This window comes from Struthio camelus, chromosome 15 (genome assembly GCF_040807025.1).
Source record: "Struthio camelus isolate bStrCam1 chromosome 15, bStrCam1.hap1, whole genome shotgun sequence".
NCBI lineage: Eukaryota > Metazoa > Chordata > Aves > Struthioniformes > Struthionidae > Struthio > Struthio camelus.
Genome location: NC_090956.1, coordinates 21,299,770 through 21,439,321, shown reverse-complemented (window position 1 = coordinate 21,439,321; position 139,552 = coordinate 21,299,770). Strand labels below are relative to the sequence as shown.

The 139,552-nt window shown below is 51.9% G+C and overlaps 1 protein-coding gene and 1 long non-coding RNA gene across 15 annotated transcripts; one reads left to right on the top strand and one right to left on the bottom strand.

Moving 5' to 3' along the window:
• Nucleotides 1-49,565: 49,565 nt before the first annotated feature.
• On the bottom strand, nucleotides 49,566-54,191 carry LOC138061092 (uncharacterized). Its single transcript, XR_011134723.1, has 2 exons — nucleotides 53,435-54,191; nucleotides 49,566-52,311 (listed from the first exon to the last, which is right to left on the bottom strand). It is a non-coding gene; the product is annotated as an uncharacterized lncRNA (long non-coding RNA).
• A 159-nt stretch (nucleotides 54,192-54,350) lies between these two features.
• CAPN15 (calpain 15) lies at nucleotides 54,351-117,047 on the top strand. 14 transcript variants are annotated; one of them, XM_068908294.1, is made up of 15 exons: nucleotides 54,492-54,550; nucleotides 55,525-55,561; nucleotides 62,396-62,587; nucleotides 72,757-73,076; nucleotides 102,392-103,889; nucleotides 107,068-107,276; nucleotides 107,525-107,708; nucleotides 109,362-109,585; nucleotides 110,770-110,895; nucleotides 111,715-111,867; nucleotides 112,802-112,963; nucleotides 113,327-113,556; nucleotides 113,789-113,949; nucleotides 114,294-114,472; nucleotides 114,835-117,047. In XM_068908294.1, the coding sequence occupies exons 4-15, from the start codon at nucleotides 72,901-72,903 to the stop codon at nucleotides 115,010-115,012; spliced, it is 3,480 nt and encodes a 1,159-aa protein (XP_068764395.1). In that variant the 5' UTR covers nucleotides 54,492-54,550; nucleotides 55,525-55,561; nucleotides 62,396-62,587; nucleotides 72,757-72,900; the 3' UTR covers nucleotides 115,013-117,047. The 14 variants fall into 14 exon arrangements, with proteins under 14 accessions (XP_068764401.1, XP_068764398.1, XP_068764403.1 ...); XM_068908293.1 differs by lacking the exon at nucleotides 55,525-55,561 and having other exon boundaries at nucleotides 54,460-54,550; XM_068908296.1 differs by lacking the exon at nucleotides 55,525-55,561 and having other exon boundaries at nucleotides 54,460-54,550; nucleotides 114,294-114,479.
• Nucleotides 117,048-139,552: the final 22,505 nt, after the last annotated feature.

Below are 139,552 nucleotides of genomic sequence, written 5' to 3'. Positions count from 1 at the left end.
TTTCGGGGCGGTCGGGCCGCCTCCGAGTGCCTTTGGGGGCGGCTGGGCCGCCTCCGAGTGCCTTTCGGTGCAGCCGGGGAGGCTCCGAGTGCCTTTCGGGGTGGCCGGGGAGGCTCCGAGTGCCTTTCGGGGAGGCCAGGTCGCCTCTGAGTGCCTTTGGGGGCGGCCGGGGAGGCTCCGAGTGCTTTTCGGGGCGATCGGGGAGGCTCCGAGTGCCTTTCGTCGCGGGGCGAGCGGGCCGGCTCCTAGTGCCTTTCGGAGTGGCCGGGTAGGCTCCAAGTGCCTTTCGGGATGGCCGGGTCGCCTTCGAGTGCCATTCGGGACGGGCAGGCAGGCTCCGAGTGCCTTTCGAGACAGTCGGGGAGGCTCCGAGGGCCTTTCGGGGCGGCCGGGCAGCGTCGGAGTGCCTTTCGGGGCGGCCGGGCAGGCTCCGAGTGCCTTTCGGGGCAGCCGTGGAGGCTCCGAGTGCCTTTCGGAGCGGCTGGGCTGGCTCCGAGTGCCTTTGTGGGCGGACAGGCCGCCTCTGAGTGGCTTTTGGGGCGGCCGGGGAGGCTCCGAGTGCCTTTCAGGGTGGCCGGGGAGGCTCCGAGTGCCTTTGTGGGCGGCCGGGGAGGCTCCGAGTGCCTTTCGGGGTGGTCGGGCCGGCTCCGAGTGCCTTTCGTGGCGGGGCCGCCGGGCCGCCTCCGAGTGCCTTTCTGGGCGGCTGGGTTGGCTCCGAGTGCCTTTTGGGGCGCCCGGGGAGACTCCGAGTGCCTTTCAGGGCGGCTGGGCCGGCTCCGAGTGCGTTTCGGGGAGGCCAGGTCGCCTCTGAGTGCCTTTCGGGGAGGCCGGGCCGCCTCCGAGTGCTTTTCGGGGAGGCCGGGGCGCCTCCGAGTGCCTTTCGGGATGGCCAGGTCACCTCTGAGTGCCTTTCGGGGAGGCCGGGCCGGCTCCGAGTGCTTTTCGGGGAGGCCGGGGAGGCTCCGAGTGCCTTTCGGGGAGGCCGGGGAGGCTCCGAGTGCCTTTGGGGACGATCGGGGAGGCTCCGAGTGCCTTTCAGGGCGGCCGGGAATGGTCCGAGTGGCTTTCGGGGAGGCCGTGGAGGCTCCGAGTGCCTTTCGGAGTGGTTGGGGAGGCTCCGAGTGCCTTTGTGGGCGGCCGGGGAGGCTCCGAGTGCCTTTTGGGGAGGCCGGGGAGGCTCCGAGTGCCTTTGTGGGCAGTCGGGGAGGCTCCGAGTGCCTTTCGGGGCGGCCGGGGAGGCTCCGAGTGCCCTTCGGGGAGGCCAGGCAGGCTCTGAATGCCTTTGTGGGCGGTCGGGGAGGCTCCGAGTGCTTTTTGGGGAGGCCGGGGAGGTTCCGAGTGCTTTTCTGGGTGGCGGAGCGGCCGAGGAGGCTCTGAGTGCCTTTCGGGGCGGCCGGGTCGCCTCCGAGTGCCTTTCGGGGACGTCAGGCAGGCTCCGAGTGCCTTTGTGGGTGGCCTAGGAGGCTCCAAGTGCCTTTCGGGGCGGCCGGGGAGGGTCCTAGTGCCTTTTGGGGCAGCCGGGCAGGCTCCGAGTGCCTTTCGGGGCGGCCGGGCCGCCTCCGAGTGCCTTTCGGGGCGTCCGGGTAGGCTCCGAGTGCCTTTCGTGGTGGGGCGGCCGGGTGGGCTCCTAGTGTCTTTGGGGGCGGCCGGGGAGGCTCCGAGTGCCTTTTGGGGCGGCCGGGTCGCCTCCGAGTGCCTTTCGGGGAGGTCGGGCCGGCTCCGAGTGCCTTTCGGGGTGGCCAGGGAGGTACCGAGTGCCTTTCGGGGTGGTCGGGGAGGCTCCGAGTGCCTTTCAGGGCGGCCGGGCAGGCTCCGAGTGCCTTTCGGGGCGGCCGGGGAGGCTCCGAGTGCCTTTTGGGGCAGCCGGGCAGGCTCCGAGTGCCTTTCGGGGCGGCCAGGGAGGCTCCGAGTGCCTTCTGGGGCGGCCGGGCCGCCTCCGAGTGCCTTTCGGGGCGTCCGGGTAGGCTCCGAGTGCCTTTCGTGGTGGGGCGGCCGGGTGGGCTCCTAGTGCCTTTGGGGGCGGCCGGGGAGGCTCCGAGTGCCTTTGGGGGCGGCCGGGGAGGCTCCTAGTGCCTTTTGGGGCAGCCGGGGAGGCTCCGAGTGCCTTTCGGGGCGGCCGGGGAGGCTCCGAGTGCCTTTTGGGGCGGCAGGGCCGCCTCCGAGTGCCTTTCGGGGCAGCCGGGGAGGCTCCGAGTGCCTTTCGGAGCGGCAGGGCAGGCTCCGAGTGCCTTTCGGGGCAGCCGTGGAGGCTCCGAGTGCCTTTGGGGGAGGCCGGGGAGGCTCCGAGTGCCTTTGTGCGCGGCCGGGGAGGCTCCGAGTGCCTTTTGGGGCGGCCGTGTAGGCTCCGAGTGCCTTTCGGGGCGGCCGGGGAGGCTCCGAGTGCCTTTCGTGGCAGTCGGGGAGGCTCCGAGTGCCTTTCGGGGTGGCCAGGTCACCTCTGAGTGCCTTTCGGGGCGTCCGGGTAGGCTCCGAGTGCCTTTCGTGGTGGGGCGGCCGGGTGGGCTCCTAGTGCCTTTGGGGGCGGCCGGGGAGGCTCCGAGTGCCTTTGGGGGCGGCCGGGCAGGCTCTGAGTGCCTTTCGGGGAGGTCGGGCCGGCTCTGAATGCCTTTCGTGGTGGCCAGGGAGGTACCGAGTGCCTTTCGGGGTGGTCGGGGAGGCTCCTAGTGCCTTTCAGGGCGGCCGGGCAGGCTCCGAGTGCCTTTCGGGGCGGTCGGGGAGGCTCTGAGTGCCTTTGTGGGCGGCTGGGCCACCTCTGAGTGCCTTTCGGGGCGGTCGGGAAGGCTCCGAGTGCCTTTCGGGGAGGCCAGGTCGCCTCCGAGTGCCTTTCGGGGCGGCCGGGCTGGCTCCGAATGCTTTTCAGGGAGGCCGGGGAGGCTCCGAGTGCCTTTCGGGGCGGCCGGGCCGGCTCCGAGTGCCTTTCGGGGAGGTCGGGCCGGCTCCGAGTGCCTTTCGGGGCAGCTGTGGAGGCTCTGAGTGCCTTTCGTGGAGGCCGGGGAGGCTCCGAGTGCCTTTCGGGGTGGTCGGGGAGGCTCCGAGTGCCTTTTGGGGCGATCGAGGAGGCTCCGAGTGCCTTTGGGGGCGGCCGGATCGCCTCTGAGTGGCTTTCGGGGAGGCCAGGTTGCCTCTGAGTGCCTTTCGGTGCGGTCGGGGAGGCTCCGAGTGCTTTTCGGGGTGGCGGGGCGCCCGAGGAGGCTCTGAGTGCCTTTTGGGGTGGCCGGGGAGGCTCCGAGTGCCTTTTGGGGCTCTCGGAGAGGCACGGAGTGCCTTTTGGGGCAGCCAGGCCGCCTCCGAGTGCCTTTCGGGGCGGCCGGGGAGGTTACGAATGCCTTTCGGGGTGGCCAGGGAGGCTCCGAGTGCCTTTCGGGGAGGCCAGGCAGGCTCTGAATGCCTTTGTGGGCGGTCGGGGAGGCTCCGAGTGCTTTTCGGGGAGGCCGGGGAGGTTCCGAGTGCTTTTCTGGGTGGCGGAGCGGCCGAGGAGGCTCTGAGTGCCTTTCGGGGCGGCCGGGTCGCCTCTGAGTGCCTTTCGGAGACGTCGGGCAGGCTCCGAGTGCCTTTGTGGGTGGCCGAGGAGGCTCCGAGTGCCTTTCGGGGCGGCCAGGCCGCCTCTGAGTGGCTTTCGGGGCGGCCGGGGAGGCTCCGAGTGCCTTTCGGGGCGGCCGGGGAGGCTCCGAGTGCCTTTCGGGAAGGCCGGGGAGGCTCCGAGTGCCTTTCGGGGTGGCCGGGTGGGCTCCGAATGCTTTTCGGGGTGGCCGGGGAGGCTCCGAGTGCCTTTCGGGGAGGCCAGGTCGCCTCTGAGTGCCTTTGGGGGCGGCCGGGGAGGCTCCGAGTGCTTTTCGGGGCGATCGGGGAGGCTCCGAGTGCCTTTCGTCGCGGGGCGAGCGGGCCGGCTCCTAGTGCCTTTCGGAGTGGCCGGGGAGGCTCCAAGTGCCTTTCGGGGTGGCCGGGTCGCCTTCGAGTGCCATTCGGGACGGGCAGGCAGGCTCCGAGTGCCTTTTGGGGCAGCCGTGTAGGCTCCGAGTGCCTTTCGGGGCGGCCGGGCAGCCTCGGAGTGCCTTTCGGGGCAGCCGGGGAGGCTCCGAGTGCCTTTTGGTGAGGCCGGGGAGGCTCCGAGTGCCTTTCAGGGTGGCCGGGCAGGCTGCGAGTGCCTTTTGGGGCGGTCGGGGAGGCTCCGAGGGCCTTTGTGGGCGGCTGGGCCGCCTCTGAGTGCCTTTCGGGGCGGCCGGGGAGGCTCCTAGTGCCTTTCGGGGTGTCCGGGGAGGCTCCGAGTGCCTTTCAGGGAGGCCGGCGAGGCTCCGAGTGCCTTTTGGGGCGGACGGGGAGGCTCGTAGTGCCTTTTGGGGCAGCCGGGCAGGCTCCGAGTGCCTTTCGGGGTGGCCGGGGAGGCTCCGAGTGCCTTTTGGGGCGGCCGGGCCGCCTCCGAGTGCCTTTCGGGGCGACTGGGTAGGCTCCGAGTGCCTTTCGTGGTGGGGTGGCCGGGTGGGCTCCTAGTGCCTTTCGGGGAGGTTGGGCAGGCTCCGAGTGCCTTTGTGGGCGGCCGGGCAGGCTCCGAGTGCCTTTCGGGGAGGCCGGGGAGGCTCCGAGTGCCTTTGTGGGCAGTCGGGGAGGCTCCGAGTGCCTTTCGGGGCGGCCGGGGAGGCTCCGAGTGCCCTTCGGGGAGGCCAGGCAGGCTCTGAATGCCTTTGTGGGCGGTCGGGGAGGCTCCGAGTGCTTTTTGGGGAGGCCGGGGAGGTTCCGAGTGCTTTTCTGGGTGGCGGAGCGGCCGAGGAGGCTCTGAGTGCCTTTCGGGGCGGCCGGGTCGCCTCCGAGTGCCTTTCGGGGACGTCAGGCAGGCTCCGAGTGCCTTTGTGGGTGGCCTAGGAGGCTCCAAGTGCCTTTCGGGGCGGCCGGGGAGGGTCCTAGTGCCTTTTGGGGCAGCCGGGCAGGCTCCGAGTGCCTTTCGGGGCGGCCGGGCCGCCTCCGAGTGCCTTTCGGGGCGTCCGGGTAGGCTCCGAGTGCCTTTCGTGGTGGGGCGGCCGGGTGGGCTCCTAGTGTCTTTGGGGGCGGCCGGGGAGGCTCCGAGTGCCTTTTGGGGCGGCCGGGTCGCCTCCGAGTGCCTTTCGGGGAGGTCGGGCCGGCTCCGAGTGCCTTTCGGGGTGGCCAGGGAGGTACCGAGTGCCTTTCGGGGTGGTCGGGGAGGCTCCGAGTGCCTTTGTGGGCGGCCGGGCAGGCTCCGAGTGCCTTTCGGGGCGGCCGGGGAGGCTCCGAGTGCCTTTTGGGGCAGCCGGGCAGGCTCCGAGTGCCTTTCGGGGCGGCCAGGGAGGCTCCGAGTGCCTTCTGGGGCGGCCGGGCCGCCTCCGAGTGCCTTTCGGGGCGTCCGGGTAGGCTCCGAGTGCCTTTCGTGGTGGGGCGGCCGGGTGGGCTCCTAGTGCCTTTGGGGGCGGCCGGGGAGGCTCCGAGTGCCTTTGGGGGCGGCCGGGGAGGCTCCTAGTGCCTTTTGGGGCAGCCGGGGAGGCTCCGAGTGCCTTTCGGGGCGGCCGGGGAGGCTCCGAGTGCCTTTTGGGGCGGCAGGGCCGCCTCCGAGTGCCTTTCGGGGCGTCCGGGTAGGCTCCGAGTGCCTTTCGTGGTGGGGCGGCCGGGTGGGCTCCTAGTGCCTTTGGGGGCGGCCGGGGAGGCTCCGAGTGCCTTTGGGGGCGGCCGGGCAGGCTCTGAGTGCCTTTCGGGGAGGTCGGGCCGGCTCTGAGTGCCTTTCGGGGTGGCCAGGGAGGTACCGAGTGCCTTTCGGGGTGGTCGGGGAGGCTCCGAGTGCCTTTCAGGGCGGCCGGGCAGGCTCCGAGTGCCTTTCGGGGCGGTCGGGGAGGCTCTGAGTGCCTTTGTGGGCGGCTGGGCCACCTCTGAGTGCCTTTCGGGGCGGTCGGGAAGGCTCCGAGTGCCTTTCGGGGAGGCCAGGTCGCCTCCGAGTGCCTTTCGGGGCGGCCGGGCTGGCTCCGAATGCTTTTCAGGGAGGCCGGGGAGGCTCCGAGTGCCTTTCGGGGCGGCCGGGCCGGCTCCGAGTGCCTTTCGGGGAGGTCGGGCCGGCTCCGAGTGCCTTTCGGGGCAGCTGTGGAGGCTCTGAGTGCCTTTCGTGGAGGCCGGGGAGGCTCCGAGTGCCTTTCGGGGTGGTCGGGGAGGCTCCGAGTGCCTTTTGGGGCGATCGAGGAGGCTCCGAGTGCCTTTGGGGGCGGCCGGATCGCCTCTGAGTGGCTTTCGGGGAGGCCAGGTTGCCTCTGAGTGCCTTTCGGTGCGGTCGGGGAGGCTCCGAGTGCTTTTCGGGGTGGCGGGGCGCCCGAGGAGGCTCTGAGTGCCTTTTGGGGTGGCCGGGGAGGCTCCGAGTGCCTTTTGGGGCTCTCGGAGAGGCACGGAGTGCCTTTTGGGGCAGCCAGGCCGCCTCCGAGTGCCTTTCGGGGCGGCCGGGGAGGTTACGAATGCCTTTCGGGGTGGCCGGGGAGGCTCCGAGTGCCTTTCGGGGAGGCCAGGCAGGCTCTGAATGCCTTTGTGGGCGGTCGGGGAGGCTCCGAGTGCTTTTCGGGGAGGCCGGGGAGGTTCCGAGTGCTTTTCTGGGTGGCGGAGCGGCCGAGGAGGCTCTGAGTGCCTTTCGGGGCGGCCGGGTCGCCTCTGAGTGCCTTTCGGAGACGTCGGGCAGGCTCCGAGTGCCTTTGTGGGTGGCCGAGGAGGCTCCGAGTGCCTTTCGGGGCGGCCAGGCCGCCTCTGAGTGGCTTTCGGGGCGGCCGGGGAGGCTCCGAGTGCCTTTCGGGGCGGCCGGGGAGGCTCCGAGTGCCTTTCGGGAAGGCCGGGGAGGCTCCGAGTGCCTTTCGGGGTGGCCGGGTGGGCTCCGAATGCTTTTCGGGGTGGCCGGGGAGGCTCCGAGTGCCTTTCGGGGAGGCCAGGTCGCCTCTGAGTGCCTTTGGGGGCGGCCGGGGAGGCTCCGAGTGCTTTTCGGGGCGATCGGGGAGGCTCCGAGTGCCTTTCGTCGCGGGGCGAGCGGGCCGGCTCCTAGTGCCTTTCGGAGTGGCCGGGGAGGCTCCAAGTGCCTTTCGGGGTGGCCGGGTCGCCTTCGAGTGCCATTCGGGATGGGCAGGCAGGCTCCGAGTGCCTTTTGGGGCAGCCGTGTAGGCTCCGAGTGCCTTTCGGGGCGGCCGGGCAGCCTCGGAGTGCCTTTCGGGGCAGCCGGGGAGGCTCCGAGTGCCTTTTGGTGAGGCCGGGGAGGCTCCGAGTGCCTTTCAGGGTGGCCGGGCAGGCTGCGAGTGCCTTTTGGGGCGGTCGGGGAGGCTCCGAGGGCCTTTGTGGGCGGCTGGGCCGCCTCTGAGTGCCTTTCGGGGCGGCCGGGGAGGCTCCTAGTGCCTTTCGGGGTGTCCGGGGAGGCTCCGAGTGCCTTTCAGGGAGGCCGGCGAGGCTCCGAGTGCCTTTTGGGGCGGACGGGGAGGCTCGTAGTGCCTTTTGGGGCAGCCGGGCAGGCTCCGAGTGCCTTTCGGGGTGGCCGGGGAGGCTCCGAGTGCCTTTTGGGGCGGCCGGGCCGCCTCCGAGTGCCTTTCGGGGCGACTGGGTAGGCTCCGAGTGCCTTTCGTGGTGGGGTGGCCGGGTGGGCTCCTAGTGCCTTTCGGGGAGGTTGGGCAGGCTCCGAGTGCCTTTGTGGGCGGCCGGGCAGGCTCCGAGTGCCTTTCGGGGAGGCCGGGGAGGCTCTGAGTGCCTTTGTGGGCAGTCGGGGAGGCTCCGAGTGCCTTTCGGGGCGGCCGGGGAGGCTCCGAGTGCCCTTCGGGGAGGCCAGGCAGGCTCTGAATGCCTTTGTGGGCGGTCGGGGAGGCTCCGAGTGCTTTTTGGGGAGGCCGGGGAGGTTCCGAGTGCTTTTCTGGGTGGCGGAGCGGCCGAGGAGGCTCTGAGTGCCTTTCGGGGCGGCCGGGTCGCCTCCGAGTGCCTTTCGGGGACGTCAGGCAGGCTCCGAGTGCCTTTGTGGGTGGCCTAGGAGGCTCCAAGTGCCTTTCGGGGCGGCCGGGGAGGGTCCTAGTGCCTTTTGGGGCAGCCGGGCAGGCTCCGAGTGCCTTTCGGGGCGGCCGGGCCGCCTCCGAGTGCCTTTCGGGGCGTCCGGGTAGGCTCCGAGTGCCTTTCGTGGTGGGGCGGCCGGGTGGGCTCCTAGTGTCTTTGGGGGCGGCCGGGGAGGCTCCGAGTGCCTTTTGGGGCGGCCGGGTCGCCTCCGAGTGCCTTTCGGGGAGGTCGGGCCGGCTCCGAGTGCCTTTCGGGGTGGCCAGGGAGGTACCGAGTGCCTTTCGGGGTGGTCGGGGAGGCTCCGAGTGCCTTTCAGGGCGGCCGGGCAGGCTCCGAGTGCCTTTCGGGGCGGCCGGGGAGGCTCCGAGTGCCTTTTGGGGCAGCCGGGCAGGCTCCGAGTGCCTTTCGGGGCGGCCAGGGAGGCTCCGAGTGCCTTCTGGGGCGGCCGGGCCGCCTCCGAGTGCCTTTCGGGGCGTCCGGGTAGGCTCCGAGTGCCTTTCGTGGTGGGGCGGCCGGGTGGGCTCCTAGTGCCTTTGGGGGCGGCCGGGGAGGCTCCGAGTGCCTTTGGGGGCGGCCGGGGAGGCTCCTAGTGCCTTTTGGGGCAGCCGGGGAGGCTCCGAGTGCCTTTCGGGGCGGCCGGGGAGGCTCCGAGTGCCTTTTGGGGCGGCAGGGCCGCCTCCGAGTGCCTTTCGGGGCGTCCGGGTAGGCTCCGAGTGCCTTTCGTGGTGGGGCGGCCGGGTGGGCTCCTAGTGCCTTTGGGGGCGGCCGGGGAGGCTCCGAGTGCCTTTGGGGGCGGCCGGGCAGGCTCTGAGTGCCTTTCGGGGAGGTCGGGCCGGCTCTGAGTGCCTTTCGGGGTGGCCAGGGAGGTACCGAGTGCCTTTCGGGGTGGTCGGGGAGGCTCCTAGTGCCTTTCAGGGCGGCCGGGCAGGCTCCGAGTGCCTTTCGGGGCGGTCGGGGAGGCTCTGAGTGCCTTTGTGGGCGGCTGGGCCACCTCTGAGTGCCTTTCGGGGCGGTCGGGAAGGCTCCGAGTGCCTTTCGGGGAGGCCAGGTCGCCTCCGAGTGCCTTTCGGGGCGGCCGGGCTGGCTCCGAATGCTTTTCAGGGAGGCCGGGGAGGCTCCGAGTGCCTTTCGGGGCGGCCGGGCCGGCTCCGAGTGCCTTTCGGGGAGGTCGGGCCGGCTCCGAGTGCCTTTCGGGGCAGCTGTGGAGGCTCTGAGTGCCTTTCGTGGAGGCCGGGGAGGCTCCGAGTGCCTTTCGGGGTGGTCGGGGAGGCTCCGAGTGCCTTTTGGGGCGATCGAGGAGGCTCCGAGTGCCTTTGGGGGCGGCCGGATCGCCTCTGAGTGGCTTTCGGGGAGGCCAGGTTGCCTCTGAGTGCCTTTCGGTGCGGTCGGGGAGGCTCCGAGTGCTTTTCGGGGTGGCGGGGCGCCCGAGGAGGCTCTGAGTGCCTTTTGGGGTGGCCGGGGAGGCTCCGAGTGCCTTTTGGGGCTCTCGGAGAGGCACGGAGTGCCTTTTGGGGCAGCCAGGCCGCCTCCGAGTGCCTTTCGGGGCGGCCGGGGAGGTTACGAATGCCTTTCGGGGCGGCCGGGGAGGCTCCGAGTGCCTTTCGGGGAGGCCAGGCAGGCTCTGAATGCCTTTGTGGGCGGTCGGGGAGGCTCCGAGTGCTTTTCGGGGAGGCCGGGGAGGTTCCGAGTGCTTTTCTGGGTGGCGGAGCGGCCGAGGAGGCTCTGAGTGCCTTTCGGGGCGGCCGGGTCGCCTCTGAGTGCCTTTCGGAGACGTCGGGCAGGCTCCGAGTGCCTTTGTGGGTGGCCGAGGAGGCTCCGAGTGCCTTTCGGGGCGGCCAGGCCGCCTCTGAGTGGCTTTCGGGGCGGCCGGGGAGGCTCCGAGTGCCTTTCGGGGCGGCCGGGGAGGCTCCGAGTGCCTTTCGGGAAGGCCGGGGAGGCTCCGAGTGCCTTTCGGGGTGGCCGGGTGGGCTCCGAATGCTTTTCGGGGTGGCCGGGGAGGCTCCGAGTGCCTTTCGGGGAGGCCAGGTCGCCTCTGAGTGTCTTTGGGGGCGGCCGGGGAGGCTCCGAGTGCTTTTCGGGGCGATCGGGGAGGCTCCGAGTGCCTTTCGTCGCGGGGCGAGCGGGCCGGCTCCTAGTGCCTTTCGGAGTGGCCGGGGAGGCTCCAAGTGCCTTTCGGGGTGGCCGGGTCGCCTTCGAGTGCCATTCGGGACGGGCAGGCAGGCTCCGAGTGCCTTTTGGGGCAGCCGTGTAGGCTCCGAGTGCCTTTCGGGGCGGCCGGGCAGCCTCGGAGTGCCTTTCGGGGCAGCCGGGGAGGCTCCGAGTGCCTTTTGGTGAGGCCGGGGACGCTCCGAGTGCCTTTCAGGGTGGCCGGGCAGGCTGCGAGTGCCTTTTGGGGCGGTCGGGGAGGCTCCGAGGGCCTTTGTGGGCGGCTGGGCCGCCCCTGAGTGCCTTTCGGGGCGGCCGGGGAGGCTCCGAGTGCCTTTCGGGGTGTCCGGGGAGGCTCCGAGTGCCTTTCAGGGAGGCCGGCGAGGCTCCGAGTGCCTTTTGGGGCGGACGGGGAGGCTCGTAGTGCCTTTTGGGGCAGCCGGGCAGGCTCCGAGTGCCTTTCGGGGTGGCCGGGGAGGCTCCGAGTGCCTTTTGGGGCGGCCGGGCCGCCTCCGAGTGCCTTTCGGGGCGACTGGGTAGGCTCCGAGTGCCTTTCGTGGTGGGGTGGCCGGGTGGGCTCCTAGTGCCTTTCGGGGAGGTTGGGCAGGCTCCGAGTGCCTTTGTGGGCGGCCGGGCAGGCTCCGAGTGCCTTTCGGGGCGGTCGGGAAGGCTCCGAGTGCCTTTCGAGGAGGCCAGGTCGCCTCCGAGTGCCTTTTGGGGCGGCTGGGCCGGCTCCGAATGCTTTTTGGGGAGGCCGGGGAGGCTCCGAGTGCCTTTCGGGGCGGCCGGGCCGGCTCTGAGTGCCTTTCGGGGAGGTCGGGCCGGCTCCGAGTGCCTTTCGGGACAGCTGTGGAGGCTCCGAGTGCCTTTCGGGGAGGCCGGGGAGGCTCCGAGTGCCTTTCGGGGTGGTCGGGGAGGCTCCAAGTGCCTTTGGGGGCGATCGGGGAGGCTCCGAGTGCCTTTCGGGGCGGCCGGATCGCCTCTGAGTGGCTTTCGGGGAGGCCAGGTTGCCTCTGATTGCCTTTCGGTGCGGTCGGGGAGGCTCCGAGTGCTTTTCGGGGTGGCGGGGCGCCCGGGGAGGCTCTGAGTGCCTTTTGGGGTGGCCGGGGAGGCTCCGAGTGCCTTTTGGGGCTCTCGGGGAGGCACTGAGTGCCTTTCGGGGTGGCCGGGGAGGCTCCGAGTGCCTTTTCGGGGTGGCGGGTCCGCTGGGCCGGCTCCGAGTGCCTTTCGGGGTGGCCGGGGAGGCTCCGAGTGCCTTTGGGGGCAGCTGGAGAGGCTCCTAGTGCCTTTTGGGGCAGGCGGGCCGCCTCCGAGTGCCTTTCGGGGCGGCCGGGGAGGCTCCGAATGCCTTTCGGGGCGGCCGGGGAGGCTCCGAGTGCCTTTCGTGGCAGGGCCGCCGGGCCGTCTCCGAGTGCCTTTCGGGGTGACCGGGCCACCTCCGAGTGCCTTACGGTGTGGCCGGGAAGGCTCCAAGTGCCTTTCGAGGCGGCCGGGGAGGCTCCGAGTGCCTTTCATGGCGGGGCCACCGGGCCTGCTCTTAATGCCTTTGGGGGTGACCGGGCTTGCTCCAAGTGCCTTTGGGGGCGGCCGGGCAGGCTCCGAGTGCCTTTCGGGGCGGTCGGGGAGGCTCCGAGTGCCTTTGTGGGCGGCTGGGCCACCTCTGAGTGCCTTTCAGGGCGGCCGTGGAGGGTCCGAGTGACTTTCGGGGCGGTCAGGGAGGCTCCGAATGCCTTTGGGGGCGGCTGGGCCGCCTCTGAGTGCCTTTCGGGGCGGCCGGGGAGGCTCTGAGTGCCTTTCGGGGCTGCCCGGGAGACTCCGAGTGCCTTTCGTGGCGGGGCCGCCGGGCAGGCTCCTAGTGCCTTTCGGGGTGATCGGGCTGGCTCCGAGTGCCTTTCGGGGAGGCCTGGGAGGCTCCGAGTGCCTTTCGGGGTGGCGGGGGAGGCTCCGAGTGCCTTTCAGAGGCTTTTGGGGAGGCTCCGAGTGCCTTATGGGGCGCGGCCGCCGGACCGGCTCCTAGTGCCTTTCGGGGTGACCGGGCTGGCTCCAAGTGCCTTTCGGGGCGGCCGGGCCGCCTCTGAGTGCCTTTCGGGGCGGCCGGGCCGGTTCCGAGTGCCTTTCGGGGATGCCGGGCCGGCTCCGAGTGCCTTTTGGGGAGGCCGGGGAGGCTCCGAGTGCCTTTCGGGGAGGCCGGGCCGGCTCCTAGTGCCTTTCGGGGTGACCGGGCTGGCTCCAAGTGCCTTTCGGGGCGACTGGGCAGGCTCAGAGTGCCTTTCGTGGCGGGGCCGCTGGGCCGGTTCCGAGTGCCTTTCGGGGTGGCCGGGCAGCCTCCGAGTGCCTTTCGGGGCGGCCGGGGAGGCTCCGACTGCCTTTCGGGGCGGCCGGGCTGGTTCCGAGTGCCTTTTAGGGAGTCCGGGCTGGCTCCGAGTGCCTTTCGGGGTGGCCGGGGAGGCTCCGAGTGCCTTTGGGGGCGGTTAGCGAGGCTCCTAGTGCCTTTTGGGGTGGCCGGGGAGGCTCTGAGTGCCTTTCGGGGCGGCCGGGCCGGCTCCGAGTGCCTTTGTGGGTGGCTGGGGAGGCTCCGAGTGCCTTTCGGGGCGGCCGGGCAGCCTCCGAGTGCCTTTGTGGGCGGCCAGGTCGCCTCCGAGTGCCTTTGGGGGTAGCCGGGCAGGCTCCGAGTGCCTTTCGGGGAGGCCGGGCAGGCTCCGAGTGCCTTTCAGGGCGGCTAGGTTGCCTCTGATTGCCTTTTGGGGAGGCCGGGGAGGCTCCGAGTGCCTTTTGGGGTGGCCGGGGAGGCTCCTAGTGCCTTTCGGGGCGGGGCCGCTGGCAGGCTTCTAGTGCCTTTCAGGGTGACCGGGCTGGCTCCGAGTGCCTTTGGGGGCGGCCGGGCAGGCTCTGAGTGCCTTTTGGTGCGGCTGGGGAGGCTCCGAGTGCCTTTCGTGGTGGCCGGGCAGGCCCCGACTGCCTTTCGGGGCAGCCAGGTTGCCTCTGAGTGCCTATTGGGGCGGTCAGGGAGGCTCCGAGTGCCTTTTGGGGCGGCCGGGGAGGCTCCGAGTGCCTTTCGGGGCGGCCGGGGAGGCTCCTAGTCCCTTTGGGGGCGGCTGGGCCGGTCCCAGTGCCTTTCGGGGCAGCCAGGGAGGCTCCGAGTGCCTTTCGGGGAGGCCGGGCAGGCTCCGAGTGCCTTTCGGGGCGGTCCGGGAGGCTCCGAGTGCCTTTCGTGGCGGGGCCACCGGTTCGGCTCCTAGTGCCTTTCGGGGTGACCGGGCAGCCTCCAAGTGCCTTTCGGGGCGGCCGGGCAGGCTCCGAGTGCCTTTCGGGGAGGCCGGGAAGGCTCTGAGTGCCTTTCGGGGTGGCCGGGCAGGCTCTGAGTGCCTTTTGGGGCAGCCGGGCCACCTCCGAGTGCCTTTTGGGGCGGCCGGGCAGGCTCCGAGTGCCTTTCGGGGCGCCGGGCCACCTCCGAGTGCTTTTCGGGGCGCCCGGGCCACCTCCGAGTGCCTTTCGGGGCGGCCGGGGAGGCTCCGAGTGCTTTTCGGGGTGGCCGTGGAGGCTCCAAGTGCCTTTCGTGGTGGGGCCACCGGGTCGGCTCCGAGTGCCTTTCGGGGTGCCCGGGCCGGCTCCGAGTGCCTTTGTGGGTGGCCGGGGAGGCTCCGAGTGCCTTTCGGGGCGGCTGGGGAGGCTCCGAGTGCCTTTTGGGGCGGCCGGGGAGGCTCCGAGTGCCTTTCGGGGCCTCCGGGCCGCCTCCGAGTGCTTTTCGGGGTGGCCGGGCAGGCTCCGAGTGCCTTTCGGGGAGGCCGGGCCACCTCCAAGTGCCTTTCAGGGCGGCCGTGGAGGGTCCGAGTGCCTTTCGGGGCGGTTGCGGAGGCTCCGAGTGCCTTTTGGGTCGGCCGGGGAGGCTCCGAGTGCCTTTCGGGGAGGCCAGGTCGCCTCAGAGTGCCTTTCGGGGTGGTCGGTGAGGCTCCGAGTGCCTTTTGGGGCGGCCAGGTCGCCTCTGAGTGCCTTTCGGGGAGGCCAGGTCGCCTCTGAGTGCCTTTCGGGGAGGCCAGGCCGCCTCCGAGTGCCTTTGGGGGTAGCCGGGCAGGCTCCGAGTGCCTTTCGGGGAGGCCGGGGAGGCTCCGAGTGCCTTTCAGGGCGGCTAGGTTGCCTCTGATTGCCTTTTGGGGAGGCCGGGGAGGCTCCGAGTGCCTTTTGGGGTGGCCGGGGAGGCTCCTAGTGCCTTTCGGGGAGGCCCGGCAGGCTCCTAGTGCCTTTCGGGGCGGGGTCGCTGGCAGGCTTCTAGTGCCTTTCAGGGTGACCGGGCTGGCTCCGAGTGCCTTTGGGGGCGGCCGGGCAGGCTCCGAGTGCCTTTCGGGGTGGCCGGGCAGGCTCTGAGTGCCTTTTGGGGCGGCCGGGGAGGCTCCGAGTGCCTTTCGGGGTGGCCGGGCAGGCCCCGAGTGCCTTTCGGGGCAGCCAGGTTGCCTCTGAGTGCCTATTGGGGCGGTCAGGGAGGCTCCGAGTGCCTTTTGGGGCGGCCGGGGAGGCTCCGAGTGCCTTTCGGGGCGGCCAGGGAGGCTCCTCGTCCCTTTGGGGGCGGCTGGGCCGGTCCCAGTGCCTTTCGGGGCGGCCGGGGAGGCTCCGAGTGCCTTTCGGGGCTGCCGGGCAGGCTCCGAGTGCCTTTGGGGGCAGTCGGGGCGGCTCCGAGTGCCTTTCAGGGCGGCCGGGGAGGCTCCGAGTGCCTTTTGGGGCGGGGCCGCCGGGCAGGCTCCTAGTGCCTTTCGGGGTGACCGGGCTGGCTCCGAGTGCCTTTCGGGGTGGTCGGGGAGGCTCCGAGTGCCTTTCGGGGTGGCCGGGGAGGCTCCGAGTGCCTTTCGGTGGGGCGGGCAGGCTCTGAGTGCCTTTCGGGGCAGCCGAGCTGGCTCCGAGTGCCTTTGGGGGCGGACGGGGAGGCTCCGAGTGCCTTTCGGGGAGGTCGGGCAGGCTCCAAGTGCCTTTCGGGGCGCCGGGCCACCTCCGAGTGCTTTTCGGGGTGGCCGGGCCACCTCTGAGTGCCTTTCGGGGTGGCCGGGGAGGCTCCGAATACCTTTCAGGGCGGCTGGCGAGGCTCCGAGTGCTTTTCGGGGTGGCCGGGCCGGCTCCGAGTGCCTTTCGTGGTGGGGCCACCGGTTCGGCTCCGAGTGCCTTTCGGGGTGGCTGGGCAGGCTCCGAGTGCCTTTCGGGGAGGCCGGGCCACCTCCGAGTGCCTTTGGGGGCCGCCGGGGCGGCTCTGAGTGCCTTTCGGGGTGGCCAGGGAGGCTCCGTGTGCCTTTCGTGGCGGGGCCTCCGGGCCGGCTCCGAGTGCCTTTCGGGGTGGCCGGGCAGGCTCCGAGTGCCTTTCGGGGAGGCCGGGCCGCCTCTCAGTGCCTTTCAGGGCGGCCGTGGAGGGTCCGAGTGCCTTTTGGGGCAGCCGGGGAGGCTCCGAGTGCCTTTTGGGGCAGCCGGAGAGGCTCCGACTGCCTTTCGGGGTGCCCGGGTTGGCTCCGAGTGCCTTTCGGGGTGGCCGGACAGGCTCCGAGTGCCTTTCGGGGCGGCCAGGTCGCCTCAGATTGCCTTTCGGGGTGGTCGGGGAGGCTCGGAGTGCCTTTCGGGGCGGCCAGGTCGCCTTTGAGTGCCTTTTAGGGCGGCCAGGCCTGCTCCGAGTGCCTTTCGGGGCAGCCGGGCAGGCTCCTAGTGCCTTTGGGGGCTGCCGGGGAGGCTCCGAGTGCCTTTCGGGGTGGCCGGGTTGGCTCCGAGTGCCTTTTGCGGCAGCCGTGGAGGCTCTGAGTGCCTTTCGGGGACGTCGGGGAGGCTCCGAGTGCCTTTCGGGGCGGCCAGGGAGGCTCCGAGTGCCTTTCGGGGCGGCCGGGCCACCTCCGAGTGGCTTTGTGGTCGTCCGGGGAGGCTCCTAATGGCTTTCGGGGCGGTCTGGGAGGCTCTGAGTGCCTTTGGGGGTGGCCGGGTAGACTCCGAGTGCCTTTCGGGCGTGGCCACCAGGCCGCCTCCGAGTGCCTTTCGGGGAGGCCGGTCAGGCTCCGAGTGCCTTTTGGGGCGGCCGGGCCGCCTCCGAGTGCCTTTCGGGGCAGCCGGTCAGGCTGCGAGTTCCTTTCGGGGCGGCCAGGGAGTTCCCGAGTGCCTTTGGGGGTGGCCGGGCAGGCTCTGAGTGCCTTTTTGTGGCCAGGCGGGTGGGGAAGTGTGAGGAGGTCAGTGGTGAGTTGGAGGAGGTGAGGGAAAGTAGGACGGGAGTGGTTGTGGAAGAGGCGTCTGGATGGCAGGGCCAAAAAGGTGGGCGCCTTCCGGTTCTTTGTGGGGGCCTGTGCACGTTAGTCAGGTGTGGGAGGAGGGTGGCTGCTCTGGTGGGAAGGTGTGAGCAGAGGAGGAAAGCGAGCTAGGCCTTTGTTGTGAGTGTGGCCTAGACCATGCGAAGCTGCCATGGGATGAGACCTTGTGCTGCCTGGTGGGCGTGTGGAGTGTTTAGGAAGGGGTTGGAGGAGGGTGTCTGCGGTGGTGGGCAAGTGTGAGGAGGGCAGTGGTGATTTGGAGGAGGTGAGGGAAAGGAGGACGGGAGTGGTTGTGGGAGAGCCGTGCGCATGGCAGGGCCAAAAAGGTGGGTGCCTTCCAATTCTTTGTGGGGGTCTGTGCATGTTAGTCAGGTGTGGGAGGAGGGTGGCTGCTCTGGTGGGAAGGTGTGAGGAGGGGAGGAAAGCGAGCTAGGCCCTTGTTTTGAGTGTGGCCTAGACCATGCGAAGGTGCCATGGGATGAGGCATTGCACCGCGTGGTGGCCGTGTGGAGTGGATAGGAAGGGGTTGGAAGAGGGTGTCTGCGGTGGTGGGCAAGTGTGAGGAGGTCAGTGGTGATTTGGAGGAGGTGAGGGAAAGGAGGACGGGAGTGGTTGTGGGAGAGCCGTGCGCATGGCAGGGCCAAAAAGGTGGGCGCCTTGCAGCTCTTTGTGGGGGTCTGTGCATGTTAGTCAGGTGTGGGAGGAGGGTGGCTGCTCTGGTGGGAAGGTGTGAGGAGGGGAGGAAAGAGAGCTAGGCCCCTGTTGTGAGTGTGGCCTAGACCATGTGAAGGTGGAATGGGATGAGGCATTGTGCCACCTGGTGTCCGTGTGGAGTGGATAGAAAGGGGTTGGAGGAGGGTAGCATTGGTGGTGGGGAAGTGTGAAGAGGGCAGTGGTGAGTTGGAGGAGGTGAGGGAAAGGAGGACGGGAGTGCTTGTGGGAGAAGCATATGGATGGCAGGGCGAAAAGGGTGGGCGCCTTGTTGCTCCTTGTGGGGGCCTGTGCATGGTAGGCAGGTGTGGGAGGAGGGTGGCTGCTGTAGTGGGAATATGTGAGGAGGGGAGGAAAGCGAGCTAGGCCCTTGTTGTGATTGTGGCCGAAGCATGTGACGGTGCCATGGGTTGAGGCATTGTTCCACCTGGTGGCCTTGTGGAGTGTTTAGGAATGGCGTTGGAGGAGGGTGGCAATGGTGGTGGGGAAGTGTGCGTAGGGCAGTGGTAAGTCGGAGGAGGTGAGGGGAAGGAGGACGGGAGTGCTTGTGGGAGAGGTGTATGCATGGCAGGGCGAAAAGGGTGGGTGGATTGGTGCTCTTTGTGGGGGCCTGTACATGTTAGGCAGGTGTTGGGGGAGAGTGGCTGCTCTAGTCCGAAAGTGTGAGGAGGGGACACCGCTCAAGTCAGGATGCCTCCAGCGGGTGCATACAGCCAGGGGAGACAGCATGCAACATGGCTATGGAGGATCCTCTTGCACCTCTCCTGGGAAGCTTGCATGCTTGACTGCCTCTCTGAAATGCCTGTATACCCATGCATGCAGCAATGGGAATAAACAGGAAGCGTTAGAGATCTGTGTGCGGTCGCAGGGCCATGATCTCATTGCAGTGACAGAGACATGGTGGGATAGTTCACATGACTGGGATGCTGTCATGGACGGCTAGGTGCTTTTTAGGAAAGACAGGCCAGGAAGGCGAGGTGGTGGAGTTGCTCTTTATGTGAGGGAGCAACTAGAACGTATGGAGCTCTGCCTCGGGGTGGATGAAGAGCAAATTGAGAGCCTATGGGTAAGGATTAAAGGGCGGGGTAACATGGGTGACACTGTTGTGGGGGCTTACTACAGGCCACCTGACCGGGAGGAAGCCATCGATGAGGCCTTCTACAGACAGCTGGAAGTAGCCTCACGATCACAGGCCCCGGTTCTCATGGGAGACTTCAACCACCCTGACATCTGTTGGCAAGACAGCACAGCTAGGCACAAAGGGTCAAGGAGGTTCCTGCAGAGGATTGATGATAATTTCTTGACTCAGGTGGTGGAGACGCCAACGAGGAGAGGTGCAATGCTAGACCTTGTACTAACCAACAGAGAGGGTCTAGTTGGAGATGTGAAGGTTGGGGGAAGCCTTGGCTGCAGCGACCATGAGATGGTGGAGTTCAGGATCCTACGAGGAGGGAGCAGGGCAATGAGTAGGATTGCAACGCTGGACTTGAGGAGAGCTAACTTTGGCCTCTTGAGGGACCTACTTAGGGGAATCTCATGGGGTAGGGCCCTAGAAGGAAGAGGGGTCCAAGAAAGCTGGTTAATAGTCCAGCGTCACCTCCTCCAGGCTCAAGAGCAGTGCATCCCTCTGAGTAAGAAGTCCAGCAAAGCGGATTCAGCAGGAGACCTGCATGGAGGAGCAAGGAACTCCTGGCCAAACTCCAACAGAAGAAGGAAGTACACAGAGGGTGGAAAAGGGGACAGGCCACTTGGGAGGAATACAGGGACGTTGTCAGAGTGTGCAGGGATGCGACGAGGAAGGCTAAGGCCCAGTTGGAATTAAATCTGGCAAGGGATGTCAAGGACAACCAGAAGGGCTTCTTCCAACACATCAATAGCAAAAGGAAGACTAGGGAAAACGTGGGCCCGCTGCTGAATGGGGCGGGTGCCCTGGTAACAAAGGATATAGAGAAGGCAGAGGTATTGAATGCTGCCTTTGCTTCAGTCTTCACTGCTAAGGCCGGTCCTCAGGAACTGCAGACCTTGGAGACAAGAGAGGAAGGCTGGAGAAAGGCAGACTCTCCCTTGGTGGAGGAGGATCAGGTTAGAGATCTTTTGTCCAAACTTGACATCCACGAATCCACGGGCCCTGATGGGATGCAGCCACGAGTGCTGAGGGAGCTGGCGGATGTTATCGCTAGGCCACTCTCCATCATCTTGGAAAGGTCCTGGAGATCAGGAGAGGTGCCTGAGGACTGGAAGAAGGCCAATGTCACCCCAGTCTTCCAAAAGGGCAAGAAGGAGGAGCCAGGAAACCCCAGGCCTGTCAGCCTCACCTCCATCCCTGGAAAGGGGATGGAACAGCTCCTCCTGGAGGTCATCACTAAGCATGTGGAGGACAAGAAGGTGATCGGGAGTAGTCAGCATGGATTCCCCAAAGGGAAATCATGCTTGACCAATCTGATAGCCTTCTCTGATGGGATGACTGGCTGGGTAGATGAGGGGAGAGCAGTGGATGTTGTCTACCTGGACTTGAGCAAGGCTTTGGACACTGTCTCCCATCACATCCTCCTAGGTAAGCTCAGGAAGTGTGGGCTAGACGAGTGGACGGTGAGGTGGATTGAGAACTGGCTGGATGGCCGAGCTCAGAGGGTTGTGGTGAACGGCGCAGAGTCAAGTTGGAGGCCTGTGGCTAGCGGTGTCCCCCAGGGGTCAGTCCTGGGTCCAGTCTTGTTCAATATATTCATCGATGACCTGGAGGAAGGGACAGAGTGCACCCTCAGCAAGTTTGCTGAGGATACTAAACTGCGGGGAGAGGCTAACACTCCAGAAGACTGTGCTGCCATTCAGAGGGACCTGGACAGGCTGGAGAGCTGGGCCGAGAGGAACCTCAAGAAGTTCAACAAAGGCAAGTGCAAGGTGCTGCACCTAGGGGGAAATAATCCCATGCAGCAGTACAGGCTGGGGGCTTGACCTGCTGGAAAGCAGCTCTGCAGAGAAGGACACCCGGGAGTGCTGGTGGACAACAAGTGAAGCATGAGGCAGCAGTGTGCCCTTGTGGCCAAGAAGGCCAATGGTCTCCTGGGGTGCACTAGGCAGAGTGTTGCCAGCAGGTGGAGGCTCCTCCTCCTGCCCCTCTCCTCAGCCCTGGGGAGGCCTCACCTGCGGTACTGCGTCCAGTTCTGGGCTCCCCAGTCCAAGAGAGACATGGCACTCCTGGAGAGAGTCCAGCGGAGGGCTACCAAGATGATTAGAGGGCTGGAGCACCTCTCCTAGGAAGAAAGACTGCAAGAGCTGGGCCTCTTCAGCCTGGAGAAGAGAAGATTGAGAGGCGATCTCATCAACGTGTACAAGTATCTGAAGGGGGAGTGTCAAGAGGATGAGGCCAGCCTCTTCTCCGTGGTGCCCAGCGACAGGACAAGAGGCAATGGGCAGAAACTTAACCACAGCAAGTTCCACTTAAACCTGAGAAAAAAAACCTCTTGACTGTGAGGGTGACGGAGCACGGGACCAGGTTGCCCAGAGAGGTAGTGGAGTCTCCTTTGCTGGAGATATTCAAAACCCGTCCGGATGTGATCCTGGGAAATATGCTCTAGAGGACCCTGCTTGAGCAGGGAGGTGGGACTAGATGATCTCCAGAGGTCCCTTCCACCCTAAACGATTCTGTGATTCTGTGATTCTGTGATTCTGGGAGGAAAGCGAGCTAGGCACTCGTTGTGAGTGCGCCCGAAGCATGTGACGATGCCATGGGTTGAGGCATTGCGCCGCCTGGTGGCCATTGCGAATGGTGAGGAAGGGGTTGGAGGAGGGTGGCAAGGCTGGTGGGGTAGTGTGAGGAGGGCTGTCGTATGGTGGAGGAGGGGAGGAAGGTGAAGAGAAGAGGGCTTTTGGGAGAGCTGTGTTGATGCTAAATCCAACTAGGTTGTTCCATTGCTGCTCCTTGTGGTGCCTGTTCTTGGTAGGCAGGTGTTGGAGGAGGGTGGCTGTTCTAGTGGGAAAGTGTGAGGAGGGCTGTTGTAAGTTGGAGGAGGGGAGAAAAAGGAGCACGGACGTGCCTGTGGGAGAGCCGTATGCATTCTCTCCTGTGGTTTGATGCTCCAATACGGCAGTAAGGTAGCCAAGCTGGAGAGATAGGATAGAAGCTATTTCCTCTGTTGGCATGTGCTGCTGAGGTGTGCCGTGTTGGGGGTTGGGATCGGTTATTTTGGCCCCTCCCCCACTTCTTGATCTTCTTAGGCTTGAGAAGTAACTGGAGTGGTCCTAGCTACCTGGTAAATCTCGTGCTCCTTTTTTTGAAGAGCATGACAATGGCTGGTGTGCCAACATCTCTTGGCTTTGAGCCCTGGTTTTTGGGGGAGGCGTTTGAGCAAGGTGGCCCTGCGAGTAGGAAGCTGTGAGTAGGCCTGGTGTAAGTTTTCACAGTGGAAGGCGACGCGCAGGGCCTTCATTTTGGGGTTGGAGTAGGCAGGCCAAGGCCAGATTGGCATGCCAAGAGCTCTTCCGTCTCTATTGGAGGTGATGGGGGAGGCGTATTATCACAGTTGCCCTCCTAGGCATGGGCTGTGAGTGTGGCTGCTGCAAGTTTTGGGGGGGAGGAAACGGTGCTGAGTAGTCGTTCTGCGGCTACCCTCGCCTTAGGTGGCCAGATTGGCCTGCCAAGAGCTCTTGCCTGGGAGCCCTGGTTGGTGGTGAGGGAGCCGTTTCAGCAGGGTGGCACTCCTAGTACTGAGATGTGAGCAAGCCCTGGTAAGTGTGTGCTGGGGAGGGAGGCGAAATGGGCACCTGCTGTTGGTCTGCTGTGGCTATGCCAATGCCAGCTTGGCATGGTAAGAGTTCTTTCCAGTGAGCTGCGGTTGGTGGTGGTGGTGGGGGGGGTGGCCATTGTAGTGCAGTGGCCCTGCTGGTAGAGGAAGCTGTGAGTAGGCCTGGTGTAATTTTTGGCTTGGGAGGAAGCCAAGAGGGGCCCTTGTGGTGGGGCTCTGCCAGGCATGGCAAGGGAAGACTGGTGTGCCAAGAGCTCTTTCCTTTGCTCCATGGTGGGTGCGGGAGCTGTTGTAGCAGCATGGTTCTGCTAATACTAATCTGTGGTTAGCGATTTGGCAAGGGAGGAAGCCGTGCAGGGCACGACGGGAGGTACCTCAGTAGGCATGCCAAGGCCAGCTATGTGTGCAAGGAGTTCTTCCTTGTAATGCCTTCTTGGTGGTGGAGCCACCTGAGCAGGGTGGCACTCCTGGGAGAAAGCTGTGAGTAGGCCTGGTGTGAGTGTGGAGAGGTGAGGAAGGTGAGCAAGTCTCTTTTGGGGGGTTGGGGGGGTGGTGTGTGTTTCTGTAGGCATTGAAAAGCAATGTTGGCACGCCCAAGCCCTCCTTCTCCTTGAGCCCTGGTTGGTGGGCAAGCCGTTTGCATAGGGTGGCCCTGCTAGTAGAAGGAGTGAGCAGGTGTGGTGTAAGTCTAGGCATAGTGAGAAGTCGAGAGGGGCACGTGTGGTGTGGCTGCCCTTAGGCATGCCAAGGCCAGAGGGGCGTGCCAAGAGTAATGAGGTAGTAGGCGACTGTCAGTTTGGGAAGTGGGAGGAAGCACAGAGAGACAGTTGTTGTCAGGCCAGAATAGGCATGCTAAGGCAAGAGCCGGGGAAACCAATGCCATGCCTGCGAGCACTTTCATGAGTGAGCCTTGTAACCAGGGTTACACTCTTTTTGTTGTAATCTGTTAGCAGGCACGCTGTTGATTTGGGAAAAGGAGGGTTGGGCAGTGGTTGTGTGGCCGGAATAGGCATGTTGAGGCAAGAATGGGTGCCAAAGAGCACTTATATGCAAGCACTGGTTTTTGGGTGAGTCGTTTAAGGAAGGTGGCATTCGCGGTATGAACCTTTTAGTAGCACACTGTCAGTTTGGAAAGAGGGAGGGAGGGCGGAGGCACAATGGCTGAGGGGCTGGAAGAGGAAAGTGAAGGCAACAGTTGGGCCCCAAGAGAACTTGTGTGCGAGCACTTGTTGCTGGTGTAGCCTTTTAACCAGGGTGGCACACAGGGGCGCAATCTGGTAGTTGGCCCGCTCTCAGTTTGGGAAGAGGGAGGAAGCGCGTGTGGGCATTGTTTTTGAGGCTGGACTAGGCATGCAGAGGGAAGAGTTCGTGACAAAGACTACTTGTCTGTGAGCACTGATTGGTGGGTGAGTTAAGTAGGGTGGCACTCCTTGCGGGACTCTGTTAGTAGACACGCTGTCAGTTTGCAGTGAGGGAGGAAGCACAGAGGCACAAGGGTTGTGAGAGCAGACTAGGCATACGGAGGCCAGAGTTGGGGCCCAGAGAACATCTCTGTGAGCACACCGGTTAGTGGGTAAGCTTTTTAACCAGTGTGTCCCTCTTGGCAGTAAGAGGTTAGTAGCACGCTGTCAGGTTGGGAAGAGGGTGGAAATGCCAAAGGGCAGCGGTTGTGCGGCCAGACTAGACAAGTGTAGGGAAGGGTCGGGCCAAAACACGACATAACTGTGAGCAGTTGCTGGTGGCTTAGCTGTTTGACCAGGGTGGCACGCCATGTACTAATCTATTAGTAGCATCCTGTCAGTTTGGGAAGAGGGAGGCCAGGCAGAGGGGCATTGGTTTGTGAGGCCAGACTAGGAATTCCAAGGCCCCAGTCAGAGGCAAAGACTGCACCTGTGGGTTGGTGGGTGAGCTGTTTTACCAGGGTGCCATGTCTTGTAATACTCTCTTAGTCGCTGGGTGTCCGTTTGGGAAGGGGGAGGAATCACAGAGGTGCGTTGGTTGTGGGGGCCTGACTCTGCATGAGGCAGCAAGAGTTGGGGGCCTAAGAGAACTTGTCAGGCCAAGAGACTTGGACTCGGAGCACTGGCTGGTGGGAGAGCTGTTTTTCCAGGGTGGCACTCCTGGTAGTAATGTGGTAGTAGCATGCTGTCAATATGGTCTGAGGGAGGAAAGGCGGAAAGGCAGTACTTTGGGGGTCCTGATAGTTCATTCTGTCCTGCGCATGGTAGCTGCAGTAGGGCAATAATGGAGCATAGCTGGGGAGGTTGAACAGAAGATTTTTCTTCTGTTGCCATGTGCTGCTGATGTTTGTCATGTTTCGAGTTTCTTTGGCTTTTTTTTCCTTTTTTGGCTTCTTGAATAGCTATGTTGATCTTAACTACCTGCTAAATTTTATTCTCATTTTTGGATAACATGAAGACGGCTTTGGGCTGTGGGTTGGCACAAGTGGTCCACCAGCACGGCACAGGAGTAGGTCTCTTTTGCATGTCTTTTTTCTAGCCTCCTTTCCCCTCTCAGAGGTGCACTGTACTGTGCCAGAGCCATACATGATTGTGCTGCCATATGTGGCAAGGTCTGATGTGGGTGAGTGGGGCAGATCTGAATAGTCTCGACTATACCTGATGGGCTTTCTGCTTGTGCTCACTAGTGTTCCAACATGGCCTGAGGGAAACCAAGCTGGGCTCTGCACTGCTCTGTACAGCAGTGTTTGAACTGTGGATAGGGCTTCCCTTGCCATCCCTGCTCTGCCCTTGTCTGTCTCAGGTGCTGCTCCGGGTCACAAGGCAGATCAGGACCCCAATGTAGGAGAGCTGTGTCTGACAGGGGAGATGTGTCTGGTAGTAGAATTTGGCTGTGGGACCCTTCTCTCATGGCATTGATATGTGCCCAGAGTTGAGCATGGGTGCAATCCGTGGGCTAAGCTTGCAGGGTGAGCAATTTGATTTGATGTCTGGAAGTGAACATATAAACAGTCATGTTCAGTGAAGAAGGCCCAAGGCGACTTGCCTCCTGGTGGTTTTTGCCAGCAAAGCGTTGACTAGGTGGGAAGGGGCCAAGAAGCTCCTCTGCAAGCCACCTGACATTGGGCTGAACCTGCAGCCTCCCCTATGGCACTTGCTAGGGGGGGCAGCAGCACAGGGTGGCAGCAGCACAGGGTGTCTACAGCACAAACTGTGCTGCTTGCTACAACCCATGCACAGAAACTTCCTGGTGCCCCATATTGCTGATGGGAGGAATTTCCTTGTGTCAGTACTGTGAGCTCTGTAGGGTATTTCCCAGTGTTTCATGTGCAAGTAGTTGTAGGAGCAGTGTCATCGGGTCAGTACAGGCTAGTGAGGTGAAGGGGAAGTTGGTTTACATGAAAGGTGTGGCTTGAAAAATGACACTTCTTGTCTGCTAGATCTTCCAGCAGGGAAAGACAAGTTTAGATGAGCAACCTCCAGGAAATGGCTATTTTGGCTCTGCATTAAAACCTGGGTTCAATCTGCTGGAATACCTGCTGGTAGCACATATAACGATGAATTTCTGGACTAACAGACTCCTTGGAAAGTTAGAGAAAGTAAATATGGAGCTTTTTGTAAGACAGTAATAATAATAAAAAGGCTCCAAACAAAGCCAGCATCTTCTCTTGGGAGGAGATCATGTTTTCTTTTGCGGAGTTGGAATGAAAATAATCCCACAAAAAACAAACCCAAAGAGGCCTAACCCCATCTATATTTAAGTTTGACACCTATATACTTTTATTCAATATTCCCTTTCCTTTTCCTCCTTGGAACTCCCCAAGAAATGATTTAAAATAATTGAAGGGTTTAATGAACTGAAATATCCTGAAAAGGAGGCTTTGGTTTAGGAATCAGCCAAAGAACTGACAGATTTCTTTCAGAAAAGAAAAAGGAATTGTGAATGTTATAGCTCTTGAGCCAGTTCTCCTTTTCATCTTTCTATTTCTGCTCCGAAATCACACATACTGGAGGTCACAGAAATAACATCAGAGGTGGATAAGTAGGATCTGTCTTATGAACAGGACTCCCATCAGCTTTATTTGTATTAGATCCTTGATATCGGGGCATATTAGTCATGCAATGCAAATACCTTCCTGCAGATAGTCTCGAGGCCTTGGGCTTGCAGTGGGGGTGAGGGGGAACAGCCACCTCCTTTGAGAGCAGAACAGCTCAAGGCAGAGCAGGTTAATGAAGCTCACTGCTCCTACTCCTGTCACTGAGATATGGGGCTGTCAGCTCTACTGGGCAGGGAATAGCTGAAGGCTGAGTCCTGCCAGCACTGAGCGTGCCCATGTCTGACAATAATCAAGGTGTGGGAGAGGATGAAATGGGAGTTATGCACATATTTGCAATGTCCAGGTATGGATGTCCAGGAGGATGGACCTGAATTTGCCGCGCTCCCAAAACCCTACATGAGGAGAGCCTGGGTTCTCTGAATCATGGAGTCTGCAAGATCACTTTCTGTTGATTATAATGATTTCACAACTGGGACTTGCTGCAGAGCTCCTTCACCTCCCTTTGCCAGCAGTTGGGCTTTAGCAATGCGCATTTATACTGAGCGTGGAAGTGTTGTTATGGCTTAAGATGATTAAAACCCAGTAGTGCTATTTTATTTCAGAAAAATATGCAGCATTTCCTGTGATTTCCTTGCTCCTGATGCATTATATCATATTTTTAATATTATTAAATTTAGTGCAAATAAAAGCTTGGTGATAGGTTTCCTGTTGTGCCCACTGGTGCTCTGAGTCAAAGTTAACAAGGAGCAGATCTGCAGCTCACTGCACTCTTACAGTTGCTTGAACATGATAGCCGGTAGTGGCATTTGTCCTGTTGGGTTGGCACAGGTGATATCTGGCCTAATTAATCTAACTGTTTATGCTTGTGTGTTGTGATGGGCTTTGTTTAATTTGCATTTCACACACTACAAAGGCTCTCTGGTTTGATCTGAGCTACCCACTTCTGGTGCTCTCAGGCTGTTATCTGAAATTTTTTAAAATTCTTCTATGTTGAACATAGGGTTACTGTTATACAGCTAATAATCTGCTCCCACGCAGTACAAAATTGAATTCCATATGTATTTACTAATAAAAATATATTAGATGCATTCTTACATAGATTTCATTTATCTTTAATTTCTCACAAAACAGCCTGTATATGCAGACTTATTTGAAAAATGATTTCTGAACATTCTGTGTTGTCTATGTGCCTAAAGTTCCCAGTAATTAAAAGCAGCAGTATTATATTATTATGTTATCAGTGATAACGTGCCATTTAACCATTTTCCTTTCCTGCTAGAGTAGCCGTGTGAGTTTCTGTAGGGGTAAGGAGTGGGCAGCACTTTCCTCCTCTCCTCCTGGTTGCATGACCATCTGACACAGTGTGTGCAGGCAAGGAAGAGAGGCTGTGACAGGGGATGGGAAGGTCCTTTGGGAGCCATTCTCAATGACACCAGGGGATGTTTCACAGAATCACAGAATCATTTAGGGTGGAAGGGACCTCTGGAGATCATCTAGTCCCACCTCCCTGCTCAAGCAGGGTCCTCTAGAGCATATTTCCCAGGATCACATCCGGACGGGTTTTGAATATCTCCAGCGAAGGAGACTCCACTACCTCTCTGGGCAACCTGTTCCAATGCTCTGTCACCCTCACAGTCAAGAGGTTTTTTTTCTCAGGTTTAAGTGGAACTTGCTGTGGTTAAGTTTCTGCCCATTGCCTCTTGTCCTGTCGCTGGGCACCACGGAGAAGAGGCTGGCCTCATCCTCTTGACACTCCCCCTTCAGATACTTGTACACGTTGATGAGATCGCCTCTCAATCTTCTCTTCTCCAGGCTGAAGAGGCCCAGCTCTTGCAGTCTTTCTTCCTAGGAGAGGTGCTCCAGCCCTCTAATCATCTTGGTAGCCCTCCGCTGGACTCTCTCCAGGAGTGCCATGTCTCTCTTGGACTGGGGAGCCCAGAACTGGACGCAGTACCGCAGGTGAGGCCTCCCCAGGGCTGAGGAGAGGGGCAGGAGGAGGAGCCTCCACCTGCTGGCAACACTCTGCCTAGTGCACCCCAGGAGACCATTGGCCTTCTTGGCCACAAGGGCACACTGCTGCCTCATGCTTCACTTGTTGTCCACCAGCACTCCCGGGTGTCCTTCTCTGCAGAGCTGCTTTCCAGCAGGTCAAGCCCCCAGCCTGTACTGCTGCATGGGATTATTTCCCCCTAGGTGCAGCACCTTGCACTTGCCTTTGTTGAACTTCTTGAGGTTCCTCTCGGCCCAGCTCTCCAGCCTGTCCAGGTCCCTCTGAATGGCAGCACAGTCTTCTGGAGTGTTAGCCTCTCCCCGCAGTTTAGTATCCTCAGCAAACTTGCTGAGGGTGCACTCTGTCCCTTCCTCCAGGTCATCGATGAATATATTGAACAAGACTGGACCCAGGACTGACCCCTGGGGGACACCGCTAGCCACAGGCCTCCAACTTGACTCTGCGCCGTTCACCACAACCCTCTGAGCTCGGCCATCCAGCCAGTTCTCAATCCACCTCACCGTCCACTCGTCTAGCCCACACTTCCTGAGCTTACCTAGGAGGATGTGATGGGAGACAGTGTCCAAAGCCTTGCTCAAGTCCAGGTAGACAACATCCACTGCTCTCCCCTCATCTACCCAGCCAGTCATCCCATCAGAGAAGGCTATCAGATTGGTCAAGCATGATTTCCCTTTGGGGAATCCATGCTGACTACTCCCGATCACCTTCTTGTCCTCCACATGCTTAGTGATGACCTCCAGGAGGAGCTGTTCCATCCCCTTTCCAGGGATGGAGGTGAGGCTGACAGGCCTGGGGTTTCCTGGCTCCTCCTTCTTGCCCTTTTGGAAGACTGGGGTGACATTGGCCTTCTTCCAGTCCTCAGGCACCTCTCCTGATCTCCAGGACCTTTCCAAGATGATGGAGAATGGCCTAGCGATAACATCCGCCAGCTCCCTCAGCACTCGTGGCTGCATCCCATCAGGGCCCGTGGATTCGTGGATGTCAAGTTTGGACAAAAGATCTCTAACCTGATCCTCCTCCACCAAGGGAGAGTCTGCCTTTCTCCAGCCTTCCTCTCTTGTCTCCAAGGTCTGCAGTTCCTGAGGACCGGCCTTAGCAGTGAAGACTGAAGCAAAGGCAGCATTCAATACCTCTGCCTTCTCTATATCCTTTGTTACCAGGGCACCCGCCCCATTCAGCAGCGGGCCCACGTTTTCCCTAGTCTTCCTTTTGCTATTGATGTGTTGGAAGAAGCCCTTCTGGTTGTCCTTGACATCCCTTGCCAGATTTAATTCCAACTGGGCCTTAGCCTTCCTCGTCGCATCCCTGCACACTCTGACAACGTCCCTGTATTCCTCCCAAGTGGCCTGTCCCCTTTTCCACCCTCTGTGTACTTCCTTCTTCTGTTGGAGTTTGGCCAGGAGTTCCTTGCTCCTCCATGCAGGTCTCCTGCTGAATCCGCTTTGCTGGACTTCTTACTCAGAGGGATGCACTGCTCTTGAGCCTGGAGGAGGTGACGCTGGACTATTAACCAGCTTTCTTGGACCCCTCTTCCTTCTAGGGCCCTACCCCATGAGATTCCCCTAAGTAGGTCCCTCAAGAGGCCAAAGTTAGCTCTCCTCAAGTCCAGCGTTGCAATCCTACTCATTGCCCTGCTCCCTCCTCGTAGGATCCTGAACTCCACCATCTCATGGTCGCTGCAGCCAAGGCTTCCCCCAACCTTCACATCTCCAACTAGACCCTCTCTGTTGGTTAGTACAAGGTCTAGCATTGCACCTCTCCTCGTTGGCGTCTCCACCACCTGAGTCAAGAAATTATCATCAATCCTCTGCAGGAACCTCCTTGACCCTTTGTGCCTAGCTGTGCTGTCTTGCCAACAGATGTCAGGGTGGTTGAAGTCTCCCATGAGAACCGGGGCCTGTGATCGTGAGGCTAACGTTTCTGTCCTTCTCCCCTACTATCATCCCATTTTTCTTCATTTTCCCTCTTTCATCAGCTTTGCTGTGTAGCCTCTGCAGTGTGACTCAAACCCCTTTGAAGGCTTTTGTAAGGGTCATTTGGATTAAAACATTCCAGTTGCTGTTCATTTGCAGCTGAGGAGTTGAGTAACGTGGCAGTCCTTACTGAAGCGCTTCATGGTCTTCATGTCCTTGTGTGTAGCCAGAAATCAGCAGTGACCAACACCTGCCTGCAGGGACCGTTCTGTCCTACTCTGTGCAACACTGGAGAGGTGTAGTGTGTAACCTTAGTGTGCTGACGTGGGAGCTGTCTCTGATCCCATGCAGAGCTGGCATCTGGATTTTTATCAGAAACTTGGAAAACTGACCCACAGTGAGGATGAAGAGATGTGTTTGCCTGCTACTGGACTGCTGTTACTTCTCTTGCCTTTGTGAGTTGTACAGCACCTTCTTTGCCATGAATGAGAAGCTCTCAGTGCAGCCTGACCTGCCACGGGCACTCTCTCAGTTACTGTCCAGCGCCGTCAAGGGCAATGGAGGCAGCAGAGAGCTCCCGAGCTCTTGTGAATCACAAATGGTGAGATCAGGCCATGATTTCTGTTTGTAGAGGCAGCATTCCTCTCACCACCCAACACCTCTGTAGGCCCCCAGGATAGTTGTTTCTCTGGAGGGATGTCTGTTACAGATAACTGCATAGGAAGCCCTGGGTATGTTCAGGCTGACTCCTGATACCTGGAGCAATACTTAACTGAGGGGAGGGAGCTGAAAGTTGGCTCATCTGCCCCAGGGTGTGGGTTTTCAGTATTTGCAGCTTGGAGGTAAATTTAACTCCATACTGCCTTAGTGGAAATCGTTGATCGGTGCCTGCTGTGGAGTGATTACATGGTCCATATTTACCCTGGAGATAGTTTTATAGCAATGTGAGGAGTATGCCAAACCGAACTCCACTGGGAGCCAGAGGAGAAGCTCTCTCTGTCCTCCTACTGTGTGGGGGGTAATTTTTTTCATTTATTCAACTGGTTGATTTTTTTGTATGTTTGTATGTTTTGTGGCAGGTATGTCACTATAGAAAAGCATTTCAACCCTGGAAGATTTCCCAAGTAGAATTACTCCAGCCTTTGAGTTTAGGGATGCTTCTTCCCTTCCCCTTTGTGCCTTGTCTTCCTCTCTTCAAGGAAAAAAACTTTTACTCTAAGGCTTGTGAGTGAAGGCTTGTGGCTTACAATATCTGCTGTCTTTGCAAGTAGCATTACAATCACAAAAAAGAGTCTCATTTCTCCTCCCTGTGAGTTTTTGAAGAGAAAGCAGCCAGTACTGCTTTTCCTGTATCATTCTCAAAGCTCCAGTTTGAGGTGCGTAACATACATCGCTCCTGGGCTAAGCACTCTTTTGGTCTTAGCTGGCTGCTGAAAACCTTATTCTGCGCTTCCAGTCTATTCGGGTGCTTTCCATAAAGCAAATGTTGCAGTTAGTTCAGCTAAAAACTAAACTAGAAGCTCTGACTCAGCCTCCTTGTATGCATGAAAGCATCTGAGGAAAGACCAGGTTTCTCGCCCTGAGAACCTATACCAGCTAATACAGACAGGATCAACCTGTGTGTCTCCTTCTGGCTAGTTTTTGAGAGCTGCCTCACTCAGCAGATTGCCTCTAATGCTGGACTTTACTTAATGGGAATGAGCAGACTGTTCCCATTGTTACCACCTGGAAATGGAGGGATTTGAACCTGAGTCCCAGTTGGTGACAAGCTACTTTGAGGACCAGCATTTATCTCCAAACTCCCTTTATGTTTAAGGTTTTTTAATGATAGAGGCGCTTGCTTGTACATAGGGGATCTCTTTCTGATGACTTGATGCAGTTTGCACAATCCTGAAAGTCACGACTTCTGAGCGTTCCCTAATTTTTACTGAGCCTTGGGAGTGAGAACTCTTAAATGCAATGCTGTTATGGCCTGTAGCACTGTTTGATTTCAAGGCAACTTTTCTCGGGTGTCAGCTCCGCCTCAGTAGGTTAGCAGCTTTCTGAGTATGCTTGATGATATGTAACTTTGTCTTAAATGCTGTTCTCGACTTTGGTTGCCTTGTGCTTGGTGTTGGTCCTGTGCAGCCAGCCCTCTTACACTGGGCAGTCAGCTCAGCAGCCAGCAGTGATGGTGATGATGTTATCCAGCATTTTGTCATTTGAACATAGTATCCAGATTTGTGGGACTGTTTCACTGGAAAGGCTCCATGTTACTTTGCAGTCCTCAGAAGTGATATTGCATGGTGAAAGTCTTTGGAGTTGCATTCAACAGCCCAGATTGGTTGCGAAGAGAGCTCTGTGCAGTGTTGGGCAACAGCTCTCTGGGCAAAGGCCCAGAATTATACATGGCAAATGAGTTTAGCATCTCCCTTACTTTAGAAATAAGCCAAGACATTGTATACGGAGGCCAGTATTTATGAAACTCCTGCAGTGCTAGCATGAACTAGGCAAAAGCTCTCCAACCACTGCACACAGTAATGGCCAAGCACTAGGAATCTCTACCAGTGTTCATTAATTACAGCTGGTTCTCTTGGGACAAGAGTGGGGGTGGGGGTGGGGGGACTCAATAAGTTCCCCCAAAGCTTTTGGATAAAGACCAGGCTTTGAAGTACTTTTTGCTCCTGGCATTGATCACTGCAAATGTTTCCTCACTTGGGAAAATACTGAAACTGAAAGAGTTTAGAGAAACAAGAAGTTATCCTAATATCTGTTGTAGATGAACTTCTTTTTAAATGTGTGATTCTGTAGGAGGGAGTGAAATCTAAACCTCAAGGCCAAATCAAGTTGTAAAACTGCATTTCTACTACTCTTGGGTACGCCTGCAACAAAATCTTAACATGAGCTTTGTTAGGGTCTCTCTAGGTTTTCTTCTAATTTTGCTGTTACAGAAATGTGGGGGGGTGGCAGGGTCAAGAAAGAAACAGCTGAACTCTCAGCTTGCTGCACAGTTACTGTTCTGCCACTCTGTCCTGTTTCACAGAGATTCTGAAAACTGGTAGATTTGGGTAGTGAAACATTTCACCTATCTAGCAAGCTTTTGTGCCTTGGAAATGAAGAAAGGAGAGAAGGAATACAGATTGGCATGGTAGTAGTATAAAACAGAGAAAGGGTATCAATACATTGCTCACTGCTGTCACGCTGCAAATAAAGGCAGGTGATGACTTAGTCGTGCAGTACAGAATAAGATTTTATGTTGCCTGCTGTCAAACATAGTTATTTTATTTAGGGTTAGAGTAAGAAATGCATGGTAAGATGGGAATAATTTTAAGCTAGCTCTGTTTATATTGATATGGAGAAAAGATCAAGAACTCTTTGTATTTTATTTGGTGTGTTTTGATGGAAAGAAGAAATAGCTAACAGAAGTTGGGTACAGATCCTGCAGTTCTGTGAAGGAATTGGCTAAGTGCTGACTTTTATCCCAAATTTTTAAAATGCCCACTGTACTAGGTAGTGAGCCCCTCTTCTGTCTATCACTGTTTTGCAGTGAAAATTGTGGGAGGCTTTTTCCCAAGTTTCTTCTGGTTTTGCGACAAAATTGTTTTACATTTTTACAATTGTTTACATTGTTATTTTAAAATTATCTTCTGTTTTCATTAGTTACATAAATTTAATGTTTCAATTACCATAAGATACAATAGAACCCTTTCATTCAAGCTTAGCCAGGATTTGATTCTTCAAATGTATTCAGTCTTACCAGGGAAAGCTAGCGAAGAGAGAAAGTATACTTCATGGTATTACTACAAAGAATCTGTAATAGAAATGTTGCTCATATGTGGCATACTTACTTGTGAGTGTTACATAAAGACTGTTTCCTTCCTCCTCCCCACAAGTCTTACATGATAAACATGAACTCCAGACCTGAAGGTACAGTAGTTCTTTGAATGACTGTCTGAGGCTACTTACAGATGCACTTGTCTGAGTCTTCATACAGGCTGTAATGCCAAAAGGTGCTGCCTTGTCTTCTGTTGATTGTAGGGAGACGGGACATGGAGCAGAGTGCTTTGGATAATGGTGAAAGAATTCACTGCCCAGACACCCAGCAGCTCCTTTTTGGGAACTTTTCACATGATACTGTTGCGAGAGAACTGAATGTGTTTTCTGAGAATAAGTAATACCTGCCACTGCAGAGGTCAAGAAAAAGAACAGAAGGATTTTAGTTGCAAATGTAAGTATGAGCATGAAGTATCCATCAAAGCGATGGATGTAATACACTAAACCCCAAATTGTGTGTGATATCCTGTCTCCTGTTGCTGCTGCACCTGGACTTCACGCATTTCTTCCTCTTCTCTGATCATATACAACGATTGTGAAAAAAAATGCTGTTGTGTTGGAACAGTCATTCTATCAGGAATGTTTTCTAGCTTATGTGAACCATGCCCGGTTTCCTCAGGTGATGTCATTTTGATTTCAGATTTTGACTTTAACACAATCAAAACAGATATGAATGAACATATACTGTTAAAGAGATGTCTGTACATTAAAACTAAGTACTCAGCTTTTGAAGGGTATCATGTTCATCACTGAATTCTGCATCCTGGATTGCAGAAAGGTGCCAGGTTATTTGTATTTCTAACTTCAGGAACCAGAGTGAGGAGGGGAGCAATCTTCATCTGTAGTATATGGGAATTAGGCCTAACTGAGCAATTTTTCAGTTACTTCTTTTCCTGTACAAAGGGAACAGATTAATTTAAAAAAATGCTCTAGTCTTTTTAGATAAGTAGGAGTAGACATTGTGCATCCCATGGAACTGTTAAGGGTTCATCTTCTCTTCTGCATATATATAAAAGTAGTCTGTGACACACAGTGAATGTGCTGATTCCACATACTTTGTATAAGCGAACTTTGCAAAGCAGTGACTAATTTGTACCTTGGGAGCTTTTCCCTCTAGCCTTGCTCTGTTCTGTGGTGAGGTGCACTTGAATGTAGAGAGAAAACAGGAGCTGCTAGTGGAAGAGGTATATGAGACAATGATCCTAGGGATAGTCAGCATCATGAGAGGCCCTGTGGGTCCCCATGGAATAGTAAGCAGTGCAATGCAGCAGGATCCCCTCCAAGGATTGGCACAGAGCCAAGCCTTGGCTCTGCAAGAGAAATCAAACAACTAGAAGGGATTTCAGAGGATAGCATGGCTGAAATCGCCACTGTGGACAGTGCACTGCTGGGGGCAGCAGTGCCTGTGGTTGCTCACTCGACTCCTGCTCAGGCTTTGAGCCTAGCACACAGCTCATGCTAAGGCCTAAGTCATGCTGGGAGCAGCACTGTTAGGCTAAAGTGAGAGGAACATGTATGCCAGATACTCAAGGACAGACAAGAATAAGGTGTCCTATCCTTGCAGTTTTGCGAAAGTAACTGTTTGGTAGTTTCTGATAAGACAGAAACTCTTCAAAATAAATAAATTCTTGCCCAGTAACAAATTATCAACAGGGATGGTATAGACCAAACTTCCACAACGGAAGACACAAATTTGTCAGCTTACCCAAACAGCCTTTGAAGTGGATCCATCAGCAGCTGGACTGCTGAAGCTCTTGTGCTTCCTGGTACAATTCAGAGGCCTTCCACACTGTGATGGAGCAGGACAGATGAATGCTCTCACTGGTGGCTAGGTAACCATTTCGCACATGAATTAATTAATGAATGAAGTAACTAATAAGAGTATGAACAATTTAGTGTAGTCTACTGAAGAGGAATTGAGCCCTCCTTTGCTTTCTATCTAACGAGCTCATGAAATAAAATCTGATTCACACAGTACATTGTCCTGTAGATTTGAGAGATCCAAATGAACCATGAGATTTCATTGGTGTCAGAAATGGGATCTCTCTTGGACACGTTCTATTGGCAGACACAAGGTGTTTTGCCATGCTGAAGGGGACAATTGTTTCAGTGCGAGTGTAGAGAGAAAGTGTGTGTGTGTGTGTGTGTGTGTGTGTGTGTGTATCTGTCTGTCTATCTGTCTCATGGCAACAAATGAAAAATTAAATAGTGAGTGGTGACAACTGGGAGATAAATTTGAGAAAGAGGGATGGCAAAATCCTGAGTGGAATTTGTTCTAGTCTGAGAGCCACTATATGAATGCTGATGAAATCATCATCATGCATGAATGCTGATGAGTGGTCAGGCACAAGCTTGACCAATGGCAGGCTCCTTTTAAGTTAAAGAAGGAAAAAGGGAAAGATGCTTTGTTTTGGCTATTAGGCACTTGTCTTAGAGCAACAACAGATAAGATTAATGAGTTGAAGAGAGAGATGGTACAATTGCAAAAAGGAGAATGAGGAGGAGAAAAATGGGAAGACTATTTGGGAATAAAATACAAAAAATTAGAAATACAAAATAAATTGCTTGAGTCAAAACTCTAGCCCTAGATAACTGTGGAAGCTGAAGGGTGCAGGAGAAGGTTGTTGGAAACCACTACAGCAAACCCAGTTAAAGTCTATTGCGTCATGAATGACAATGATTGGGATGGGGATATTTGGGATCCATTAGAGCCTGACCCTCTCCCCTCAGGGACAGATGATAAAGGGGATGATTTCTACCCCTCACTTCCCCTCACTATCTTGGCACCAGTAATCAAGAACAAACAATAGGGCATGCCCATGGGGGCATGAAACCCACCTGCCGCTATAGCAAATACTAGCAGGTTTACCACCTTAGAATTAAGAGCTCTGGAATAGATGTATCAAGCTAAACCAGGGCAAGCACTTGTGGAACAGCTACCATGAATTTGGACAGTAGGAGCCAACTAGCTGCATCTTACCCTGGATGAAGCTCGATTGTTAGCATTAGGTCAAGGAATATTGTTAGATGCTGCAGGGCCCAATATTACGTGTCCCTTATGGATTTGTGCTTTACGCTGGGGATGCACTTTATATCCTACTGATCAAGGGGAACAAGTGCATGGCCATGGAACTCAGCAGCCAGCCTACAACTGCCTTGCTGAAAGCTGCTATTTTAGATGAATTGGAAGGACAAGCACCCATTGCCCCAGGTGCTGGACAACCCCCTCCCACAGAATGAAATCTCTGGATGGTTTTTGAGCCAGGACATCTCCATCCCATGGTAAAGGGAGCAGAGGGAGAGCTGAAATTGTTAGCCTTAGCTGTTAAGGCAGCCTTAAATGGTAACACCTTCCAAGAGATTCTCTAGTGTATTGTAGCAGATTTATTGCTATACATCACAAAAGATAAAAACCGTGAGAGAACATTGGCTGCAGTAATAGAAAAGAGCCAACCTATTGCTATGCAAAAGGGGAAAGCAAAATGGAGAAATCACTCTGTCACTACCAAACATAAGAAGCTATGGAAAATGTGTACAGATAAAGGCCTCCTTCCAAGCCACTTAAATGATCTACCAACTCCTATGTTACGGCAATTGGACAGGTTCCCTTGTTAACTCCTCATAATAATCCTCTGGGATCTAGGTCAGGGGATGGGGGAAATACCAAATGGTTTAAGAAATTAATGACTAGGGAGCCAGAGGATACTAGGAACATGAACCCAGGGAACTACCTGAAACTACCAGCACTAAATCTAGCTGTGAATATGCAGAAAATTAGGGTCAAGGTTTGATTCAGTAGAAGTACTAGCAGACACTACTCCCACTACTAAGGATTCAAGTACCAAGATGATGGTTGCAGTTAATGATTGCTACTTTACATCATTCCTTATTGACACAGGAGCCCAACTTTAAAAAAGGACACTTAAAAAGGGCAGCCTCCACTTAGCAGTTAGTTTCTATCACAGGCATCAATGGATGAATCACTAACCACCCACTGGTCAGGGCCCAGCCTTGCTCTTAGGTTCCTGCAGTATCTTAGGTACAAATGTATCGAACGGTTAGTCATGGGTGAACTGAAGGGGAAAATGGGAAATAGGGACACACCCTCTTTGTTCCAGAGTTTGCCTTGCATCTACACACCCTGAACTGTTAGCATGTTTCAGATGGCTGGTCTCCTACCACGCAGCAAGCTAGTTAATATTCCACAGTATGAGTTACTTTCTGATGCCATTTGTCCTATTATTGAATTGATAAAACATCTGAAAGAACAGGGTAATTATTGTTCCCTGGGCAATATGCTCTAGGTGACCCTGCTTGAACAGGGAGGTTGGACTAGATGATCTCCAGAGGTCCCTTCCAACCTAAACGATTCTGTGATTCTGTGATTCTGTGATTGTCAAGCATCATTCTCCTCACAGTTCTTTGGTATGGCCTATAAAGAAACCTAATGGCAAGTGGTGGCTAACAGTAGATTAACAGAGCCCTGAAAGCCATCACTGAACTGCTTACCACGGCTGTTCCTAGTTTAACAGATATAGTCAATTCTCGTAACAAACATACCTTTCAATGGATGGCCACTATAGATGTGAAAGATATGTTTTTTATGATCCCAATACCAGAGACAGATAGCTTTTACCTGACAGGAATTCACATATACATTTACTCGTTTACCACAAGGTTTTAAACACAGTCTTAACCATTCATTGCTCATGCAATATTGGCTAAAGAACTAGAAACATTAAAATTACCACAAGAGGTCACTGTTGTATAATAGGTAGATGATGTCCTAATAAGTGGACATTCCGCAGAATCTGTAAAACAGGCTATAGACACTCTTACAACACATCTACATTTAACTGAGCTAGAGGCACTAGAAGAAAAGAAAAAAGGATCAGGCAGCAAGTAACTTCTTTAGGAGTAAGATGGATAAATGGGAGAAAAGCAGTCCTCACTAGAGTGCTACAAGAAATCCAACTGCTACCCACCCATACCTGAGAATGAGAAGGAGTTAATGTGTTTTGCTGGAGACTTCAGGAATCTGAAGGATGCATATTCCAGGATTTAGTATAACAGTTTGACCACTTTATAACTTACTAAAGAAAAATACAACCTGGGAATGGACCTCACATAAAGAAGCCCTTTCCTTTTCTAAAGCAAAATATAAGTGTTTATTGATCACTGGGACCCATCCGCCCTCTGTGGCCTCCTCTCACAGAATCACAGAATGGTTTAGGTTGGAAGGAACCTCTGGAGATCATCTAGTCCAACCTCCCTGCCCAAGCAGGGTCCTCTAGAGCATATTTCCCAGGATCACATCCAGGCGGGTTTTGAATATCTCCAGCAAAGGAGACTCCACTACCTCTCTGGGCAACCTGGTCCCGTGCTCCGTCACCCTCACAGTCAAGAAGTTTCTCCTCAGGTTCAGATGGAACTTCCTGTGGTTCAGTTTGTGCCCTGTCGCTGGGCACCACGGAGAAGAGGCTGGCCTCATCCTCTCGACATCCCCCCTTCAGATACTTGTACACATGGATGAGATTGCCTCTCAGTCTTCTCTTCCCCAGGCTGAACAGGCCCAGCTCTCGCAGCCTTTCCTCAGAGGAGACATGCTCCAGTCCCCTCATCCTCTTTGTAGCCCTCCGCTGGACTCTCTCCAGGAGCACCATGTCTCTCTTGTACTGGGGAGCCCAGAACTGGACGCAGTACCGCAGGTGAGGCCTCCCCAGGGCTGAGGAGAGGGGCAGGATCACCTCCCTCCACCTGCTGGCAGCACTCTGCCTAATGCACCCCAGGAGACCCTTGGCCTTCTTGGCCACAAGGGCAAATTGCTGCCTCATGCTTCACTTGTTGTCCACCAGCACTCCCGGGTGTCCTTCTCTGCAGAGCTGCTTTCCAGCAGGTCAAGCCCCCAGCCTGTACTGCTGCATGGGGTTCTTCCTCCCCAGGTGCAGGAGCCTGCACTTGCCTTTGTTGAACTTCTTGAGGTTCCTCTCGGCCCAGCTCTCCAGCCTGTCCAGGTCCCTCTGAATGGCAGCACAGCCTTCTGGTGTGTCAGCCTCTCCCCGCAGTTTAGTATCCTCAGCAAACTTGCTGAGGGTGCACTCTGTGCCTTCATCCAGCTCATCGAGGAGTACATAGAACAAGACTGGACCCAGGACTGACCCCTGGGGGACTCACTACATATCAAGGTGGGAGAGAAGGGGGGACTATGGCAACAAGGTCCTATCTACCCTGAATTCAACCTGTCAGCCAGGTGGTGTCTGGTTTACTGACAGAAGTGCCTGCAAAATACAGGGTAAATGGCAAGGAACAGCTGCTGCTGTGTCCATAGCTGATAAATGCACAGTGACCAAATGAATAGAAGGTTCTGTTCAATTAGCAGATCTCTGTGCCATGGTGTTAGCTCTCTCTCTATAATGGCATATAGACCATATACACTAATTTTATGCCCTTTAGGCTGGTGCTACACAATGGCTAGGAAATTGGGCAACTGGCAAATAGGGAACCGAGATATTTGGGGAAGGGAATTTTGGGAGCAAATATATGACATTGTTAACTCCCATCCTATTACTATAGGGCATGTAGCAGCACACCAGAAAAATACCACCCTGGTGGCCAAATAGAGCTGACCACAATATGGGTGACCACAGCCAGTTTAAATGTGTCAAGATTTTTTTCTACCTTGATTACTGAATGGCTAGATAAATGGCTGCATGAATGGCTGGGACAGACTGAAGCCTATGACCATGCAGTGAGATCGGGCTAGCTGATTATTAATCAACAAGCAGCTCATATAGTGAAAACTTGCAGATTTTGTAATGAAATGAAGGATTATCTTGTCAAAAATCAACAACAAGGAAACCTCAGGGAAGGAAAATCCCTTTGAGGTACTTGGCAAGTAGATTATATCAGACCCCTTCATGGACCTCTGAGGGATGGAAATTTATTATGACCAGGGTTGCAGTAGTAAGCAGTATGGGTAATGTTTACCCTATACACACCGCATCTGGATTGGTGACTGTAGCAGGATTAAACCAATGGGTTGCTACCCACCCAATGCCACAAGAGATACAGTCAGATAATGGGTCCCATTTTAAAAATAAAATAGTACAAGAATGGTATCTTAGGCATGGAGTTGTGGACTTTCCACTTATGCTATAGACTTCAGAGTAATGGTATAGTAGAAAGAGGGTACAGGTTGCTTAAATAACAACTCAAATGGTGTGATAGTGGCACCAACTGGGGAAAAAAGCTTATAGGAGGGCATGAGAGCCTCATACTCCTGACAGAGGCCTACTGGTAGTCTATTATACAAAAGTTTTGAACAATCCCCTGGGCAGAACCAGCACCAGCACAGTGACTCAAACAGCTCAGTCTGGCATCCCAGGGATTGACAATTCAATATCCACTGCTCAGAAAATGCTGGTTAACTTTGCTATGCTTTCAAGGGAAAGGAGTATGGAGACTGTAGATACTGTAAGAGTGAAATGAATCATTATTGTGGCTTGGATACAATCTGAGACCTAAGTCTTCTTTTTCCCTGCCTAGGAACTGCTCACCTCCTGGACAAACGAGCCAAAACCGTTATTTAACCTGCATACTATAAAAAATGTTCCCCTAGCAAGTACATTAAGTATCCTCTGGGATTTTGCTAACTCTCTGTGGTGTGGTGTTATTACCAGAGAGACCACTCACCAAAAAACAGGACTTCTCAGGTATCAAACAATTCCGACACTTTTATTGGGAAATCTAGGACACTATTACATAAATGTTGAAGCAGAATGCAATAATCAAGCAAACCCACAGATGCTGGTAACCACTTCCAAGACATGGGATGTGAGGCCCAACATATCTAAGACCCACCAGTGGGATAGCAAGAGGGCCAGGGTCTTCCAAGTGCCTTTTGGGGAGGGCCAGGCTGAGTGCCTTTCAATGCAGTCCAGGGTCCTCTGAGCACCTTTCTTTGTGAACCAGGGGCTCTGAGGGCCTTTCATTGTGGATCCAGGGCTTCCATGCCCCTTTTGGTGCAAGCCGGGGGGGCACCAACTTCTTTTCAGTGTGGCCCAGGGTCCTCCAAGCACCTTTTGACCCTCCAAGGGGACCTCTAAGCAGCTTTCAGTGTGCCCTCTAAATGCCTTTCACTTAGTCCCAAGACCACCCAAATACCTTTTGGTGAGTCCCAGGAGCCTTTGAGTGCCTTTCTGTGCATCCGAGGGGCCTCTGAGAGCCTTTTAGTGCATCCCAGGCATCTCTATGTGCCTTTTGGTGTGCCTTTCGGTGTGCCACAGGACCCTCATTGTGTCATTTGTCATGCTGTAGATCACTCCCTGTACCTTTCAGTGCATCTCAGATCCCTCAGTGTGCTTTTCAATACGTCTGCGATCCCTCTCTGTTCTGGCACATTCTTGAGCCCTCCATGCGCCTTTGGTGTGACCCATGGTCCTTCTGCTTGCTTTTTTCATTATCCAAGGGCCTGAGTGAGCCCTCTGCCCCCCTCGGTGCTTCCTGAATTTCTAGGTAAACCAGAGAGTTGTTGGAAGGGGGTCTAAGGGCTTTGTAGTCTCAGGTAAGAGAAAAAGACTCAGTCCTGTCCTACTGAGCTGTCTCCCCTCCCTTTCAGGCCAGCAGCACCCACCAGCTCAGACATCAGCAACAGGCACTCAGGGCATCTCCCCTGGCTCCAGCCCCCTCTGCTGTGATCCAGTCAGAACCCTCCATCCCTTCCAGCCTGGCTGGGAGATGATGCTCAGGGACAGCTGGAGCAGCCAGCCAGATCCTGCTTTCACTGCAGACCACAGCACTGGAGGCCAGAGAAACAGGTAAGCAAAGAGCAAACAAGATTCCCTAAACCTGATCCCTTCCCCTGCTTCTGTGGAGGGCAGTGCTGGGAGCTGCCCCTCAGCAGCTGGCTGTGTCAGGGCTGCCTCCCCCAGCCAGGGAAAGTTCCCTGGAGGCTCTGAGCCTTTGTGTGAAGGCCAGGTGAGGAGAGGAAGGCTGCCCCAAATCTCCCACTCAGCTTTTCATGTCTTTCCCTTCCCAGGCTCTCAACATCTCATGACAGGTTATTCATAGAGGTTTGGTTTTCCTGCAGTTATTAGCATAGAAGGTTTACTGGGAGAAGCTGGTGCCTCTTGAATCTCATCTCCCAGCAAAGCTGTGCACAGGTAAGGCAATGCTTTCAGCAAAAGCAAACTGCAGGCTGATGCCTTTCTTTTTTGGAGACCCAGTGTGCCTGATCCCAGAGGTCCTGACTGCACCACAGTGCCCAGGCTGTAGGCAGAGGAGATGCACTCCTTGCTTGGGTCCTGAGAGCAGTTTGAACCAAGAGCTGGGTGCACAGTTGCGTGCTCGAGGAAGGCCTGCTGGATGGGGGAAACGAAGCTGTGTGTTTTATTTTCTTGGTAGCACATCCTGCACTGTGGAAGCAGTAGCAGAAAGTCAGCCAGACAGCCTGGGCCTGCACCCAGCCCCACCATCACCCCAGGGACTTAAGGATATGGGCACTCCAAAACAGCAAAAGGATTGATGACTAGGGAACAGGGTCTATTTGTAAATAAACTAAGTTGTAGCAGCCAGCACACCCAGGTCCTGGGTCTTTTTAAAGAACACAATACTGCCAGAGGAAGTGTGACATTCTAGAGCCATGGGACAAAGGGAAATGTGTAGGGGACAGAAAACAAAGATTGGGCTCTCCTTTGCCCTTGCTCATTTCATTTCACTGTCTCCTTTTAAAGGAGAGGGGCGGGGCAAAAACCAGACAGGCTAAGCAGAGTTGGCAGTGGCAAAGCTCTCTGGGTTTTTGTCCCCATACAACTCAGCCTATTTTCTTGAGAGGGGTGGAAGGGCCAAAAAGCCCATATCTTGGGTGTTTCTAGACCCCCAGAAGACCCTCCAAGACTGGCTCTTTTCCTCCCCACCCCCTTCCCTTAAGAGAAGGGGCAGGCAGGGGAAACCCAACAACATCGACTCTTTGGCCCCCCACCCTGCTCAGAACTTCCAGCTTGTGCTCAGGCAATCAACTGACTCCCAGCCTTGCTGCCTGAAGCAGAAGGCCAGATCTGAAGCTGTCAGGGTTATACAGTAAGGTTTGCCCAGCTACGCCTAAGCGTGAGTCAGGCAGGAGCTGCCGGCAGTAAAGAAGAGCAAATGGGCTTGATCAGCAGTCAATTTCAAATACTTCTGAATCAATTGGATGCTCTCCTGTATCAGCTAGGGGATTGCAAAATATATGGTCTGCATGAGATGGAAATGCACAACAGTGCAATTCTCCTTCCAGGAAGAATATACAGTCTCCTTCTGTGGACAAGTCCCAGTACCTAGAAAGAGCTAGGAACAGCTTCCGTTAGTTCTTGATGATCCTGCTCTGGGTGAGATTTTCAAGGTAATGGCTCTCTGGAACCTCCCTTTGTTCCCAGGAGAAGCAGCCATCTACCACTCCCCTGACTCAGCCCAGGAGTAGCAGCAATCTTTTATTCTCTGCTGGTGCTGCCTCAGACAGAACTGTTTAAGCTAAGAGCCCCTTTTTTGTTAATATATGTACATCTAAAAAGACTCCATAGGGACTCCAATGTAAGTTTTCCTATAAGTATGGCATCTGCACATAGCAAAAGAGAGAGAGGGAGAGAAGTTGAAGAAAAGAAGAAATGAAGGAAAGCAAGCAGGTCCAAACCCAATACCAGAGACCTTGATTCCACTCACCACAAAACTTAAGGATAGGCATATTTCTCCTCACTTGACTCAGGAGAAAATGAAGCTCTCTCTCTCTCTCACACACACACATACACACTCTAACATTCTTTCTTTCTCTTTTCCTAACGCTCTCAGAGACTTCTATCTTTAGTTAGTCATCACTGCTGTAAGTTTCTCTAAATTGTAATTTGGATAATCTTCCAGATTCTGGAGGACCCCTTTGTCAGAGGAATCCTTGGGGAGATAGCCCCTGATTAAATAGTTGCTAATTACCAAAAGACTGACTAAGGATATGAATTCTTTGTTTGCAATATAAATTTGGTATTACCAGCAGCTATTTTTAAGGAACCCTATAAGAAAATATGCATGCTTGTACATTTCTGTATTTTGTTTCAGTTAAATAAGACAGAATTTATGAATATTGTGACCTGTGTATGAGTCTCATTGGGAATCTGGACCTTAGCCTGCTTGCTACCCTCAGCCTTAGAGATCCCAAATGTGTAGACACCATTTCAACTAATTTCCCAAATGAGTTTCATTTCTGCACTCTCTCCGAGTGTGCATGTGGCTCCTAGTCACATGCAAAAGCTCTACACATAACAAGGCCCTCCCACCTGGATGCACTGGGCACAACTGCTCCTCCAAGAATGTGGTGCTCAGGCCCCCCCCCCAAAGCCACCTCAGCATTTAGCTTTGGTCATTGGCTGCTTTGGGGCACTTACCCAACATCTCCTGCACCTGGATCCTCCCTCGCTCCCCCTATCTGCAGGGCTGTGCGCCTCATTGGGGGCTTCTGGTGCTCGCAAGGACACAGCATAACCTGTGCTGGAAAAAAACCCCTCATAAGTAAATGAGAGCAGCACTGGAGCAAGACCAACACAGGACTCTGGCACCCAGGTTGCAGGTCAGGCTCCTGCCCTGCAAACTCTAGGCTAACAAACACTGGCTGGGAACTGGCTCTCTGCTGTGGAGGAGCCATAGATCCTAGTGGCTCCCCAAAATAACCTTCCTCATAGCATCCAGAAGGCCACAGCAGTCGGCTCAGCCCCAGCCTGCCCCCTCCAGCCCCACTGCTCCTGGCAATGCCACTGCTTCAGTCCCTCTTCCCCAATACTGGCTATCGCTAGCGAGACTGGAAATAGAGCTTTGTTCTGAGTCCTGCCTCCTAGCAAACATAGACCATTTTGGGAAAAACACTGCAGTAGGGACCCAGCTAGACCTCCCCACTGACACTGCCAAGTGCACAGGGAGTTGCAGTCCCAGACATAGCAATATTCTCCCAAGGGTAGCAAAGATGATGGCATGAAACAGAACAAATGTAAAAGGCCGGTTGCAAAGCAAACATTTGCCTCTTTGTTAACTCCGAAAGCATGGCAAATGCAAATGCCTCAGGCCAGCAGACTGAGAAAGGGAGCAGGCGCAGGAAACCCAGCTGGGAGGAAGGCTGGCATTACTCTAGCAAGGCTGGACTGACATCGGCAGAGGGAAAACCTCAGAGAGCTCCTCCTAACCCCTGAGCACACCTCATGATCACTAGTGCAAATAGACAGCCTTGATGCTCTGGGGATTACCAGGCTTCCCACCACCAGCACAAGCCCCCTGGGGAACTTGGGACTGGAGACACACAGAGTTTGCACTGGCTCCCCAGGGACAGGCCCCTGTGCCTATTTTCCCTCTCCTTTCCCCCAAGGAGCCACGCTCCAGAGATGGTCGCTCAGAGACAGCTGTGGCACATGGTACCGGAACCATGGTTCTGCTGGCACCAGAACTCCCAGCTGCGCAGCGTCCACTTGCACTGCTGGGCACCCACCTTGCACCCACTCTGGCCATCATACCCAGCAACGTGAGCTGGGAGGGAGCATACAGGGTTGCTGGGAAAGGCTTGTCATCCCCCATGGGATGCTGATGCCATTGGGGTCCTGCACAGCCTTTCCTGACTGAAGGAGAGGGGAAAAACCACTTGGCCCCATGGTGGACTGGCCATCAGTCCCCAGGCTCAAATATTTCTGAATTTACATGGACAAGCACTAAAGCTCACAACTTCCCCCCCACCCCAGGAGGAAAAAGGCAGAATAGCAGTCATGGACCACGACTTGGCATGACAGCAGTCAAATGTCTCTCCCAGGCACTGCACAGTGGGGTCCAACCTTAGGGGGACACAGCTCCCCAAGCCCTGCACACCACAGCTTTCACTGCAGTCACACTACCAACAGTGGCTCTGACCCACTGCACACAGCACTCCCAGCACTGAGGACTGATGAGCTACACAGAGCATTAGGGTGATGTTTGACCCTGATGTTTGGCAGGGAAGGGAGAGATTACAGATATATATATACACACATATATATATGTATATACAAACACCCACACACCACAACTTGCCAAGAGATCTCTACCTTTCAGACGAAAGTTTGTTACCTGATGATTTTGCTCGTTCAAGTATCCAGGTTCTCCACTGCTGCAATTGGGATTTTACTCACAGGAAAACCCACAGGCAAGGACTGATTAAGGCTGAGATTAGCCCCAATCTCCCCAGCTTCCTTAGCAACCGCTTCTCAGAGGGATTTCAGCTCTGTCAGAAGAAAGAGGTCTGGACTGATCCTTCCAGATGCTTCATCCCCAATAATCCCTCTGGGGACACAGGGGCTCTGGCTCCAAAAGCCAACACACCTGTTGCTTGCCTTTCTTTCCCTCATACTCCACCCAAGTGGGCTGCCCCATAGCTTCTTCCCTCATTATCCGACCTGACTGGAGGTAGCTGCCCAAGGAGGCTCCTGGCAATGTTTTGGCTTGGGGTGTTCCCAGCTGGGCTTTTTCATTTGTTTTTCCAAAATGTGACCACAGTGTCCAGTAAGATTTTTCTGCTCTCAAGGTGCACAACATGCCTGTCCTGCATTGCAGGAGTGGGGTTACAAATGCAAGCAAGGAGGCAGAAATGGGCTCATCACACTATCCCAGCATCTTCCAGCCTTCCATTTGACTGCTGCTGTCTTTTCTTATGAGGGAAGACTTTCCAACAGCTGGTCCTAGCAGTAGTCCTGGGCCAAATAGCTCCTCTGATCACAGCTGGACAGGCCAGACACAGCCATAGCAGTGGTGACTGAGTAGCTTTACTGAACAGAATCACAGAATAGTTGAGCTTGGAAAGGGCCTCTGTAGATCATCTAGTCCAACTCCCTTGCTCAAAGCAGGGTCAACTGGAACAGGGTGCTCAGGACCATGTCCAGGCAGATTCCAAATATCTCCAACACTGGAGACTCCATAGTCTCTCTGGGCAACCCGTTGCAGTGCTTGACCGCCTTTTCCATAAGCATTTTTCTTAGGCTTAAATGGAATTTTTTGTATTTCAATTTGTGCCTATTGCCTCTTGTCCATTCACCAGATACCGCTAAGAATCTGGCTCCATTTTCTTTACTCTCTCCCATCAGGTATTTATATAGATTGATAAGATTCCCCTTAAGCCTTCTTTTTCTCAGGCTGAACAATCCCAGCTCTCTCAGTCTCTCCTCATATGTCAGACGCTCCAATCCCGTAATCATCTTTGTGGCCCTTCTCTGGCTTCACTCCAATATGGCCATGTCACTCTTGTAGCAGGGTGACCAGAACCAAACAGCACTCCAGATGCAGTCTCACCAGTGCTGAGTAGATGGGAATTATCACCTCCCTTGACCTGCTGCTGACATTCTTCCTAATGTTGCCCATAATGCTGTTGGCCTTCTTTGCCACGAGGGCTCATTTTTGACTTACGTGCTTATGTGCTTGCTGTTCACCGGGTCCCCCACTAGGGCCTTCCAGACAGTTAATCGCTGGCCTATATTGGCATATGGGGTTATTACTCCCCAGGTACAGGACTTTGTGTTTCCTCTTGTTGAACTTCATAAGATTCCTGTTGGCCTATTTCTCAAGCCTGCTGAGGTCCCTCAGAACGGTCTATCAACTGCACCTCCCAGTTTCATCTGCAAACTTGCTGAGGGTACACTCTGTCCAAAAATACAGGTTATTATTAAAGACGTTAAACAGTATTGGCCCAGTATTGACCCCTGGAGTACACCACAGAGGTACACCACTGTGACAGGCCTCCAGCTTGACTTGACATTTCAGCCAGTTTTCAGTTCACCTCACTATCCTCTTATCTAGCCCATACTTCATAAGTTTGTCTATGGGGGCGTTACAGAAGACAGTGCTGAAAGCCTTACTAAAGTCAAGATAAACATTAACTGCTGTCCCCTCATCCACTGAGCCATTCATGTCATCATAGAAGGCTGTTAGATTGGTCAGTCAAGATTTCCCCTTAGTAAATCCATGCTCACTACTTTTGATCGCCTTCTTGTCCTTCATATATTTGGAAATGGTTTCCAGGAGGATTTGCTCCATCACCTTCCCAGGCATCAAGGGGAGGCTGACTGGACTGTAGCTCCCTGGATAATCCCTCCTGGGCCTTCTTGAATATAGGAGCGACACTGGCTTTCTTCCAGTCCTCTGGAACCTCCCACAGCCACCGTGACGTTTCAAAGACAATTGAAATTGCAATGAATCAGCCAGCTTCCTAAGCACTTGTCAATGCATCCCAGCAGCTCCCATATTCTTGTTTGTGTCCCAGATGTTCCCTAACTTTACCCTTCTCCATAGAGGTGAAGTCTTGCTTGCCCCAGACTTTCCCACTGGTCTCAGGGGCATGGGATCCCTGAAGGCAGATCTTACCAGTAAAGACAAAAGTGAAGAAGGTGTTCAGTAACCTTGATCTTTTCTATGTCCCCTGTCACCATGTCCCCTCCCCATTCAGCAGCAGGCTCACATTTTTCTTAGTCTTCCTTTTGCTGCTGATATACCAGCAGAAGCCTTCCTTGCTGCCTTCATATTCCTCACCAGATCCATTTCCAGGTGGGCTTTGGCTTTCCTAACCCCATAACTGCATGCTCGGATAGGTGTCTGGGTTGCCTGTCTCGGCTTTCAGCTCTCGTACGCTTCCCTTTTTATGCTTCAGTTTTGTCAGGAGCTCCTTATTCATTCATGGAGGCCTCCTGCTACCTTTTCTTGACTTTCTGGAAATGCAGATAGACTATGCTTCAGCTTGGAGGAGGGGATCCTTGAAAATCGATCAGTCTTCTTTTACCCCTCTTCTCTCCAGGACCATATGCCATAGGACTTTTTTCCCAAGTAGATCTCTTAACAAGCCAGTTAACACTTTCATTCATGGTCTAGGAAATGTTAAAAAAACTGAACAAACCAAAAAAAAGGATATGTAAATAAATTCTTTAACTATATGAATATATCTTTCATTTTTATTGCAGAGTTCTCAAAGAACATGAATATGAAGGTTGGTAGTACCCTTAGGTAGCACCTAGGAGGAGAGAATAGGAACATCATTTTGGCAGGCAGGATTAATAGCAACAAGTTCTGCTCTTAACCAGGATTTAGCAAATGTGGAAGTCATCACAAATTTCCTATCCAGACATAAAACAAACAGTATTAGTTAATCACAAATTAACAATTCACCAGTGCAGTAGAACCATGGAAAGAGCAATACTTCCCTAGCAGTCATAAAAGAATTCATAATGGCACTTGAGTGATATATGAAATATGTGAATGACTCTGGTCTCATTTTAAAAAATGGAATCCAGATTCAAACAAAGAGCTACAAAGACAGGCTATAAACATGTCCAAAGAATGAAGTATCTATCATTCAAAAGGACACTAGAAGAATTTAATGTAATAGAACAGAACTAAGACATAGGAAATATGATTGCTGTACATATCAGAAGTTACTCTGTTAGAGACAGAGGGCTATTTAAGCTCACAGGCAACGCTGGCAAAGGAACAAGTACACATGAAGTATCCATTAATAAATTTAGTTTGGAATTTAGAAGACTCTGGATCCCTGGAAAGGAAATTCTGGAAGTGGCTCTCAATATTTTAAAATGGAGCTTACATCAATTTATGAAAACAACTGTAAGACACACTTATCTGTAAAGGGGACTTAAGTACACAGAGCAGGAGATTCTTTGTGAAGTGATGAACTGTCCAGAAAAAAAGGTAAACAGGAATCAGAACCTGAGCCACAGTGACAAGCACAGGAAGTTATACAATACCTTTTTAGCCTGTTGGCTAACCCAACTTTCCAAAAAAAAAATCCCTTTTTTGTGCATGATGAATAATCAGATTTAGTAACTAAGGGGTGAAATCACAACAGATACACAGCCTAATTATGCCTATGCGGATGGAAGGCAGCGGGTAGGCTTTTTGCATATTTCACTCCCAGTCATTGTTTTTCTTAAGTTGTGAAGTGAAGAACCAGCTCCTGAAACTGCTGTCTGTAAACAGAGGGTCCATTCAAAAAAAGCACAATAAGGCAATTCTGAGAATGTAGCCTAAGATTTATATGCCAACATCTCACTGTTATTTCATGTTTTCTGAAGAACATATTTCCTCCTCTCCTTAGAGGATACCGGTAGCATGGCCATACCTATAAGTCTATAGGCCATAATTAGAGAGCAAAAATTAAAGTTATTTTAGACCGTGGTACTCTTTGGAAAAAGTTATTTCAGATAAATTAAAAATACAATTGCCTCATTTTGCTATGTAAAATATATTACTTATACACAAAGGGTAAGATAAATTAGTATTTACTACTTCTGCATCATTGAACACCCTTTTAAGTAAGTCCATCATTTGGCATCTATACATTTTCTTCATGTCAACTATTTTGGTAATATTGCTTCTGCAGAACTAATATTAAAAGATATTAAATATTAAATTAAATATTAAATATTAAAACATGTGAGAGCAAAGAGAAGCAGGCATGAAAAAATGTTTGAAATTATAATTATAATCAGCAGGACATTTTAATGGGATATGAACAAAACAATAGAGTCAAACTGATTCTTAGCCAGGTTTTAAAAAACTAATTAAAACGAGTTCATATCTTTACTTTTTTTACAGTAAGAATTAAGAATAAGTGTTTGAGGATTTACAATCACACACTGTACTCAGCTCTATTTTCCCTATTGCTGAGTGCAGTGAAAAAAGGCATATCTAAGAAAAAATAGAAATTCTGAAGATCCTAGCTAGTAAGATATTAGAAAAAAAAGTATTTTTTTAAACATTATTTGAATTGCTCTACATGATAGAATTAAGTCATTTTCAGTTAATGGACTTCCTCAGATACGAAGACTTTTCTCTTAACTGTAGTCTAAATTTCATGTCTATTTTTCTATAATTACTTATGTTAGACGGGCCATCCCTACCATTGTTATACTTTGCAAATCTTCTAGAAAAGAAGGCCAGTTTGGTCTGCATGACACACCTCAAGAAGTAAGTCAGAGACAGAAATGCAGAAACATTAGGGCAACATCAATTTGTCTGCAGTCAATTCTTTGTCAGGTCCTGTCAACTCAACTGACAACAGAATAGCAACAAGGATGCTAACATGCTGCTCGGGAACAAAGATGCTAAAATTGCAAGTTGTGCAACCCTGTATTATGGAAGGCTCCTGCAGCCCAGCAGTTATCACAAGGACATCTCAGTAGAAGCATATAGGGAAATCTCAGCCTGCCCATTTAATACATTTAGCTCTTACTGGCAGGAGTAACAGAGGAAATGTCCAAATCCATCTTGGCTGAAGCAGAAGACGACTGTGGTCCAGCAATCCTTGAAAGGATTGCAGCTGGTGACAGCAATTCTAAGCATGTAAAGGTGATATTGGTTCTCTGTTCAAATCCCCCCGCTAAAACATGCCACCAAAAAGACGGAGAGAGCGCTCAGTGTAGAGTGGAAGGCTGTGTCCTACCTAGGGCTTTTTATTTACTGGGGGAATCACAGTAGGTAAGTGTGGCATACATGACTTTTCTGGGGTCCTGCTGGGTAGACGGTACCTCATGCACTCACTCCTGGTTCAGCATTGAATTGTGGAAATCAGCAGAAACAGCCAGTACTCCCACTTCTTACCTCCACGCAGTGCGATCGTTTGAAGGTGCTTCCCAGCTTAAACAGGTGAACGCAGAAGGGAGTGGGAAATCTATGTGTTCAAATGGAAGATATTTAGATTTGAAGCTGGACTAGAAGACAGTCTCTAACCTGTATGTATCTGGTAGCAGTCACACCTCACAGGCTGGCATTACAGCATCTCAGGGCTGCAATTCACAATGGGAAGGGTTCCCTTGGGAAGGTTGCTGAGGTTCCTACTCCTCCCACTGCTGTGCATCTACACACTCCCCTGGGAACTGCAACCCCATGAGCACGGCTCCTTGCAAATCCAAAGCTGAAAAAGGGTTGCCTATTGCCTGGAGGGCTGAGGTAACTCAGTGCCAATTTCAGGTTTCCTTCAGGTACCACTAGGTAATTAACTGTTGTAATTAGCAAGTATTCAGTAGCTCCTTCCAAAGTAGCTGGGCTATCCCTGCATCTGAGGCAGAACAGGCATGGAGGAGTAGGAACAGCCACTGCCACACCATGAACGCTGGTTTTGCTCTGCCCTACGGTTCTGATCTCTGCAACTCCGTGCTGGAAACATCAGTGTCTTTATCCTTCATCTCATAACAGCTGATGTTTTCCCTGAGGAGTGAAACAAGGTTGCTTATCCTGCAGTGTTAATTGTCAGATGCTCAGAGTTGCTGAGCAAAGTTTGAGAACTTTAGCAGATCACATAGCTTCAAAAGAAAAGGTCTATATCCATATTTTCTCTGTGTAAGAGCTCAAGACTATGTAACTTGCCCGTGATTAACACTGGAACGTTGGACCAACAGCACTAGACATCATTGACTAGAAACACAAGATCTGCCCACTAGCAGACTAGCTGGCTACTTCAGGGCTCTGCTAGGAAATAAATCAGGTCTGGGCAGGATCCTTACCTTGAAGTCTCCCGCATCACTAGCAGGAATGCTCTTGGAAAGGCTCTGCATTCTTATGGAAGAACTGTCACATCTTTTTATCTTTTACAGATTTCCTCCTCCCCCCAAGGGTATAATTACACAAACGTAATTATTCTTATTTAATTGTCATAATGTATTAAATTCCTTTCAGATATTGCAGCTGAGCTAGCAGAGACTCAAAAAACTAACATCTCACTTTTCATAAGAATTAGGAAACTGACATCTTCTGCTGTGCAGTCCCATTTCTTTCAATAGCAGGAAAATCCCTACCCCACTGACTGTGTAGGTCCAGAAGAGGATTCCTGTGGGGTCCTGTCACCCCACTGCAGGGCACAGCTGGGGCTGTTGCCTGCTCAGCAGCAGGTGGCTGCATTTTTAGCAGGGTGCCAGTGGCACGAGCAGCAGGTCAGGTCTGCCGAGGCTGGACTCCCGGCTCTACTGGTGACTCCATGTCCGTGGGTGATCCCACAGCTCCCCGTGACAGCCAGCAGTCTGGTCCACCTCTAGGATACGGGGATGAGCTTCCTCGGTGCCGCAATGGGATGCGTGGCCTCTCGGGGGGAAGGTCGGGCTGTAGGAAGACTGCAAGCGCTAGAGGCAGGCTGGTGCTCGCTGCCCTGACAGGGCCGGCGCGGCCGCGGGGGCCCCAGGGCGGGAGCCCGACGAGGCCTGCGCGCAGACCGCTCCGCCCGCCCCCGCAGCCCCGCTCCCGCCGCCTTGGCCATGGCATCGCGGCGCTCCGCGGTCTCGCCGCTCCTGGCCTAGGAGGCTCCCGCCCGCAGCAGCGCCCCTGCCAGGCGGCGGCGACACTGCAGGTTCCGGCTGGAGAGCTGCAGCGCGGCCGCACAGCTCCCTAGGGGATGTAGTCCTGAACTTATGGACCCTTCTCCACAGACGGCCCCGTCCCACCGTTTCCTTCGCCAGCTGGCCTCCGGCCTCTCGACCCCGGCCTCCTCCCTGCCGCGGGCATTCCGCCCTGCCCGCCCTCCTTTGCAGCAGAACCGCAGCGTCCGCACGGTCCTTCCCCTCCTGACGCCGACCACAACTCCCGGCGTGCCTCGCTAAGGCAAGCAACTTCCGCTCCTCTTGCGCACAGCCCCTTGGGGCTTGTAGTCTTACCGTGCTATTCACGACGGCCTTTGCGCTGCTTCCGCGCCGTAATGCTCGGAGGCGGGGATAGGGTACCACGCTACGGTAGCGGCGTAAGCCTGGGCTTCTGGACTCTGGGGCAGGCTTGGCCGGAGCTGCTGGAGGAAACCGTTCGCGGAGCGGCTGGGAGCTGTGCAGGGAGGGCGGGCGGGCGGGAGGGGTCAAAGTTACTCTGCCTGGGGGAAAGTGCGGGTCCGGGGGGGACGCGAGCAGCAGCGCGGCCGCCTCGCTCCCCAGGTAAGTGGCTGTCCGGGGGCGAGGGGAGCCGAGCTCCGGCGGCCCCAGCCGGCCGGCAGAGGCAGCGGGGCCCAGCCGGTGCGGCCGGACCGGGGCTGCTTCCTCCAGGGGGTGGCGGGGGGCCCTTGTAGCCAGCCTGGCCGAGGGCAGCCCGGCGGGGGTCGGCCCGGGGCCTCTGATGGAGCACAGGGTGGGGATGGGCTGCCCAGGGGCCTCCTCTCCTCTCTTCTCCGGGGTCTGCCTCCCGCACTGCCCCAGGCCCAGTGACTGTCTTTTGTTGAAGACTTTGGAAAGATCGGGCCAAGCAGCTTGGCTTTCACTGACTGCCTCGTAGTTTGCAGTCTCAATGGAGCCTTTGGCAGGCCCTTGCTCCCGGGAGGCTTATTCCTGACTTTCTCACTGCGATAACTCCTGTGGGCTATGCCACCCCTGCCCACTCACCTGCGAGCTTGGCATTGCCTGTTGCTGCCAGGTTCTTGGCGGCAGCATGCTGCCTAGTAAGGGTGTTATTCCTCCTAGAAAACTGTGAGGCCATTGAACGGGCTCAGCCCTAACCCCTGGTCACCTGGAGGAAAGATGCATTTTTAGTTGGTTCAGCAATATAAAGCTATTTTGAAAGCTGAACTGCCTTGCATGGCTCAGAAATCACTTTCCCAGCAGCTGGGATAAACCGTGGCTCAGAGAATGGGGGAGCCATCAGAGCCAGGAATACGATCTCATAAATACTGTGCAGAGTTGGGGTTGTCATTGTTTGCAGGCAGTGATGTGCTTCATCCAGGGTTTATAAGATGATCTGCAGATTATGCTTGTCCTATTAATATCTCTGCCCTGCTGTGAGAGGGTTGTAAATGATACCAGTATGGGTTTTTAGCAAACTTAAAAATTACATGGCAGCAATAGGGAGAGAGTGGAAGCTTAATGAATCCCTGTACTGTATTACCTAACTGAACTGTTGTGGTGCATTCTGTTCGCAGTACAGGGAAAACCTGGGCCTCCCAATTCTCCTGTCAGGTAGGTAAGCATTACTCATTCCAGTTAATAGACACAGAACAGCTGAGTGCCTGCCCTGAGGCTGAACAACAGCAGAGCCCTCAAGAGAACTGAGAACTCCTGCCTTTTAGGTCTGCACTCTAACCTCCAGTTTAGAAATCCCTCTCTGGGGGTTAAGCAGGATTTTGTGCCCAGTTTCTAAAGCCTTTGCATGTTTGCCCTTTAAAATTGGTTGACAGGCTCTTATGCTTGGCTCTTAGAAGTGTCATAAGGCTGCTGGGTTCCTGATGTCTTGTCAAGACCCTTAAATATTATTGCACTTCAGATCGACTTCTGTTGTAAACATGTCAGCCTCCAAATCCTGGATGTAGAAGTCTGTTATGCTGGATGGAAAAGTTCCATATACTACCTAGCCTCTCTGTTTTCTGAGCAACTCTAATTTCCCCTCCTTGCATCTGATTCTTCTATTACATCCTTTTTCTCCCAAGCATTAAGAAACAGATGTGATGGGATGGTTGTCTGGTGAAATGTTGGGGAGATCAGATAATGTGCATGTTGTGTTAAAAGTGTCATATTATTTCCTCTTTGAATTTTTCAGATGGAAATCTCAACTAGTACTCAGCATTCTGTGGGCCTTCATGCCCAGGATGCGGATGCATGGTTTTTGCACGGTCAGACAGAAGGTTGTCTTAAAAGTGCTTACTGTGTGTGACCTACAGCATCTGTGCACTGACACTGCTATATGTTGGTGAGGAGTTACTGAAGACAAGGTGATGAATTGAGAGGGAGCCAAGGTGGAGATGAGCAGTATAGAACGCAGCTACTGATTGATGGAGATAGACTTGTGGCGTCAGGAGACGGCGCTCCCAGATTGCAATGCTTGTTGATCTGACCAAAGAGATCTTGGCATACGTAGCCCATTGTGACTTGAGACTCATAGGGGTCATCTTTCTTTGTATTTAGGTGTCTATAATCTGTATTAGCTGCCATCTTTTGTAAACTCAAACAGACCTCTGGTGACTAGTAGACTGGCATCCTGTGGCACCAAAAGTTTTCTGGGTGGCTTTTTTATGGCCATTTTTTGAGACCTATAGCTAAACAGACTGGCTTGTGGCTGTGAGCATGAGTGAATCAGAGTGAGAGTGAGCTTTGATGAATGAGTTGCGTTAACATATTGGGTAAGGTGGCTGGTACTGCTACCCTTTGTCTTTGGTATAAGTATTACCCTATAGTGTGTCAGAAGGGCACGGTTCAAATCAGCATGTACGTGTAAAATCATGGTCATATTAACTAGTTTAAAGTTGCATTAGCTTCTGTTAATGTCAAAGACTTTAAAAGTTCAAGGCAAAAGGAAAGACCCAATATTGCTTCCTTCCCCTGGTGGGGTTTGAGGGCTAAAGAGACCTTTGAAGGTTTGATATGACTTACTGTGTTTGCTAAGCTGTATTGTTCTGGCAGGAAAGAAGGGCAGTCTGCTGGAGTCTCATTACTTAATGTGAAAGTAAGCTGTGGAAGGCAACTCAAAGTGTGGGTTGGGCATAACATCTTTTGAATCAGAACAAATATTGAAAAACAGAAGAAGAAAGCTGCTGAAGTTGCATGAAAAAAAGTTTGGCATCCTGCTCCAACTTGGAGCTGGTTTGTGTTAGCCAAGGACTAGGTGACCCTGTGGAGGGGCCTCAGTGCCTTCATGCACAGGGAAATTGCTGATTACTCAGCTAGTCCCTGGATGGAAAACAGAGGGCATGGTTTATCTTTGCTCAGATTACCACTGGCTTTGTAAAGGAAATGTCTTGGGCCCCAGTGTTGTCTCAGCCAGTTGAGAGTGTCTAGTTTTTATCTTGTGGAAAGAATGCAACTTTCATCTGTCCCAGTAGTTTTGTGGCAATTTGCTGGGTTTGCACTAGTTGCCCATGAGGTCTATAGAGAGACCAGTCTAGTCTGCAAACTAGTTCATACAGTCGTGGCTGTGTTAATTTACTTCAGCTAGGTGGTTGTTTGCTGTTAGATGAGATATACATGGGAGTAATGCTTTTTCCTCCCATCTTCCTGCTCCATCTGAAGCCATGTTCTTTTCTCTTGTTTGTCTTCCATTTTGTGTTGACCTTCTCTGTAAACAGAGGGGCCTGGGTAGAAATGAAGGCTGTGACTTTCTCTAAATGAGGATCTGTCATCCTGTAACGAGTTGGCTTTACAAAGCAGGGAGCCTGGAACAAAGTGCTGTGGCTGTATGTGATCAGACCTGGGAGCAGGGACAGATGCGGCTGTTTTGGAAAGCTTGTGTCAGAGCCCAGGGTCCTGCAGGGAGGGCTTGTTGCAGAGACTGCTGCATTGGGAATAAGCTGTTGTGAATGGCCAAGTTGCAGCAACTTGAGGCTCCAAGAAAGATCATACATTCTGTAGCTTTGGGAAAGCTTGTAATATGGCTAGGACAGGTGAGTCTGTGCCTTTCTCCTCCTTTTCCATCGTAATCCTGCTCTTCAGAGTGAAATTTGCTGTCTGCCTGCTCACCAGCAGTCCCCTGGATCTACCTGCGTTTGGCTCTTTGTTGCTGATTGCTGTTAGATCCTTCTTGAATATGCAGCCCTTTCCAGGTCATGGTTACCTGAGACTGGCAGAGAGGAGCGGGCTACTACTGTATTTCTGTCACACTCTCATTACTGTTAAGTGTTGTTGCTTGCCTTATATTTAGCAGTAGAAACTGAGGAAGCAAAGGGAGACAGAAGGGCTGTTGTCTGTAAATGAGAGACATTTAACTCTGGCTTCCACAGCTCCTTACCATGTGTTGGTGGCTCTCAGGCTGGCTGATTGATATCCCTGCAATTTTGGTAAGGATTGCTAATCCCAGTATTAGGGCAAAACTCCAGCTTGACTTCTCTGATGCAGTGCAGTCACCACCCTCTTCAAATACTGACAGTACCAAAACTTGCTCATGTTCAGTGGCTTAAAAGATCAGGATGTTTTTTGTGTGCCATTTCCTTCTGCTCTGGAAAAAATGCTGTTGCACTAGTGTTTAGGTAGAAGGGAGAAGGGAGAGCCCTGGAAAGGAAGTAAGATCCAGAGAAGTGTGTCACCAGCAGCAGGAAGGATTATTTTTCTGCATTTGCCTTGCAAAGTGTAGTTTCCTGTCAACAGGGCCAGTATTTGACAGCCAAGATGATATATTTATATGGATGTAATTAGCAGGACATGGAGTTTGTTGAATGGCTTAGGGGCAACATTCTTTTCTGTCTAACTCCAGCAAATAGATCAGTGAGGAATGGAAAGCAGCCATAGGCTGCTAGGATTGGCCTTTTGGGTTCCTGGAAGTTGAGTACATAACTGCTGATACTTCCTATTGCGCTGCAGCCTGTCTAGTTGAGAAGAGTATAACTTGAGAGAATGAGGGGCTATTCTTGCCAGCTTGAAGTGATAAAGTTTGATTTCTAAAAGCTGAAGCTTAGTCTTTAGCCTTTTACACAGAATCACAGAATGGTCTAGTTTGGAAGGGACCTCATCTAAGGAAGGGAGATCATCTAGTCCAACCCCCCTGCTCAAGCAGGGTCCTGTAGAGCATATTTCCCAGGATCACATCCAGGCGGGTTTTGAATATCTCCAGCAAAGGAGACTCCACTACCTCTCTGGGCAACCTGGTCCCGTGCTCCGTCACCCTCACAGTCAAGAAGTTTCTCCTCAGGTTCAGATGGAACTTCCTGTGGTTCAGTTTGCGCCCGCTGCCTCTTGCCCTGTCGCTGGGCACCACGGAGAAGAGGCTGGCCTCATCCTCTTGACACTCCCCCTTCAGATACTTGTACACGTTGATGAGATCGCCTCTCAATCTTCTCTTCTCCAGGCTGAAGAGGCCCAGCTCTTGCAGTCTTTCTTCCTAGGAGAGGTGCTCCAGCCCTCTAATCATCTTGGTAGCCCTCCGCTGGACTCTCTCCAGGAGTGCCATGTCTCTCTTGGACTGGGGAGCCCAGAACTGGACGCAGTACCGCAGGTGAGGCCTCCCCAGGGCTGAGGAGAGGGGCAGGAGGAGGAGCCTCCACCTGCTGGCAACACTCTGCCTAGTGCACCCCAGGAGACCATTGGCCTTCTTGGCCACAAGGGCACACTGCTGCCTCATGCTTCACTTGTTGTCCACCAGCACTCCCGGGTGTCCTTCTCTGCAGAGCTGCTTTCCAGCAGGTCAAGCCCCCAGCCTGTACTGCTGCATGGGATTATTTCCCCCTAGGTGCAGCACCTTGCACTTGCCTTTGTTGAACTTCTTGAGGTTCCTCTCGGCCCAGCTCTCCAGCCTGTCCAGGTCCCTCTGAATGGCAGCACAGTCTTCTGGAGTGTTAGCCTCTCCCCGCAGTTTAGTATCCTCAGCAAACTTGCTGAGGGTGCACTCTGTCCCTTCCTCCAGGTCATCGATGAATATATTGAACAAGACTGGACCCAGGACTGACCCCTGGGGGACACCGCTAGCTACAGGAAAAACATTAAAAACAGTACTTGCAACGTATCTGTGTTCCTCTAAAAGAGCGTGCCTGTGTGCCTTGTCAATAGTGCAAACTCTAATGTGTGTTCATAAAAAAGAAGTAGTTTGTCCATTGCTGAAATGCAGCCTCACTTGTAGCAACCCAGAGGGCTCACTAAATGCTATGGGCCTAAAGAGTGTCAGTGTTTGAAGAGGGTGGTGAATGCACTGTATCAGAGAGGCCAAGCTGGCCTTTTCCTCAATATTGGGATTAGCAATCCTTGCCAAAACTGCAGGGATATCAATAAACATTTGCTTGGGTAAAATAGAGGTCCATACCATACAAAAAGCTATCGTCTCCCTCTTATGATATCACCCAGCTGCATTTCTAATGTGGCACTTCCTATGGCACTTAAATTTCCCCTTCGACATCTTGTATCTCAGCACCAGTGCAGGTGATTTCAGTTTACTGAGAACTGAGGAGATCACAGCCAGCTTGTCTGCTTGCTTTCACCTATATTCTCTGTGATGAGAGAAGATCTTTCTGCTCCCATAGCATAAAGGTTTGCAAAGAAGCTAAATTTCAGGCTGCTTCACCAGGTAACATGCTAACTCATCAGTGTTTGTGCAGGACTGTAGAAGTAGGAACATGGCACAAGTGTTGAGCAGAGGGTTCTTGCATGCTGGACTGTGTCTTCCCTTGTGTGGCAGCTCTGTTCTCCAGAGACACTTCAGTGTTGATATGGGAAAGATCTTGCTCTCCAGCTTGTCTGTATCAGCTACCTACCTGTAAGACTTGAGCCAACAGATGGAATTCAGACCACCCTTGAAATTTCAGCACAGCTAAGAGGTTTCATTTTAAGCTGCTGGGTGTTAAGTGGCTTCCCTTCCTCAACTGTGCATGTGTTCTGCAAGAAAAAATGACATGGTGTCATGTAGTCTGATGTAGGCGTTTTTGGTGACCTCCATCTTTTGGTGTTGATCTTGCTATCTCTCTAGCTTTGATAAATCTTAAGCCTTTCTGGTGTACGTAAGCTGGAATGGCTCAAATGTTAGAATGCCTTCCAAAAGAGGTGCTGTTGGCCAGGAGTTCCCTGGGTAGCCTGTTCTGTACAGACCATTCAGCTACAAGGATCGAGGTGGTCCTTTCTGACTTTATTCAAACCATTATTTACTATTTATTGGTCCCTGAGAGGTGTCTCTGCCTGCTCCATGACATTCTTCATTTGCTGGTTTGATGCCTTTAATAGTGCAAACCCACAGGCCCAGGTGTTCTTCATAGGTCATCTTTTTCCCACTGCCTAGAAATCTCGGGGGTGCAGAGTGCTAGGAGAGAAAAATTCTGAATTCACCATGACCTACCGTAGTGGCAACACATTGCATCTAATGGCGTAGTTATAAGGAGAGTGGGCAAGATGGTGGGGCAGAATAAGGTTTATTGTTCTCATGTGCTTCTGCTGTGCTCCCAGAGAGCTTCAATCATCATGTCGTTCTTGCTGAAGCCTCATTTGCTTCTTCCCCTCCCTCTGTAGCTCCTCTCCCGCCCCCCCCCCCCAAAAAAAAAAAAAAAGAAAGTGGGAGTGTGCCAGCATACCAGACAGTTATGGACAAGGATTCTCATTGCCTCTGTTTTATGAAAAACCAATCCCAAGGGAGATAGCACTATTACAGAGGGGTAAATTTCATGAACACAGGTTTTTCTGAGAGCAGAGAATATGAAGGGGGAAGGGAATGTATCTTGTAAAGAGCTGGGGGAGGGAGGTTTGCTAGGTTCACTAAGGTGAATGTTCAAACGTCAGAGCTTCTGGGGATGGGCACATTTGACAATCAGAAGAATCTGTGCTCTTGAATTTCCAGTAAATACAATTGAATGATTTCCTGGCCATGCAGAGTAATTAACGTCTGTTTCTGTGTTTGAATGTACAGGCAGTGTGCCCCTTCAGACATCCTTGCATTCACATACAGATTTCTTGGGAGATCCTGCACTGTTGCTAATTGTTGAAAGATGTCCGGAATCCTTATCGCTAAGATCTTGCTGAGCGTGTGAGGTGTTGCATTACCTGATACGATCAAGGCTTTCACCAGAACACTAAGCTGTAGATATGGTTAGAGAGAGTAAGTCTAGCAGTGGGAACAGAACTGTAAGGTCACAGCCAAACATGCTGAAATGGAGAGTGTAGAGTCTGAGTCGACCCAAAGGCAGACTGGATCCTGTCTCCAGAGGGGTTTAAACTCCAGCCTTTCATCAGCCTGGTGCTGCAGGAAGCACAGAGCCTTCTGGGAGCTGTAGTTCAAGTGGATGCTGATCAAGTGACCTAAAATTTGAGGATGGTTGTGCATGCTGGTGAGATGCCCATCAGCCCAGACTCTCAGTAGCCATTTATTCTTATGTGCCTTTCCTCTCTGTTCCCCAGCTTGGTGCAGCTGCCACTCCTCCTAGCAGGCTGCAGTCATGTTATCAGGAAGTAGTGTGTTACCAGCCGTTCTGTGCAGAGACCATCTAGCATGCTCCTCAAACGAGGCCTTTCAGCTGGTGCCAACAGCAGCTGTTTGATTCCAGGGACACCAGGCTGACTTCTGGACCTGCAGAGCAGAAACCGTGTTAGGTGAGAGGCATTTTTGACTGTAGTTGGTTCCATCCTGGGCTGGGAGGGGCTGGAAGGAAAAAAGGAACTTTTCTCCTTCAGCTTGGGAGCATGGTTACTCTCGCTTCTCCTCTGCATCCCATTCTTTTCTCTTCCTTGTTTTGATTCCTTCTCTCAGAATATTGCCCACTCCTTGCTGTCTGTGTGAAAGGCCCCATGCTCTAATGGGCCAAATGCTGGTGTACCCTGGTTTTCTCATGATGAAGAAGAGACTGTAAGAGTGGAAGAGAAAATGTGGGGTTATCCAGGACTTCATTATCTTAAGCCACAGGAGCTGCATGACTGTACCAAGCTATGTTTGAGGCAACACAAAGGCAGGGAATAAATTGATCTAAGAAACTGAGGCTGCTTTATCTGCAACCACCATGGTCACCTGGCAGTTCCCAACCCAGGATGAGGATGGAGAGATGACTATGTTGTACCTCATGGTTAAGGTTAGGGTTAGCGCAGCTGCTTTTCAGCCTGGAAAGCTGCAGCCTGCTCTACAGAGATGGGACAAGGTTGTGGGAAACAAGTCGGAGCTTGTACCTTAAGGAGACACTTGTGCTGTCTACTCCAGGACTGTGTCTGTTGGTCTTGTGCTCAGATGAGTAAGTCTGAAGTGGCCTTATCCCAAACCAGGGCTTTGGATCAATCAGATGGACACTGCCATCCACTGATGCATTCATTGCCCAATCTGTTTTGCTGTGATGCTTAAGGGCTGGCTGGAGTCTCCATGTAGCCTTGGTGTCCAGATTCAGCAAAGATCTGCAGAACTTTCTTATGGTTCGGGGTCAATGAAGCCAGGCCATGAGCATTCTGGTCTTTTTGAGTGATTCACTACCACAATGTGATGTCAGCTGAGATCTGTGCCGTGATTAAATTCTCAGTTGCGGGAGGGATGAAGCAATGGTCCTGCTCTTGGAGAAGTGCTTTGATGCAATCTTGGAGTGTCCTTGCATGTTTGCAGCAGCATTCATAAGCCCTCATTCCCATTGCCTGGTCTTGCCATGCAACGTGCTTTCGCAGGCAGAGCCTCTTGGAGGGAATATTGTCAGTCTGTAGCACTGCATAATGCTAACACAGCCGGCTGTTTCTTGCAAGGCGTTTGAGAGCGACTCCTGTAACATGCGAACTCCTCCATCTGTCTGCTTGGGTTAAAGTGAGTCCAGGATCCAGCTGGCAGGTCTTAGGTAAGAGGCCAATTCCATTGCTGTGGTGTGATATATGTTGGTGGATGCCCTGTTGGGGCTGGGTTTGCTGTAGTGAAGGCAGTCTCTTACTGAAAGCATCTTCATTAAGTTTTGGTCCTCTCGTTTAGGGTACTGCATCTTCCTCACGATTGTTACATTTGTTCAAAGAACTGCTGTCTTGGCCAAATGTTTCTTAAGACCTTATGTAATCAAACACATCCAACATTTTCAACTGTACTGGTGTAGCTGAAGAGGAGCTGCTTGTGACACAGACAGTAAACCGGTGTAGCTATCCCAATGAGGAAAGGGGAATATCACAGTGGTGTTGGGCACTGCTGTATCTCTATCACTTCAGTTAAATCAGATGTTATTCCAGTCATGGAATTTTGAAGGCAGTATCATCTCCTAATTGAAATAACAGCATGACTAAGACATCAATCTGCAGAAGGATTGATGTGTTTTTCCAGGATGGCCCAAACAGGGTGCAGATCTGGAGCTGGAGAGGGGGATAAGCAATAATGTGATGCTCCTCCCTTAGATAGGGAGTTTACAACACTAAACTGTATCTGAAAGGCAACTGTCTCCTTGGTCCACTCGGTTCCTGTCTCCCTTTCCCACGCACACTCCACTCTTCTTTTTTCCTGTGATTGTGGAGGTAGCAGCTCTTATTCAGTTCACAGTGATTCTTACACTTTTATTTTCTTATTTTTTGTTTTTTGTTTTCCTAATGAAAAAGCCACATGCCACTGCTGTCTACCAAGCTTATCCTACTTCTGCAGTTGCCCAATGCATAGCAGAGACATGGTCATCTAAATCTAGGTCAGTGGGTTGGAAATTGAGACGTGATGCCTGATTAAAGCAGGAAGGGTCCAAATGGAAGAAAAAGGTGTCCAGGTACTGTGGCACTTGTGAAAGAAGCCCTTTTGGCCCTAGACAGGGCAATGAAGTGAAGACTAGGAGCTGTCTCTAGCAAGGGGCGCAACTGGATATGGCTTGGACAAATTATGTATTTCTCATCTCTCCAACCTGTATTAGAATTAAAGCTGCAACTGGGGTGTCTGGGGGCAATATAGTCAGGGGACATCTCCTCCTCTCTCTGAGACTTTACTCTTCATGTCCCTGCCCTGAATTTTCAGTGTCTGGTTGTGGGACTCCACTTCTTGCTGCGATTCTCTTCCCCTCCTTTCTTCAGTAGCTAGCCCTTCCTTCATATGCTTATCTGTCAGCTTAGCATGATCTCGGCATGCAATCCCTGATGTCTTTTTGGATATGACCATGGGTTTGTGCCATGCCTGGGCACCCCTGGACCACTACAAACTCAGAGATTAGGAGAGACTTCCTGGGTCATCAAATCCAGTTCCCTGCTATTGAAGGTAATCTCGTGCAGTTCATGAACTCGTCCAGGTCTGTGTTAGCACTAGTTCTGTTCTTTTGCCTCAGGACTTCTGAATCAGCTGATCTGGAGCTCTGCTCTTTGGAAGAAAAGAAACCTTCCTCTACCTTCCAACATCCATTTTGCTGGGGCTGGTTTATTGCTCTCGTGTTATTGCAGAGCGTCATCTTTGATATGCAGGTTTTTTTTCTTTCTCTGGTTCACTGTAATCTTTAGGTTCTGCAGCAGCAATGGCTCTTGATGCAGATTTGTCTCAAGAAATCTATTGAAAACTTATATTCCATTGGTGCTTTTTGGAAGGTTGGTTTTGTTTTATTTTCATCTTTTGCTATTGAGTGGTTTAAATGCAGATGGAGTTTGTGGATGGTAATGAGTACAGAAGAAAGCTTTTTGCATTAATGTCACTGGTTTTTTTTTTTCTTTTTTCTTTTTCCTGATTCTCTCTGCTGCTTGTGCCACCTTGTCCCTTCAGGAGGCAGAGGTTTTCTCAAAAACGATCACTGCTGTCGAATCAGGGTGAATTTAATAAAGCAAATGCATTGAAGAGCCGATGCCTGGCTCTTACTCATGGCTCTTACTCATGTTTATCTCTAGCTGTGAATGTGCAATAACAACAGTTCTGTTCTGCACAGGCTGGCACAGCCTCACACACAAAGATCTGCTGTTTACGAATCAACACTCTGCTGTAGTGAGAAAGTGTTCTATTGCTGCAGAGAAGCCCAGAGTCTAGTTAAACCCATCTAAAAAAAGAGGAAACAAAGAGTATGCATATTACTCAAGATGTATCTTCCTGGCTGGAGTCCATTGTATGTGTTCCTTGTGCAAAGCATCCCTGCTTATGCTACTTCCCACTAAATCTATAGAATATTGGTAGCAGGCAAGTGAAAGCTTCCTGTTTCTATAATGCAACTGATCTCAATAGGCATCCTGAGGTGATTTTTCAGCCTGGCACGTCTTGTAGCTGGGGTAGTCTTTGGGCTGAGTAGGATGACAGAGCTCTGCTATGAGGATTATAAACAGGGAGGAAAAGATACGGCAATGAGATCTGTTGGTAAAGCTTTCTGAGACCGGGCGCTGTAGCTTGTCTTGTTTTGTTCCTTCCCCTTCTCTTTCTGTGACATTACTGTGGAATTGCTGATGAGACGAACGATGCCAGTCCACACACACTTTTGTTAACTGCACTCAAAAGCCAGACGCAATTGGCTAGTAAACTGGAGGATAGAAACAGCACCATTGCACTTCACTGAAGTAATATTAATTGTAATAGGGCACTACATTTTTAGACATTTCTTTTTTTTTTTTTTTTTTTAATGAGTGTACATTCAGGCCTCAGCAGGGTTTTTCTTGCCATTTTCATACCTATTCATATAAGGACCTTCCTACTTTTCAGTTGTCAGTATAGATGAGTTTTAAACTTTATTTTGAGAGGAGAAAAAAAAAAACTTCCTGTCCACTGCTTCTCCCCCTTCTTCTCCTCATGGCTTGTAATTAAGATGTTGATTACCCTTTCAAATCTATATAATCCCCACTTTCGAAGTGACCATGTTAGATGTGCAGTAGTTCATTGGATAATCTGTCACTGGTTTGCAGCATCCTGTACAAGACGGAAGAGGAAACTTCTTCCAGACTTTGACACTAACTGCTTTGAGGCTAAGTTGGCTCTAAAATAAATCTGTTTTTCTTATTGATCTTCTGCTTCAGGCTTTGGACACCCCTTCTTCTGCCTGTATTCTTATGAAGAGTTAGTGCTAGGCATTAAATGGCAGCTCAGGCCAGCCCAGCTCCTGTGTATGGGTTTCTTCTCTGTTAAGGTTGGGCCAGAACCAGCTCAGACTAGGTAGCTGAAAGAAGGTAAAGAGCCTCAAGCTCACCTTTTCATCTTTATGTCCATGATGAGAAAGATGTGCCTCTGGTCTGGACCTTGCTAAAGTGTGGCCTGAAGCATGAGGCCCTGTTTTGTGCTGTTTTAGGACTCTAGGTTAAGTTCTCTTCTTACCTCACTAATATCCCATCTGGAAATATGTTTCCAGGCAGCTAATTTTATTTAATGATATCTCAAAGTACTGCGTCAATGTTATTTCTCACCGTGATTTGGAAAATGGCTCATTTGCAGCTTCCAATCTCGTAGATTTGATCTGGGACCAGAACTGGCCTCTCTTCTGTAAAACCTGCTACCCTATAATAAAGATTTGAGGGGGCAAGTTTTACCCTTCTCTCCACCTCCCTGTCCTCCCTTTTGTGGTGCTTGCATGCTGCCTGTCATCCTAGTGCCTTGAGAACATGAACGCTTCTTGGCCCTGGGAGGTAGGGCAGTGTTTTCTGAGTCACAGGACTATGCCCCGAGCTCTGTGATAGAGCATGAGGGTTGAAACAGCCTCCCACATCCCAATGTAGTGTCCCAACCACTGGGCTGTCCTTCCTGTTATACTTATGCCTCATTTTGTCCTTCGAGGTACTGTCCCACCCTTCCCTGCCAGAACCTTTGCAAGGAACTGGAATTTGCTGACACCCTCATTTCCTGCTGAGACTGCAGCAAGCTCAGGCTGCCTTATTCCTTGCTGTGCTGGCTCAGTAGGTGAGGACAGGAAAAAAGGGCAGGAAAGCTACGTTTCTTGTCACCAAGACACCAGCTTTGTGCAAGGTACTTAACCACTTGGCATGGAGCATTTCAGTTTGCTTGGCCGCTTTGCAGCAGGGATCCCGCTTGGCAGTCCTGGGAGCCATGGAGCTCTCACTGGGTTGGCACTGAGCATCTCTGATTTTCAGTCTGCCTTACTTCCCTTTGAGATGCATGTATTGTTGTTTGCCTGTTGTCTTCCTCCCTCAGGAAAGAAGAGAGATGATTCTCCCTTCCTGCCCCAGTGTTTCTTCTTTTATCAGGACCCTCTCAGCATGGTGTATACCAATCACGCTGCGCTTCGTGCCAGTATATGGCATTGTACATCCTCAGGTCCTGCCACCCTGCCCTGCGGAGTGGAGCCTGTCTGTATATCACTTGCTGTGTACACAAATGCTTGAGCTTCTTTTTCTTGCTTTGTTGACATGGCGTATCATCAGGCCTCCTGCTGTGTTACCTTACCCACCCCTGTGCATTGTTGCCTACCTACCCTTATAGGGGCAAATAGGCCTCTCGTGATTGTATGCCTCCATCAGTGCTAGCTTGGGAGTTCTCCCATTTGCCTGGTGGCATAGCAGAATTGGCACAGGGCTGAGGGTCTGCCCTGCCTGTGTGATGTATGGAGTAGCGTCTCTGAGCAACCACAGTTACTCTGGCTGTTAGTTACTCTTGCCTACTACAGGATTACTTTATGTTCAAGAATGAGAGTTATCCCCTGCGGTGCCCAGAGAGGCTGTTCCTGCCAGGGATGTGTGTGAGAACTGGGACTTCAGAGCTCTTCAGAACCCTTGTCTCTCCCTGCAAGCAGCAGATTGTGTGTGGAGGAGAGTAGAGAGCTTCCCCTTTGCTATTGTGGTGGGTATCAGGTCCCAATCCATCTGAGCCAGCCCCGCAGCCAGGGCAATTCACATAGGAAAGGGAGGAGAGGGGCTGGTTCTTGCAGCTTCGATCTTAGAAGAAAGCCTCCTTCTACATGGCTTCCTCTTAGCATAGCTTTGAGGGATGCTTTTCCCCCAGGTACATGGGGGGGTCCTCTCCTGGCTCAGCTGCTGGCCCAGCACCCTAGACAAAAGCTGTCTAGTGTGTAGGGTAGCTTGGTTCTCATTCCCAGATTCTCCCTGGGGCAAGGCAACTATAGGTTGGGGGGTGTGGAGGAATTACCAAGGTGACAAACTCTTGACATGGGGCCTCAAAGGCTGAGAACCAAGAGAGACTGGAAAACTCAGGCAGGAGCTGAGCTTGTTTGCGCTACATGAAAGAATAAATAAAGGACAGTGGTGGGGGGAAATTATGTCATTTCAGGAGGTGGTCTGCATGTAGGACCAACTGGGATGAATCTGCCTCATTGGTTTCCTCTGTGGGCTGGAGCAGCTGCAGGAACTTCTATCTCCCCTGCTTGCTACACACCAAAGAAAAGAGCTTAGGGTTGATCTTGTTGCCCCCTCTGAAAGGCCCAGATGTTCTCAAATACTTTGCATTGCCTGGGCTAGGTCCTTTTCTTCTTGGAGCAGCAGGAGAGGAAGGAGCATGGGCACAGAGCCAAAACCTACCACAGACCCAGAGGGTAGACCTGGGGTTGGACCAACTCAGATCCTCACTCCTGCTTCTCTGCTTTGCTTTGCAAAGGTGTGGTAGAAGAGCTAGAGCCCAAGAGGTCAGTGCTGGTGATTGGTGTTGAGGAACAGGGGTTGTGTGGAAGGCATCAAGGTGACTGGTCTGCAGTTCTGGCAGCAGGAGGAACCTCCATGGGAAAACTTTGTCTTCCTGAACTTGTAGTAAGTGCCTGCTACTCAGGGTAGCGGTGGCGCAGTTTGGGAAGGGCCTGTCTTGCATATAACAGATCAGGGTAAGTTGGTGTGGGCAACTTGGAGGTGGAAAGATCAAATCCAGTTTTGTTTTGGAAGCAGTGTTTTGGCAGTAGTTAAACAGATCAGTTGAAACCTGGTAATTATTGCAGCTGCAAGTGGCAAAAAACAAAACCTAAACTCAGCATCTCACTAAGGTACTTAACTGTTAATTTCCAGGAGGGAGAGTCACCCTTCCCAAGCCACCTCAGTTGGTTCACTTTGTCTCTCCCTCTCCTGATTAGATGGATAGAAGCAGTGCTTTGTTTATGAGGAGCAAAATCCTGCTCCCTCCTGCCAAAGCAAAGGAGCCACTGGTATTTTGCTCTCCTTCCTGCAACTAAAGTTTTTCCTGTTCAGGACAGGCTCTGTGTCTGCAAGTTCTCTCCTAGGGTGTCTTCCTCTTCGGTGGGAGAAGTTCCTCAAAAATAAGGCTGAGCACTTTCAGAGAAGCTTATGTCTTCATAGCCTGCTTTAATTCACACCTTCCCTTGCTAGGGTGTAGTTCCCATTCTTGCCTTCACTTCTTGCTTGCTCTTCGCTAACTTCACTGGCCAAAGGCATCTCCTGAATCAACCTGGCAAGCAGGTACATGCTTTGCATTGAGCTGTAACGATGACACTCCTGCTGTTTCAAACTGGCTCTCCCTCACTGTGTCCTGTGCCAGTGTTCTCCCCTAAATATTGTTCATTGGCTGCCCTCACCTGGCATGGGAAGTGACCCTGGAGAAAAAGATTTATTGCTTTGCCCAGAGAAATCCGATTTCATGCAGCGCTCACAGCCGAGCAGCCCGCTTAGACCAGACGGCCTTGGAGATCACTACCACTACGACTTAGCTAGGTTATCCTGAACCTATTTATAGATCTCTTCCTGTTCCCAGCTCCACCCACTGTAGAGTTTTACAACACAGCTTTAAAGTAGGATTCCTGGACTCTCTTCTTCCTGGAGCATATTTGCATTGAGCTGGCTGCTCAGACTCCCTGGTGCAGATCTCGAGGAGGAGGGGGGGTCAAGACCCTAGCAACATGTTGGAAGCCAACAGTAATACAGGCAGCAGGGCATGTCTCCCACCTGTTGTGGTGAGCTCAACACACAACTGGCATGGTGAGCCAAAACTCCTCTGTAGGAGGAGGAAGCAAAGTGCTCTGCTTTTCCAACCTTGGAGGCAACTGAGGAAGTGGTCTCAAAGCAGCCTGTGGAATTGCTTTATTTGGTGGTTTTAGCTCTACTTAGGGAAAAACAGCTATTAACCTGATGGAGCTTCCTTCCTTCTCTTTAGCTCTGCCCCTGATGAACTGTATGTCTCTGTATTTCTCCTCAGCTCACTTTTTTTTTTTTTTTCCCAATCTGGTAGATTCCAAGTCTTGAGAGGAGAGTTGGAGTTTATTCTCCTGAGAGGCCTCTTGGTTGCATCCTCTGTTTCTTTGCTGCCACTGTGCAGCATAGCTTTTGCATATACTGCTGGTTCTGGGGTAGCGGTTGAGGGCCGAGGCAGAAAGTCTTTATAGGTGTGAGACAACTGATATCTCCAGTTAGACTTAAACGGATGATACTTGGAAATACTCTTCCCCTCACGTTGCATTGCTTTCATTTAGCCAGGAAAATCTATTTATTACAAACTAACTGTCAGGAAAAGAGAGGGGAAATGCAAGGGACCCTTTTTGGCTGGACCTTGATGGTGGCCAGGAAGCAAAAGTAAAGTGTGGAAATGTGTTATCTTTAGTATGGCTGATGCACAGCAGCCAGGCAGACCAATTACAGGGAGAAAATCTAGGTGGGGAAAATAATGTTCCTGGACACTTTTCTTTTTTTTCTTTTTTTTTTCTTTTTTAAATGTAGGCTTTGCAGATTACAGAGAAGAAACCATGAAGGAAGTGTTAACGTTCTCCATTTAATGGCCTAGTACATATGCATTCCGGTATTAAACTGCTAGCAAAACTACACCTGCTCCCTGAACTCCAGCATTCTAGAGTCTGTTTTCTACCAAGGCTTTTCTTGATCTTTTAGAACAATCCTTCGATTGAAAAGCTATATTTTTGGTAGTCTTTGTTTCAGCCTTTTTATGGCACTGAGTAGTTTCTTCACAAAGGTCTTTCTGCAGTTCATTCATCTCTATAAATCCTGGTGAATAATTGAATAATCTCTGTGCTAATTTTTTCTTCTTCCTCATTTCTTTCTTTTTTTTTTTTTTTCCGCTCTGATAAATGTTCCCTTGATCCACTCCTCCTGACATGCATCCAGATTGCCATGTGTTTTTCCTTTAAGGAGAGAGGTATATATTTAAAGTTTTATAATGTTAGAGAATAAGAGATGTTTGTGGCTTAATTTTGAGGATGCTAAAAGAAAATATTCTAAAAAATAGGAAAGAGACAGGGAGAAAAGGAAGAACAATCAAAGCCCCAACCCAGCTGTTTAGGGGGAGGGGGATGCTGAGTATCTGCCAAAAATTGTCTTGAGCTGAAAGAAAGTATTTCATTGCACTGTGAGAAACAGCTGCAGAAAGCATGCTCATGCAGATGCCCAGTCTCTGGTTTCAGCCTTACTGTGGTGTTAATGGGAAACAGGAAAAGACAGATATTTTATGTACAAAAAACCAAAATTTCCTCACCTCAGACAACTTGTCAAATTGTGCTCCTCAAAGCTGATGTAATTAAAAAGCTAGCGTGCTAGTTAGAGCTTGGAGCTTTCAGAATGACCTTTTTGTGCTTATGATTCCCAAGGGCTGCTGGTTTGGGCTCTAGGCAAGACTTTTTGTCCCCTTCTCTGCTACTTTACATGGTGTGTAGGGCTTTCTGCTGGGCTTCTGGTGTGCTTTCCTCCACTAGTCACGCAGTTTCCCTCCCACCTGAGTCTGTGAACTCCTGACGCTTAACTAATGAGAGCCTCTTACCCTGTACCCCTCATCTTCAGGCAGCAAAAGCTGGCTTCAGTAAAACAGCGCTTCCCATTCCTGTAAGTGCTGTGATGGGAATCCTGGTCAGAGCATGCATTAATAGACTTCTAAAACTGGAGGATGGTTGCTTAAATCATACCTTATATTTCTCTCTCTTTTTTCTTTTCTTTCTTTTTTTTCCCTTTCTCTTTATTTTTCAATTTTTGATCAGAACCGGCCTTCCTTTCTCCAGTGTGTTGGGATCTTTACAGCAGCCCATGCTGCAGCGCCTCGCCTATTCCACTCGAACTGCCTGCACCGCTGGCTTGGACCTAACCTAGGATAAATCTCGGCGTGGCCTGGGTAGGGGGGAACCATGGGGAGCTCTGCCTCATCGCTGGCCGCAGAGACGGAGTCGGACCATGGCTTCACTAGCCCACCCTACCCGGGGCACCCAGCTGTGGGCTGGTATAGGAGTAGTCACAATGGCCCAGTTTGGGAAAGTGCCCTTATAACACGGCAGCATCAGCATTTACACCACCGGGTGCGAAGGTAAGGAGGAGGGGAAGGAGCCTGCTTACCTCTCAGCTTGAATTCAGGGCAGTGCATTTGGGAGAGAAATTGCTTTGCATCCTATTGGTGCTGTGTCCTTTCATACAGAGGCTGAATACTAATACCTGTGAAATCTAGAGTGAAACTTGAGTGAGGCCAGGCCACATCCTTTTTACAGGGCTGCTGATGTCTCCTGCAAAGCAGACTACAGGGCTTACCTCAGCTCTTCCTCACTCACCTGAATTGTGAAGCTGGCTGCCTGGGAATAGGATCTCAGTTCCTTTAAGGAGTTTGCCATGCTTTTGTTGCTTGTGGCTCTTCTTCTTTTTGACCTCCCAGCTGATTGTTTTAGAAGTATCAGATATGGAGAATTCTCTCTCCAGGTTGGGTAGGGATAAGGAGCAAGAATTTCTGAACTTGGAAGAGCAAGAGATACTGTTTTCATACAAAAGCAGTGAAATGCTTTGAATGTAGATCCAGGGGAAAAAAAACATACCAGAACAGAAATAGTCTGGAAAAGAACTCAGTGCTTCCTACCTTCAGTGTCTGTCCCTCCTCAATGAAATCAGCACCTAAAGCTGTGGCCCTCAGTCGCTGGCTCTGCCCCTTCCCCAGCAGCCACTTGCAGTGAAGAATCTTTCTTCTTATTAGAGGGCTGGTGTTCTGCATTCAGTCTCTGACAGGTTGAGAGATATGTCAAAAGCATCTAACAATCCTCTGCCTGGGGGCTTGGCTGCAGAGGCTTCAGTGTTTTGTGCTAATAATATTTGAGCCTTTGTCTAATGTCTGCTTTACGTAGATTCCCACCTGGCTGGGTTTTTGTTCTTGCTTGAGTCTGTTTGTAGCCCCTAGTCTTTTAGGAGTAGCTGCTTGCTTTTGAGTGTCTCTGAGCTGTTGTGGCTTTCCACTGAAGGCGTTTGCTGTTATGGTCATGCTATATCTGTTGTGTAGTCCTTGTTTTCTTGCCTTGCTGCTACTGTGAATTCCAGCAAGTCTGCTTTGGGGCATCTGGCATAAGATTCAGGGAGACTATAAGGAAAACAACATCATACTTTGCTCCTTTGCAGCCCTATCTTGGGTTTCCTTGTTGAGCTGGTAGCATTATGAAACCAATTAGTTGTTGGCTTTGCCTTCAGTCATGGACTTGAGTTCCTAGCAATGCCCAAGTGGGCCTTAAAAGGGCTATTTTGTGTATGTCTTAACCGTTATTTCTGTGTGTACCAGCCTTTGTGGCTGGCCCGCAGTTCTGTTTGGTGAATCTATGCTGCGTAGGTTTGTCTTGTCTTGTTCAGAGGGATCCTGGCCACAGAGCTGGGTCCTTCCTGCAGGGTTATTCCTTCTGGCCTGCTGCTTTTTCTCTGTTGCCTTGGAGGAGCTGAGAGATGTGTGAAGGCTCACAACTGAATATCCTGGTGCAGATATGCACAGCCAGGATGGAGGTTTAGGAGCTTCCAGTGCAAAACTGGTACTCAGCACTGAAAAGGTTGTGCCTCTGTAGCCTAGTGTTTGTCAACTGTGTGTGCTGCTCGTGATTCAAAGTCTGTAGCTTGGAGGAGCTTGAGAAGCTGTGAGATCCTGACGTGTGGGCATAAATTTCCTAGATGATGGGCCTTCATGACGGAGCAGGATGTTGGGGCAAGAACAGGAACCGCTGGTCTCTGTGCAGATAAAGCCAATGTCCTGTCAGAAGAGGTGTGTTTTCTTGATAATTATGCATTTCCCCCTGATAAAGGGAGAAGAGCAGTCATGTAAGTGCCACATGGTTCCTGGAGACAGGAAAATAGCTGGCTGTGATTCACCAAGGAACAGTTGTGTGGGAAGAACACACTTTAGGCAGTGATTATGGAATTGGGTTCAAAAGACCTGGTGAAAACAGTCAGCCTGTCAGGCATCAAAGTGCCCACAGTTCCTGTGGTGAGACTGATGAAACAGTGTGAAGAAGCAACAGCCGATCGGTATCAAGAGAGGAACAGATAAACACTTTCCTTTAAATGTAATTAAATAAATAGAAAAAGTCAGAGTAGATAGCTCTGCCTCTGAACATCCTTATTCCTGGAGTCGTGTAGCGCAGGAAGGAAGTGGAGTACTGGAGAGTCAATTTGAGGCTGGACAGGAGATCTGGGGTAGACTTTACTTTTCCTGCTGATTTTCTGCCCACAGCTGCCTTTGAGCTGATAATGCTTTGGCTGCTGTAGACAAATGCAGAGCCAAGCGTACTCTGGTCTGTCCAGTGCTTTGGGGATGAACACTGACCTTCTTTGACAGGAAGATAAGGATGCAAGTACTTCATGAGTGACTTTAGTTTGTACTGGATAGGGGAATGGGAGGAGGCTTCCCTCATGGTGGGCTGGGAATAGGGGAATAAATCAGTGCTGTCTGGCTTTCAGGATTTTAGAGGCTGGGAGGAAGCAGACGCAGTGTCTTAAGAGATGGATCCTGTTGCCTAGGTGAGGCTGGTAATCTAGAGTACCGCTTCTGGTGAAGATAGCGGATGTAGGGGGATATGAGAAAGAAGAGGAAAGACCTTAGTGGTAGAAGTAGTAGCTTGAGACTTTTGATACACAGATTTGGGTCCCTGTTCCCTCCTGGGCCAGGCTGCACAATCTCCTTCCATGTGTCAGAGTCCCATCTCTTTAAAATGAGTATGTGCCTGCCTTTTGCAGTGAGCTGGGAGGACACAGCTAGTTAAAGACTAAAGGAACTGTGCATTAATGCATAAGAGTGAAAGAAAGCTTATTGCTGAAATCCCTGCTTAGGGCAAAGATTTTATTTTTAAATACATCTTTGGTAGGTATGTGCACATTCCAGACAAATTCTGGCTTAGTTGGAAGTCCCCAAGGGCTGTCTTGGCTTGTATGCTTAAAGATATCAGGCCTAGGCTGTCTTTGGATGAGAGCATACAGTGCAGCCAGCAGATGCAGAACTTACTGACTGTAGCTTACTAACTAGCAGCTACATGCCGAAACCTTCATAAAGGTGAGAGCAGCAAGGCATGGTGCCAGAAGTCCCAGTGCTGGTGGGTAGCACATAACCCTGTCTCTGTGACTGCAATTGAATTGCTTGTGAGCCTTGTGTTGGTGACAGCTTCTCTTGGTGCTGCTGGAACTGGTGATGGCAGCTCTCAGGTGTGTATCCTTCAACACCTATCAAGGTGTTCGGAGGGATTTAGGGCACTGGACTGCCTTCTAGATGAGATTTAAGAGAGTATTTCTGTTCACCTAGTCTTCATGCCCCATCGTTCATAAAGAGTGGCAACAGGCTTATGTCCTGGCCAAATTCTTGATGGTTTTCTTCCACGTAACCGCAGGCAGATGGGACGTTCCCTGCCTGACCTGCTGTGTTTGCTGTTTGTTGTGAACTTTTCAATGTGGCATGTCCCAGAGCTCGATATGTATTAGCACTAGGCTGGTGGATTGGAAGTGTTCATGGGTTGCAGAGCACTTTAGACACCATGTGGAAGGGCTTATAGCAGTGAGAATTGTTTGAATTTGCTCCACTCAGGAGACGCGTTTTGGGGAAAGTGTTGTGAGATCTGTGTGGCTGAATTTGAGCATCTCTGTCCACTATTCAGTTTGGTTGGAAGCTCTTCTGAGCACCTTCCTCTCAGAAAGTCTGCATTTTATGGGGTACTCAGCTGAGAAGCCCTCAGCATTCTGCAAAGGCTTTACATTTTTCAATAAAAGCCTCTTCAAAATGAAGCACCTCTTGCACAACTGTGGTAGCAGGGGAGGAATAGACAGGTTTGTTTTTTATTTGTTTGTTTGTTTTAATGCTAAAAGTTTATGTATGTCTCTGCTTTGAGAGGACAGAGTGAGAGGACTTGCTTTTATTATTGGCAGCTGGTGGGAGGGTACTTGCTGTACACCTCCCAAGAGCCATGGCTCTGCTGCTCTCCAGAAGCGCTGCTTAATTCTGGAGAGAAACCTGGAGTGAGGCATCCAGGTGTTTGTAAATGCCATGGCTTAAATATATGTAAAGAAACAAATCAGAACTGCTAGGTTAACATCACACAGTCCTGTCTGGGGTTTTTGAACCTTCTTGAAGCTTGTGGGGATGTTAATTGGGGATACTGACATACTGATGAATGGCAAGGAGCCATATGGAAGGGAATTGCAGTTGCTTGCAACTCCTTCCCACCCTCCTGGTTTGTAGCATTTCACTTCTGAGGGAGGTATAAGCAGAACTGGCACCTAGAGGACATGTTTCCTGTTGGGGGAAACCAAGGCCCAGAGGAGAAGTGAGACGTTCAGAACTGGGGAGAAAAGCTGGTGGCAGAGCATGAGATTACTCTGCAGAGTTCTCCTGCTTCTGCTTTCTGTTATTAGATCACAGATAGATGCATCAGCCTCAGGAGTTTGATTGCCTCAGTGGGCTAGCATTCCTGCTCTTTAGAATATATTTACATGGGCAGAGCTGTGGTTTGGGCCGTGGGTTGGGCACAAGCAGTTCCTAGATCTTAATTAGCAACCTTGTTGGTTTGGGGCTTGCTCAGAGACTTGATTTTTTTTGCACCTTGCAGGGGTTAAGCCTGCCTGTGGTTTGCCTGTATTTGACTTTTTTCCCCTCCCTGAGATAGCAGTGTTTCAACCCATTAGTGATTTCAGCTTTTGTTCCCTCTCTTCTATTTACCCCTTGAACTCCTCTTTTCTCATCTCATACTCTTAGGAGCAGCTCAAAACATCAGGCATAGTAATGCATTGCGATGCTGATTTGGGGAAACTCTCAAAACTTGTGGAATTGCTCTCATGCAAAGCTAACCAAATCCATCTCTACATGCACAAGCATGCTGCATAACCTTGCAGGGACTGGTGAGCTACTTCCAAGCTGCTGGCAAGGAACCAGTGTGGTTCCTTGAATCCGTGTGGTTGTGGGAAAGCTGAAGATAACCAAAATCTAATCTAACTCTATATCCATGGAGGAGGGATAAGAAGAAAAGAGAGACTAGCCTACTAAACCACAAGGGTGCTAGCATCTGCTGTGAGATTCAGGATGTGCCTGTTCATCATGCTGGAGTAGAGCTCATAGTCCCCAGGTGCTGCAGGAAGATGGATGTGTCCCTATGTGGGTTGTACTCCCTGTGGGAGGAGTTGCAGCATCAAAGTTCAACTGGGAGTTGGTAGAGTAATTATATTACCATTGAAGTGGAGTGTGTCGTGAATGAACGGTCTGTAGGCCTTTGTTCCTTCAGATGAGACAGTCCCCCTGGGTGCAGGGCTGTTGTGAATAGAAGGGCTGTTGTTCTAGGGACACAGGGAGAAATAGTGGTTCGATGCTATTTGAATTTAGCAGGCTAGGGGCTGCATAAGAAATCATGCATCTGTCTGTTCCTGCCCAGGGGTCCCCAACCTGGCCAAGTAGCTGTACTTTATCAACCTCCCTCCATCTAGTATGCAGATCCTCAACAAACTGCCCTGGGCTTTTATTTGAATTGGGTAACCTCCCATGCTTCTAGCCCTGCAGCACCTACCTTCCCACTCTGACTAGTACTGGCAAAGCACTGATAATGCAGCTGACAGACTGTGCCAGCCAGCCTGTCTAGTGGAGCATCCATGCCAGCAAAGATCCTGGGGAGGGGCAGTTGCTGAAGGTGACTGTGAGAAGGTGTGAAGAACCTATCTGAAGAGAAGGAAACTGCTCCTAGGTTACAGATGGCATTTATGAAGTTACAGCAGGATATTAAAACCACAAGGAAACTTGAATCAACCTGTGAATGCAGCCTGCAGACCTTCTGGATGGCGGCAGGACAGTCAGCAGGAAAGTCAGGGCAGTGCATGGTGCAAGGACAAGAGTTTAGGCTGCAGGCACTTTAGTTTCCACTTCTGGGAACTAAAGGGACATCATTTGCCCTTGCCCAGACAGTTCAGAGCTCAGCTCTGTCTTCTGATGCATGGGTTAAAGCTCTCCCAACTGCAGCTCCTGCGTGCAGCTCTCAGAGATACAGCATGCTGGGGCTTGTAGTTTAAACAGAGCAAGGCTCCTACATTCAAAACCTGGCAGATTCACGAAAGCACAAGGTGATGTTGGGAGCCTGGCTCTTAGCACCTTTAGACATGGAAATGACAGGATGTCCATAGCCCCCTGTGCCTTCTGTAACACACTCAGGAGCTGTTGTTGGAACAGTGAGAAGCAAGCTCAGGTGGACGCATGTGGGATCTTTCCATCTTACTGAACCTGCTTTTGACCTGCATACCTTGGAAAAGTAAAGCTATACGTGTGTATATATAGATCTGTGTGTGTGTGTGTATATATATATATGTATGTATGTGTGTGTGTGTGTGTATACACACAAACGTATATAAAATGTTCCCCTGATTCCTTGCAGCAGGAGGAGAAACCTTTTATTCTGAGCTCTGGTCTTGGCTTATATGTGCCCCATGCAACACTGGGACTTCCTCTCAGACCTGTGCCACCAGCTCTAGTAAGCAGGTCCTCTTTAACCTCCCCTGCTGAGGGACTAAGTTTTCTGCCTTACGTGACAGCTCCAGCATCTGTCTGTGCAGAAGACTGGATTTGGAAATATATGCTTCTGAAATGTGAAAAGTATTTTGCAGGAGCTGCAAGATTGCAGCCCATGGTGCAAAGCTGACTGTTCATTAACCCTGCATTAACCTCTTGCCTAGCAGCCTGCATGGCACAGAGACCATGTAGTGACATGTATGTTTAGCACATCGTTGCATTGCACATACCCTACAGAACCTCCTAACAAACCAGTAAAACTTGGCACAATGACCTATTTTCCTTGGGTTGTATTTTCCTACAGCAAATGTTTAGATGCTTCCCATCTTCTGGGCACTGCTGGTATGGGAACTGCAGCCCCGGACTTGCTCAGTACCTGTGTGATTGGCTGTTGGTGAGCGCTGTCTATAGTAACATGGTGGGGAGGGCGTGGTGGCTAACGGGACCCATCCGTCGTGTACAGCATTGAGTCTACTGCAGGCAGAGCATGCGCTCTCACTCTTTCTCTCCCTCTCTTTCTTCCCTCTCTCTCTGCCCTATAACTGTGGGTTGACAATGTTGTCATTCGGGTTGTCCTCGGAGAGCGTGTGCGCTGACCTTACCCTACTGGGAAGGGAAGAAGAGCTGTTTGTGAGAGTGTGCTTGACTTTTCTTGAAGAAGTTCAGGAGCTTAAAGGAGAATGGGAGCTACCATCCCTGGCAGGAAGTGCTGCATCTTGCTGAGAGGGAAGGGATGCTGAGCTGCATGTTGGAGGAGCCCCAACATGGGCTTTACTTGGGATTGCTTTGATAGCTGGATGCTTCTCTGGCACATGGAGATGTGAGGGTTAATTGCACATGCTCAAGCCAGGAGCATCCTCTAACTGAAGCGTTCTTCATCTTTATGAGGAAGTAAACAGTACTGTGTTCTGAATTACTGAGTCCAGAGGCCTCTAGGGTACAGTATAACTTTTAGGGGCTTCCCTAGTAATTACTGTGTTGCTAACTGCTGGAGGGGCTACTGCCATCAGCATAAGGAAATGAAAAAGTAAAGCAGGCCATGCAATTGAGAGCATTCACAGCCAAGCAGGCATAAGATCAGCCTGTTTTATCCCACTGTATTTCTTGGAAATTGTTGCCAATGTTCCTGTCCAAAGTTCAGGAACACGAGAGAGAAGTAAGTGACATTTATAGGTCAGCTGCACATGCCTTCCCAATTAGCAAGGGGCACGGAGTTCACTGCAAGTGTGCGTGCCTCACTGCTTGCATACAGGCAATACAAGGTAGGCTGAGATTGTCCTTAGCTAGAGCTTCTCTGGTTGGAGAGGGAGCACGCACACTTGATTCAGCATAAACTGCTCTGCCTCCAAGGGCCACTTATAGCCACTTCAGCTCCTGGTTAATTCCTGTTTAACCTGATCTCTGGCTCATGTCCTGGAGATTAGGCCTTCACTCTGTTCAGGGAGTGGCTGTTGTTTTAGAAAGGAGACAGGAGACCTCATGATCTTCTGCTGTTGACATAAATCTTGCTAGCACTGAAAGATTGAGTGTGAGTTAGTTGAAGACCTAGAAGCTTATTCACAGTTCCTTTGGTCTGATACCTGCAGACAAATGCTGTTCTCCACTGCTCTGTGGCCAGGTGCTGACTTCTGAAGTGCTAAAGGGTGCTTAGATGTCATGGTAGCTCAGTGAATGCCAGGCTCAGTTGTGTTTTGTTCTCTTAAGATTTTTCCCACATACATACCCAAACCCTTTAATTGCTGTAATAAAGCATATGCCCTTGCATATGTCCTGTTTGCAGATAGCAGGACTGGATAGAGCCAAAGGTTTGGAAAAAAATATTCTTACCTGCTAGCATAGTATAGAGGGTGTTGAAGGATCAGTACAAGTAATTGAGAAATTCATGTTTGGTTTCTGACCTCATCATAGACTTAGTGTTTGGGCAGGACCCTTGGTCTTTTAATACCTTGGTCCCTGTCTAGATAGCAGACCACCTAGGAAGAGAATCCAAGGCCCTCCACAGCATCACTGTATGCTGCAGGCACAGAACTGCATGGATACCTAGGTAGAAGTGTGTACAGGCCTGAAGTCTTTATTTCTTTTAGGCACTTGTGTGTTTCTTAGGCTGGAGTGGGAAAATCATTCCCAGTTCTGTCCAGAACTTCCCCGGAAGCTTGGTGGAAAGAGCGAATCCAGCAGCTAGCCAGCTATTGCAAGCTAAGAAAGGAACAGCCATATCACTGTTTTCCTTGGAGACTGAGCAGATGCTGGCTATACTCTTCTGACTAATCCTGATAATTAGGGTCCTAGATCCTTCTTGCTGTTACAGGTCCTCTGTGAGTTAAAAGTTTTTATTTCCTGACCTCTGGACCGTGAGTGCTCTGCAGCCAACCTGAACTTCAGTTGTGAGCTTGAAAAGCAAGTATGTACATCTCACCTGTGCCACACTGCTGGGTGCTGTTTAACATATCTCACCCTAGGGGCATCTGTACCCCAAAACTCAACCCTGGGGAAGGGTGGGAGATGTGAACTGTCTAGAGGGAGGTATACTGAGTGTTGTCCCTGCATGTATCTGAGAGCTGCATTGAACCCTTAGTGGCAGCTGGCAGCCCAGGATATTTCTGACAAGCCGTGATGACCAGCTAGCACACTTTGTGCTTGCCTGCCACTAGGATTCCAGGTAGGTAGGCAGGTAACTTGCAGTCTATTTCTTTTAAGTTGTTGATGGTCTCCCTCAGTGAGTGGTGCATATATCATTTGACTGCCAATACTCTCCCCTCTCTGCTGCAGCAAGTGAGCTGCTATGTGATTTGGCAGGAAGGGCCAACCCCACTGCAGGCTTTTGCCATGTGTCAGAATAAATTGCTTCTTCCTCTTATTGCATAGAGGAGATGCTGGTTCATTTGCCCTGTGTCTGAACAGCACCTGAGGCAGCTGCTCCCCCTGTATTCATCCTCCTCCTGAGCCTGCAGGTAGAGCAGAACCTGCTGGCTGCAGCATGGCAATGGGCTCCTCAAACCAAGGCTGATGCAGCAACTGATTTTGTGCATTATTGCATTCATCTGCGAGACATGAAATAAAATGGAAAGGGGAGCAGAGCTGCTGGAGGAAGTAAGGATGATCCAGGCTGAGGCCAGCTGTGGGGTTGGTGGGATTTACTGCTGTTCAAAGCCTACATCCCCAGGCAGCCCAGCTCACCAAGCAAGCCCTCAGCCCTGCTTCACCCCAGATCAGTAGAACATGGAGGAATGTGACTCCATTGCAGCAGTCTGCACCAGGTTGTCTTGCATGATTTCTCCAGCATCTAGCAGTAAATGTAAGTGCCCTTCAAAGTTGCATCTGAAGCCAAAAACTCCAGGGAGAGAGTGAGTGTGTGCATGTGTGTGCATACTCCAGTACCTGATTAATTTGGGACAGTGCCCTGGGCGGTCTTAGAAGGACTCTGTGTGTTGAGAGTCTATCCTTGGATCAGTGCTCAGTGGAGGGATTGCAGATGCGATTCCTAAGGTAAGAGAAGAAGGTATGAAGGTTTGTGCTCTGCCCTCTGGTCTCCTGCTACCAAAAGAGCAGAGCTGCTAAAGCACATTGAGAGATAACAATGATTGTCTAGTCAGTGGCGTTAATGGCAAATGTCTCCAGGAGGAACAACCATCCTCGCCTTTCTTCTTGCTGCAAGATGATGTCCATTAGCATGGCTATGGTGGCTTGATTACTGTGCCCTGATCTGACTATGAGCTGGACTCCAGACATGTCAAGTGTTGCTAGAGTTCATCTCTTTTCCTCTGTCCTTTGGCAATCTTTCTTTCCACAGATCAGTACAAAGCTTGTTGGCTGGGTTGTTAAGCCTGAACTGCTTTCCTGAGACACGAGACTGGCTTAGCTTTTTGTTAAGGCATGCTAATCATCCTAAAGGGAGACTGACTGCCCCTGGCAACCGATGACAGTGCCCTGCTTGCTTTTGTCTTGCCAGAATGCTTGGGGTCCTGCTTGCAGTGCCCAGAGTGTGGCTGGTAAATGAGGGGATAATGTTGCATAGTCTGGCATGGGATAGTGCTGCTGCACAGTTTGGCAGTGTTGATGGTGGTCACAATTAGTTTCCTTGTTTGCAGGAACAGTACTCCAGCAGTTCTCCTCCCAGCAGCAGGAGGGAACAGAGAGACTGGCCAAATTAAAAACACAAATTGTGAGATGGGAGCTTTGAGCTCTGCTCCCTTCCTCTGCCAGTGCCTCACTTCGTAGCTGTGGGCTGCAGCCTTGAGTGTGTTTTGTTAATCTCAACTAACAAAATGGTTCCTTATGGAACCATGAGTCTTTCTCTCTCCCTCCATCCCAAGTGGTACCAAGCTGGGGTTTTTTTTGTTTTTTTTGTTTTTGTTTTTTAATTGCGCCTTGGATCTATGCCTTCATTTTTCAAGGCAGAATTTGGGAAAATGGCCATTGCTCAAGCAAATAGCAGCCTGCCCCATGGAGTAAGTTATGGGCAGGACTGAGAACTGCTATGAGAAAAGAAGAGAGGGGCTTTGCAGGGTTCTCCTACCTCCTTTGCCTCGGTTTCCCAATGGTTATGGCTGTGTTTCAGTAGCTTCCACCTCTCCACTCACCCATGGAATGCTCTGTCTGGGTCTCTTCCACTTAAGGGGCATGGGACAGCAAATAGTCATGATAGGTGAGGTGTGGAGCTTGGTGCAGATGTGCTGTCTTTGGCCATGGCAGCTCTGAGAATTCATGTCTGTCCAGCAGGACAGTGAGGGGCCTGGTGGCTCTCTTGATCATTACATGGCTTCCTATGACAACATTATTTTGCCTTTCAGGTCCTGAAGGCAGCAAACAGCTTGGAGTTCTCTTTTCATCCTGGAAAGAAAGAATTTAATCTAAAATACAGGGCAGTGTTTTAAGGCTGAGCTGGTGGCACTAATTATGAAAGTGAGGTGAGGCTGTGGTGGTGTTCACAGAACACCAGTTGCACCTCCTCAGTCCTGCCCCATCCCATGCTGTCTGTCTAAGAGACATCCTAAGAGATGTCCTGTAGTCCATTCCCTCCCATGTCTTATCTGAAATCCTTTTGCCTGACCCTCTCATGGCCTTCCCTTCTGTTTTTCCCAACTCATGTTTCGCAGGTGATCATTGATATGAAGCTCTACCCATTCTATCATCTCTGGGCATGCATCACATAGGCATCCTGTGACCAACCTGTAGACGTGTGCAGGGACAGCAGGTGTCCCCCTCTGGGCTTGGTGTGAGGAAGGGTTCATGGCGGGGTAGAGCCAGCCCAGCAGTTCTGCACTGGACATGGTTAGGAGGCAGTAATAGAGGAGAAAGCTCAGAGGAGACCCCACAACGAGCAGATCTGAAAGGCTGGCATACATCCTTGAGAGAGCAAAAGATAACATCTCTCCTTGGTATATCAAACTCAGTTATGTCTCCGTGATGCATTGAAGGCAAAAGAGTCGTGCCCCCTTTCCTCTCTGGCCATAAAAGATGATGAAAAAGATATTCTGCAAACTCCCTGGATGCTATTTTTTCACTACTGTTAATGCTCTGAGAGGGGCATTAACCCCAGCTTTTGTGCCTTTTTTAAAGGACAAGATTTCTGTTTTTTTTTTTTTTTTTTTTAATTAAAACCTGCCATGATTTGAAATGAATTGGTGTAATAATAGTAAAGAACATCATCTTCCCAGCTTTTCTTCCTCAGTACATCGCTAGTCCTCCTAGCTCTGGCATGATAGTTATAAATCCCCTCCCCTGGTTTCTGTGCATCTGCCTTACTTCAGTGGAGGCTTGGAGGTTTATGCTCCCAGGGGGATTGGAAAGCTCTCAGGCACCTGCATGCTGTGTCCTGCTTATGTGTTCAGCATTAAACTGATCACCTCCTTGGGCCAGATCAGTAGAGACTCCTGAAGACTGCAAGAGAAGAGGCTATCTCCAGGGTGTAATTTGGCATCATGGTGTAGGATCCTCTAAGCGCTTTTGTCCTCAAGTTCCTGCTGGGGCAGTAGGCCATTGGATGCTCCTGGTATCTCCCACTCTTTTCTTGGTGCACCTTGAGGTTTAAAGGGCCTTGCCTTCAAGGCCAAAGTTTCATCCTGAGGAATGTGAGGCCGTGGGGAGGGATTGTGAGGATTCAGTATCCTAGCAGGCCCTACTAGTCACATAATCTGAGTGATGCTATTCTGCGAGTCCTCCATGGGCTGATGGTGCCAGGGCTGTGTTCACTCTGTATGTTCTTCTCTATATGTTCTTCTGCCATGTTCAAAGGGCCTGAGTTTTTAGGGCTGAGAGTCGTCTGAACACTGTTCCTAGGTCAGCAGGCATCACTCCCCTTCTGCCAGATCTGAAACTCTTTTGTCTTTGTCTGCAGCTCATCTCGCTGCCTGGCAGCTGAACTACTCTTCCCTTTCCCTGACTCACCTTTGTTCAGCTCATCTGTATTACTGAGTGGGGAAGGTATCTACCGGGACTGACCCTTCACAGCCTCTTGGGAAGTTTTCTAAGTTGCCTCAAGGCAAGGAAGGATATGCCAGCCAGTCAATGAATGATTAGATCTGGTTTTAGAGCTCCCAACCCTTCCTTCAAACTCTTCCTTCCTAAACAATGGAGTCCTTTCAAAATTTGAAATTTTTCCTTTACCTTCTTTTCTACAGAAGTGTTCGGGCTTCTTCACACACGAATAATGGCAAATTGTAACTCCTTCCTGCCAGGGCCATTGAAGCGGACATTTGGAATTTACAGTGCCTGTTTGATGTTGAGAACAAATTTAGTACAATGAGCAAGCAGGATTTCAGGACATCTGCCTGGTGTATATGCAGCAAGCATCTCTCACAGTGTAAGAGCACCCCTGGCCCTGGCATTTGAGACTTGTGATTGACTTCAAGAGTGTTGGATCAGCCCTTTTCAACTCCATGGTTGATGCTGAGTTTTTAGTCCTGTCATCTCAGTGTGGAGAGTCAAAGGTTCAAAAGGTTTATTCAGTGTTTTTGTGTGTTGCCAACCCCTGGACTCCTAGATGGTGACGTCTGTGTGACTTGTGACTGCAGCAGGACCATGAGCAGCCATTCCTTATGAAAACCTCACAACAAAATGTAATTCCAAGATTCCCTTTTGCAGCTCCCAGGGAAACCTTCCCTCCCTTAGGAGCCTTTCTTACAAACAAGTGAATGTTTTATTTAGTAGCAGATCTCTGAGATGCCTCATTTTCATTTGTGGGAGTGATTTCAAGAGTCCTAACCTTCCTCCACTTCAGTTGCTCATGAAGTTTGCTGGACAAGTTTATTTTATGTGGAATTTTCTGTGGTACTGCTTAGGCCAAAGATATAATAATAAAAAATATAGAAGGTAGATGAAGCTCTCTGAAATGCCTGTATACCAATGCACGCAGCATGGGGAATAAGCAGGAAGAGTTAGAGATCTGTGTGCGGTCGCAGGGCCATGATCTCATTGCGGTTGCAGAGACATGGTGGGATAGTTCACATGACTGGGATGCTGTCATGGACGGCTAGGTGCTTTTTAGGAAAGACAGGCCAGGAAGGCGAGGTGGTGGAGTTGCTCTTTATGTGAGGGAGCAACTAGAATGTATGGAGCTCTGCCTCGGGGTGGATGAAGAGCAAGTTGAGAGCCTATGGGTAAGGATTAAAGGGCAGGCTAACATGGGCGACACGGTTGTGGGGGGTTTACTACAAGCCACCTGATCAGGAAGAAGTAGTCGATGAGGCCTTCTACAGACAGCTGGAAGCAGCCTCACGATCACAGGCCCTGGTTCTCATGGGAGACTTCAACCCCCCTGGCATCGGCTGGGAAGACAGCACAGCTAGGCACAAAGAGTCAAAGAGGTTCCTGCAGAGCATTGAGGATAATTTCTTGACCCAGGTGGTGGAGACGCCAGCAAGGAGAGATGCAATGCTAGACTTTGTACAAACAAACAAAGAAGGTCTAGTTGGAGATGTGAAGGTTGGGGGCAGCCTTGGCTGCAGTGACCGTGAGATGGTGGAGTTCAGGATCCTACGAGGAGGGAGCAGGGCAATAAGTAGGATTGCAATGCCGGACTTGAGGAGAGCTAACTTTGGCTTCTTCAGGGACCTACTTAGGGGAATGTCCTGGGGTAGGGCCCTAGAAGGAAGAGGGGTCCAAGAAAGCTGGTTAATATTCAAGCGTCACTTCCTCCAGGCTCAGGATCAGTGCATCCCTCTGAGTAAGAAGTCCAGCAAAGCGGATTCAGCAGGAGACCTGCATGGAGGAGCAAGGAACTCCTGGCCAAACTCCAACAGAAGAAGGAAGTACACAGAGGGTGGAAAAGGGGACAGGCCACTTGGGAGGAATACAGGGACGTTGTCAGAGTGTGCAGGGATGCGACGAGGAAGGCTAAGGCCCAGTTGGAATTAAATCTGGCAAGGGATGTCAAGGACAACCAGAAGGCCTTCTTCCAACACATCAATAGCAAAAGGAAGACTAGGGAAAACGTGGGCCCGCTGCTGAATGGGGCAGGTGCCCTGGTGACAAAAGATACAGAGAAGGCAGAGTTATTGAATGCCTTCTTTGCTTCAGTCTTCACTGCTAAGGCCAGTCCTGAGGAACTGCAGACCTTGGAGACAAGAGAGGAAGGCTGGAGAAAGGCAGACTCTCCCTTGGTGGAGGAGGATCAGGTTAGAGATCTTTTGTCCAAACTTGACATCCACGAATCCACGGGCCCTGATGGGATGCAGCCACGAGTGCTGAGGGAGCTGGCGGATGTTATCGCTAGGCCACTCTCCATCATCTTGGAAAGGTCCTGGAGATCAGGAGAGGTGCCTGAGGACTGGAAGAAGGCCAATGTCACCCCAGTCTTCAATAAAGGGCAAGAAGGAGGAGCCAGGAAACCCCAGGCCTGTCAGCCTCACCTCCATCCCTGGAAAGGGGATGGAACAGCTCCTCCTGGAGGTCATCACTAAGCATGTGGAGGACAAGAAGGTGATCGGGAGTAGTCAGCATGGATTCCCCAAAGGGAAATCATGCTTGACCAATCTGATAGCCTTCTCTGATGGGATGACTGGCTGGGTAGATGAGGGGAGAGCAGTGGATGTTGTCTACCTGGACTTGAGCAAGGCTTTGGACACTGTCTCCCATCACATCCTCCTAGGTAAGCTCAGGAAGTGTGGGCTAGACGAGTGGACGGTGAGGTGGCTTGAGAACTGGCTGGATGGCCGAGCGCAGAGGGTTGTGGTGAACGGCGCAGAGTCAAGTTGGAGGCCTGTGGCTAGCGGTGTCCCCCAGGGGTCAGTCCTGGGTCCAGTCTTGTTCAATATATTCATCAATGACCTGGAGGAAGGGACAGAGTGCACCCTCAGCAAGTTTGCTGAGGATACTAAACTGGGGGGAGAGGCTAACACACCAGAAGACTGTGCTGCCATTCAGAGGGACCTGGACAGGCTGGAGAGCTGGGCCGAGAGGAACCTCAAGAAGTTCAACAAAGGCAAGTGCAAGGTGCTGCACCTAGGGGGAAATAATCCCATGCAGCAGTACAGGCTGGGGGTTGACCTGTTGGAAAGTAGCTCTGCAGAGAAGGACCCGGGAGTGCTGGTGGACAACAAGTGAAGCATGAGGCAGCAGTGTGCCCTTGTGGCCAAGAAGGTCAATGGTCTCCTGGGGTGCATTAGGCAGAGTGTTGCCAGCAGGACGAGGGAGGTGATCCTGCCCCTCTCCTCAGCCCTGGGGAGGCCTCACCTGCGGTACTGCGTCCAGTTCTGGGCTCCCCCAGTACAAGAGAGACATGGCACTGCTGGAGAGAGTCCAGCGGAGGGCTACCAAGATGATTAGAGGGCTGGAGCACCTCTCCTAGGAAGAAAGACTGCAAGAGCTGGGCCTCTTCAGCCTGGAGAAGAGAAGATTGAGAGGCGATCTCATCAACGTGTACAAGTATCTGAAGGGGGAGTGTCAAGAGGATGAGGCCAGCCTCTTCTCCGTGGTGCCCAGCGACAGGACAAGAGGCAATGGGCAGAAACTTAACCACAGCAAGTTCCACTTAAACCTGAGAAAAAAACCTCTTGACTGTGAGGGTGACAGAGCATTGGAACAGGTTGCCCAGAGAGGTAGTGGAGTCTCCTTTGCTGGAGATATTCAAAAGCCGTCTGGATGTGATCCTGGGCAATATGCTCTAGAGGACCCTGCTTGAGCAGGGAGGTTGGACTAGATGATCTCCAGAGGTCCCTTCCAACCTAAACGATTCTGTGATTCTGTGTGAAGCAATTTTTACCAGGTTTCCTAAAGGAAAAACTGTTGTTCTCTAAGTGCATTCTTGCTTCAAGTGTTGAAAAAGCTGAAGCTACAAGAATAGAATGTTACCCTGTTCTGTCTTTCTTCTGGAATTCGGTCCTTTTTAGTGCTGAAGTCCCATCCGTTCTGTTGGCTCTGGCGTTTGTAAGGACACTGAGATACAGTGTAAGGGACTAATCAACAAGTTGGTTGTAAGTTGGTTTGGTGATCTTTATTCTTCTTCTTTAAAAGCTTTTTTTCTTTTTTTCTTTTTTTAATAATATAAAAATATAATTCTTAAATTCTTGCATTTGTTGCATTTACTGGAGGATAGTGGGCTTTTTACCCTGAAAGAGCAGCTTCTGGAGGGGTTACATGCTTTCTGAGGCTCTCTTTCAAATGCTTTAGCAGAGCCAGGGAATCTGTGGAGACACTTCTGTGCTTTCTACATCCAAATTACATCAATTTAATGAAACTAAGATTAAGTTTTTTAAAATTAATGAACCTCTCTTGTGTATTAGCTCTTAAGTGGATTCAAATATCCATGTACATGAGTTCTTGGCTTAAGTCAGTGAGGGAATTTACTTACGTAAAGCAAGATATGGACGGAGGCCATTCAATTCATCACCTCAAGCAAAATCAATATATTAAGACATTATCGAACCTTATTTAAGCATATGTATAGTAAGACTTTGGCCTAATTTAATGACACACGCTTTTTCCTCGGAGTGTAATACTTGGGTGCAGACAGAACTTAATATTTTTTGCTGTTAATTTCCTCAGACACGCAAAAAAGCTAGGGAAATTGGATACAGAAAACTTAAAGTAGTTGAGTCTTGGAAGGATGGTGGTATTAAAGCTATGTTAAACTGGCTTCTCTGAAAATAACTGCAACTGCAGAAATTTCCCATACATGTGTGCAAGGAGGAAAGGTGAGGTTATTAATGGTAATACACTGGAAATGATCTTAAAGAGAACATCGTAGCTTGAGAAGACCTGAGGCTCCTGGTCCTGCCAGCAGCTATCTCCAACGTTAGGACTGGGGCTCTTGATGAAGGCTTCACAGTGGCCTTCCTTAGCTTGTTTTCTTGCCAGGCTTATTGTAGCAAAGACTGCTCCATGATGATTTGGTGAAACTGAGTGCCAGTATAGTACATTTCCTACCTCTTGCATCCTTAATCCCTGTTGGATCATCCCCTTTAGCACTGCTTTTCAGTGATTTTGTATTTGTTCTACAGAGAGGGAAACTGAGCCCACAGTGATGTTCAGCAATTTACTTGCACTGGTGGAGGAAGTGTGTTGAGAAAGGAAATGCAGCTGGGGCTGCTGAGTTTTTGAACAGGTCACGTTTGCATTGGCCATTTCGTCTGGGCCCTGGGTCACAATACCCCAGGGTAGGTGCAGGAGGTGATACTTTAGGTTGAGACAGCTACTCCCTCATCAGAAGATTGTGAGCCCAGAGATTGCAAAAGCTTACCATGTTTGATCAAAGATAGTCCTCAGACTTTGTCAGGCTCCTTGAAATAATCTCACTGCCACTGTTCCTTTCCTATCCCCAAGGGATTCTTTCGATTTTCCTGGTAGAAGTTTGGGCAACCCCTTCATCTATAAGGGAGCCTTTGAAAATAGTATTGTCTCAGCATGTCTGTAGCTCAATGCTAGTCAAACTGGTTTCCTTTCGAAAGCTAGTGTCTCAGGACCGTGAAGCAATTCAGGCATGTTAAAGGCTAATGATGCACATCCTGTTTTTCTTACAAGTCAGCTATTAAAGATTCTGATTCTGCTTTGATGATTTTGTATGAGGAATGATAAAAGTCTTTTGTGTCCAGTACATTAGCTCAGGATAATACTGCAGCCTTAGAGGGAAGCTAGTGTGAGGCATGTTCCTTCCAGATGTGTGTGGCTTTGTGTTCTTGCAATAGCATCGGGCCTGGAACTCTGGAGACCATGTATTCGGATGGGGTAAATCCCTTTGAAGAATCTGCCCATTCTCTCCTTTTCCTGGGCCAAAGCCAGCCAGGAATGTCAACTGTGAAGAGGACTTTCTAAGTGATGAAGGTTCTCTCAACTTCCTTCCTTCATCAAAGCCAGGCTTTGGTGCATGTTAGAGGAACTTTCTGGCTGCTCCTGGCCCTGCTGTGCTTCTGTCCTTCCCCTGTTTCCCGCTCCACTCTTGACAGCTTCTTTGGAGCATGTAGAACTCCACAGGGGCAGCGAAGGGTAGAGGAACGTGTTTTCTTACATCCTTTGCAAGCAGTTGTACTTGCAGAGCATTTCCTGGAAAGTCCTTTCTTGCCTGTCCTACAGAAATGTATTCCCTCCCTCTGACCCTAAGCATCTCTCTTTTAAAAAAGTAAAATAAAAAGAGCGAGTGCAAGACAGACAAGCCCTGCTTTCTGGAAGGTGAGAGGCAAAGTAAATCGAGGCAGGAAGAGCTGCAGTTTGATCAGATTCTGTGATTTTGCTGCAAAAATATCCTGCTGAATAAACTCCATATGTTTGGTGCCTATGTTTTTTCTGTCAAACTTTTCATTAGCATAGTTCAGTTTTTCCCCAGGAACTTCTGATTAAAACTCATAGACCCTTCTCTCTCAGACCAATGGAGCACATCGCAGTTGGCTGAGCACTTTTTGAGCTATCTCCAGTGTGGGAAGGGTGGGAGCTAAATAGAAACTGTGCAAGAGCCCCTATGAAATTTGGTGCAAAACGACCAAGAAATTCCCAGAAACTGGAGCATGCCATCATCTTGGAAAACTCTTGATGTTTTTATGAGCCTCTTGGTACTTTCTGGGAAGGACTGTGTGGTGTTAATGGTTCTTTAATGGCCCCATTCACCCTCAAGTGCTCATCCCTGCCTGCTCTTCTGCTGCAAAATAAGTAGTAGTCCTCTTTTTCCAACTCATCATAAGCTATTACCTGTGGAAAATGCTTTTTTTGACATAAATAAGTGTCCTTCCCCAGTAAATGGTCAGGAACAGTGATACTGGACTGGGGCTGGGAGGAGTTAACATCGAGAGGGAAGGAGACTCCTGATCAGAGGAAGGTTTGGCATGAAAGTGGAATGGGCTCGTCCCTCATCTATTTCTTCTTCTGCTTTTGGAGCTGGTCTCCTGGGAGCTAGTTAACAATTTGTCCTAGACTGACTCTAAAGAGGTATGAATATATAATAAAGCTCTGGAACACTCAAAAAGTGATATTTCAGGACAAAGAAGCCTTTATTTCATCAACTACATCAACAAAGGGGGGAATTTTTTTTTTCTTTATGTGAGAGAGCACCTGAAAAGTATGGAGCTCTGCCTAGGGGTGGATGTTGAGCAGGTTGAGAGCCTGTGGGTAAGGATTAAAGGGCAGGGTAACGTGGGTGACACTGTTATGAGTATTTGCTACAGGCCACCTGATCAGGAAGAGGATGAGGCCTTTTACAAACAGCTGGAAGTAGCCTCACGATCACAGGCTCTGGTTCTCATGGGAGACTTCAGCCACCCTGACTTCTGCTGGAGGAACAACACAGCAAGGAACAAACAATCCAGGAGGTTCCTGGAAAGCATTGATGATAACTTTCTGACACAGGTGATGAAGGAGCCAATGAGGAGAGGTGTGCTGCTGAACCTTGTACTAAGAAACGAGGAAGGTCTGGTTGCAGATGTAAAGGTTAGGGGCAGCCTTGGCTGCAGTGAGCATGAGGTGGTGGAGATCAGGATCCTACGAGGAGGGAGCAGGGCAATGAGTAGGATTGCAACGCTGGACTTGAGGAGAGCTAACTTTGGCCTCTTCAGGGAACCTTCATGGAAGAATACAATAGGATCAGGCCCTAGAAGAAAGAGGAATCTAAGAGAGCTGGTTAATATTCAAGGATAAATTTCTCCAGGCTCAAGAACAGTGCATCCTTATGTACAGAAAGTCGAGCAAAGGGGGCAGGAGACCTGCGTGGATGAGCAAGGAACTCCTGGCCAAACTCCAACAGAAGAAGGAAGTGTACAGGAGGAAGAAGCAGGGATAGGCCACTTGGGAGGAATACAGGGACGTTGTCAGAGTGTGCAGGGATGCGACGAGGAAGGCTAAGGCCCAGTTGGAATTAAATCTGGCAAGGGATGTCAAGGACAACCAGAAGGGCTTCTTCCAACACATCAATAGCAAAAGGAAGACTAGGGAAAACGTGGGCCCGCTGCTGAATGGGGCGGGTGCCCTGGTAACAAAGGATATAGAGAAGGCAGAGGTATTGAATGCTGCCTTTGCTTCAGTCTTCACTGCTAAGGCCGGTCCTCAGGAACTGCAGACCTTGGAGACAAGAGAGGAAGGCTGGAGAAAGGCAGACTCTCCCTTGGTGGAGGAGGATCAGGTTAGAGATCTTTTGTCCAAACTTGACATCCACGAATCCACGGGCCCTGATGGGATGCAGCCACGAGTGCTGAGGGAGCTGGCGGATGTTATCGCTAGGCCACTCTCCATCATCTTGGAAAGGTCCTGGAGATCAGGAGAGGTGCCTGAGGACTGGAAGAAGGCCAATGTCACCCCAGTCTTCCAAAAGGGCAAGAAGGAGGAGCCAGGAAACCCCAGGCCTGTCAGCCTCACCTCCATCCCTGGAAAGGGGATGGAACAGCTCCTCCTGAAGGTCATCACTAAGCATGTGGAGGACAAGAAGGTGATCGGGAGTAGTCAGCATGGATTCCCCAAAGGGAAATCATGCTTGACCAATCTGATAGCCTTCTCTGATGGGATGACTGGCTGGGTAGATGAGGGGAGAGCAGTGGATGTTGTCTACCTGGACTTGAGCAAGGCTTTGGACACTGTCTCCCATCACATCCTCCTAGGTAAGCTCAGGAAGTGTGGGCTAGACGAGTGGACGGTGAGGTGGCTTGAGAACTGGCTGGATGGCCGAGCGCAGAGGGTTGTGGTGAACGGCGCAGAGTCAAGTTGGAGGCCTGTGGCTAGCGGTGTCCCCCAGGGGTCAGTCCTGGGTCCAGTCTTGTTCAATATATTCATCAATGACCTGGAGGAAGGGACAGAGTGCACCCTCAGCAAGTTTGCTGAGGATACTAAACTGGGGGGAGAGGCTAACACACCAGAAGACTGTGCTTCCATTCAGAGGGACCTGGACAGGCTGGAGAGCTGGGCCGAGAGGAACCTCAAGAAGTTCAACAAAGGCAAGTGCAAGGTGCTGCACCTAGGGGGAAATAATCCCATGCAGCAGTACAGGCTGGGGGTTGACCTGTTGGAAAGTAGCTCTGCAGAGAAGGACACCCGGGAGTGCTGGTGGACAACAAGTTAAACATGAGGCAGCAGTGTGCCCTTGTGGCCAAGAAGGTCAATGGTCTCCTGGGGTGCATTAGGCAGAGTGTTGCCAGCAGGACGAGGGAGGTGATCCTGCCCCTCTCCTCAGCCCTGGGGAGGCCTCACCTGCGGTACTGCGTCCAGTTCTGGGCTCCCCCAGTACAAGAGAGACATGGCACTGCTGGAGAGAGTCCAGCGGAGGGCTACCAAGATGATTAGAGGGCTGGAGCACCTCTCCTAGGAAGAAAGACTGCAAGAGCTGGGCCTCTTCAGCCTGGAGAAGAGAAGATTGAGAGGCGATCTCATCAACGTGTACAAGTATCTGAAGGGGGAGTGTCAAGAGGATGAGGCCAGCCTCTTCTCCGTGGTGCCCAGCGACAGGGCAAGAGGCAGCGGGCGCAAACTGAACCACAGGAAGTTCCATCTGAACCTGAGGAGAAACTTCTTGACTGAGGGTGACGGAGCACGGGACCAGGTTGCCTGGGACCAGAGAGTTTGTGGAGTCTCCTTTGTTGGAGATATTCAAAAGCCGTCTGGATGTGATCCTGGGAAATATGCTCTAGAGGACCCTGCTTGAGCAGGGGGGTTGGACTAGATGATCTCCAGAGGTTCCCTTCCAACCTTGGTCATTCTTTGTGATTCTGTGTGAAGTGGGATGCTTCTTTTTGTCACAGTTCAGAGATCAAGTTAAATAAGCACACTTATTTTGTAGGAGCATTTATGATGCCCCAGTGGGTATTCCTGGCACTGCATAACATTGTAGCTTCAATTTAAGCCTCAAGGAAAGCATGGATGACTTTATGAGAGATTTTCTGTGCTGTTTCTTCCCTTGTGCAGTAGAAGAGCAGTGCCAGTGGAAAGTAGAATATTGCAAAGAAACAAGAGCCTCCTGGTGCTTTATTTTTGCCTCTCTAAGTTTGAGTGAAGGTCATTAGCATTTAAGCTACCTGTTTTATTTTCTCGGCTCACTTTGGAAGAGTGGGAGAGGCAGTTTTTGGAAATATTTATTCAACCTGCCATGTCTGTATGATGCTATCACAGAGCTGGTTCCCTTCTAAAGGCCCTGAGGTTAACTCTGCTTGAGATCGGGAATCAGGTACTGTTTTTCTCCGTTGATGCTCCTGCAGAAACTCATAAAAACCAGAAGGACCCTGCTCATAGCTTTTCTGTGCTGCTATGCCAGTATATCTACTGAAATCTTCCCCTATTCCAGCCTGCTGGCCCTTGCCTGGCTCTGCAAGAGTGAGTCAGTTCAGTGTGCAGCGTCTTCTTGCCCAGGCTTCATGATATGTGAGGCTAGAGGTCCATAATCCCAATATCACATGCCCTTCCAAGAGTGGGACTGCCAGAGTGATGCCACATGGGTCCTGACCTCTGCACCCCTTTCTTGCACAAGCATGGGCATCTTCTGGTCTAGCTAGATATGGATACGTGGTAGGTTGGCCTGTGAGACCTCTCAGCAATCCTCTTGTAGGCCATAGTACTGTGTGCTGTTCAGAAAAGGAGTTATACAAAAAATGGTAGAGTTGGGAGGAGGGTAAGTGATTTGCAGCTTAGAGAGAACTGAGGCGGGATTTTGTTTTTTGGGGATTTTTGTGGGTTTTTATTTTTCCTCCATAAGGTTCTGGTGCTTTTTCTTGTATTTGTCAAGCAAGGAGGATTTTGCTACAGTATATTCTGTTTCAGGGAACTCAAGGTTTGTATCTTGCTGACCAGAACAATTGGTTTTGATTTATTTACTTATTTATTGCTGGAGAGAACCGAAGCAGTATCTCTTGGCTGTTTTAGCTTTAGCTATTCTGGAGCAGTTTTAGCGAGGCTGTGCTGTGTGTGATTGACATGAGCTCATGTAATCCTGTGTGTCAGTGTGGGCTGCACAGTAGAGCTCTGGGATATCTCACTTCAGGGCCCAGATCACCTCAAGCCATTTGCTTTCGCAGTTGAAGGTGCTCCTGGCCAGCGCTGGTTGCCATTCTTTGCCCTAGAGCTAAAGCATGGGGTTGACACAAAACCAACTTCCTGCATGCAGGAACATACAAACTATAGGCTTTGTGCACTTCCCAGTCTTGCACCCTGCCCTGCTCCTTCCTGTTCTTGTGCCCTGCTCTGTTGAGGCCTCCAAATATGCCTTGGGTCCTAGATCACACCCAAAGGTGGTGGGTCAACCAGCTTGTTTGGTGGCTCTCTAGGAGCCAGAGTTCTGTCGCAAGCTCAGCAGAGTCTCCTAAACTCAGCAGAGCCCTGGGAGATTACTGTCTTGGGGTGAATTTGGAAGGTGAATAGCTAATGTCGTCTCGTTCCCTTCACTATCTTGTTCTAACAAATCTGTCTTATTTTAGTTAGAGAAGTTCCTGCACATCAGTGGAAAGGATGGGTAATGTTGCTGCAGTGGGCTCTCCCTACCCTCTGCCACTTGCCTCCTAGGGACAGCCTTTTCCTGCTGCACCTGTGCTCTCAGAAATGATTCCGGAGGGAAACAGCCCCACACACCCTTTAGTCAGCTCTGCTTCCTGGAGACTCCCTCGCAGCCTCATCCCACTATGCTGGTTCAACTTTCCAGCCAGCATCCTGGACAAGGCAGGCTCTGCAGAGCCCACTTTGTTGCCAGGCTGATCTTTGGTCCTCCTTTAAATCTCTAAGGCAGAGCAGGAAATAATGTTTCATGAGATGTGATCAGCACACTGAAAACTATGTACTTGGTTGGGGTCAACTTGGACTTTAAATATTCTTTTTCAAGGATTAGAATTCCGCTGTTGTGACTGCCAAGGTATGTGAAGTCCTGACAATGTGGTAGTAACCCCTGCCTGTTGATTTGCATCCTGTCTTGGATGGGTAGAGTTATTCCAGTGGAAAGCCCTTCCATGTGAAGCCAGCCCTGGAGATGTACAGTTTTACAGCTGTTGCCCTTTTCTTGTTGTGTGCACCAAGAGCCTCTAGCAGATCCTTGCTTCCAGCTAGCCTGGTTGTGCCGCATCACAGGGCAGTGAGGGGCTGAGCACATGGCAGGGTTCCCTTTGCTTACATCATCATGCTCCCAGAAATGTGCTTGTCTCCCAAGAAAAAGCCCTTTCATGGGTAGGCAACTTTACCAAGTCAGTGTGGAGTGGCCATTTTTAAGAGGAACTCCTCTCATGCGTAGGCAGGTCAGGGAAATTGCAGGCAATGTTTATTTCAGTTGTGTTTTCTGGAGCTGGAGAGTATATGTGTTATCATACAGCAGATGGGCCTGGTGAATAGGTGGTGGAGACAACTGTATTTTCTCAAACAGCTCATTGCCTGCTACGAAGGGAGTCAGACAGACTTTATGGGGAGAAGGAAGTACAGAGCTCAGATGGGCTGTGGCTGGGTTTCTTCTTCAGCCAGTGCCTGTGGTTATAGGTAAGTGGAGCTGTGGGGAATAAGATGCTACTAAGGCCTGCTGTGTGCATTTACATGGTGTACTGTGTAAGAAAGGGCCAAGGGCTAGCATTCAGCACTACTCTTACAGCCTTGTGTGCCCTTTGTGATCTCAACAGACTTTTTAAAAGTCTGGTGATCCAGCCAGGGATTTGAATTCTTGTCTATCAGTCCTAGGCAAGAGTCCAGTAGAAGCAGAATGCAGTCTGGTTCAATGCACATTATCAAGGCAGGGAAATTAGCAGCTTATGGAGGACATCTCAAGATGCCTGTACTGCTTCCTGTCCTGTTTCTGTGTCTCTCTCACTAGCTTGCACTGGAAAGTTGAGTGGCTATTATTGTGTGGCTGCAGGGCTGCCTGGCATTGTGGCGTGGTGCGAGAGCTGCCCTAGGGGAAGGTGGACACAGAAGTCTCTTGCATGAGCTGGCCCTACTGGTGGCCCATGAAGGAGCAGCAAAAGAAAGAGCTGGCTAAGGGCAAGCTTTCTAGTTTTTTTTTGTTTTGTTCTTTCCGAGAGCTGTCAGTACAGTAAGTCGAGTAGATGGAAATTCCAGCAGCAGGCAGGATAGTGTCCCTGAAGCAGAGAATGTTGGGAGCAGACTCCTGGGGCAATGGAAAGAAGTAGGTTGCTTGGGAGGGACAGTAGCTTCCCAAGCTTGTATCTGAGCTCAGGATGAGAGCACATGTGCAAGTAATATAGTGACACAGCAGAGTGCTGCAGTTTCACAGCTTCCACCTCCCTCTTTGCTGTTTGAAGAGCTGGGGCCTGGATCACCTGCCTGGACAAGTGAAACTGTGCTGCCTTCCCCAAACTCACAGCTGGTTGCTAATAACCCATCAGATGTGTCTGATGGTGAGGCTCATCCGCTTTCCCCTCACATGGTACTTGTGTCTTTTAGGCTATCCTGTCTTTTTCTTTCTCTTTACTGACATGGGAAGGGACGAGGTGGTTTATTTTTATGGCCTTGTGGTTGCATGACCAGAAGCCTTTGCTTGCTGTGTAAGACCCTGGGTGCAAGCAAGATTTGTGTAGCAGGAAGAGTGGTAGCTGGAGAGTCCTGATCAGTGTGGCATGTGCGTTTAGGGGTTGCTTTTTGGAGCCAGTGCTCTCCAGCCCACTGAATGGGTTATTAGCATGGGACTGAATGCAGGACAGATGTGGACAACGCAGGTTGCTGACAGCCTTCTCTTGCTATGTGCTGATGTCTGTGGTTTGATGAACCACATCCAATAAGATGAATGGATGTGATAGGATCACAGTGCCTTTCCTGGCCCTGTTCGCTACTGTGACTGGAGTCAGGCAGGCAGCTCCTTCCCTCTGTTTGAAGAATGACTCCCCTTTCAGATGTTTGTGGGCTGCATGGTGCTGCCATGGCGGGGGAACTGTACTGGGGCTCACAGCTGTAGGACTTCAGGCAGAAAAATCAATGTTTATACTTCACTTAGTTGTGAAAGAGTCCTGAAATAACTCCGGTAAAAAAATACCTTGTAAAGTTCAAAATATGAAAGAGTGGTATATGAACTGGAAAGAATTTTCAAGCTCTCCCTTGAAATAAAATGTGTTTCTTGGGCTTAGGGTTTATTTAGAGAAGTATTTCATTTGAGAAAGGAGTTGAAGGTTGTGGCTGATCTGCTGGTGATGGGCATGGATCTTCTGATGGCTGTGGGGCACAGTCTGGAAATGCAGTCAGATTGCTGGTAGGGCATTTCTGGGAGAGTTTCTCATGTATCTAGCCAAACGGCAAGTTGCTTTCCTCCTCCATAGGGTGGTTGTTACCACAATCCTCTGTCATGTCCAGATCCCACTGCTGCAATGCAGTCTGCTCAGAGCTGCCTTTGGAAGCTGCTTGTGCAGGTGCTGCTGCTTGGGACTCTGGAGACAAGCCAGAACCAGGTTCCCTCAGAGGACTGCACAAGCATCTCATAGCTTTCTGTACCTGCCCTCCATGGCATAAAACATCTTCTTTTCCTTCTTATTTCCAGCCTGTGTTGTGGTTGAAACAGATCCTCAAAGGCATGCTAGAGAGGGAACAAATGATGAGGCCACTGGTGTGCAGCCCATCGTGATTTGGGCCACTGATTCCTTAGTTTGGGAAACCTTGAATTTGCAGAGAGTGGTGTTGTTTCCAGGAAGAGCTGAGGGCATGAGGTGGACTCTGAGGCTTCTCCTTCAGGCCCAGTCCTGCCCAGAGCCCCCCAGGCAAGCAAGGCAGGGTGGAAGGGACACTGGAAAAGGAACAGCTCAGCCAGAGAGAGGTGCAACTCCCTGCAGCTTTTATCTGCAGAGCTTCTGCTTGCCTGGAGTTTGCTTTCAAGGTTGGGGCTTCAGACTTGGCTGCAGTATCTGGGAGCAAGGGTACACAGAGGCAGGGCATTGAGTTCTTGTGCTGCACCTTTACCTGAAGGGAAATTACTTTGCCTTGTGTGAAAGGAGGAGGAGGCAGGAAGCTCTGTTTCAGCCCCACCTTTGCTCATAGCTCCTGGAAATGACCCCAAGAAGAGGACAAAGGGCATTAGGGAGGGCTGCGGTACCTTCTGCAGTTTGTTAGCACGCATGAAAGCCTTACTGAAAGCACAGGCTGGGCGGCAGCAGTGAGGGAGAGCTGCCCCTTGTAAGCCCAGAGGTTTCCACGGCTCTCTGGAATTGGTGCAATTGCAGTGCTTAAGTTTCTGAAAATTGAACCTGCCTAGAAAACATTAGCTCCTGATTGAGGCAGCTCTGGCATGTTTGATCCATTTCCAGTTAGGTTTTCAGGCTTTCCCAGGCACCAGTGGAGGTTGAAACCAACCTCCTGAGTTCCTCTTGAGTGGAGGCAGGTGCAACGTACCTGGAGCTGGGACACAGGGTCCCTGCAAGGCTGCTGAGCAGAAATGTCTTGCCTCTGTTGGAAGTTGGTGGGAGTCAGGAGCTACTGCTGATCTCAGACTGTCTTGGCACCTGGCTTGCTGCAACTTGCCCTACGCCCAGCACTGTACTACCACTCAAGGGTTGACTGGGCCAGGCACGAGCTAGTTCTGGCCCAAAAGCTTACAGTCGTGTAAAAGCATCACTGTACGGCACCACTGCTTTTCAGTGCTCAGCGCTGTCTTGAACCAGAGTGGGGATCTTGGTTTCCCACCCCTTGGAGAATTTGTGTATCCACTGGCATGTGTGGAGGCGAGCCAAAAGGGGAGGAGAGAGACAAGAACAGAAAGCAGAACAGAGGAGGGCTGGAGTGGCATTGAAGGAATAAAGAATTGATGCTGGGAACAGAAAGAGGGGAAAGCAGATATTAAAGCTGCTTGAGCCCAACAAAGGCGTCAGTGACTTCGCAGGTAGGAATGCCTGTTTTTGTCAGGCGCTCTGCTTTCTTCCGCGGTGCCTTTGGGTCTTCTCCCTGGTGCAGCTATGCTCCCACAGCTTCCTGAGCTCAGCACTGGCTCTACACACTAGGCAATAGGCTGCTCCTTTCCCTATGCCTGGCTGGGGGCAGCAGAGGGTGCCTGACAAGCTAACCAAGCGTAAGCCAGAGCACAGTTCTTTGAGGAAACTGCCTGGAGGTGGGGTATTAACAGCCACTAGGAGCAGCAGTTGCTTTCTGAAGAGGTAAGGGAGCCAGCAGCAGGTGTTTGCCTGGCTCATCTCAGTGTCACCTTAGCCAGAGAGTTACAAACAAGCAACAGAAGTACAAAATTGTCCAGGGTAGTGGTGGAGTGGAGAAGCAGTGAGCTTGCTTGCAAGGGTGCACCTCCACAATCAGAGAGGGGTCAGCAGGGTTGCACAGCCTCAGATGGCACCTCTGCACCCTTTCTTAAGTGGTTTGGGTGGAAGCCAGCACATTGCCTTGCACACTGTCAGCGCCAGAGAATCAAGCCCCTAGAAGGCAATGACAGGATTGCCATTTATTCCCTTCCTGGAAGTGAGGTTCCATCTATTACCAGGCAAGGATGTGTATGGTATCTCCATGTACCCAGTGGCCCTGCCCTTATGCTCTCTTCTGCTTTCTTCCAGCCACTCACACTCTCCTGGCTCCATGGCTGCTGTGCGTGAGTGGTCCTGCACCCGCTGCACCTTCTTGAACCCTGTCGGCCAACGGCAGTGCTCCATATGTGAAGCCCCTCGCCAAAAGCCTGACCTCAACCACATTCTGCGGCTCAGTGTGGAGGAACAGAAGTGGGCCTGTGCCCGCTGCACCTTCAGGAACTTTTTGGGCAAGGAAACCTGTGAGGTGTGTGGCTTCACCCCAGAGCCAGGGCCCAGCAGCTCCCCCTTGCCCATCATCAATGGCATCTTGCCCAAGCCCACCGTGCTTGTGGAGCCCAAGGGCACATCCAAGGAGGAGGCTATCAAGGCAGAAAGTGGCAGTGAGGACTCTGGGGGGAAGAGTCCAGATGAGGCAGAGCTGGAGAATGGCTGGGCTTGCCAGCGCTGTACGCTGCACAACACGCCAGTGGCCAACTCCTGCTCTGCCTGTGGTGGGCCACGCAAGCTCTCCCTGCCCAAGATCCCGCCAGAGGCGCTGGTCGTCCCTGAAGTCATCACTCCTGCTGGATTTCACATAGCTGCAGCTGCCCCTCAGCCTTTAGTCTCTGTAGAGATCACCGATGGTGATGCTGTAGCCACCCAGGGCCCAGTGACTACGGAACAAGAGGCCCAGAAGATGCCAGCCTTCAGCCCCTTCTCGCCGGGGCTCCAGAACAACCCTGTGCCCCGGAGCCGCCGGGAGGTCCCCCCGCAGCTGCAGATGCCAGGGCCTGAAGCCTCGCAGCCTGTGGCTCAGACCGTACCTGGGCAGAAGGGCTCTCCACAGGGTCAGGCCAGAGCTCCACCAGCTGCCCGCTTCCAGGAGCTGCTGTCCAACAAGCGACTGGGCGTGCTGGAGGAGGAGATGGAGGTCAGTCCGTCCCACTGGAAGTGCAGCACCTGCTCCCTGCTTAACTCTGCCGGGGCAAGCAAATGTGAGGCCTGCTGTACCCAGAAAGGCAGTGACATGATCAACTTGGTGGGGGACTCAGTGAGATTCACCCCATGCAGCCCCTCCAGCCCTGACTTCACTACCTGGTCCTGTTCCAAATGCACCCTCAAGAACCCCACACTGGCCCAGAAGTGCAAAGCCTGCGGCTCCTCCAAATTGCATGGCTTCCAGGAGCATGGGGTGCAGGGTGAGCTGACCCCCAGGTGTTCCGAGTGCGGGGCTTGCGACAAGGGCGGCTGTTCCTCCTGCACTGGCAGGGCCCCGTCCGCTCGCAAGGTTGCTCGCCTCTTCCCTTCCCAGCTGCCCACAGCCCAAGACAGGCCAAGTCAGTGGGCTTGTCCTGCTTGCACCTTGCTCAATGAGCTCAAGGCCAAGCACTGCGTGGCCTGCCATACCCCCCAGCACTATGTGGCCCAACACAAGGGCACCAAGCCCCTCAAGAGACGTGAGAGCATGCATGTGGAGAAGAGGCGGCAGACAGATGAAGGAGAGGCCAAAGCCCTGTGGGAAAACATTGTGACTTTCTGCCGGGAGGTGAGTGCTTGCGGAACTAGTCTTACTCCTAATCTCACTTAGAGGGAGCCCTTTTCACAGTTTCTCCATGGGTCTAGGTTATCAGATATCACTTCACACAAGCAAGCTTCCTTCTATCTCTTTGAGCCTTAGGATTGCAGAGAAAATCTTCCCCTGCAACAGCTGGCTGCTGGGTGTTAATGCTGAAGCATAATGATAAGTTAAATTGGTGTGAGATAATCCCCAGGGTGAAGGGGACCTTCCAAGGTGATCCCTCCGTCTTGCTCCTTGTCCAAGTGAGGAAGGCTGAGTGCTAACTCTGAAACATACTGATGTTTTAAATTGATGGAGGTAACCTCTATGGTGAAGGGAGCTTTCTAAGGCGATCAATCCAGCTCGCTCCCTGTCCAAAGATAAGGAAGGCTGGGAAAGAGCGTATCCACGTTTGCTAGTGGCACTGCTGTTTGTGGGCAGCACCTGTGATGTGTAGGTGTAGGAAATTTGGGGAAGCAGCAGTTCTTATAAGAGGCTAGGATATTATTTAAGGCCTCCAAAGTCCTGCACTCAAGGTACTGTTTATCTGTCTCGGGGCTTTTCAGGCTTCTATTCTTGTGTTTGTGAACTCCTAGCTGTGTCTGAAAATGGCTAGCCATTGTCTTGAGCAGCCTTAAAGCTACCTTTTGACTGCTGTTTCACAGGCACTGTGCTGCTCAGGCTTCACTTGGAGGAAAGTATCAGACAGCTGGAATCCTCATTCTGTTACCCCTGTATGCCTCATGGCCCGAACCCTGTGGAGCAGCGTGGAAGGCAGTACTCCAGATCACTGCTTGGCCCTGGCCAGCTCAGCAGCCTGGGCACAAGCAGAGTTAGCTGCTGCAGACTCTTCTCTGGCTCTGATATTGCTCCTGCAGCCTCTATTTCCCTCCATCTCACAGGGATGTTGATATTGACCACTTCTGCAATGCATTAATGTGTGAAAGGAGACATCATGTTATAAGCCTAATTAGCTTATTGGGCAGCCTTCCCTGTCGCTGTTGGGGAACTGCACTGGCACTCTTGAATTGCCTTCTTGTCGTCAGTGTTGACAGACCAGGGAGGTCAGTGGGCTTGAGTTGCTCTTTGCTGGGACGCTGGCCTTGCAAACCAATCTGGGCTGGACCAGGCCCATCCTAACAGTGTGCCCCAGGCACATGTGAGCTCTGATCCCTGTGAGAGCTAGAGGAAAGGGGTGCTTTAGGCAGGCGCTCATTGCTAATTGCATGGTTGCTTTAATTATGTTTTTTTTGTAAAAGTGGAGCAAGCTACCCCCAGCTGGTCTCTTCAGTGGGGCTCTCAGTGTCCTGTCCCACCTGTGCTCCCAAATCTGTCACTGAAACAGGGTTTGGTTGCATTTGGACCTGATATGCCATTTGTGCCTGAAGCCATGGAGCCGCTCAAAGGTTCTCAGCTGTACATTGCTGTGCTGGGGACACTTGGACAACCTTTCCCTTGTTTGTGCTCCAGTGTACTCTCAAATGTGGGGGAACTTAGTCCCTGGGAAAGCCACTGAGGGCTGCATTCAGACTGTTCACTACAGAGCCTATAATGGGCTTAGGCTCCTGCTGAGCCCGGTGTCCTATTCTGGCTGGAGAGAGGAGAAGGGGCTGTGTTCACATAGCTGTTGTGGCTGGTGTAGGTGCTGTCTAAGCTCACACAGCCCTGCTCAGTGCTGTCCTAGCTCAGGACAGTGACAGGTTGGATCCTGGCCATGGTGTCAGGGAGATAGAAGGCTGTCCTCCATCTCTGCCTTTTGGAAGAGAGCTGCAGTAACTCCAAAGGAGATAGAAAGCTTAGGATGCCCTGAACGCCCTGATTCAAGAGCTGTCATCTTGTTCTGTGTCTGTACAGCCCTGCACAGGGGGTTCCTGGAGAACCCTGGTCTGTTCCCCCAAGAGGTGACTATGCAAGGCCAAGAAGTTGCAAAATGGGGTTGTTTGCAAATACAGCAGAGGCAGTTTACTCATCATCTGCACACATAAGCATAGAACAAATGGTCTCCTTGAGAAAGCCAGTAGGGCTCTGGCTTTTTTGTCTGCATCAGTATTTGAATGATAGCATTTATTAGCAGAAAAACTCATTTTTGCAAAATAGAAGCTGAAAGTACTGATTGAAGAGCCACATGGAAAGCATTCACATCAGGGAGTTAGGATTGTAACAAAAGAGGAAGACAAGTACTAGTTGTTTCATGTGTATAAATGCTAATTTAAATCACAGGTAGCTTTTGATTTTAAAAAGTGATTTCATTTAATTAATGATAACAAAAAAAATCATGGTTCTTATTTCACCCTGTGTTAAACTGTTTGAATGAGTAGCCCTTCTGCCCTTGGTGAAGTTTTGTGCTTCCATCCTAAATCTGAGGCTAATACCAACAGGATTATCTGTCCTTCATTCAATCCTATTTTATTTAATGTGCAGTAACTATTGCAGGTGGACTCAGGATATTCTTACTCCAGACTTATTTACTTGTTTGTGGTCAGACTGAATCCATTTGCGAAAGGTGCCCCTGATGTCCTCCACAAATCTGCCTTGGAAGAGGCACAGAGATCTGCAACACAACCTCCTGCTCTGGAGGAGGACTATGCTGTAAATTGATGCAGCAGAGCCTGGGGCTGCCCTGTGTGGCTCAGCCCATACCACAGGGCTCCAGTTGAGGAGGGTTTTGTTGCCCAATGCTTCTTCACAGGCTTGCTGTTCTTGTATGCTTTGCTTGTAGAGGCAGCCACGGTCCCCTACAGTCCAGCTTTTAGCACCAGTGCAAAGTGCAAGATGGTTCCTGCCTGAGGAGACTGCTGTACAAAAGAAAAAAGATGATCTGTGTTGCAGTCAGGAGCCTGGTGCCCAGAGAGGTGAACCAGCTCATGGAAGGCACAGTAGTGGCATGGCCGAATGTTGGACCTGCTGCATAAAATTCATCTAGGCACAGTCTGCTTTGGCCTGTGACATTTTCAGCAGACACCCAGCCTCATGCTGGCCTTGAAACGTGCTCCCTGTCATGGCATCAGAATGGGCTACCTGAGCCAAACATGAGCATTAGGGGCTCTGGTCTCCTTTCTAGGGGTAGAGTGGGGCAGGCTTTCCACACTGGCCCCATCCCAAGAGGTCCTGGGGAGCATGCCACACAGCTGCACACTGATGCTGTCCTTGCCATTTGTTCTCGCAGAACAAAGTCAATTTTGTAGATGACAGTTTCCACCCTGGGCCCAAGTCTGTGGGATTCCCGGAAGGTGACAGCGTCCAGCAGAGGGTGAAACAGTGGCTGCGACCCCATGAAATCAACTGTAGCATCTTCAAAGACCGATCGGTGAAGTGGTCAGTGTTTCGGACACCCAGGCCCTCAGACATCCTACAGGGACTGCTGGGAAACTGCTGGTAAGGGGGAGAGAGCTGGGGTGACACTCTCCTGCACCTTCCCCTTTCTCCACCCACCATCCAGTTCCAAATTGGACTACTGAGCCCAACCAGAGCCCATTTGTAAACCCAACTGTATATCCTGTTCTGTATTTCACCCCTTACCAAACCATTGTGGATCTCAGGCCCCTATGCTGCTCAGCTGGGCAGCCCCAGCTCTCATGTCCTGCCCTCCCATGCCTTGCTTACAGCATCTCCCATCTTGCCAGGTTCCTGAGTGCCCTGGCAGTGCTGGCAGAGCGGCCAGAGCTGGTGGAGAGGGTGATGATCACGCGGACGCTGTGCCCTGAGGGTGCCTACCAGGTTCGGCTGTGCAAGGATGGCACGTGGACCACTGTGCTGGTGGATGACATGTTGCCTTGTGATGAGTGTGGATACCTCCTCTTCTCTCAGGTCAGCATCCTGTGGGAGGGTGGGGAAGGGTGCTAGGAAGAGGTGGGCAGGGCCTGAGGGGCACGGCACAGTCTCATCTCCTGCTATCCCAAGAGAGGACTGATAGAGGCTGTGGAGAGGGAAGAGAGATACTGCTGTGGTTTACAGGGAGCCCTTACTCTGGGCTGCATTAGGGAAGGCTGATAGGGCATATGCAGCTTGCAACCCTGCTTTCTGCTGTGTGTTCAGGTTGACTGAGCTCTTTGAGGCCATAATGTAAATCTGTTCAGGCCCCTTTTGTCATTTTCCAGACTATGAGAGAGTTCTTTTGCAGTCGTCTTTTCCCCTCTCCTCTCCCCACACTGCAGGTCTGCAGGGGAAACCATCTTTATTCTTCACAGCAAAATGAAAGTATTTTACCTGAGTATTTTTGCACAGAGAGGGGCAGAGATGGGCTGAGCAAAAGCTGTTTCTTTCCTCTGCAGGGAGATCTGGCATCTTGACTTTGTCAGGGAGAGGCCACAGAGAGGAAGTTGATTGCACTGTAAATCAGCCTATTTTGAGCCAGTGCCTAGTTGCTCTGAGCACACTCAGGTGGCATCTGCTAGGATTAAAGAAGCTCTCTCAGCCACTTTGGGACGTCACTGTGCGTTATGCCCTGCCCGGCCTGCCAGGCCTGGAGGCATTTGCCTGGATCATTTCCATGAAGGAGACTGAGAATGTCTTTATTGAAAATCAGTAGAATCTGCCAAATAAACCAAAGTGCCACAGTCAGGAGGAGAGACAGGGACCCAGGAACATTGGACTTCTCTGTGGATTTGACTGTGTTCTGCGAATCCAAATTCTCTGTTTTAAAATACACACAGCCCCAAGAGCTACATCACACTTGAGCTATAGATATGTTTATGCAGTGAGGATAGGACTCACGGATAACTCAAGTACTAGGGAAACCTTAATATCGACACAGCTTGCAGAGCCCCTGTACAGAGCTACAGGACTTTGTAGCCTGTGCTCTCCACTGCATGGAGGTGGCCCAATCTTGGGACGGCAGTTAATTGTATCAGCCAGGAGGCTTCTCTGGGCATGGGGTGGCAGAGTCTGTTCAGCATAGTTGGCAGCATCAGCTCCTGTGCCCTGCTTAACCCCAGTTGGCTCTGTGCAGACTGCTTTGGGTTCAGGCCGGGACTTCCCACTGTTCAAACATAGATATACCATTGCCAAGTCTGGACTGCCTACCCAGTTTCTCTGCAAAGTGGATGATCCCCGGAGGGATACAGGAGAGCCAAGTGTGTCAAAATGATTGCCAACACTTCTGGAAGTGGGTCCTATTAAAGGGAAACATTGGAGAGGAGAAGGAAAAGGAGTCCATGCCCGCATTTTGTTTCCCGATAGACAGAGAGGACCCTTACGTGTTAAATCCAGGGTATTTTCCTGAGGGGGAATTAAACTGCAAACAAGATGCTGGACAGGCAGAGAATGGGGTCTCCCTTCGTCATATGTGAGCAAGCTCCTGGTAGCTTGGCCTTGCTGTTCCCATCATTCCATCTCCCTTCACAGAGTGAGGGCTAGCAGATAGCAGGTGAGCAGGGCTTTGCCTTTTCTGCATGTGGTCCATTTGCTTTTCCATCACATGCATGGGGGTGGCTTGTGACATGTTTCTGTCTCTTTCCCCAGGCCCAGAGGAAGCAGTTGTGGGTAGCCCTCATTGAGAAGGCGCTGGCCAAGCTTCATGGTTCGTACTTTGCCCTCCAGGCAGGGCGTGCTATTGAAGGCCTGGCTACACTAACTGGTGCCCCCTGCGAGAGCCTGATGCTGCAGGTCAGCTCCACTAACCCTCGCGAGGAGCCCATTGACACTGACCTCATCTGGGCCAAAATGCTGAGTTCTAAGGAGGCTGGGTAAGACAAGGCAGGAGGGCTTCATGTTAGCTGTCAGGAGCGTGGATACTCAAGGAAGGGGGCAAGGGTGGCCACTGTCACTTGTAGAGACTGAGAGGAGAGGGGCTTGCGTGTTGACCCAGGATGCCGTCCACCACGCTTGGCATCTATCTGAAGTGTTGACAGAGCATCCCTCTAAGCTCTAAGAAATGATTTCTGCTTTATTTAATTTTCATATGAAATTAAAATCCTAGTGGATTTCACTGTGCGCATTTGCTTCTGTCTTGCAGAGGTTTTGAAGCTGCTGGCATTAAACCCACTTGTTCTGCTTTGAGTTTTGTTTCCATTTATAAGGAAACAAAGGGCTTTGCTCCGCACATGTTCCCACCTATATATGGCATCTTTGGCCATACCTGGGCATGATGATAGGAGACAAAGAAAGCAAAAGCAAAATCCTCTTGCTCATCACTGGGAGACTCAACCAACAGGAAGAATGGGAGGGAAGTTAGGTTCCTAGGCTCTGCACATTGAAAATCGGAGTGATTTTAATTGCAGTAGCTAACAGCAGGGTAGCCTGCAACTGTGGTTCTGCCACACTGGAGGCTAATCTATCCCAGTATGTGGTATCCTCACAAGCGTGGGTTGTGCAGACCTCCAGCCCTGAGTGTCCTATGTGCTCACTCCCACAGACAGGGCCTGCTCCCTGAAAAGTGGAAGCAAACACACCATTTGCCTTTTCAATTTGGCCTGAGCCCTGCTAGCCATCAGAGACACCCTTGGCAGTACCCTAGGGCCTGACAGAAAATGGGTGAGGTTGGGGGAAAGCCTCACTGTGCATGTGGGAAGAGCAAGCAGGAAGAGATGGGGGATTTGAGAGAGGGGTAAGGGCAGGTCTGCTTTGTCTGTCTGGTGTTAGAAGTCAGTCAGGTGTCCTGATTTGAGGGCACTGCTTGGAAAAGATCTCCACAGAGCCTGGACTTGAGCACACACCTGAGCGGTGTGGTGGAGGAAGCTTGCTGCCTAGGGAGAGCTCCAGCCAGCGAGGTCAGGGCACTGCTCTGGGGGGGCTGGCAGTCGGATTGCAGAGAGGGAATATGGAGGACCCTGCCAATGGGAAGTCTGCCCTGTGTCTTGATCTGTGGGGTCTAGCTTCCCCTGGTGCCATGCCCTGCAGGACACTAAGCATTTTGCTGTTCCCCGTGTAGGTTCCTCATGGGTGCTTCCTGTGGTGGGGGAAACATGAAGGTGGATGATGTGGCCTATGAGAGTATGGGTCTCCGTCCACGGCATGCCTACTCTATCCTGGATGTACGGGATGTCCAAGGTTTCAGGTGAGTTACGTGGTGGAGGCTGGCATAGTACAGTAAATGTTCCTACCAATACAGCCTGAGCAGAAACCCTGGAGACAGATGAAGAAGAACGCAAGGGATTAGCATGCTGGACAAGACCTTGGGGACTCTCATGTCTCCCATCCTTATGGTCAGTAAGGGCTGCTTCTCCATTTCATGGCATCACATAAATGCTGCTGTCATATAAGCTGGCCTTGTGTGTCACTGGGTCCATGTCTTAGGCTGCTCTGCTCTGGGTGGCCCTCTCTGATCTTTGAGGTCTGTGCGGTATGGTTTGCTCAATCTTCCCATTGGGTGGCATGACACAGAGGATTGAGTCAAACCCTTTCAGTATGAAGCGATCAGGGCATCCTTCTCATCTTTGTGGAGTGGGGGGGATTGAAATGGGTGTTGCCCCAACTGCCTGGGTGCCTGTTGTGAAGCCTGATTTTTAGCTATGTCATGCGGGGTCTTGTGCTGCTCTCTGAGCATTTGCTCACCAGTCCCCTCCCCGCAGTGCCTGACTGGAGGCCCTTCTGGGCAAGGAATGGTGGGATGAGCTTCAGCAGGTCCAAACAGAAGTGCAGGACATGGACATCTGGGGTCTGTTGAGGGAGACGGGTGGAAAATTTGGTTTGGGATGCTCTGAGAGCTCTGAAAGTCAGGGGCAGGCTGGAGGGGCAGAAGGTTTTGTGATGCCGCCTTTGGGGGTGGCCAAACTGAGTGGCTGAGTTTGTGGAGAGGGGTGAATATCTCAGAGGCGATCACCCTTGTGTCTTCCCTTGCCCTGGGCCTCTGACACCCTTGTTCCCCTTCCCCCAGGTTACTGCGGCTCCGAAACCCCTGGGGCCGCTTCTCCTGGAACGGCAGCTGGTCTGACGAGTGGCCCCACTGGCCTGGCCCCTTGCGTCATGACCTGATGCCCCATGGCAGCAGCGAGGGGGTCTTCTGGATGGAGTACAGCGATTTCATTAAGTATGGTAGTGCCCAGGAGGCAGAGACCCCCAGGCCTCTATTCAAGGGGCAGATCCTGGGCTTGGGTGTGGGGCAGGAGCAAGGCCACATGACATGGGGACTAAAGAGCAGAAGGGGTGGGTGGAGACTGTGCGATGAAATTTCCTCAAGGGCTGTTTTGTCATGGCGACTCCTTCACTCAGAGGAGACTGAATGGAGAAATCCTTTTGTGGGGAACTCTGGCCTCTGCCTCCATGGCCTGATGCACTGGCTGGGCCCACGCATTCAGTGGCAGCTGGGCACTGCCCCCCACAGAGCAGCCAGACTGGCTTGTGCCAGGATCAGAGATCAGTGAGCACTTCTGGGGCGAAGCCTCTGCAGGACAGCGTGGGGAACTGGGGCTGCTCCTCTGCTCCTGCTCCTTTTCCTGGAAGAGAAAGCAGGGATGCTCCTGGCCCAACCTGACACTGGCAGTGCAGCTCAGCCAGTGTGGCAGGGCCATGCCACCTAGTGGGTGCAGCAGCTGCTGCAGCTACTGGCAGTTCCTATTTCCTTGCCTCTGTGAGGACCTTGGGCCCAGGTGGGTGCAGAGCTTTGGGGAGAGCCCTCCCAAGGTCACTGCTCTCCCTCCCTTCACCCCTTCAGCTCTGCTCCCTCTCCTGTCACTCTCACCTTATCAGAGTGCTAATATCCCATCTGGAAAGCAGGCACTGCCCGTCTGGAGGTCTCATCTCAATGGTATGGAGACAGGCCTGTTGTCTGAGCCCAGAATCTTTGGGCTGGGAAAGAAAATGCGACATGGGGCTAAAGATGGGGCACATTGGGCTAGGCATCTCCAGAGAACTTCCAGTGCCTGCTTCTTTCCAGCTGTGTGAGGCACAGTGGATTGGGGCATGAGGGCAGAGCAGTGCATCTGCAGAGGACCTCACAGGGCCTGAGCCCAGATTTCCCACAGGTATTTTGACTCCGTGGATATCTGCAAGCTCCATTCAGACTGGCACGAGGTGCGTGTCCAGGGCATGTTCCCCAACAAGGCCAATGGGCCGGTGACGGTGACATCGCTGACAGTGTTGGAGCGTGCTGCCCTGGAGTTTGCCCTCTTCCAGGAGGGCAGCAGGTGAGTTGGGCAGCCACGAGGGCCAAAAGCAGTGAACCAGAACCCAGGAGAAATGTGTTTTGCCTTGATCACACTACCTCCACATCCCATCCCGTGGGGTTGCAAAGCTTGGGGATTGGCCTCCATTGGCGTTTCTTCACTGATTCTCATGGGCTCCCTTGTGTTTCAGGAGCTGGGTGATCACAGCTGAAACCCAAACCTTGAACAAGCACTGGTTCCTGAGGCAGGATAGTCAGGGAATCTATCCAGGCCCCGTGGGAGGACTGTTCCTCTAGATTTGCCATCCTGCCCAGAGTGGGTGCTCTCCATGTACTCTGCTGGGAGGTGCTTGGGTGAGGTGTGACCCTCCTTGTCCTGTTGCAGGCGGTCGGACATGGTGGACAGCCACTTGCTGGATCTGTGCATCATGGTTTTCCGAGCTACCTTCACCAGCGGGAACAAACTGAGCCTGGGCCGGCTGATGGCTCATAGCAAACGAGCCGTCAAGAAGTTCGTTAACTGTGATGTCATGCTGGAGCCGGGCGAGTACGCTGTCGTGTGCTGTGCCTTCAACCACTGGAACGCTGCCCTGGTAGCCCCCACTGCTGCCCAGGGTAAGGGGTGCTGGGGCCTGAGAAGCTGTGTTGGAACTGGGCTCCCCTCACCACAGAGATGCTGATGGTGACCCCTGGGGGAGGCAGAGATGATGAAGCCCCCCAAACATTGCTGTGGGGGCACTGCTGGGTTAGGGTGTGTGCAGCAACCCAGCAAAGCTGTGCTCCCAGGGGAGGTGGCTCTGGGACAGTCTCACTGAACACCCTCATGTGTGCTGTGTCATCCCCACAGTGTCCAGTCCCACCAGCAGCCGGCAGGCCACTGATTATTCGAGCTATATCCTGGCCATCTACAGCTCCCGCCTGGTGATGGTGGAGCAGGTGGAGGCACAGCCCACCACGCTGGCAGATGCCATCATCCTGCTGACTGAGAACAAGGGCGAGCGCCACGAGGTGGGTAAGGGTGGCACATGGCAGGCGATGGTGCAGGCCATGGCTGCAGAGGGGAGAGGGCAATGGTGCTAGCAGAAGCCAGGACCCCTGTCCTCTACCATGCTGTCAGAGTCCCTGGCAGTAATCAGGAAGGGCCTGTGCCAGCTCTGCCTGGAGTCCAGTCCCTTCCTGCCCCGTGGGTGCCCCCCCTTCTCTAAGTGGGTCAGCATGGAGTACCCTAGCCAGATGGGAGGCACAGGGTGGCAGTGCTTGGCTGGGAGGTGAAAGATGCTGATTTAGGGGCTGAAACTCAGAGACAGGGGTACCCAGAGGGTTCAGATACCTGACTGGATTGTTTGCCTCAGGGTCGTGAGGGGATGACGTGCTACTACCTGACACACGGCTGGGCAGGGCTCATTGTGGTGGTGGAGAACCGGCACCCCAAGTCCTACCTGCACGTCCAGTGTGACTGCACTGACAGCTTCAACGTCGTCTCCACACGTGGCAGCCTCAAAACCCAGGACAGCGTTCCCCCCCTGCACAGGTCGGGGGTAGGCAAGGGTGGAAGGGTTGGAGGTTGGTGCAGGGCTGCATGGGGAAGGCAGGTGCATGTGCTGTTGACACTGAGGAGCGCTGACAGGTTTGAAGCAAAGCAGGGTATGGGGCTGGTTGGGTGGTGTGGGCAAAGGTTTGCAGGCTGAGCATTGGAGTGACAGGCAAAGGGTGGGCAGAGCCAGGCACAGCACTGGCATGAAGGATGGATGCTTGGCCGAGCCAAGCAGGGTATGGGATTGCTGTGGTATGGATTAAGCCAGGCAGCAAGCCTTTCTGCCTGGCATGGGGGCAGCATATTTCTTTGCCAAGCTGGGCAGCTGGCCAGCCCTGAGCTTGGCCCTTTCTTTGCAGGCAGGTGTTGGTGATCCTTTCCCAGCTGGAGGGTAACGCTGGCTTCTCCATCACCCACCGTCTAGCACACCGTAAAGCCACCCAGGCCTTCCTCAATGACTGGATGTCCACAAAAGGCACCCACAACCCCCTGCTCACACCTGAGGTTGCCGGGCTGCATGGGCCCCGGCCGCTATGACAAAATGCCTCCTCTACACCACTCCTCTCCTCCTTTATTTTCGCCAAGCCTCTGGCCTGGGGTCGCCCCCCCCAAACTGTCAGCACTGAGCCGCAGGGCAGAGCTGGAATGTCACACCAAGCACTTTGCCCTTCGTCCGTGGGGCTGGGGGTGAGTTCTCAGGGGCCAGGACCAGCTCTGCTCACCACCTCCTCCCCAGCAGCACCTGCCTCCCCCCTGCCAATTCACGCACTTTATGAGGAGCCACTGGGGGGTAGCGGGGGCACAGGGATGAGGGCACAGCCTGGTCTGTGGCTTTCTCAGGATCCCACCTCCCCAAAGCTCGCACTGGGGTTTGGTGCCCTCTGCCTCGCCCCAGGCGTACAGAGTGGTAGCAGGGGCCTGCGGGAGAGGGAGGGGGTTGGAAGTTGCCATCAACCCCCTTCCGAGGCACCATGCTCAGGACTCTGCCCCCTCCCATAGCGCCAGGGCCCTGGTGCTGCAAAAAAGCAAAAGAATATACCTCTCAAGTCTGTCCATCTATGTGATTCTCTGTCTGCCTGCTGGGCCCTTCTCACTGTCTTTTCCCCCTGTTGTCTGCTGTGAGAAATGAATGGGAGACTGGCATCAAGGTACCTTTGCTGTGCAACAGAAGCTGCTGATTCAGATCACCACACGGGCATGGGATGTGCTGTGGTCGCCCTACCCTTGTGCCACCTTTGCTTACTGTTCATGGTGTGGAGTCGCTGCATTTCCCAGACTGACTCTGGCACCTTGCCTGGCCCTGGGAGACCAGGCTGCCCCTGCCTGCAGGGTGAAGACAGAGGAGTGGTGGTTGGGGCTAAGAAGGAGAAGGTGCTTGATTCTTTTAAAAATCCACTACTGATGCTTTTCACAGCATCTTGGAGCAAAATGAACAGATCCACTTCTCTGCCTGTGCTCTGCAGTGGGGAGCAAGGATAGGTTTCCTGCATCCTTGGAGGGGGGAGACACTTCGCTGCTTTGTAGCAACAGGGCCCCCCTCGACTCATCACACAAGTGTTACTATGCAATGGCAAGCACTGAAAGCAGTGCCTGGAGAGAAGCCATGAGTCTCAAGCTGGGGCTTGGCTCCCTGGCCCTGGGCACTGCCCTGCTGTGACCTCAGCAGGCCAGCCCTATGCCCTGTGAAGGCAGGGGCTGAATGCTGGCAGTTTGGCAGTGCCTAGCAGGTGATGGAGGGGAGCAGGGTGCAGGGCAACAGGTATAGACCCAATGTTAGGGGAGCAGCTCGCACTGGTTTGCTTTACTTAGTTGCCATGTGCAGTGGTGGGGGCAGGCTTTGTCCCAGTGGTGTCTGGGCATCATGGCTCTCTGTCTTAGTGAGAGAGAGAGAGAGAGAGAGAGACACACACACACACACACACACACAGAGAGAGAGAGAGAGGTGGGGGGGGTGGGGGTGTGTGTCAGGGGTGTCTGCTAGTGTTATTACTATCCTTCCTAGGTTGTGAGGACCTGCAGCTCCAGGGGGGTGATGGGAGATGTTGGGCCCCAATAATGGCCAGGCTCCTGGTGGGGATGCAGGTTGGAGTGCATTCTGCATCCCACTGCTTGCAATAGTGGCCACCCCTGGGTACACTGAGAACACCAGGCCCTGGACATGGGAGGTTTGGGGTTTGCCTGCCTGTGTCCATCCCTTCCCAGTCCTTAAAGAGATAAGGGGTGGGCAGGGGCCTGGGAAGATGTGCCCTCTGGGGCACATGCTGCTGTGGGACCCTCCTGGCCCCTTGGGGCAGGGGCTGCTGAGCCAAGCTGTCTGTATCTTTATTTGTTGATCTGTTTTCTCGGTTCCCTGCTCTTTCCTCCTTGGGATGATTTGTTCTTCGCTTTTTCTCTTTCTCTTTCCGTCTTTGATCTGTGAATATTTTTAACCCTGTACATACTGTCCAGCTCTTAAGAAACACAGGATATTTTATCAATGTAAATCAGATCAGTAATCCCTGTATGATACAAATTATGGTGGTTTTCAAACTCAGGTTCTGATGGACCAAATAAAGTTTTGTTTTTTACTGAAGCTGCCTGGATTTACTGTGCTTTGGGGATACTGGATCAGCTGCACCACCATGGGAAGGTGCTGAGGAAGCAGGCCTGAAGGGAAAGGGAGGAATGGTGGCACCTGGCTGTGTGACTTTGGGGGCTAAGGAAGAGCCTTAAAGCCATTTCTACAGAGAGCAGGATGGCTGGAGCTTTTAGCAAGTGGCTGCAGGAACCCTGGGTCGCATGCTTGGGGGCCAGGCTACAGCCAGCCCCAAGAGGTCTCCCTGCAGTGAATGGTGCAAGTTTCGTCTCTCTGATCTGACTGTCCCTGCTTGCATCTCCTCTTGCCCCTGTAAACAACTGTCACTGAAGGGGACAGGGAGGCTTATGATAAGGTGCTTCACCCATTGGGGTCGGTTGGCAGTGTGTCTGGAGGGCCTCCCAAACCTGGCTAAGCAGCACCACAGCATGCTCAGGATGAGCAGATCTCCTCCAGCACTGGGGGATTTGTTTCAGCTCCTCTGGGGGCCCCTGCCTACTTCAGGGTTGGTGTAGTGGCAGGTGATATACCTCCCTGGGGTACACATCAGTCAGCCTTCTGAAAATTAGTTGAAAACAAAAAAAAAGTGAATTTTGAGCTTAAGATTTCCTTAGCTTCATCTGGCCCAGAAAAGTCAGAAACTCGCATAAATCAAGCTGCAGCCAATGCCGAGCTTTAAAAGCTGCCTCGAAGCCCTGAAGGCCGGGGCCAAGTAGGGCTCCTTCAGCGGCGGGGGCCGTCGGCGCAGCTCCGCAGCAGCCGGGAGAGGGCGATGTGTGCCCGGGAAGGGCCGGCACGGCACGGCCGAAGCGACCCTGCCGTCCCGCCGTCTGCGGGCTGCGCGCCCTGCCTTCACTCTCCCTTCCAGGCATCCGCTCCTTAACTGCTTAGGAGCGTGGCTCATGGTGGCTTTGCGCAGGGGATGCGTGGGGCCAAGCAGGAGGGCTGCACCTCAGTCACATAGTCTCAGCCCACTGGCACTTCAACCTTTGCAGGCCCTCGGTTATTCCTGGGGCAAGGTCTGGATCCCCTCTCAGCAGCACGAGAGGCACTGGGCTGCCTCGAAGTTCCTGGCATTTTGCCAGCCTAGCCTGGCACGGAGGAGCACAGATGTCCTGGCACCTTTTCCATGCAGAGGAGATCCTGGGGCCTCTGCAGTGCTGCAGGATGGAAACATTGACTGACAGAGGGGCCGCAGTGCTGCCTCTTATGTAGCCCTTCTTGCTGCATGTGGCTATGCAGCACCCTTGCTCACTGCTCCCTTCTGCCTGGAGGTCATAAGGTGAGAGTGCACAGGATCAGGGTGTCTCCAGCGTGCCAAGGTTTAACCAGCAAGGGCACATGGTAGATCTGTGCATAGGATCCGCTTCCACCACCCTCTCCTGTGAGGCTAGCAGGTCTAGGGGTCCTGCACTGCCTCCGATGTAGCACAACTCATGCATGGCAAGAATGGCACTCCAGCAGGCCATCTGGTGCCAACTACAGTGTGTGGCTTGGGAGGGGGAGGCAGGACGCAGCTGCTTCTACATCTCCAGGTCTTGGCAAGGGTTGCGGTATCCGCCTCCGCCGCACCTCCCAGAGCTGCTGGCACTGCCCCAGCTCTACCCGCTTTCCCTGGATCTTTGTCCAGTCTGACACTAAGACTTTGTCCAGTCTCACCATTTCCACCAGAGGGGATGCTGCAGCCAGGGTGGGTTAAGCCCTGCAAAGCAAGAGCAAGCACTTCAACTCCTTAATCCCTACGGAGCCACTAGCATGCTCCTCGGGAAGCTGCTGCCTCAGTTTTCCCATCTGTATTGTGGAGGCTGACTCTAGGGGAGCTCAAAGACCTAGCATCAGGAGCAGGGGCCGAGGAACCATGGCAGCAGTTTCAGCATCCCAGGCCATCTTTGCAAGTGCTTTTTTTCTTTTTCCTCTCACATAAGCAATGGTGCCAGGGTAGTACAAAGTGCATCAGAAACACCATACCAAGGTTTGGGGAATGACTTTATTCTATCCTTACTTTCCTGCTGGACAATGCCCGCACCCTTGCCAAATCGTACGGTCCACTCAGACAGCCTGACCCTCTGCTACAGCCTCCCTGGTGACCCCCATTTTGGAGCCTGCGGCAAGGCAGGCCGAGCTGCAGCCTGGTGAGGGTGAGCTTTCCGGCTCAGTGAAGGCAGCAGGCTGTGTGCTCCAGCCCCTCTCTTGCCTGGGGTGGGCACCTTGAGAGACCAGTAGGGAGAGACAGCAGGAGAGAATTTCTGTCTTTCTTAGAGCAACTTGTAATAGATTTTCTGGGTGAAACATCTTTGCATTCAGGAGGCCCTGTCACAAGCCATCAGCCTCAGCCGGGAAGAAACAGATGGAGAGTTAATTTTGGTGGGGAGGGCGGCAAGGGCACTGTCTCCCTGTTTTGCTTGCCTCTCCTCTCGGTCTGTTCAGGGAAAGAAACCTCAAAGGCAGAGGGATGTTTTAACCCTTGCATCCCTTAGAGCCTCTGCTACCCTAGCTTCTCCATGGCCTCTTGGAGGGCAGGGCTGCCCTGCATGTGTCTGTCAACAGCCACCCTCCTCCGTCTTGCCCTGGTCTCTCCTGTGTCATAAAAGGGGAGTATGCCCAGGACACAAGGCAAGTTGCATTGCAGCTAGCTAAAAGCATGGCCTGTCGCCACCCTGACACTCAAACTGCTTCGGCAGGGGTCATCAATAGGCACCCACCCTGGTCACAGTCCCACACCGGCAGATGAAGATGAGTGACTAGTTTGCAGTGTGGGCAACACTGCAGCCACAGGGCCACGCCACGTGTAAATGGGGGTATCTTCCCAGCCTCTTATCCTCCCAGCAACTCTGTTTGCTGCTTTATGTCAAAGATGAGCTCAGATACCTCATGCTGAACTACACCCTGGTGGTATCCTTTGTTGGAACAGTGGCTGCCATGCACAGCCCGCATGTGGGACAAGTCCTGCCATCCTGCAAAGGCCCGGCAGGTCGTGCCTTTCATGTTCCATGGCATAACAAGCCAAGCTCAAGCAAACAAGCTCTGGGAAAATCGTACTGTCTCCCCACTGATGCAGCCCAGCAATACCAGGAGCACAGCAAGGCACAGCCCTGAATGGGGAGCAGGGAGCTGAAGCCATGAGAGCCTTCACCTTGCTTGTCTATCAGACCCAGCAGCAGGAATTTCGGGCAACAATTGGCACATGGAGAGCAAGAGGGGCTGCTGTGCAAACCCAAGGGACAGCCATAGACATTGACCAGGGCAAGTCACAGCCGTAAAGCGATGACTCTTCATGCTGCCCAGCTCCCAGGAGGGGAGGGGGATGAGTCTTGTGGGATACAATTTAGGGTAGCTTAGGGAGCTGTGTATCAGGCAAGAAGGCGCTTGAGTTGTTGACATAATTTTGGGGTGACAGGAGGGGACCTGGTGCTGGCAGAGTTGCCTGTGTCGGGAAATCCCCTTGCCTGAGGTGGGACCATCAACATTACTGTCCTCTTGGCCTTCCTAGGCACGTGCTAGGGGATGCTGTTAGAGGCCAGGTGCTGGGGCAGGAGATTTTCAGTCCAGCTCAGGGCAGCTGCTGCTTTGTGCAGCAGGACTTCAGCATCCTGCAGAAGCAAAGCAGCAGGAGGAAACTGGCTTCATCTGCTGAAGGCTGAAAAGTCATCTGGGATGCAGGCCATGCAGCCCCACACCATTACTTTTGCTCTGAAGGAGCCAAAAACGCTGCCTCACAGGTACAAGAAAACAAGAGGGATATGTCTCTGCAAGTGCTAGGACTGGGAGGGGAGCTGGAGGAACAGACTGCCCATTCCTCACCACACCTGAGAATTAGTCACCAGCAAAGCAGCTTGGGGAAAGCCCAATGGGTGCAGCTGGTAAAAGGGGTCCAGCTAGAGCACTAGACCCATAAACAACTCTGGGAACTGGGAGGGTGAGTAAAACAATCCAAGGGCAAGGCTGGTGTGTGAATACAGAAACTGGATAAAAGGCATGTCACTGTTGCGCTGGTATGCAGATTGCACAGGCAATAGGAAACTGCCGGTACTGTACTGGAGCAAGGGAGAGGAATCATGGCAGAAGTGGAGCGATTTATCTTAGAGAGTGTATAAGGTAACTAATATGTTGCCAGGTAATTTTAGGGGAGCTTTGGGATGCAGAGTCTTGCAAGGTCATCTGTGCCTAGACAGCTGCATCAGTAATATCATATAACACCAAGATTGCTTTGGTAATGATAAGTAAAACATCAGATTTGGGTATGAATGTGGCAGAATTGAGATCAACAAGGAAAAAGTAATTAAGGGCCAGTTGCTCATTTGGGAGAAGACTGGGCAGAGAAGGGGAGAGTCGTGGTCAGTGAAAAGGTAGGTCCAGAAATAGAAAAAAGGGACAATCAGGTATAAAATCAGGTAAAGAACTGGGGGGGGGGATCTTCCAACATTAGGCGTGCAGATGCCTGTGATGCTGGCCTGCAGAGATAAGCCTAGTAGGCTACTGAATGGAACCCCTTAGGACAGCCTGCCAGCTGCCCCATCAGGGTGATGTCTGAAACACTTGGTGTGAGAAGACAGAGTAAGGAGTGACAGATTTGTACCCTAGTACCAGCTGGTAGAGGGAAGAGAGATGAAACTGCAATTCGACAGTAGTTGTGCATGATTCATAAGATTTAAGAATTACAACTAATAGCTTTATAATTGTGCATAATAGTGTGCCAAAAGATATAGTTTTATTAGATTTTTTAGTTTCTTAGTAGTGGTAATCAATAGTAGTAGTAGTTAATCTTAATAATAATGGTAATTAATAAACACTGTAGACCTTTAAATCAATCATGTCTGAAGCCTACAGCCTGAAGTCAGACCTGGGAAGTAAGAGCAAGTTGGTCAGGAGGGAAGGGAGGAAGGGGTCTGAAAATGAAGAGTGGTGTTGTGCTGATTCTGCATGAATGGCTGGAGCAGGAAGAGAGGTGAGAGCCTCTGCATGAAAATAAAGGCAGCAAGAGAAGAGGGGATGTCATGCAGGGATTTATCATAGTCTATAAAAGCTAACTCATTGAGAGGACAGGGCTTTTTGTGAATCGCTATAAAAAGTCAAGTGATAGGCTCAGGCATAGCAGGGACTCCACTTCTCATTTCGAGGGACAGGGAGATCTGGTAAGGCTCTTGGAGAGCAGTAGGGTTGTTTTCAGGAGGCTGAAGGAGTTAGTATGAGTGCAGAGGACTTGAAGGTGGAAGCTGAATGCAGTAAAAGGGGATCTACCTTTCATGGTTGCTATTGTTAAAGGGTAGAAGGCTCAAAATCGGGGGGAAAAAAAAAATCATGGAGCTGACACTGCTCAAGCCATGCAGGAGCCTGCAGCATCTGCAGCCTCACAAGCACACCTTAGCCCTGGGTTGCCAGCCTCCAGTCACCTTTTCAGCAAAGGGGATGGCAGTCAAGGTTTTGGCTCTAGAAGTCTCTGGCTGGCTGTTGTCATCTATCTTTATTCTTGGCCCAAAGTTACTCTACTCTAAAGGGCGCATAGGTACCCAGGGGACATCCACCAAGCTTATGGCTGCTTACTGAAGGCTGTTGCCATGATGATGGTTCTGGTGCTCTCCATACACACAAAAGCCAGAGTATAGAGGAAACAGTCCTCTGAGGAGTCCACGCAGATGCTCTGGCAGCAGCTTCCCCTCTGCATGCCCTTGTACAGGAGGGATTTGTTTCAAGTGGATGGCCTACCTTCCCTTGACCCACCAAACCCAGTGGGTATTTTCAAATGAGATGGTTGCCATTGCTGGGGCCGGAGGCAGAAATGAGGGGGTCTTGCTGCTTTCCCACACACAGATGCCAAGTGATCGAGGCAGGCATTGGCTGTTTGTCAGTGCCTGGCACCGCTGCTGATGTGGCTCTCAGGCTTCCCTCCTTTTCCCCCAGCCCTGAGGCCTCACTGAGGGGCCAGGACCAGAGAGGCTCTTAGGGTTTACACTGCTGAGAAGTGCAGAGAGGCGGGGGAGACGTCAGGGAGCGAGGGCTCCAGTTTTCTTTGTGATTCACTCTGACTATAATGGGAGCTGCTGGTGAATATTTTATGGCTCCCACAGGGCAGATAGAACATATTGTGCATTTTACGCCACAAATCTCTGCCTAGAGACAGAGGGATGCTTAAAAAGAACATCACCAACACTCCTTCAGGGTGGAGGGGGGAGGGCATGGGCAAGAAGGGGGGCTGCAGAGCTGTGCTATCTATATGCGCAGTGAGGTTTGTGAAGAGGATGCCTCTGCCTTCCCCTCGGGCCTCCCTGGCTCTATGGGGATGGTGCAAGGGCCATCAGCTGTGGGCCTGGTGCCTGGCTATGCCACCCTCCTGGGCATGCAGATACGCACGGAGTAAGCAGCTTCTCCTAGGTGCCCTGATCCCTAGTAACATCCCAGGCAGGGAAGGTGTTTTGCAGCCACAAGAGCATGCAGTTACTTATGCTGCCTCCTGAGTTAAATGCTCCCCGGGCTGTAGTTGCTCTGCCTTGCAGGCCTCTTTGCCCCCAAGTCAGGCCTGGTTGCTCTGTGGCTTTGAGGAGCAGGCAAAGTACTTTGCCTGGGGCTGCTTGCTGTACGAGGGGGCTCCTCTACATGTAGCCTGCCTGGCTCTGCCACTGCCTGAGCCAGTGCCTGCCTTCCACTTCGTCAATAATGCAGCCCATGCCTGGGACCACCTGCCGGCACTGCCCGCAATAATGGGTTGGGGATGTGAGCAACCACCCCAGCTCAGCTAGGCAGGAGGCTACGCACTTCCCCATCCCCCTCATCATCCCAGCCAGAGTCTGACTTGCTTTCAAGGGCTCCTCAAGAGCTAGAGAGTGATGGAAACTTCCCCATCAGGAGCCCACTGTCTCCTTTTCCCTACCTTACCCTGGACCATCCTAGAGATAGGGCTCTGAGGACACCAAGGCGATTTTTTGAGATGCCTCCTTCAAGGTCATCTTGCAAGGACCATTGTGTTAAGCTGTCTCTTGCTCACTGCTTCAGGAGGGACACCCATGTGGGTCCCCATGTGCATCCCATCACCCTAGGGAGGGAGTAGGTGCTGCTACAGCCAGATCTCCTGGCTAATCCTGATGACCAAAAAGACCTGGTAGTCTGAGATAACAGAGATGGGGACATGGAGGTCAGGGAGTGAAGGTCAGTGTAGGACCCTGCCAAGTACAACTGAATCTTCTGAGCTCTGTCAAAGAGGTTTCAGGAGAAATTCCATAACTTTCCTGTCTCCTGCTTGTGGAGAACCCCTAGAAGTCCTTAGGCAGGCAGCAAAACTGAAAGATTAAATAGGAAACCTGTCACAGAGATGCTCAACCTCTGTTCCAGATCTGGGGCATGGCTCTGGGAGCAGCAGGTGAGGTGAGGGAGGCTGTGGCTGAGCTGTTTGTGTGCAGACCCCACAGAATGGGCTAGCATGGGGATGGGGACAAGACATGTGGCCCTGCTGCCCTGTTGTAGGACCCTGCCAGGATGGGGCCTGCAGCAATGCTGCAGATGGGGGCTCTGCAGCAATGTCTTGTCACATCCCTTGCTGCATTAAGCTGCTTGGACTGCAGAGAAGTGTTTCTACCCAGTTAAACTCATTGCTCTGGCTCCCACTGTGGGCCCTGCTCCCCTCAAGCATGCTCAGCTGCTTGGCAGGCTGGGATCCATTAGAGATATAACCAGCAGCTTCTTTGATGGACTGGGTCTTGACTGGGGAGAGGGGGAAAGAGGCATCTTGGAGCGCAGAAATAAGGAGGAGAAAGCTAAACATGGGCTCCAGTGGGCCAGGGCCAGTACTTAGGTGGCATTGCATGGTGCTAAGCAGCCCCTCTCCCGTCTTCTCTCCCACCTCAGAAACGCCCAGCTCTCAGCAGAGAGAGAGCCAAGACCATCACAGTGAGACCATGACCCTGTGGGGGCAATTAGGCCTTCAGAGGAGGAGACCCCAGCCCACCCCAGGCCCGGGTCCCCCAAATCTCTGCTGTGCTAGCCCTGGGCACCCCCTGATTACTGCCCTATGTCCCAAGGGTAGCTGTCAGGGCTGGCACCCTGACTCAACAGCCCGGCGCCCAAGTGCATGCAGGGCACACCTGCTGCAGACTAAATGTAGACAGCAGGCTGGGGCAAGCTCTGCCACAGGTGCCCCCAGTGTTGGCAAGGCTTTTGTCTGCTGGCAAAAGGGCACAGGCTGCCCCTTGCTCTGCTCCACGGTGAGCGGGAGGGCCAGCAGCCAAAGGTGAGGGCCAGCCTGGGCCCGTACTGCATTATGGAGCCCTTCTGCATCCCAAGCAGTGCTACAGCCACAGGGAGCCCTGCGGACAGGAGACCCTGTCTCCATCTCCTGATGGGAGAACAAAGCATTCTAGTGTCTCCCCCATGCTTGGGACAGAATAAGTCACAGGCAGGGGAATTAAGTGTGCTTTGTGAGAAGAGAGGGCTGGTGCTCTGGGGTCCGATCTGTGGGGTAAGCCTCTCATCTGGTCATTCATGATGTCAAGTGGTAGAGTGGCTCCTTTTATGGCAGTAATATGGACTGGTGTCACTGGGGGCTGATCCCATCCGATGGCTTCCTCATGACTTGTTTTCCCCAGCTGTGAAGTAAGGCTACTGACCCAGGCTCTTGCTCTGCCAGGGGGATGCCACGTGGCCTGACGGCAGCCAGGAGACCCTGCTGGGTGGGGATAGGGGAGACGCTTGTTGCTGCAGCTGCAGAAGGATGCATGGGGCAAGGATTCTCCCCAAAAGCTGGGGTGAAGAGCTTTCAGCACTGCAAGAACCAAGGGGAGAGTTTACCAGTCTGTTTAAAAAAGAAAGCCCAAATCCAGCAAAAGAGCAAGACAGTTTCTCTCCTCCTTCTGTGTGGTCTTTCCTTTCAAATGGTGTTAGAAGGGGAGATAAAAACAAGGTCCCGTGCCTGCCGACACAGGGACAGTTGGCACAGCTGCAGCTGCTGTGGTTGCACAGCCCAGGCTGTCACAGGCTGGGCTATCGAATCTGAAAGCAATTAAAGCCATCATCAGTGCTAGCTCCAGGCTGGCTCCAGGCTGCAGAGAAGCTGCCACAACAGATCATGTGCTCAGTGCTGCTGGCCTGAGGACGGAGGCTCAGCCTGCGCTCGCTCTGCTCCCACCTGCCTGTGAGGGCCGGCTGGAACCTTGCAAACTGAGCCCCACATACCAGTGGTGAGGTGCACTGGAAAATGCTGATGTCACCACGATCTTCCAGGAGGTGGTGAATGCTGTCCCAGAGGCAACCAGGGCCACCCTAGCCTTTCCCAGTGGGGCAGAGCTGATGGCTAGTACTTGGTGCAGCTGTCAGTGTGGGGAAGGATGGGGGCATGGCATGGCAAGAAGAAAGGTGGTGGAGCCTACTTGCAAGCCCTGCACCCAGATGCCTCTGCAGCAAGCTCCATGGGGCAGGCACCCACTTGCTTTCTGTGTGTCCACTCAGCGGGACAGGTCCTGGTCCTGCAGCCTGGAGAGGTTCTGGCAGACAGGCAGACTTGCTTCTGCATGTGCCTCCTTACAATTACACATCCTAGGTGCTTTTCCAACCCCAGGATGGAGCCATTCCTGTCCCTGTAGAAGCTTTGTCCCACCACCATTGTCCAGTAAGAGGAAGCAGCCCACAGTGTCTGGTTTGGCTCCTGGGGTGGCCTTACTCATGCCATTTATGCCAGTAGAAGGGCCTTTCAGCCAGATTCAGCTACTACTGCTAAATCCCTGAAATTGCTGCAGCACTTGTTGTGATGAATAGGCGGGATAGCATCAGGTGGGCAGTAGGATGGGTGGTACTAGAGTGGTCCCACTGGGTCATTTCAGCTGAGGGGTGGGTGGTGCAAAGGCCTGAGCAGCCCAGTGCTCTCTCTCAGGGGCCTGCCAGATTGGGGTGCAGACAGGCAGGCAGGCAGCCCTGGGGCTATTCATAGTGTTCCTAAGGTGGTTTTTCACAGTAAGGTGAATGGACTCTGCAGTCAGGCAGGGTTCATTTGCAGAGGGAAGAAGATAGCCAGACCATAGCAGGAAGGACCCGCTCCCCAAGCCTGATGAGGGAGAAGGGCCTGGCAGTTCTTATCCTGCAGTGTAGAGTGAAAAGGGATAGGCTCCTAGACGTAGCATAGTCCCTTCTGGCCCCATGGAATGGGTGATTCCTGAGGCAGATGGGGCTGGGGATTTGAGAGCTGAGTGGTGGAGTCCCTCAGCCTCGAAGGGAAGGCCTAAGAGCAGAGGGCTGGGCTGGCACTGAGCTGTGGCATGGGGGCAGTCAGGGACTGTGTGTGCCCCTCCGTGGCACAGAGGTAAGACTTTTACAGAGGCAAACCAATGTGCTTGGAGCTGTGTTGCCTCCGCCAGCAAGCAAGCCTGACTCCCTCTGGCATGGCTGTGTCTGCGTTTTCTATGACCCCTCCCCTTCCCTGCTAATTCTGCCAGGTGCACTCTGTGGCTTTCCTGCCTGTGGTCCCCTTCCAAAAGACCATGCAGAACGGTGTCTCACCCAGCTGAGGTGCCTCAACCTGCCTGTCAGCCAGATATCTTCATTCTGGCTCTGATGGGCTCCCCCTCCAGTCTTGGCACACCCCTGGATTTTCAGCTTTCTTATATGAATTAAGTAACATCAATCTGGAGCCCTAAGTCCTTTCCTTAGCTTGTTGAAGGGGACAATGAATCAGAGTCCTTCATCCCTAGACCTAGCAGATAGGACTGAAAGCAGCACTTATGCAACTGAGTGGTTTGTCTAGAAGCTATCCAGGAAATCAGAAGCTAAGAGAGAGGTTGTATCACAAATGCATCTCCATTGCATACTGCTGAAGCAGAGGGCGCAAAGCCTGCTTTGAAATAGAGCCTATTCCCTCCTGGTTACAGCAGCCTCACCCCAGTCAACTCTTATGTTTGGCATTATCAACGCACATTCCTAAAGCAGGGTATCTATTCCTGGGGGATGTGTCTACGTCACAGTGTGGATAAATGGCCAGTGTTGTGCATGGTGATTTCAGAGAGCTTGAGGAAGGCACCAGCTCTGGACATGACACTCCAGGGCAGAGCTGGAATTGGATAGCAGGAATTGATGTGGCATCCAAGGTGACACCCTGCCTCCACTGGACCCCAGCATCTTTGCAGAGGAAGAGCCCCCACCCTGCATCTCAGCCCCTTGGCTAAGGCAGCTAGCAGGCCCAATGGAGGGACTAGCGAGTGCCACACAATTAACTAGATTTACACTCTCATAAAAGCAGGGCTGCCTTATGGTTAGAGCAAAGGACTCAGGATACTTGTTGGTTGATGGGGACTGGTCCATCTCTGCCACCACCTATGTTCCCTTTGCCTTTGGCCCTTTTCTGTGTTAGCTGTAAATCCTTCAGGGCAGGAACTGACTCTGGTCATGTGATGTACAGCACCTGGCACAAAAAGGGCCTAAACTTGCCTTGAGGTGATGCTCAGGCAAATACTGCTTGAGACCCTGCAGGGAGTCATTCCTGGGCACTAAGCAGAGGCTGCAGACTGGCCTGGGGTCCATCTCTGAGGCATCAGCACATGCGAGCATTTTGGTGAGATGCCATTAGCAGGGAGCTTGTTAATGCCTGACCAAGATCCCCCCAGCTCATGGGCTTGATGCAGCACTCCTGCAAGCATTCAGGATCAGGCTTCTGGGGCTAAAACCGGCCCTAAAATCCTCATGTCTGGCCTGCACCACTGAGCTCTAGTGAGAAGCATGGCGGGGTTGCAGGACGGTGTGGAGTGGGCTTTCTCCCCTCCTTCTGCACTAAACAGTTAAGCAGAAGTTTGCTGGTATGGAAGTTGAACATTGTCTTGAGGCACATTTTCTGTTTTTTCACTTGTGAAATATTTCTGTCAGAACCAGTTAATGTACAAATTAGCAGCGGTGGTCTCTCTTACGTCTTCTGACTCACTAATTTGACAGGGGGTGTTTCGGTGGTGAAGCTAGCTCTTGACAGGCAAATAGGAGGTCAGTAATCGTGTCTTCCCGGGAAAGGACCTGCAAGTTGAGGCCACTGGAGAGGAGGGGGAAGGGAGGCTGTGAATCAACCAACCTGCAGCCGCAACAATTAGGGAGCAGGGAGCTGAATGCTTACTGAGGCTAGGAAGGTCTCAGACTGAGGTTTGCAGAGGTGTCATCTCCTTCCTGATCCATCCCAATGTTCCTTCCATTAGTCCCTGTCTGAGGGATTCAAAGTTTCTTTTCAAAACAATTTTCTTTTTTTCTCCAAGGGCTGCTGTACTAAGTAAGGCAACAGGGAGGACATTGGATGATGCATTTGGGTGTCTTTAATCACTGGAGACACAGATGTGGTTTGTGCTGTTCAATGTCTCAGGACGTCAGAAGGCCACTGCAGGATGCTCACTACCTAAGGGGAGAAGAGACCACCCTCCCCCCCCCCCCACCCCCATTTGCAAGTGATATGGAAGGACTAGGAAAGGTGAGGCCTTTCCTGGAATGATGAAAGGGCCATCTAGGAGGGCAGGATAAGGGAGGGCCTAAGGCCTAGGAGGGCCATAAGGCAGGATGGACCCCAGGGGAGCCTTTAGGGTTGTCTGATCCTTCCAGATGTGGTCCTCAGATCCCTCCAGACAACCTAAACTGCCTCCTGATCACAGCACAAGGGAGCCAGCATGGTGAGGAGGCCACGCAGAAGTGATGCAGGCTACTACTTGCCATGGAGAGCAGGCAGGGAGAGGGCCCATTGCTCCATGGCCTTTTTCCTCATATCTCTTAAGACAAGTTGTCAGGCTACTCCTGTGAATCTGGTTCTCAGTTTGTAGTATGACAGCACCCATGATAAGCCTCTCTCTTCCTTAATTTTAGAAAGAGATACTAGCTAATGTTCACACCATGCTGCACACGTCTGTTTTTTTGTGCATATTACCATTATGCTAGGTTATCAATATGGGAAGGATAGGCTCAGTACAGTGCAGGCCCCTTTTATTTCTGTAGCTGAACAAGTAGTTTTTTAGTTGCTATCAGGGAATGCACCACTGCCTGCAGGGGCCTGGAGACGTGCTACATTTTGCAGTGATGCACAGCAGACTGCCCAGAGTCAAGGCACACCCAAGAGATTCAGCCCAAGAGTTAAATGATGCTCAGGACCATGTCCTTCAATCTGTCCCCCAGGAAAGAGGCTCACAGAACAGATGGACTTTCTGTCTTCCTCTGGAGGTCAACAACTTTTGGGTCTGTGGAGGGTTGTACGCTAAAAATCACCAGCATTGGTCACTTGCGAGTTTTCACTCTCTAAGCTCAGTTTTCTGGGGGGGGAGGCGGGGGGGTGTCTTTCCCACAAGCATGATGGAAGAGGCTGCAGTGCGTCTCGTACTGTATTGCTGAAGCAATTCTGTATCTCCCAGCTCAGTTTTATTTCTTAACTTATTATAACTTAAGAAGACCTCTCTCTTCCAGCTTAGCCAATTCTAGCAGAGCAATTTCCAGCATCAGTGAAAACAAACCATTGCCCAAAGGTGAAGATAAGAATAAAACTAAGCAGCACTCACTCATTGACTTGATAGTTCTGACCAGGCTTGGGAAGGACAGATTAGTGCTCTAGCAACAAGAGGGATCCAGCCTGGAGAGTCCTTGGGTTAAACTAGTTCAAGCCTTATCCATTGGGATGTGTATCCTTTGTGATGTTCTTTTCTGATAGCAGATGCCTTCAAGGTGCTGAACAGCTGTCTAAACAGGGTTTCTGCTCAGTCTCTTCTCACACCACTATCCTTTGACATCTGGGCCCCAATATGGAACGCAGTGAGTTGGCCCAGATTGGCCCTTGGCACCAAAAGTGAACTGGAAGGTCAGAGCTTCCCGGATACTCTCAAAGCCTCAACCTTGTATCCAGGTTGGCTCAGAGAGCTCATCATTAGGACTGACCATGCTGGGTCTGAGTCTGCTCAGCCTGGCAGAGGAATACATGGCTGGGCAAGCCCAGGCACCTTCTGACTCCACTAAGGCCTGGTTTCTACTGAAGCAGGCAAAGGTGTTTTGCAGCTGCTTTGTCCGGGCAAGAGAATGTTTGGGGAACTCCAGCCCTCACTCCCAGAAGCAGACTCAAAAGGAGGTCATAGCACCAACCTCACTTTATAAAATCCCTTTTGCCTCCCCAGCAGAGCTGTGGGCTTCAAGCTGAATTCAGTTGTGTCTGCAAGTTCAGTTACACTGGGCCACACCCTGTCACCTATCCATCTACAGGGAGCTGATTATTGGATCTGATTTGTCCAAAAGCTTTGGAGATAGGCAGCTTGTCAAAGTCATGTACACAGTGGTCTGGAAAAAAAAAAAAGACTTGCTGTGTGCATGGATGGAGGTTATTTGATGTCTGACCCTATTGGTGGCCTTTGAGGTCTCATCCTAAAATCACTGTGAGATTGTGCACCAAAATTTCCTGGTTGTATCACCTTTAAGGGGATGGAAATATAAACCAAAGAAGGTGAACACCACTGTGGAAAGGACAGCTCCAAAGCACATTCATGCAATTCAGTGTTCTCCTCTGTTTACCTCTTCCTAGTGTCATTTACTGATGACTTTTTTTTTAGAGGGTGAGGTCTTCCTGCTCACTGAGTTTACTCTCAAAGACATAAAATCCCCCTGGATGTTAGTGTTGTATTCTGTTGTCTGTGTAACATTGCAACTACCTGCCTGTACCAGGCTTTTGCAAAATCCTCCCTTTTGGGGGCAAACTGGGCACCTGGGTGATCAGAGCTGCTGTTTTGCAACATTAGGGGAGCAGCCTGAAGATTTTTGAGCAGTTACATTTGTTGAAGGCTTGAATCAGGCAAATTGAGTGGTCCTTATCCTCCCCCAGATTCAGCTTCATTTTCTGACATACTCTCCTCATTCCAAAAACTGGAGGCCTCAGATGTTGTCCTGTAAGGGTCAATCACTTGGCTCTGAAAGCAATTGCCAAGAAAAACAATTTTGTTTATGTCATCCTGCATAGAAACAGTGGCTCAGTTCAGCCTACCCTAAGAGCCCTTCAGCAGCAGCACCACCAGGCCCTGCAAAGGAAGTGGGAACTCCTGATTCATCTTTCTAAATTAAAAACGGAAGTTTGCTTCTGAGGAATCAGTCTGTCCAGTTAGCAGATACACCACACGCTCCCAATTTTTGGTGATAACACACACATCACTCAAGAGGATCCCTAGCTGCCTGCTAATGCAGTTCTACATTGTTCTTGTGACACACAATTGTTGAAGAAACTCATTTTCAGCAATGGTATCCTCACATTTTCCTGATATGGTCTCCACCATGGCCAACTTCACCATAAACCTAGCCAGCCAGACATCAAGGTGATTACCCTAACTCTTTTTGGCTAGGTCATAGAAATACTGCACTTCGTCTAGTACCTGAAAAATCCCCACAAAAATTACTATGCTTAAAACAAATAAAGTTACTTTCTACATCTCCCATTCTATACCTTGCTTTTGGTAAGATATGCAGACATGTCAGATGGATGGCCAGAATATAAGAAGACAATAGGTTAACTCGGCAGTTTTTTCACTCAGCTAGATCAAGACCTCTCTTTCGGGGCATTGCAGATACCGTAAACCAACCATAATGGCAGGATGTAAGAATAATGGAGACACCGTGATTGCCACCCTTGTCCTGGTATAATGCAAAGGTCAAGGAGAGCTTTGCGCAGGACTTGCAGTAGCTTTCAGAGGCCCCAGTAGAGCTCAGGGTTCTAAAGATGGAGAACGAATCTCCCCTCAGAAGAGACTGGCGTGACTGGAAAGCAGAGACAGCACAGAGCTTATGGTTACCCAGGAAGTGAGGACATGGGGAACCAGATCTCCCCAAATGCTGCCCTTCTGCCAGGGCAGGTTTTGTGGCTCCAGGCAGAGGCCCTCTGGTCCTGTGCACTCTGACTCTCTTTTAATGGTATTGCTGCAAATGCATCAGTCACACCACCAAAACCTAGGAGCTGCCTGATGGCCTCCTCTCATAGGCCTCCATCCCAGATGATATCTGACCTCCTGCCTTGCTCCACACCCACCACTTCCTAATGCATGCTGGTACTTCAACACTGTGCCAGCCACCGTCCTGGCTGAGCACACAGGAGGAGAGAATTGGAGGGAGCAGGCAACAGAGCTACTCTTGCCTGGCTCCCCATGATGCTGCCAGCTGGGTGCTCCTGTACTGAGGGGCAGCAAGCATAGAGTATCAGCCTCACTAATGCCTCAAAGCCCTCAGAGGGAGCTGCTGTATTCAGATGGAGGCTAGGGTGAAACAACTCAGGCAGCACAAATCAGCTGTGACAGGCCCAGAAAGGCTGAGCCTGGGGGTGCGGAAAAATACAAGTTAGTTTCTTTTTCCTTACCATATGTTCCCCTTCAGCTGTGGGCGGCACAATAATTATTGCTATCCACCATGCTGGTCTGGCTTGTCACACAGGCTGCCTGCTGCTCAGCAGCAAGGAGCTGAGCTTCAGGTCTGCAGGCAGTGCCTGGGCACCAGGGTTCCCACAACCCGCCCCAGCAGGCCATGCAGGGGCCTCTGACCCACTCAGACTGAGAAACAGGAATCTGGATCCCTGATTCCCACCCCAGGGGCAGGCTCTGGTCCCCAGGTTAGATTCTTCTTGACAGAAGAGTCATTGACCTGAAGGAATAAGAGTTGGGGAGCAGACTGCAGATGCCCCTTCCCCTAGCGGCACTACCTAGGGAATGCATGCCATCTTACTATTCAATATGGAATGCGTGCTCTCCCCCACTTCTCTGCTGGTCATTTCCCGGTTGCATTAAAGCCTGGTGTAAGTACCTTTGCCTTCTTTAGCAAGACATTGCCACTTGTCTGTATCCAGATCTCACGCCTTTCTCTGGATCATCTGTTTCTGGCTGCTGTGGAGGAAGTAGCTGGGCTGTCACTGTGGTCTGGTTTAGCCATCCCTGGGCTTCTACATCCAGGGCTACCTCATCTCCGTTCTGCTACATCTCACTTACTGCAAAAGGAAAAGGAGAGAATTTGGAGAACGTCAGAAGGGCTTTGGCTCTGTGAGGATGAATTTCTGGACGGTGTTGTTGATTTCCAACTCAGAAAACTTTGTATAGGATTTCGGGCCCTGGCTTTGGTTTGCCCTCAGAGAGATATTCGCAGCGGTGAACAGTGTAGACAGGACTGGCTAGTGGCCCAGCCTGTCCCCTATAAAGGCACCTCATGTAAAGGTCTGGAAGGAGCCACTGGGAGTGGGATGGAGATATGGTGCCATAAATTAGCGTAGCCCGTCCTTCCTGGACCATCACAGTTGTGTTGGTGTTCAGCCATGGGCTTTGCTTCCCATTGCCACAGTAGCTCTCTCCTCAGCTTTTCTGGCACACTATCTAAAGCAGTAGAAACCTTCATAGAAGTGGCAGCTTTCAACCAGCTTGCCTTGCCCCCACCCTCCCTAGACCTTTGGTAAACTAGGAAAACCCTTCAGCACTTTCCCTCTGTGGACACTCAGGTTTACAGTTCACATTTTTAGCAGCCCATGTTACTTAAATCATGACAGTCCTAAAACCTACCAATCATGATTTTAGATATCACATATACTACCTGTACTGCTCGAGCATCCAGTCCCTGCCTCAGTTTCCTCATGAGATCACTTCCTGTGGCCTCAGCAGACATCTTGCAGGCTTAGTGGAGGTGGGGATCCTCCACTAGCTGAGATACTAGAAGATGAAACTGCTAAAAAATAATCCAGTATTGGGTGACTTTCCCAGATTACCCTCAGAGGCTGTGACATAGAAAGGAACGGATGCAGTCCCTAGGCTATGGTTGGAATATCCTTGCTAAGCTTCATCCTGAGGACTCAGCTCACCAGGGCAGTGAGCATACAAATGGAAAAGCAAAATGAAATATGTGGTGCCACAGGCTTGGCAACAAGTTGAGGGGCTATTTGGAAGATGAACTTTTACACAGACCAGGCAGGGATCTCGCTTTCTCTTCTTTCTTTCAGAATGCATAAAAAAGCTGTAAAACATATTTTCTTTTTCCTCCTCCATCTGATCTCTAATGCCCAGCATCCCTGGGAGATACCAGTGTCTTGCCAGTGACCTGAGCCACAATTGGTTCTGCCCAGCCAATTGAGTGAATCACTGACTCTTTAAACTGGTTCTGCGGCAAAGGACCTTAATCGAGTCACCGCACTGGGGCTAGGATGCTGATTCGATGTGACAGCAGTCCCACACACCTCCCTGAACGCGGCTGCTTGGGGCAATGGCCAGCACGCTTCTCAGATCCTGGAGGGTTGCAAGGGAGCCAGTGGCAGCAGGGCTCTCTGGTTGGCTTCTACTTAGTACCGGGCGGGTAGGGGAAGAGACAGGTGCCCTTCCACCTGGGAAGGGCTGGGAGGCATGGGCGGCATGGGGCTGAGGGAATACCGAGGGGGCTGGGGAATCTTTCAAAAGTGCTGAAGTGATCTCAGACGTCACTGGAAGGCAGTTTAATACCTGTCAATCGCACGGAAAATTGCATATTTGGCCTCAAAGCCCTCCTCCCTGCCTACCCCTCCCCACACCCTGTCCTATTTTGAAGGGATCATTTTCTCAGCACTAATGAAAGTGACAGCCAGGCAGGGTTGGTATTTGGTATCATCAGTGAGAATATTAATGGCTGGTGCTCAGAATTAACTCTTTGAGAGTCCAATCAAAGGCCATTATCAGTGTGAGGCTGCCTCTGTGGGCTGTACTGCACAGACACAGGCCATGTTGGAGCCTGGTTTTCCCAACCCTCTGTCAGGGACTGCAGGTGGGAAGGCAGCCCCAGTTTCAGGAGGTTTTAATTGCCAATTTGCAGCCTGGAGGAGGCTATTGACTGCCTCCTGCAGAAAAAGGGCCTGCATGAGGATTCCCTGAAAGTAAGCAGAAAGGTGGAGACTGCAGGGCTGGTGATGGATGCTGGTAGCTGTTGCAGCTGTAGGGGAAAGGGGTCATGGTGATGGTGATGGTGATGGTGATGGATGAATGCCACTGAAGGACCATTCATGTGGCATTAGCAGGCTTCTTCAGAGACCGGGGTGGAAGAGGAGGTGAGAAGGCAGACATCAGAGGTGACTTGTCATAGCCAGGCTATGGGTAGGGAAAAGGGACGAGCTCACCTTGAAACCAGGCAGGCTCTGGCAATCTGAGCATGTTCATCTTCACCACTAGCATAAGGGTGACTGTTTGGCTGGAAATGGTGGTTGACTAGGAAGCAGAGTTCCCTGTGAGGGCTTGAAAACATCTGCTTATGACTGCTGAAAAACAAACATACCTCAAAATCTCTCCTGTAATGCTTAGGGTTTTTTTCCCGCCTTGTCTCCTTTGCTCCACCATTGCTGTCTCATTTGGTGCCATGATCACTTAGGACACTTTGATGCCAATGTAATTAGCCTGTGCAAAATCAGTCAGACTTTGATTTTAAGTGGGAGCTCAAACAATGTGTTTTCTAGTTGTTGAACCTATTAGCAATGGGATTGTTGCCAGTGGTGAAGGGGTGCTATGTGAGAGAGTATGCCTCCTTGGGCTGCATCTCTGCAATGAATGACTTTAGCCATGAAGAAGCTAGTTCAGAACCTGGCTTGTCAGCCTAGATGGTGACAATCATACAGGCAATCTCTGCAAATGAAGAAGGGAAAGGGAAGTCATACTGTGCCAGAGACACCAGTCCCCAGTCAGTAGTCTAAGGAGTTCCACTTGAGAACTGGGACTGGTGAGAATGGGCCAGGGAAAATGGAGACTGATTTTATATAAATATCTATCCAAACTTTCAGTATGCTACGATTCACTTCCAGGTTGCGTGGTTCTGCCATCACTTGTGCTGATATAAAATCAGGAGTGACTCCATGAATGTTAACAGAGCAACAGCAGTGGCAGGTCACGCTTAAAGGAAGAGCATGCGTACCACAGGAAGAACTACTTGCCATCCATCTTCAGTTAAGACATGAGGATTTTTGGCAGGGGCTCAGCCTGTTTAGGAGATGACTGTTTGTCTCTAAAGACCCCTCTAATTGGATACATTTAAGGATGCCTCCTGAGCTGTCTTTGTCTCCTTGCAGCCAGCAGGACACACGTCCCTAAAATGACACTAGCTAATTAAGGCCATGGAAGCCCAAGAATTCTTCTGTGCCTTGTTTGTTATCTAAGAGCCTGAGGCAACACTGAAGCCAGTAGGACCCTGACAGGCAGCAGAGGAAACCTAGTAATGACAAGGCCACCAAACCAGTCAGGGAGAAAGAGGGAGAAGAACATAGAAATCAGCAACAACAATAACAACCAGCCACTCTAATGGTGCTGAGACTCCTATTGTGCCTTGGAGAGATGGGATCAACGAACCAGAGAGAGCTTCATCCCTACTCCTCACCTTTTACCAGGCACCTCGAGGCTAAGCTGGGATGGAGAGTGGTAGTGAGAAAGGGAGGGGACCGGGGACAGAGTCGACTGTGTGAAGACTAAGAGATGATCTTACGAAGCTGTTTCACACTTGCAGCATCTTTTCGGTTTGAGTAGAGAACTATCCCACTCACCAATTGCCTGACCTGCGTGGCTATTCTAATTCCTTTCTATTTGCCTTCTGCAGCTAGAATCAAGGGCAGAATGTGTATGTGTAAGTTATTATGCACATATGCAGGGCAGGACCTTGGAGAACGTCATGTGAGGACACAATCTTTTTTTCTGTTCTCCACCCTCCCCTTTTGTGTTGTGAGAAAGATTACCTCTTGCAGTGTCCCTGGGCCCATTCCTATCTTCCTCGCCCTGCATGCCCCCAAGAGTTGTCCCTGCATGCGTTCAGTGTGGTAGCACACAGATGAATACATGGGATGGTATCATCTGCTCTGAGCAAAGCCCGTGTTGCTGACAGTCTCTTGTCTATCGTCACGGAGAAAGGTCATCTGATTACTGTGGATATTGAAGCACATGCCCTAATGGCAGAAATGCTGCCTGTCAAGGCCTAGGCCTGGAACAACTACTCTCACCTCTCTCAGACCCTAAAAGTCTTCATCCAGACTGGCTCAATGACATTTTTCCTCTAACACCAGCCCCAAAAGAGTAGCCATCAGATCAGTCATCAGTACTGTCAGTCATCAGAAAGCCAGCCAGCTTGTCCCTCTCCCAGCAGTTCCTGTCCACAACCTCTTCCTCAAAATTATGGTTCTGGCCTTGCAGTCAGTTCTTCAGCTCTCAGAGGAAAGAAAGGATTACCTGTGAAGATGGGGCATGACCTATTTCTGAGGGCCGAGTTCATACTGTTTCCTCCACTTAAGACATCTGGGAGTTTGTGAACCACATCCTAAGAGGCATAAACTAGTCTATCTCCATTGATTCACAGGAGATAATGCACCTGCTGGAAATCTTCTTCATAGCATGCCAGCAGGTCCCTGTGATTCCTTTTCCCCTGACAACCCAATATCAGACAGAAAAAAGAGATGTTTTTGTGCCGTGTTTGTTACTATAACATCTGAGCAAATTCTAGTAGTGTAGAAATGCATCATGGTTAATGTTTATCATTGTCTGTTTGTTCCTTCAGCCTTGTGCTGGTGGGAGAGGAATATGCTGGGGAAATTCTGTCTGTTGTTTTGAATTGTTCTGGAACAAAGTCATGCAGCTGTGTTTGGCACCTGGAGAGGTAGGAGAATGCAGGCTGTCTGAAAAGGTTTCCCCAAATAGTATCCCCAAATGGTCAAGAGAAGCTGATCCTGCCGAGGAGTCCAGGATCGTAAGAACAGAACTATGTCTTCTCTTCACTAATAATCTGAGCTCCATGATGTCTTGGGTCTCATTTGTGCTTAGTTTGCTGTGGTATTTAATGAGATGGGCCTCTTGGTGGCCTGTTGCTAACACAGGTGGTAACTGACTGGAACTAGGTACCTGGGCGGATTCCTTGGGATGATAAGACAGCTTTGTGTCCAAAGGTGGGAAAGAGAAATGTTACTGTGAATCACGCATTGACTATTGCAGCACAGATTGAACTTGCATGCACTTGGAGAAGCGTGAATAGTGCATCTTCTCCCTTGTAAAAATAACTGCTGTTTTTCTGATGACTTTGCTTCAATTATATTCACTGCTTGTCAGGCTCACTTTCCAGTGGAGGCTGCAGGAAAAGGAGAGCAGCAGGCCACACAGCTCAGAGTAGAGGCCTCTGTGTAGCTACTGTTTCCTCTCATCTTTGTCTAGTGCAAGAAGCATTGGTTGCACTGTGGGATTCTTTCAAGAACTGTTTCCAGTGATGGTTGCTTGGTCCAGTTTCACTGACATGAACTGCTATGCATGGGGGGAGCATTAAATTTAGCATTGGCCAGGGTAAGATACTAGAAATACCCAGGTCTTTCACAAGTGGAATGACTTTGAAATAAAGAAGGCAGGCAAGGGTGGGAGAAGGACAAGTGGAACAATTTGCCACCAGGCTTTCACTAGCATATATGTGCATTTTAGCCACCAACTCCTCACTCTTGCAGCAGAGCTCTAACCACTCGGCCATCACAGTAATAAACTCCAACAGGCTCTACAGCCTTGGCAAAACCCAGCATCAATGCCAAACCCTGGTGAACATGCCCATTGACA

Excerpts from the sequence above, each read along its gene's own strand:
- CAPN15 (XM_068908295.1), top strand. The coding sequence starts at position 72,901 with ATGGGGAGCTCTGCCTCATCGCTGGCCGCAGAGACGGAGTCGGACCAT. Across the intron at positions 107,277-107,524 it reads GGACTGCTGGGAAACTGCTG|GTTCCTGAGTGCCCTGGCAG; the intron begins GTAAGGGGGAGA and ends CCATCTTGCCAG. Across the intron at positions 112,964-113,326 it reads CTCTTCCAGGAGGGCAGCAG|GCGGTCGGACATGGTGGACA; the intron begins GTGAGTTGGGCA and ends GTCCTGTTGCAG.